The sequence below is a fragment of the Centruroides sculpturatus genome, unplaced genomic scaffold, assembly GCF_000671375.1.
Source record: "Centruroides sculpturatus isolate CEXI.00-Female unplaced genomic scaffold, Cexi_2.0 scaffold568, whole genome shotgun sequence".
NCBI classification, from domain to species: Eukaryota; Metazoa; Arthropoda; class Arachnida; order Scorpiones; family Buthidae; genus Centruroides; species Centruroides sculpturatus.
This window is the reverse complement of record NW_019384710.1, coordinates 334,627-475,283: the sequence shown is the minus strand read 5'-3', so window position 1 is coordinate 475,283 and position 140,657 is coordinate 334,627. Positions and strand designations below refer to the sequence as shown.

Below are 140,657 nucleotides of genomic sequence, written 5' to 3'. Positions count from 1 at the left end.
CGGCTGTTTGAAAGGTTTTCTTCCATAAAATTAATCGATTCTAGACTAATTTGACTCAACATTTCCAAAACACGTACAATTTTTTGGGAATAATCCATATAAACTATGCTATAAACAAAAAATTGTAGGATTACTTACTGAGTGTGTACCGTTCGACGACTCCATTATTTAAGCTTGTTTTCGTCGTGGAGCTTTTCATCGAATGGCGCTCGCGTGCTTTCTGATAAATTATTTTTTTTTTTTGCGAAAAATTCGCTGAACTTTGGAGACATCATTAATATAAATATAATTTTTATGGTTGTTAAATAATAAATGGTTTTTGGTAGGTCCGCTGCTCGTTTAAACTGAACGGTTTGTGCAATAACCGCTATTGGTCTAGATTCGACCAATCCTGTCGCGACACGAGTCGGCGATGACGTTTTACCGAATTATACGAGTTTTTTTAGCATGTTTATACGAATACTGTCGCAATTTTTTCGCCGTGATATAGGAATCCGTATTATATGAACCTGTTTTATAGGGGAGTCTACTGTATTTAGATGGTAACAGTGAATCACTTATAACAGCAACAACAGAAGAGGGCCAGAACTCAGGAGAGGATAACCAACCAACGGGTAAAGAAAACTACAGCAGTAACGAGGAACACTTTTAGTGTCTCAAAATCCTCTACCAAGTTTAACAATTAATGTATTTGTTTATATCAATTGTTTATAAGGCTTCCATTCACACTCAATGTTTTTTTTTTTAATTTTGTTTCTTTGTTTAATAATATACTTGTAATTGTTGTTTTTAAAATTAACGCAATGCGGGTGCTCATGGGCCCTCCCCCTTCCTTCCTTTCATTCTTTTATTTCCCTATCCTCCTTTCTTTACCATTTCATTCTACACTCTATCTCTTCTTCTTAGTGGGTTAGTTAGCCTTTTTCCTTAGTTAGGGCAAAACCAGCCGTTAAACGACAGACAGCCCTCTAATTCCTTTATTAAAAGTAAAGCACTTTGCTTGTTGTTTGATAAAAGTAATTTACAACACAGAACTCACCACGAGGAGGTGGCTGCATATAGAGTTCCGCTCCCACCCAATCTTATTAATTAAAATAATTCAAGTACGTGAACACCATACAATTTCCAGGAGATTTGCTCTCGAATCTTTGACAGTAGTCAAGAACAAATTTGAACTGTTATCATGATGCTAGTAGATTCTATGAAAATTTTCTCAAAGAGACTAACTTCACCTACGAGAAAACACTGGATCGAACACCGACTAGGTCAGTGATCTATCGTTCATACGTGAATAAATTTGGTCCTGCATTGTGTGAGCGCCGGACCAGATTTATTCACGTAAGGAAACTCTGGTCCTTGTGTAAGAAATACACGGAAATATTCATATTATATTTAACGTATTTATATTAAACGAAATGACTTACTTGTAATACGAATTTATAAAAAATGGCTTTCTTCTATGGTAATTTGTTGTCAGTTCTTGAATGTTGTTTTCCAAACATTAAATTTTAAGTTTATTTTCCGTAGTTGAAGTGTTTCTTGTTTTCTTTCTCTGTCTTACTCTTTTATTATTAATTCTAAAACTCGGCAAAATATTAGCATTTTTTCTTTGAAAATTACGAGGAATACGATATTGGCATTTCCGTTTCGGCAAAAATTGCCCGTGTATTGTTGATTCATTAACAATTACCGAAAAGACGCGTTGCCTAATTGTTGTCGTTTGATGACGTTTAGCGATGAAACTCCAATTTATTTATTTTTTTTTTAACTCTTTTCGCGCTGTATGCACTAAGAGAGCCTGTTTTTAGCAAGTCCATTATGTATTCGGCCAATCCCACAATGGGGGAGGAGGACGATACCCGACATATTCGGACGGACCACCCCCGAAAAATTCCTGAGGAGTTTTTCGACCCGTCCGGATTCGATTCCGGGTCCCCTAGAGCGGTAGACTGCCACTCTAACTTCTCGACCATCCGGTTACGTTTGTTTGTTAAGTTATGGCAACGCAACACTTGGGCGATCTGCCTAGGGGGATGTCTTCCGGGAGGTCTTTTAAGGGAAACTGGCCCCTATTTAGGCGTTACAGACGTGGAGAAAACCCGAAAAGCTCCACGTGCCAGCCCGTTCGAGAGAGGCACGAACCCACTACCGAACTCCCAGTGTTTAGGGTACGAAGACCGCTTGGCCAATGATGGACTTCATCCGATTACGTCATTCAACATAACGTTTTATAAAGATAGCAAAACTGATTACTTTTTATTAAAAATAGTTTTAACGCTGGCATCTAAATTCCTTTCGATCGTATAACATAAACTGCTATCGAATTAAAACATATATATATTAAAAATAAATAATAAGACGAAAAGACATTTCTCCGAGAGGGGTCGCAGGAGATAATTAAGGAAAGGAGGATTTAAATGGTAATTTCGCTAAGCGACTTAAACGTAATTATGCGTATAATACATTAGTCGACATTAATGTTCCTTAGAATAATAATCAAGAAGAAGACTATTTTTATATTATGCACGTGCGTTTTCCTATATCACTTATCGAGAAAAATATTTCCCATTCGTATCGACCCGTCGGAGGATGCTTTCTTATCGGTTCATCTGTGTCCCGCTTGCTACGGTCAGAACATATGCCCCATCTTCTACCACAATGACTTTCACTTCGTCGGCGCCAGCAAACTTCGAATATCTCGACTCTTCAACGAAAAAAACGTCTATTACGGACAGGTAAGGAATCGCAAAGTCGTGGCCAAGAAATTAGCCCACGATTCTGAACTGAAAGAAACCGATCGACACCTATGCAACGTGGCTACCGGAATATCCGACTGTGATGTCAGAGAAGCTGTGATAAAAATCGTTTCCCGCAGCGCCCGTCTTCCCAAGAACCGGAGACTGTCCGAAGTGGTCGCCCGGGTGGGCGGACTGACCGACGCGGTCAGGTGCCCCTCCGAGAGGTTCCTGACTTACCTGCACGACAGGATAATAGGAGGCAAGGACGGTCCGCCGTACGAGGAGGCGTTGGCCGAACTGGCGTACGGCCTGAGCGTCAATCCCGAACACTTGATACTGGAAGTGAGTAAATTGGGATTGCGATTAAGTTAGTGCGTCGGTAGAAAATCTTTTGGAAATTAATGCTCGAGTACGCGAGGTAGAAAAAAATGTTTGCCGGATGTCTGATTTGGGATGGTAATTGCTGTGGGATTCTGTTTATTCTTTGATGGTTGTGTGAGAGAGTTTATAAATTTTAAATTTATTGTCATTTTGGAATATCTAGAACAGAAATATTACATTTTCTGGAAAAGCGTTATATTCTAAGGATTGATTAAGAGTAAGTTTACAGTAGTTATAAATTAAGATTTAAAGGCATAAACGTAGGCAGTGTTTATTGACTATTCCTTTTTTTATGACAGATATTTTATGTGATAAATTTGGCATTCCAAACATATATAATGTATCGCAATTGCATAAGCTATATTATGGAAATAATGAAGTAACTGATATGTGTTTAATGGTGTTTGAGGTTGGAGAAATACTGATGTTTTTGATGTAGTTAACGGGTCGTTTTTGGGCCTAAATGACGTAAGAAGAAAATTCCTTTTAAGTGTGTTTGTGCCCAAAGATAGTGTATTAACCAGGTTGAAAATGTTAGCGTTTTTCCGACCTTACTCGACACTGGCTCGACGGTTACTCTGTACCTAAGGTGAAACTGCCTCTGCTTCTAGAATGGTTGCAATAGAGTACATTTATGTCTTCATTGTATTTGACCTATTATTTTTTATTTATTCCTTTGAATGTTTTTACTGCTTGTTTTGCCACTTGACACAGTTGCGTTGTTGCCTCTGTTGAGCCAACCCTGCTTACCCACTGTAAAAGATGTATTGTATAATAATTATGGTGGTTAGTTCAAAATTTTGATAGTATATTGACATGATCATTGTAGGTAAATAATGTTTTTGTAATAGCTCACTGAAGATGGGAAAAATTGCTGGGTGCCAAATCTTCATTAGTATAAGGGATGGGAAAGTAAGAAATTACTTTTCATAGATCCATTCCATTTATGTGTTCTGCATTAATTGTTTCACTGTTATTATCAAAAGGTATTATTTTTCATTATTTATTTTAAAATTTTGAAAATAGTTTTAATTTATAAAATGTTTTTGAATCTTTCTCTATAGTCTTTTCCACAAAGTGAAGGTTGGCCATTTTCGCAATACTGGGGTGCCTGTGGACGTGTTGTGGTTGAGGAATTCGTGGGCTATTCATTGCACGATTATGAAGATGGAACTTGGGATCAGCGTTTACATTTGGCATATCAATTGTTACAGATAGCAGATTTATTAACTCATAATCAGCTAGGTTTTGCCATGTACATGACTGATGTTAACATGGACAATTTTGCCGTTCAGCCGGATGGAACGCTTTTTATGATAGATGTTGAAAACATTATTTTTGTGGATCTGAAAAAATTGCAACAAGGTAAACATTTTATTAAATTTATTTATNTTCAAATTTAACTTTTAATAAACAAAATTTAAAGAATAATTTTTAAAAATTAGAAATATTTCTCAACTCCTTGCCAAAGTCTAGTTCCAAACTTATTAATTTATGCTACCTGAACCTCCATCCAATCTTTGCTTCCAGAACTATTACAAGTACTTATAAAATTAAGTTTGTAGATGTTTATATTATCAATTTAATATTGCTAATCTTATTGTCAATTACAATTTTGATCCTCTTATATTACATTTGATCAATAATAGAACAGTGACTTGTAGGCATTAAAAAGCTGAAGCTATCCTAAAACAGGATGAAAACTTCCTTTGTGAAAAATTGAAACAGTTGGATAACTGAAAGAAAACATTTTATACCTGAAATAATAATATAAACCTAGAAATATATGAGGTAATATTCAAGAACAGTGTAGATAATTTTTATCAGTTTTCAATAATAAATTATAAATCAAATTGCACTTTTGCTTAGCATCAATAACTCATAACTGCTTTTTAATTTGATATCAAACAAACAGCAAATGAAGTTTGACTACCAGAAGAGATTGGCAAAATAAAATCAGAAAAATCACTTTAAAGAAACCATTAATTTGTATTATGTAAGGTATATCAAAATTACATAATAATATAATCATAAAATTGCATAATATAATAAATATATTACAAAAAGAAATAAAATATGTTCCCAACTTACTATATCCTTCAAGTAGATATACTTTTCAACACATCACCATTCTAGAGGCTACTCTTGAATGGTGATGTGGACCTCTGTCACTAGAATAACATCTCTTAACCATTTAGAATTGAAGACATAAGCATTGTGAAGTTTAAATAGTAATTCTGTTCTGTTCTACTTCCAAAACTGCCATCAACTGATTCAATATGTGTGAATAGCAGCGAATAACTTAATTCTAGAGTATATGGCAAACATTTCAATTAATAATAAGTCTAGACCTCTGGCCAGTCAGAGAATATATACAAAATAATAGTGGCTAGTACAGACAGTAATAATATAGTATATATTTACAGTATTATTGTATTTGCAATTCCAGCCAAATTAATGTTCTCTGGCAGATAAACTATTAGCACAAACAGGACAAGACAAAACCAGTGTTTTAAGAATTTAGGATGACCAAAATGGCTCAGATAATTGTTGCAAGCCACAATGTGCAATGCCTAGATGGAAAGAGAAAACATTATTGATACATCATTTTCCCAACAAAAACAATACTTTCTGTCTACGAAAACAAAGAACAGTTAAATTACTCAACTCTTGTACCGACATGATTTCACAATAAATTTTTAATGCTTTATATAATATATAAATATTTAATATCAGTACTGTGTGATAAATTATTCCAAAGACTCACCAAGCACATTTGATATTGACATAGCTAAATTCCTACAAAGATTCAGGAAATCTGGTATAACATGGTAGTTTTGTTGCCATATCTTTGTGGCACAAAACCACATTATACAGGAGTAAATACCAATATGAAGAGTTACAAAATTTAAAATTATTTTAAAATTTTACCTTTCATAAAAAAAATCTTAAAATGTCAGTTCCTTATTATTGTTCAAATGTATGAGGAGTGACGTTCATCCAAATTCTCAAGGTTAAACTTAGATCTAAAAATACTTGAAAACCGATGCTTATTACATAGCATTGCTTTTGTATGATATTAAACTTGGATTAATATTTTTTTATCATATGACAAAGTCTACTTTACTAAACATTTAGATTTACTCATCTTTGTTTATTACTGCAGGATATTTCTACTTTATCTTAAACATTTTGCATTGCATACCACAGGCTTACATAAAATACACATTATCACACAGTATTCACACTGGATTAAATTAATTTAATAGAATATGAATTCTCACTCGAAGAAATACTCTCCTCTTTCGTCACTTCTTCGGATGCCTGTCGACAAATTCCAACGCTCTCCATAATAAGTTCCTCGGCCCGGTCCGTCGTCAAATTCAGATATTTCTGAAATCCTTCTATGTCGGCCTGGTAGCTGGCAGAAGTGAGGACGTCGGCACCACTTCTCAAGTAGCTATTATTAAGAAGACAAGAACTCGTAGGAATTAATACGACAAATGAGCACGAGGCTCCAGACAGTTCCAAACCCTCTCACTAAAATTCACATTATAATATTTGTTTGAACGAAGAGAAATATCATTTTTGGTACAAAAAATGTGACACAAACTTATAAACAATAAAGGAATGTAAATTCTAAGATCAACCGTATCTGACCGAGATCGAATCAAATGTCGAGTTTGATATCTCCCACAATCTAAATCAGAATTTGCTACTCTTGGCAACAAGCAATCAATTGCTTAAAAAGTGAGAACGAGGAAAAACGACCAATCAGAATTGGCAATCGGAAACGGGAAAAAAACTCCAGAATTTCAAGGATGCAACAGTTTCTTCTCCTGAATTTTCCAGATCATTTGTGCACATTTGGTGCGACGGAGACGAAGGTGGGCTTCATCTCTGTTTCCTTTCCTCAGATATCGTGCGAGAACTACGGAGACACTGAAGGAACTCTCGATAGTCACAACAAACCGTTTATTTGACGCGAAAGAAGATCATGTGATTTCTGCACTCTTGCAAGTTTAGAGTTGACGGTGTATCTGGGTCGTCCAAGAGAAGAAGACCCGGATACCACCAGATACTCTCTCGGAAGCCCAAACACCGAAAGAACTCTCACTTGATTTGCAAGCGAGAGTTCCTTCAAACTTTCAAGCATGCAGAAATCTCACAAGCCTCTTTTGTGTCCAATAAACAGTCCATCGCAACTGTCAAGTTTGTCCCAGCTCCGATCGCATCTGCAAGCGATGCTCTCGACTCCTCCATCCATTCCGACCTCAAACGCAACCTCACAATAAAAAGGAATTTGTTTATACTTAAAGACGGGTAGCATACCTTTTATGGACATTTAAAATTTGATCTGGGTGCTGGAAGAGAACGTAAGCACTCCAAAGAGGATGATCCTGTTGGTCAAATTACGAAAAATTTCAATTAGTAAATAAAACCTGGCAAAGTCTGGAAGGCGAATGGGAAATACTAACGACTTACATCGATGGTCTGTCCCAATTTCGAAAGTTCCGTTCCCAACCCCCCGTCCAAAACCTTCATATTATTATTCATTATGGAGTCTTATAAATATGCGACTCGTCTGCTCTTGTAAGAATACCTACGGTAATTATAACCGGCCAGTTAAAAATGCATTCGAAATTTGGGCCATTCGTAAATAAAAGAAAACTTATCCGGCAACACCTCTCACGTGCAACCACAGGTATCGTCTGTCTTTTCCGAGGGAGCAGACGGAGTGTTGACGTCGATAGTGTTGCCAGATGAAATTCCAAATGTTCCTTAGATTTTGACCAAAAATTCCCTACATTTCCCTGGAGGTCAGGAAGGCTATAGTGTAATATTGGTTGCGTAATTATAAAAAGACTTATACGAATCGCAGTTAAATTATAAGTAACGTTGTATTTCGTGAATAATAAATAGATAAACTCGTTTGAATTTTGGCCGTACAACGGATTTTTAATGGTTATCGGCGTGCAATCCCCACTAAAAAAAATATTTTATTGATCGTGAATGAATTTTAATATAAGTCCCCAAAAAACTGTATAATTAGAATTCTCCTAGATTTGTCGAAAATTACAAAAATATCCCTTTTTTCCCCCTTTGGTAATTGAAATTCCTTAAAAATAGGGACAAACCCCTGCGCTTCGCAACAATGTCATCGACGCCATAACGGAAAGAAACGGAACTAATCTGATTTTTTAGTAATTTTGTTAAATATAGCTCTATAATTGCAATGGTATGGTGACGTAACCATAATGAAGTGTTCATGAATTAAGTAACATAAATATATAGAAATGTTTACAAAAGCATTACGTAATGCAAGCGGTCTTCGTACCCTGAACACTGGTAGTTCTGGTCGTTAGTTCGCGTCTCGCTCGAACGGTCTGGCCACGTGGAGTTTTCCGGGTTTCCTCCACGTCTGTAACGCCTAAATAGGGGCAGTTTCCCTTTAAAAAAGACCTCCCGGAAGGCATCCCCCTAGGCAGATCGCCCAAGTGTTGCGTTGCCATAACTTAACAAATAAAAACAACGTTACGTAATGCTAGAATCTCGATCCTCGAGTGAAGAGAATATGGACTTTTTACTCGATTTCACGGGCAAGTGACACGATCGCTCCCTTTCTGCAGATACAAACTAAAGGATAAATATGAAACAATATCAATTAAAACAATACGAAAAGTAATTAAATTGTTACGTAACATTAATAAATGATATTTTAGACAACCAAGCGGTTCATTAAAAATCTTTACGTTCTTTCATGATTTTCTTTTCTGGAATACCGTGTACAACCCGGGGCTCGCATATGACATCTCTGTGGCTGACCCTGTTACATTGCAATATGATAAGAAGTGATAAGAAGAAATACTTAATTAAATACAACTGATAAATTCTAACAAATCAATTTTTTTTTTATTGAGAATCGCAGCGTAACTAGAATACTACGTTACTAAACACGGCTCTGAACGGAATACTACTAAAATCGATAGCATAAATTTTAAATTAAATAAATTTAAAATACAATTTAAAAATGCAACCCGGCATTGTGACGATGTCACAATAAATAATTGCTCGTTATCTTTGATTTTTTTTCCTAGTTACAGAACAGCAATCAAAATTTAATACGCAGCTCTTATATAACAAGGAAAAGAAACAAGTTCTTCAATCCCTTCTCTTGAACTAACTCAAACTTTAACGGGTCATGGAAATTTCGGATCCTACTAATTTAGATTCAAAAAGGACAATAGTATTTGTAAAATCGACAATAGTGAAGACAATGTTCATCACTTTTTAATTCGAATGCTCCAGGTTCAGTGACAGTCGCGAGACCTTCTTTAGAGATTGCCTTACCTACCGCAACAAATGGCCTCCTGGAGAAAAGGATTTAATAAACAAAAAGGAATTGTATAGAAGCTCGACGAACTTTATAACCAGAACTAAAAAACTGACAGTGAACCACAGCTTCAGCAACTTTACTATAAACTAGCTGTTACCCGCGGGGGATTTGCAAGAAAACCCCATTTATATTCATTATTTCAACAACCACAGTAACTGTTATATAACACCTACCACTGAGAATGATGAGAATTGCTGAGAATCAAACAAACTATTTTCAATTTGATAAATTTTCTGGAACGTTTACAATCATTCTATAATCGAATCAATATGCAATAAAAAATTCGAATTTAAAACGGTTCGAACATTTGGTTAAAAAATCGAAATATATAAAAGTATTTATAACAATGTCTGAAATGTTATCAATTTAATACACCTAAGTACTCATGAAAATTAAACATAGTTGAAAACAATATCGCATCTAAAATAGTACAGTAGAAGCCGTTCTTCCGGTTAAGCCTTAATCCTCTCCGTCTCCCCCCGCGGGGAAATTTCGAAAAATCCTTTCTTAGTGTGCGTTTTCAGGACGTGCCCTAACTATGTACCAAATTTCACCTCTTTAGGTTCAGCGGTTTGCTCTAAGGCGCTAGATTACCCAGGTATGCTCATACGCTTCCGTCACGTGTGCAGCCATATTGGTCCTTTTGACGTCATATTCCAAGATTTTTAAATTTAGCTGTATTTTATAACTAGTTGAACTAAATTTTGGCAAAGTTTATCATTTCGACCTTGCAAAATCTTAAGATACAGTTGAATTTATGATTATTTTCGTGTCTCTTCTATTGAACTTCTACGAGAGTCGTCAGCTTTCTAAGGACCAACATGGCGGATGAGCATATCTGGGTTATCTAGCGCCTTAGTTAACTCTGGGCGATGATGAATCAATCAGTGACTCAGTCAGTCAGTCATTCATTCATTCAGTCAGTCAGTCAGGACAAGTAATTTTATATACAGTAGACCCCTATAACACGGTAGATATGTTCCGTCTTTTATGAATTTCATGTTGTACGAGTCCTTAAATACATGAGCCAATCACAGCCCGGCACGTATGCAGTTTAGAGACTACGGCTGTTTGAAAAGTTTTCTTCAATAAAATTAATCGATTCTAGATTAATTCGACTCAACATTTCAAAAACACGTACAATTTTTTGGGAATAATCCATATAAACTATGCTATAAACAAAAAATTGTAGGATTACTTACTGAGTGTGTACCGTTCGACGACTCCATTATTTAAGCTTGTTTTCGTCGTGGAGCTTTTCATCGAATGGCGCTCGCGTGCTTTCTGATAAATTATTTTTTTTTTTTGCGAAAAATTCGCTGAACTTTGGAGACATCATTAATATAAATATAATTTTTATGGACGTTAAATAATAAATGGTTTTTAGTAGGTCCGCTGCTCGTTTAAACTCAACGGTTTGTGCAATATCCGCTATTGGTCTAGATTCGACCAATCCTGTCGCGACACGAGTCGGCGATGACGTTTTACCGAATTATACGAGTTTTTTTAGCATGTTTATACGAATACGGTCGCAATTTTTTCGCCGTGATATAGGAATCCGTATTATATGAACCTGTTTTATAGGGGAGTCTACTGTATTTAGATGGTAACAGTGAATCACTTATAACAGCAACAACAGAAAAGGGCCAAAACTCAGAAGAGGATAACCAACCAACGGGTAAAGAAAACTACAGTAGTAACGAGGAACACTTTTAGTGTCTCAAAATCCTCTACCAAGTTTAACAATTAATGTATTTGTTTATACCAATTGTTTATAAGGCTTCCATTCACACTCAATTTTTTTTTTTAATTTTGTTTCTTTGTTTATACTTGTAATTGTTGTTTTTAAAATTAACACAATGCGGATGCTCATGGGCCCTTCCCCTTCCTTCCTTTCATTCTTTTACTTCCCTATCCTCCTTTCTTTACCATTTCATTCTACACTCTATCTCTCCCCCTCCCTTCCTTTTCCTTAGTTAGGGCAAAGCCAGCCGTTGAACGACAGACAGCCCTCTAATTCCTTTATTAAAAGTAAAGCACTTTGCTTGTTGTTTGATAAAAGTAATTTACAACACAGAACTCACCACGAGGAGGTGGCTGCATATAGAGTTCCGCTCCCACCCAATCTTATTAATTAAAATAATTCAAGTACGTGAACACCATACAATTTCCAGGAGATTTGCTCTCGAATCTTTGACAGTAGTCAAGAACAAATTTGAACTGTTATCATGATGCTAGTAGATTCTATGAAAATTTTCTCATAGAGACTAACTTCACCTATGAGAAAACACTGGATCGAACACCGACTAGGTCAGTGATCTATCGTTCATACGTGAATAAATTTGGTCCTGCATTGTGTGAGCGCAGGACCAGATTTATTCACGTAAGGAAACTCTGGTCCTTGTGTAAGAAATACACGGAAATATTCATATTATATTTAACGTATTTATATTAAACGAAATGACTTACTTGTAATACGAATTTATAAAAAATGGCTTTCTTCTATGGTAATTTGTTGTCAGTTCTTGAATGTTGTTTTCCAAACATTAAATTTTAAGTTTATTTTCCGTAGTTGAAGTGTTTCTTGTTTTCTTTCTCTGTCTTACTCTTTTATTATTAATTCTAAAACTCGGCAAAATATTAGCATTTTTTCTTTGAAAATTACGAGGAATACGATATTGGCATTTCCGTTTCGGCAAAAATTGCCCGTGTATTGTTGATTCATTAACAATTACCGAAAAGACGCGTTGCCTAATTGTTGTCGTTTGATGACGTTTAGCGATGAAACTCCAATTTATTTATTTTTTTTTTAACTCTTTTCGCGCTGTATGCACTAAGAGAGCCTGTTTTTAGCAAGTCCATTATGTATTCGGCCAATCCCACAATGGGGGAGGAGGACGATACCCGACATATTCGGACGGACCACCCCCGAAAAATTCCTGAGGAGTTTTTCGACCCGTCCGGATTCGATTCCGGGTCCCCTAGAGCGGTAGACTGCCACTCTAACTTCTCGACCATCCGGTTACGTTTGTTTGTTAAGTTATGGCAACGCAACACTTGGGCGATCTGCCTAGGGGGATGTCTTCCGGGAGGTCTTTTAAGGGAAACTGGCCCCTATTTAGGCGTTACAGACGTGGAGAAAACCCGAAAAGCTCCACGTGCCAGCCCGTTCGAGAGAGGCACGAACCCACTACCGAACTCCCAGTGTTTAGGGTACGAAGACCGCTTGGCCAATGATGGACTTCATCCGATTACGTCATTCAACATAACGTTTTATAAAGATAGCAAAACTGATTACTTTTTATTAAAAATAGTTTTAACGCTGGCATCTAAATTCCTTTCGATCGTATAACATAAACTGCTATCGAATTAAAACATATATATATTAAAAATAAATAATAAGACAAAAAGACATTTCTCCGAGAGGGGTCGCAGGAGATAATTAAGGAAAGGAGGATTTAAATGGTAATTTCGCTAAGCGACTTAAACGTAATTATGCGTATAATACATTAGTCGACATTAATGTTCCTTAGAATAATAATCAAGAAGAAGACTATTTTTATATTATGCACGTGCGTTTTCCTATATCACTTATCGAGAAAAATATTTCCCATTCGTATCGACCCGTCGGAGGATGCTTTCTTATCGGTTCATCTGTGTCCCGCTTGCTACGGTCAGAACATATGCCCCATCTTCTACCACAATGACTTTCACTTCGTCGGCGCCAGCAAACTTCGAATATCTCGACTCTTCAACGAAAAAAACGTCTATTACGGACAGGTAAGGAATCGCAAAGTCGTGGCCAAGAAATTAGCCCACGATTCTGAACTGAAAGAAACCGATCAACACCTATGCAACGTGGCTACCGGAATATCCGACTGTGATGTCAGAGAAGCTGTGATAAAAATCGTTTCCCGCAGCGCCCGTCTTCCCAAGAACCGGAGACTGTCCGAAGTGGTCGCCCGGGTGGGCGGACTGACCGACGCGGTCAGGTGCCCCTCCGAGAGGTTCCTGACTTACCTGCACGACAGGATAATAGGAGGCAAGGACGGTCCGCCGTACGAGGAGGCGTTGGCCGAACTGGCGTACGGCCTGAGCGTCAATCCCGAACACTTGATACTGGAAGTGAGTAAATTGGGATTGCGATTAAGTTAGTGCGTCGGTAGAAAATCTTTTGGAAATTAATGCTCGAGTACGCGAGGTAGAAAAAAATGTTTGCCGGATGTCTGATTTGGGATGGTAATTGCTGTGGGATTCTGTTTATTCTTTGATGGTTGTGTGAGAGAGTTTATAAATTTTAAATTTATTGTCATTTTGGAATATCTAGAACAGAAATATTACATTTTCTGGAAAAGCGTTATATTCTAAGGATTGATTAAGAGTAAGTTTACAGTAGTTATAAATTAAGATTTAAAGGCATAAACGTAGGCAGTGTTTATTGACTATTCCTTTTTTTATGACAGATATTTTATGTGATAAATTTGGCATTCCAAACATATATAATGTATCGCAATTGCATAAGCTATATTATGGAAATAATGAAGTAACTGATATGTGTTTAATGGTGTTTGAGGTTGGAGAAATACTGATGTTTTTGATGTAGTTAACGGGTCGTTTTTGGGCCTAAATGACGTAAGAAGAAAATTCCTTTTAAGTGTGTTTGTGCCCAAAGATAGTGTATTAACCAGGTTGAAAATGTTAGCGTTTTTCCGACCTTACTCGACACTGGCTCGACGGTTACTCTGTACCTAAGGTGAAACTGCCTCTGCTTCTAGAATGGTTGAAATAGAGTACATTTATGTCTTCATTGTATTTGACCTATTATTTTTTATTTATTCCTTTGAATGTTTTTACTGCTTGTTTTGCCACTTGACACAGTTGCCTTGTTGCCTCTGTTGAGCCAACCCTGCTTACCCATTGTAAAAGATGTATTGTATAATAATTATGGTGGTTAGTTCAAAATTTTGATAGTATATTGACATGATCATTGTAGGTAAATAATGTTTTTGTAATAGCTCACTGAAGATGGGAAAAATTGCTGGGTGCCAAATCTTCATTAGTATAAGGGATGGGAAAGTAAGAAATTACTTTTCATAGATCCATTCCATTTATGTGTTCTGCATTAATTGTTTCACTGTTATTATCAAAAGGTATTATTTTTCATTATTTATTTTAAAATTTTGAAAATAGTTTTAATTTATAAAATGTTTTTGAATCTTTCTCTATAGTCTTTTCCACAAAGTGAAGGTTGGCCATTTTCGCAATACTGGGGTGCCTGTGGACGTGTTGTGGTTGAGGAATTCGTGGGCTATTCATTGCACGATTATGAAGATGGAACTTGGGATCAGCGTTTACATTTGGCATATCAATTGTTACAGATAGCAGATTTATTAACTCATAATCAGCTAGGTTTTGCCATGTACATGACTGATGTTAACATGGACAATTTTGCCGTTCAGCCGGATGGAACGCTTTTTATGATAGATGTTGAAAACATTATTTTTGTGGATCTGAAAAAATTGCAACAAGGTAAACATTTTATTAAATTTATTTATTTTTTTTAATTCAATGCTATAAAATTATATTATACAGGTAGTCCTCGGTAAATATGATTGATAGGTTCCTGGAAAAAACATTTTAAGCAAACTCTGTATGCAGTGATTAGTAGTGACCTTTGGAAGTACGGTATGCTGAAAAAAAAGTTGCATAGTACAAAAGTTGTCTATAATTAATAGACTGTTAAAAAAAAAACCTTAAATGAGAATTACCTGTAATTATGACAAACTAAAAATTAATTATAATTATTTATTAATACCAAGTTATGTCTATTATTTTAGTGAGTTTAAGCTTTTGTGAGATTTTGGACATAGTAATTAATGAAATACATGCTCTAATATAAACTACAGTGCAATCGTAAAGTTTCAGCTTTACGATTGCACAGTGCAACTTTCTCAGTCGGCTATGCCTATATTGCCTGTGACATCATTACTTCATTCCTGGAAGCTCCTCCTGCTTCCCTGCCTACTGCAGAGTGACTTTACAATCTGTATAAATTTAAGAAAATATTTAATATAAATCACTTAAATAAGTTTTCAGATTATGTTCTTAAATTTTAACAATTTTTGTAATGTATTTATTTCATAACAAATAAATTATAGATGGTAGATATGTTAATATACAAAAGTTTTAGTTTTGGATAAATTAATTTTACACATTTAAGCAAAATTGACCACTTAAGAATATATTACAAAGCGGTACATTCCAGTATGCATCAGTCACAGCCATAACTGATGCACTGGTAAATGGTTTAATAAGCTTTTATCTGTATCTGGCACCCTAAGAAGATGGCAGAAGCAAACAGAAGATGCTGTATTGGCATTTCAGATTTATTTTGTTAAAATAACTTTGGGTTAATACATAAAAGTAATAAAAATGGTGTTAATAACATATAAACACCCACACTGCCATAAATAATTATTTACGGTGGTGTGGGTGTTCATTTGCTATGCATCGGGTTTCTGTTGATGTTTATGTTTGTTATTAATAATAATATAACTGTGGAGGCAGCCATATTGCTTCGTCAGAGTTCACCAAATTCAATGAGTGCGATGTTCATTGATCACAAATATCAACATGTTTTAGTATATTGCAGTTTACTGATGCACTGTTTAATGCATGTTTAATTTACAACTGTTCTAAATGTTAGTTTATAGTCAAATAAAGCTATGGTTTTGCATAATACAGCAGTTCTCAAATATGTACAGTACTTTATATATATATATTACATGTTGCAGGCAAATTTAATAATTACTCTTTTGATAGACTGCCTAATCCAGTGTTTCTCAAAGTTTATGGTGCTAAGGTTTTCTAAATATGGGTTTGTTTTTCAAATACACTAGTGCACTGGTAGGATACTGGCAGATAGTGTAAAAGTATTGATAGCCAATTTAAAGTACCAGAAGTTCTCAGCAATGGCAGTTCTTCACATTCAGTCACCATATACGAATACTGATGGGAATTTCTTTAGTAAAAGAGCACTGTTTAAATCTAAATAAAAAGTTTTACATCTTATTCAAAAGTTCAGAATTTATGTTTATAATGAGTTTATTTTGTAGTCTTATATTCAAATAAATCATTTTATAAATTAATTAATATTTGTATTTTGTTAACACAAATATACAAATTGAATTAATTTATTGTTTAATAAACATATGTGGTAGTTTCATTGAAGGAAGCTTTGCAATGAGCAATTATTTGTTCTGACATTGTCACAATGCCAGGCCTCAATTTTTAATTAATCATATTTTTAATTTATTTAATTTAAAATATATACTCTCCACCTCAAATTATTGGTAGTGGCTTGTCCCTGTACATCATGCTTTTACTTTAACAATAGAGTCATGCTGGTCATCTATTAACTGCTTTCAGGGGAAAAGTTTTGAATTGACTTCCAGTTTGAATCAGAAGCTCTTATATAATTGGAGCCTCTTGCTCCTGAGGTTAATTGGTTAATCAGTTAATTGGAGCCTCCTGCTCCTGAGGTTTTCATATCTGATCTTGTCTTTCATCTCTAACTCTGTTCTTGACTGTTCTTGAGATTAAGGAAAGACTGACAGATGGACGTACAGAGGATCGACAACTGTGGGAATTTATAAGTCTACAGTTTTTTCAAATTGCAAGCCAATTATTATAAATTCATTTTATGCAAACTGTAAATAATTATTTCTATTTGCAATTCATTTTATCAGTTGTTATTTTTCATGTTACATTAAGTAAAATCTTTGTTTTAAATGTTTAAATTTTATTTTCTTCTTTTTCATATTATTAAAACTATTGAATATAATTGTAAATCTCTACAACATTTTAAAAAAATTATGTTAAAAACTATTACAATAATTTAAATATATTAGTTAAAGTGTAATATTTATTTTTTTCTTTTTTTTGTTTCTTGTTAAAAAATTTAATAAGTACGAGGACTATTTTTAAAATAAGGTCCATTTGTGAATGAGAGTGAGAATGACACGCGATTGCAGCAGTGTGCATGAGTATCTGCTTTTAGCATGCTTTGCGCATGTTTAGGTGCCATTTGCAGCCGTATCGTCTGTCTGTGTGCTGAATTGTAGAAGTTTATAATGTTTAAGAAAATTGAGTCACCTGCCGACTGTAAGATATGATCTGTTATTCGATTTCAGCATGAAAGATCATGGTAACTGTCTTTTGGGACAGGAAAGGGACTTTGTTAGTGGATTTTATGCCAAGAGGTACAACAATCAATTCTGATGCTTAGTGCGACCTTCAGAAAACTCTGCCATGCCATACAAGACAAGCAGCGTGGCCTAATGTCTTCCGGCGGCAGATTTCTTTGAAGTCAGAATTAAAAATTTTTTTGAGTGGTATCACAAATGTTTGAACAAAAATGGAAATTATGTAGAAAAGTAGATAAAAGTATGTAGAATATGGAAAAAAATATATTTTAATGATATTTACAGTATTTTTCTTCTTATTAAAAAATGGACCTTATTTAAAAAATAGCCCTCGTATAACCAAACAACCACAAGATTTCATTGGGCAACTTTTCTGTGATTATTTTTAATTAATTACTAAATAATTTGTCACTAAAGGGAGGCATTATACTCCATCTCTTAAATTTAACAAATATAATTAAATTAATATTTAGTAAATAATTTTGAATATTCTGGAAGAAAAGAATTGGCCTGGAGTAAGACACAAACCCACAACTCCTGCTTATCATGCAGATGCATTGCCAGTTATGTTGTTTATTTATATAATACAGGTATACCTTGCCTTACGTCGGTAATTGGTTCCAGGAGAACGACTTAAGTCGAAAAACGACGTAAGTCGAATTTACTTGTCTCCAAATCTATTTGTCACTAGGCTAAACCATAAATTGCCAATTCTGGTTCTGTATTTTATTTATTAATGCATTTTTAATAATATATGGTTAATAAAGGATCTATTTTAAGCTTACAAACAAATAAATTTTAGTTTTTAATATAGTACAGAAAAAAAGTAATCTAAATTTACGAATGCATGTACTTTAAATACAGTACATACTTGTAAATGTATATATTTTAATATGATTTTATGTGCTTTAAACGTTTTTCTAGTGATACAGTAGAGCTTCGAAAACTCGGCCTAATGTGGACCGAAGGGTGGCCGAGTTTGTGAAAATGCCAGGTTATCGGGAATGGGGTTAAAAAAAAATAAGTATGAGTCTTTTCTCAGAAAATACTGTACTGTACTTGTATGTATTGTTTACTTGAGAATACAACAGAGAATAAACTGCCCAAATACCCTTAAACAAAGGAAAAGTACGTCCTTTATGAAGGGATAGAGCCTTTACTACATGAAAATGAAAATTAATGAATACACTGTGTACAGTAATTTACCTGATAAGACAAACCTCAGAATAATACTTTATGAGAGCTTTTATACTTTTATAAAGCTGTCTATAATGAAAATTAATTAACTAAGGACTTTTTTGCCCTGCCAGGGTGTGGCTGAGTTATCCAGAGTGCCGAGTTTTCGAGGCTCTACTGTATTACAACTTCAATATTTGTAAACAGACGTAAAGTCGAATAAAATGACAAATTTGATTTTTATTTTTCCATATACTTTTATGACAAACGACATATAATCGGGAATGACGTAAGTCGAGGTATACCTGTATATATACACCATGCCAGGGTTGAGCTATTGTTGGCTGAGTGTCACAAGTAGGAGTTTATAAAGTGACGGCACTGCAAGTGTCCCCATTCAACACCATAAGTAACCGAGGATGGTTATATCATATTTAAGTATGTCTGGAAGAGATCGGACTGGAGGTCCGGATAGCGTAACTGGCAACACATCTGCACAGTAAGCAGGAGTTGCAGGTTTGAGTCCTGCTTCAGGTTGATTCTTTTCTTCCAGAATATTATAAATTATTTAATAAATATTAATTTAATTATATTTGTTAAATTTAATAAGAGATGTATGGCACCTAATGCCTTCCTCTAGTGACAAATTATTTAGTAATTAAATATAATCGCAGAAAAGTAGCCAGATGTAATCTGGTAGTTGTTTGTGTTTTATTGAGTTTTGTTGATGTTAGTTTATTGATAACAAATATAATCATAGTTAAAAGTTTACGATATAATTTAAAAATTATTAAAACTTATTACAGTATTGAAATTATTAAAAATGTGTCATAATTTTTTTTCTTTAGTTAGTTTTCATTTTCAGTTTATTTTAATTAACAAATAGCAATTTTCTGTCACATCTTGTCATAAAACTTCTTAATCATTTTACACTATTTTAAAAATGTTAATTGTTAGTAGCATCAATTTAATGTTTTGTCATATAAGCATATCCTGCATACATTTATATCATTATGGTGTTTATACTAGTTTTTCCAAATTTTATTTACTTCTAATCTATTATTTAGCAGTACTGTATTCATTATTATTATATGTTCTTTAAGGGTTTCTTAAGCTTTTACATTCTGTGGATTGTTTTTCCAGATCAGGTAAGAGTCACCGACCCCAGGGATCACACAGAAAAAATGTTTTTTTTATGTTACAATTTTTATTTTAATAAATATATTATGATATAGTATAATATATGTGCTTCTTTCTTAATATTGCTAATATGATATAAGATTATCTATTTGTCTGTAGTTCCGTAGCTAAAAATTATTTATGGTTCGTGTAAACGAATTGAATTTACACTGAAAATAATGTACAATAATTATAAAGATGGATTGAAGAGGACTAAAAGGTGCCCAAAATTTATTTCCCAGAATAAAAAGGGTGTAATTTAGTTGGGATGTTGCTTCATTTAAAGAAACTATTGTATAAGTTTATTAAATAATACAAAAAAGTGAGTGAAGAATACTGAATTAATTTAATAGCTGTTGAAAATTAAAATTATCAAAAGACTGCTTTATAATGACAAATGAAACATAAAATCCTCTTTGTTAGAAAATTAATTGTTTTAATTTAAGTGCAAAACATGTAACTATACCAGTAATATCCAGCATTTAATATATTTACTAAAAATAATGAAAACAAATGTAAATCTTCAGGTTAAAAACAGTCGAGCATTTTTTTCCTGTTATTTTTAATGCAAAATTAAAAATTAATTGCTTCAAAATGGACTCCAATCTATTTGAAATTACATTCAAGCCTCAGCTGTGCTAATAAATAGCAGAATGAAAAATAAGTTTATGAAAACATTCCAAAAAAGGCCTGAAAAAAATAGTTGTTTTGAATATTCTGACTTCACAATATAACAAGGAACTTGTATCAGAGATTTGTCAAATATTAAAAAAGTAGTATCGTCATCTTTGTAATATTATAACTTTAAAGATATTTTGCTTATTATCATGGCATTTCTGGGCATATGTTTGCAAGGCTATTGCAATAATAAGACTCATTAATGTTAAAGAATCTAACATAACTCTAAAAATAGAAATGTTTTTAAATGATTTGTAACAATGTAAGAAAAGAAAAGTATAATTGCAAACAAAACAGTTTAAATCATTTGAATGCAATGTGCTGCTATTGGTCAGAGAACCAATGTGGATTCAGTTTAGGTTTTAGCACATACCAAAACAGGTTTTTGCATGTTGATCATTAGTTCTTTGTAACTTAGATGAACTCTTTTATAAACTGCAGGTAAATAGTACTCTGTCAAATATTATCTGTGACTTAGCACATTCCAAATCCTGGAAAATGAACTTGGCATTTACTGGTGTTAAATTGCCAAACAGAAAAATGTTCTTGCCACCAAATGGTTTGTTCAGATTGCAACAATCATTCAATCAATGTCTTACTGTGTCCAAAGCTATACCAAACACCATGCTGAAATCATCAATAGTAATCAATTTCAAGACTTTTCATTGCTGACAATACAGTTTGAATTCATATGTTTCAATTTAAAACATTTAGTTTCAACCATAAGCTGAAAAAATGGTTATTGTCATTCCATTGTTGTTAAATGCTGAAATTCCTATAGGAGTCAAGATCACCACAGCTAAGTTATTGGAGTCATTATCAAGTTACATATGATTGAAGGACAGTTGATCAAGCAACTCATGTCTGTTCCTGCAACTTCACTGATGATCATCTTTATTGGGCCAATGTTTTTTTTATTTTTGATATGGCTGGTGACTATATCAAAAAATTATCACTGATCTTTGGCTCATTAACTTTTTATTCAAGCTGATCTTCATTAATTGTGGTTTTTACTGCTGGATCAACATTATTATTATTATTACCAACTATTTCCACATTCTCAGCTGCTTCATTGGCTTGCTCAATAGCTTTTTCTTTGTACATTTTTTAAAAGTGCTTCAATGTACTTCTGAGTTTTGTATTTTTCCAGCATTATTGAGAAAAAACTATACATTGTTCTTGGAAGATTTGCAATACAAAGCAAATTCACTGAGCAGTTCTTTCCTTCAAGGTTTGAATATCATTAATAGTGAGTGGTGTTTTTTTTTTCTTCTGTTTGAAAGGTCGTTATTTCTCCTTAAGAGAATGTATAAACTTTCTCCATTCTTCTAAAGTATTATGATGAATATCTATTTATTCGATTACACGACTATATTAAGTTGTAATACTTCTAACACAAAACAAAGTGTGACATTGAAATACTTTTCACAGTAATCAAATAAACAGTATAAAGTAACTCACGGCTTTTAAGAGCACATGGTAAACTTTTGCTTGCAGAAATATCCATAGCCATTTTGATTAATATAGTATTCTTTTGAATGAGGCTCAAGCTTGGATAATTCTTACCAGCTGGCAATTTCACAGCTGGCAGATCTTTTAATTCATTTGCACTTTTTAGATAATAATTGCCAATCAAGTTGTTGAAAATTGCAGTCAAACTTTTGTTTCTTTTAGTGTTCTTTTGGCTCATTTATCTTTTTGAAATTCATTTTGCAAATATTTGTAAGGCATTATCTATCTTTGGCAATATAGGAAATGCAAATGGATTGCCATTTGCCTTTCTTATATTGATGAAGATAACATGGATTGAGTAACTGTAGAACAGAAAACCCAATATCTTATGAATGGCTTTGCAGCTGCCAATTTCTCTCAACATTAGGTACTTTAAGACAGTTTAGCACTTGGCAATAATTCTTCCTTTTGTCAATAACTTGCCAGATTTCTTCAGTTCTATTCTTTTCTGCCTTGGTAATGTAGCTTTTAATATGTTGGTTCAAAACAAGGCCCTTCACATCAACATATTGTTTATCTGTCTTGGTGCTGAGGTAAATAAACTGTAACAGTCATTCATGCAAGTTTCATGATGTTTTGTCATTGTGTCTTTAAGTCATTTGACTTTGTAATATGCTTTCCACTTCTAGTTTTAAGGCAATATTCTAGAACATTGGTGCCCAAACTACAGCCACCAAGCCAAATCTGGCTCAAGGTATGTGTTAATTTGTCCAGCAAACATATTTGGCACTTCACTTATAAATGGTAGAAATAGGTCTTTTATGTTATGTCTATAGTATTCCTTGCAGTAAATAGGAGGGTACATCTCTCCTATTTAAATATCTGAATAACTGTTTACTTTATAAATTATATTTTAAATAATTTACCACCTCAGCTTTTAACCATCTTAATTTGTTTATTAATCAAATGAAATAACAAAAGCTTAATACGATGGTTATTTGGACCTCTGTCTACTGCACGAAAATCTTATATAAAGATTATTTATATTTTGTTTGATGAATAGTGAAATTAATTTAATTAATATAAATTTGCAGTTTAATAAGTGTTTTGTGTGTTATATAACTTTTTATCATATAAAATTTCCTGTTAAGTAAAATTTGTATTAATTTTTTATTGTTTATCAAATATAAAGAATTTTTTTTCCAACAGCAAATGTTTTTAACTTCTTATTAGACTATTAAACTTTAAAATTCAATTGCCGGCATATTTGAATACGAATAAAGAAAATTCGGTCGCACTCCTGTTTTATACGTAAACAAACTTAATGCCAATTGATCGACTACTTGGTCGACATTCGACTGTTATAATTGCATGTACTGTACAAACTAAGTTAGTCATTTAACAATAAATATTGAAGATAGGAAAACTGAATTAAATCTTAAGTAAATGAGAAGCAACATGTTTAATTAGCTTTAGAATATTGTTTTATTGTAAAAGTTTGGAATAGTTTGGATCCAAATGTATATTTAAGAGGATCAACTTTTACATTAAATGAACAACAATTATTAAAGAGAAGCCACTCTACAGTATACCGTAAATCTGTATTAGTGGGAGAAGCCATTCTATTGTAAATATATTTGTGCTTACAGTAGAATGGCTTCACTGGATATGCAAATTTAAATTCTCTCTTAACCCTCATTTTTTTTTAAAGCATTCATTTATAAAAAGATTGTGTTTTCTCTTTTATTTTTTAACAATGGATATACCTACGTTAGTGCTGCAAATGATACATTTACATATTTAAATTTAGAATGCTAATTTTTAGGAAAATATTATCTTTGCATGCTATTTAATCAGTAAAACTCTTGTATGTCTAATGTTTTAAAATTTGTTTCACACTCTTTTATACAAAAAATTATTTGATTATTTAGTCAGAAATATTATAAACTGTAGAAAGAATGTTAAAACAATTACATTTTAATTAAAAGCAAGACAAGATTTTATAATAAACTCTCATTATTTAGGCAAATTGTTGTTGGGAATTTCTAATTAAAATTAGCCAATGAGTGAAATGTTTGCACTAATAATTATGTTGCTTTATCTGCGCTAGAAATGAAAAGAAATACGAAATTAATTACTGTAATATATTGCATAAATACATATTAAAGAATTGGCCTGCAGGCAGAGATGGACGTAACTTTCTGGGGGTCACAGGATGGAGATTTTTTCGGGCCCATTTTTTTAAATTATTTATTTTTATTTCTTGTAGCGTGTTTCTAAACACAGTATGCAGTTTTAGCCGAACGGTAGTGACTTTCTCCTCTTTAATCTTGTTTTAAAAAATTTCCGAAAAGCCATGGTAAAACAGATTGCAACGAGATGTGTTTTACGAAAATCTTATAAATTTGTTCATTTATATAGGTAACGTGCTGGCTAGTGGCCCCGTTACGAGTAATTTTTAAATTTAAGGTCGATTGTCTTTGGGTATTAGCGCTGTCTCCAGCAGTTGGCGTTAAAAAAGATGGTAGCTCCTCACCAACGGCTGTCCATGTTCAAGTAAAAAAAAACGAACTTTATGGGAGACAGGAGAGAAAAACAGCCTATTTTAACAGTAAATACACGAGGGATATTTCCAATATTAAACGTTAAAATGGAATAGGACAGTCGGATAATAATTATTCCGTACACAAAAGTTCCATTCTGCTACAGTAATACCCGAGAGTTACGTAAGAAATGCGGACCGTAGACCTTCGCGTAAGTCGAATTTGTAAATTGCCTAAGTGTCACTACTTAATTAATAACTCGATACTGTATTTATTATTTATTTTTTCTTTTTGTATAAAAGAATTGTTTACGAGAAAGAGTGGCCTGCATGCTTGCGTACGTGTTTACAATTAGACCGTAAAGTAAAGGATTAGCAGAACAATGAAGAAATAAATCGGTACAATGCAAAAGAAAGAAAGAAAGAGAGGGTGAATGAATGTTTGAAATAGAATAATTCTTTGTAAAATTACGTGTTCTTATAATCAGATTTTTTTTCCAATTTTTGAGATATACATTTTATGTAACTTGGGGTATTACTGTACTGACAAATATTGTAATTTTACTCCAATATCCGGAAGAGGGAAATTTGGGTCATGTTTTGCCGGTCGGGTTAATCGGAGTCCGTAAAGTCGAGAGTTTAACAGTACAGTATATGGATTGGGTATATCCCCGCAGAAAAATCATTCTAAAAAGTATAAATACGATTCAATTCGAATTAACCGCGATTAATTAGTAGTAGATGGGCGTAATGTTTGCCTTCGGACACAATCAAGTTCCGTGGACTTCCGTAAAATTGGTCAGCAATACGTTATCTGAATGCTTATAAAATTCCTTTCGTTGCCTCTTGAATAAGCTTCCGAAGAATCCGTAAGTTCTCCGTTGTTTTGTTTGTTTTAGTTATGGCAACGCAACACTTGGCGATCTGCCTACGGGGGATGCCTTCCGGGAGGTCTTTTTAAGGGAAACTGGCCCCTATTTAGGCGTTACAGACGTGGAGAAAACCCGGAAAACTCCATGTGGCCAGCCCGTTCGAGCGAGGCGCGAACCCACGACCGAACTCCCAGTGTACAGGGTACGAAGACCGCTTGGCCACTGGTGGGCATCTCCGTTGCAAGACGAGAACTTTGCAATACGGGGACACCTAAATACAGTAGGGAGATTTAGTCGGGGTTGTGCGGTGACCTTTCGATACCTCCCAGCATTTTCTGGTGCATCCGGAGCCATCAATTTGACACTCGTTCGAGGTGAACAAACTCTTCAAAAGCGCCAACTATCCCTCCATCAAATTGCAAAACACAAGTTTTTCTAACGAACTGTTCAAAAACTAAAGTATTTTCTCGCCGGATATGCGTATGGGTCCACCCCGTATATCGTGTTCCGTATAAGTTATGCATACCGATAAGAAATTCTTTTAGTTTAATCTTTTCAAATGTTTAGCGTGTTTATTGCTAAGAAATTAAAATAGAATGCTGTTAAAATTAATAAATTTCATCAATTGACGTATGAACTTAATCGACAGACAATGATATTTTTCTATTTAATTATATTTTAGATAAACCACCGAATTGGAACGTTTTCCATACAAATTGGGGCGAAGGATGTAAAGACTGTCTGAGTTTTTCCGAAGAAGACCTCTGCTCCAGGCTGGTTTCCGATCATAACTATTACGCAATATGCAAGGGTATTTTAACACCTGATTCTTATTATTCTCCCCGAGGTTTTTTACACGATATTCCCCCCGACGTGGACAGAACTACGAATTTATCCTATTTGTTATCGCAATGTTCGATGCCCGAAGTCGAAGGAGGTCGCTTCGAAGTGGTTCCAAAGTTATTGCAGACCATGCAGTCGCTCTTGTAATATACGCTAACGATCTGTGATATCGTCTACCAGTGTTTAAATATCACTTTAAAACTTCTTCGGTAAAAAAAAAAAAATCATTTGTACACAATATATACCTTAATTTTTAAATATTTAAATAAAATGTCCCCGACGATAATTACTCGTTTGTAGATTATTTCGTGTAATTACTTCTCGTGATAAAAATGAGAAATCAGAGTGCGTTGCGGCTGTTATACGTTATTTAAGTGAAATGACTTTAATTAAAAGTAGGGAATATAACCGGACGAAGAAAGTTTGCAGACACTTTCACGTTGTGAGTCATATTTGTTTGCGGTATGGTCCTCTTTACTGCTCTGTGTACGAGTGGTTAAGGGTGCGTTTGGAAACCTATTACTAATAATTGCTGGTAATTACCGGAGCGATTAGAAAGTGTAACCCGAATAACCAATCGCGTTTGAAAGTCGCGGTTATGATATCACCGATTGTTACCGATGTAACCACTGTGTTAAAGCGATTACGGCGGTTCTATTGAATTACTAGATGGACACATCATATCGTGTGACGAATGTGGCCATGATTTTAAAAATGAAGAAATACAACAAATTTTGTTTCCGTGGCACAAAGCGACCAAAATCAGAAAGCCACGTCGTCCCAAATTTTAGATTGGGCAAGATGGCATGGTCAATAGCCAGCAAATGCTACGAAATTATTGATTTCATAGTTTGAACTAAACGAAGATAATTTTTTCTTCGATACTTGTCCAAAAAATTCTACAAGTTAATTTTCATCTTTTGATGAACTTGTCGAATCTTCGTTGTCATATGATTCTGAATCGATATTCGAGAGCAATGACAATTAATATCATCTTTCCACCATGTTGAACACAAAATAACTAGTGTTTTTAAACGAATTACTAACAAGTCGTCATAAAATACTAATTCAGCTCAATGCTCTACGACTCTATGCTAATAACGTTTCAAACGAAAGAAAGAGTTAACATTGTAACATAATCGTCCTCCGGCGATATCGATGTTTCTAAATTCACTCGAATGTATAAATTGTAGATTAAAGGGTGAAATGACTCAAATAATTGTCCACCAGAAGCACTCAGAAAAATATTTCGCATAAGGTGTAACTTCGAATTTTGCAATGAACTCTTACGTGTCCTGCCAGTGTTTGAATCGTCCATTACAAAATTGACGAAGCGTTTTAGTATGAATTTCTTGGTGCGTTTTTGAATATACTCCAAATATTTTGAAGCAATTTACTTAATTAACAAATTCCCATACTTCTGTTACGTAGAATTGTAAAACTAAAATTAAAACAAATTAGAAATTTACACAGTTTCTTGTTAAATGTAAAATCAAAGTTTCGTGGAAAACGAGAAGCTTTCCTTTGTAAAAGTTACTTTACAAAATGACGATTAAATGAGTTTTAAATGAATTGATATTAAAGTGTGTATCCGAACGATCAAATTGACATATTTCGAGAAGAATATTAACAGAATTTTTTAAAAATAAAACTAACGTTGGTAACAATTTATTTGGCGAGGAATTTTTCGGGGCGTGGTCCGTTCGGATATGTCGGGTTCCATCTCTCACCACCTGTTCGCCCCATTGTGGGCCTGGCTAAAGCCATAATGGGCCTGCTTTAAGAGGCCCTTATGCCTTTATTTGGCCCGTCCGGATTCGATCCCGGGTCCCCCCGGAGCGGTAGGCTGCCACCTTGACCGCTCAGCGATCTGGCCAACTTTACAGTAGTAGTACACCTTGACTGCCGAAAGGTCAAGGTGGCAGCCTACTGCTCCGAGAGACCAGGGTCGAAAAATCTCCCAGGAATTATTTGGAGGTGGTCCGTACGGATATGTTGGGCCCAGTTTCTCACCACCCGCCCGCCCCATCGTGGGCCTGGCCGAACCCATAATGGGCTTGCTAAAAAAAAAGAGGGCCTTTTAGTGACCACAGGACGGAGAGTTAAGAAAAAGTAGGGTAACTTACTTGCCGGCATTTAAGACCAAGCTTTTTTCGGGATCATGTTTTAAAAACAAATTACATTCTTGAAACGATTTTTTTCTGCAAAACCATTACGTGTGAAGGAAAAATATACGATTACAGTACATTAACTGTTTAATCTTTATATCTCTATAAATCATCTTTTGAAATCTCTTTTGTATTTGTTTTTTTCAAACAATATCAATCAATCAATCAAAATATTTTATTAGTAATAAGGCCGTTAGCCAGTTACAAGGGATGTTTTTTTTTTGTACAATCAATTTTTTTATTATAACCAATAACTTCTCATTCAACATCAACTAGTTAACCCAAAATTCCTCCATCTTATATCTAGATACATGTTCTTAATTAGTACAACTTGTACTAACAATTATATATATAATTCATTTACACTAAAATTATTAACTATTTCAATTCTATATGAACATAAATTTCTGAGCATAGTTATATAGTCTATAAATTATATCTATTGATGCTCTATTAAATACTTCGTACATTGCCTTTTCATTATTACATTTAAGTAAACATTGCAATTCTAGCTTCTGTGCTAATTTCTTAGCATCTTTACAATCACAAAACAGGTGAAATTTTGAAATTATTTCTTGACATCTTGGACACATAGTCCCAGTAAATTCAATAATTTTATTATTAACTAGCATTAATTCTTTATTTAATCTAAGTTGCACAAAAAATCTTTTAACATTAAACGCCAGATTTGTTAACATATAATTGTTATTGAATGGATACTCCAGAATTATTTTATACCAATCTGGTTTCTTCCTATTATTTAAATCCTCAACATCCTGAGACAAAGTAGTTTCTAAAACATTTTGTATTAATTGGTGATAATGATCATTTAACTCTGGTCGATCCAGGAATATATTCACAGAATAACCAAACTGATTCAGTATTTTTGATAATTGGGACACCCAATTTATATCATTCTTTTTCACCAATGACTTCTCGTATAATTGATATAGCAATATCGTTGATAAATTCCCAGTATCTCTTAATTTAAACATAAATTTCATATACAGTATATCTTCATTAATGAAATACACAACTTATATCTGCTCAGTTCTAATCTGATTGCACTACCAGGTACAGTACATTATATTCCAAAAAGAAAATTCTGCGTATAAACTTGTTTTGGATTATCTCCACTTTTTGCCAGTGTTCAAGACTCCAAATCTTAGTATCGCTTGTGATCACACATTTTTCCAAACTTGCGTTCACACATATTACGTATAAACATCAACAACCATTGCCGTTATATAATAAACACGCCAAATGATGTGCCAAATTCTTGGGTTACGTAAAGGCTATAATTAAATATTAAAAATGAATTAATTCGATTAAAAGTAGGCAGTTATTCTGTCATCTCGTATTAAATTAAATAATTATAAATAATTAATTTTTAATTCAGACATTTCTAATATTTAATTTGGAATTGGTCATTAAATTTAATACGAGATGGCAGCATAACTGCCTACTTCTAGTCGAATTAATTAATTTCTAATACAGTATTTAATTATAGCCTTTACATAGTCCAAAAATTTGGCATATCGTTTGCCATGTTTATCAGACATATTATCTGTGATTTTTTTTTGTTTTCTGCAAATCGAATTCGCATTCCAGGTTGGTTCATTCTGCGCTAGAAGAAAAATGAAAATGATTCACGCTCCATAACAATGTATAATGTATAATTTTCTTTTAATAAATATTACACATAAAATATTTCAGTATTTTTTCAGGATGGAACGCATTATCGTATTTTACATTAATTTATATGAGAAAAATTGTTTCGCTTAACGAGTGTTTTGCATTACGAGTAAGATTCTGAAACGAATNTCTAAAATAGTACAGTAGAAGCCGTTCTTCCGGTTAAGCCTTAATCCTCTCCGTCTCCCCCCGCGGGGAAATTTCGAAAAATCCTTTCTTAGTGTGCGTTTTCAGGACGTGCCCTAACTATGTACCAAATTTCACCTCTTTAGGTTCAGCGGTTTGCTCTAAGGCGCTAGATTACCCAGGTATGCTCATACGCTTCCGTCACGTGTGCAGCCATATTGGTCCTTTTGACGTCATATTCCAAGATTTTTAAATTTAGCTGTATTTTATAATTAGTTGTACTAAATTTTGGCAAAGTTTATCATTTCGACCTTGCAAAATCTTAAGATACAGTTAAATTTATGATTATTTTCGTGTCTCTTCTATTGAACTTCTACGAGAGTCGTCAGCTTTCTAAGGACCAACATGGCGGATGAGCATATCTGGGTTATCTAGCGCCTTAGTTTGCTCTGGGCGATGATGAATCAATCAGTGACTCAGTCAGTCAGTCATTCATTCATTCAGTCAGTCAGTCAGGACAAGTAATTTTATATACAGTAGACCCCTATAACACGGTAGATATGTTCCGTCTTTTATGAATTTCATGTTGTACGAGTCCTTAAATACATGAGCCAATCACAGCCCGGCACGTATGCAGTTTAGAGACTACGGCTGTTTGAAAAGTTTTCTTCAATAAAATTAATCGATTCTAGATTAATTCGACTCAACATTTCAAAAACACGTACAATTTTTTGGGAATAATCCATATAAACTATGCTATAAACAAAAAATTGTAGGATTACTTACTGAGTGTGTACCGTTCGACGACTCCATTATTTAAGCTTGTTTTCGTCGTGGAGCTTTTCATCGAATGGCGCTCGCGTGCTTTCTGATAAATTATTTTTTTTTTTTGCGAAAAATTCGCTGAACTTTGGAGACATCATTAATATAAATATAATTTAACGGTTTGTGCAATAACCGCTATTGGTCTAGATTCGACCAATCCTGTCGCGACACGAGTCGGCGATGACGTTTTACCGAATTATACGAGTTTTTTTAGCATGTTTATACGAATACTGTCGCAATTTTTTCGCCGTGATATAGGAATCCGTATTATATGAACCTGTTTTATAGGGGAGTCTACTGTATTTAGATGGTAACAGTGAATCACTTATAACAGCAACAACAGAAGAGGGCCAGAACTCAGGAGAGGATAACCAACCAACGGGTAAAGAAAACTACAGCAGTAACGAGGAACACTTTTAGTGTCTCAAAATCCTCTACCAAGTTTAACAATTAATGTATTTGTTTATACCAATTGTTTATAAGGCTTCCATTCACACTCAATGTTTTTTTTTTTAATTTTGTTTCTTTGTTTAATAATATACTTGTAATTGTTGTTTTTAAAATTAACGCAATGCGGGTGCTCATGGGCCCTCCCCCTTCCTTCCTTTCATTCTTTTATTTCCCTATCCTCCTTTCTTTACCATTTCATTCTACACTCTATCTCTTCTTCTTAGTGGGTTAGTTAGCCTTTTTCCTTAGTTAGGGCAAAACCAGCCGTTAAACGACAGACAGCCCTCTAATTCCTTTATTAAAAGTAAAGCTCTTTGCTTGTTGTTTGATAAAAGTAATTTACAACACAGAACTCACCACGAGGAGGTGGCTCATATAGAGTTCCGCTCCCACCCAATCTTATTAATTAAAATTAAAATAATTCAAGTACGTGAACACCATACAGTTTCCAGGAGATTTGCTCTCGAATCTTTGACAGTAGTCAAGAACAAATTTGAACTGTTATCATGATGCTAGTAGATTCTATGAAAATTTTCTCATAGAGACTAACTTCACCTATGAGAAAACACTGGATCGAACACCGACTAGGTCAGTGATCTACCGTTCATACGTGAATAAATTTGGTCCTGCATTGTGTGAGCGCAGGACCAGATTTATTCACGTAAGGAAACTCTGGTCCTTGTGTAAGAAATACACGGAAATATTCATATTATATTTAACGTATTTATATTAAACGAAATGACTTACTTGTAATACGAATTTATAAAAAATGGCTTTCTTCTATGGTAATTTGTTGTCAGTTCTTGAATGTTGTTTTCCAAACATTAAATTTTAAGTTTATTTTCCGTAGTTGAAGTGTTTCTTGTTTTCTTTCTCTGTCTTACTCTTTTATTATTAATTCTAAAACTCGGCAAAATATTAGCATTTTTTCTTTGAAAATTACGAGGAATACGATATTGGCATTTCCGTTTCGGCAACAATTGCCCGTGTATTGTTGATTCATTAACAATTACCGAAAAGACGCGTTGCCTAATTGTTGTCGTTTGATGACGTTTAGCGATGAAACTCCAATTTATTTATTTATTTTTTTAACTCTTTTCGCGCTGTATGCACTAAGAGAGCCTGTTTTTAGCAAGTCCATTATGTATTCGGCCAATCCCACAATGGGGGAGGAGGACGATACCCGACATATTCGGACGGACCACCCCCGAAAAATTCCTGAGGAGTTTTTCGACCCGTCCGGATTCGATTCCGGGTCCCCTAGAGCGGTAGACTGCCACTCTAACTTCTCGACCATCCGGTTACGTTTGTTTGTTAAGTTATGGCAACGCAACACTTGGGCGATCTGCCTAGGGGGATGTCTTCCGGGAGGTCTTTTAAGGGAAACTGGCCCCTATTTAGGCGTTACAGACGTGGAGAAAACCCGAAAAGCTCCACGTGCCAGCCCGTTCGAGAGAGGCGCGAACCCACTACCGAACTCCCAGTGTTTAGGGTACGAAGACCGCTTGGCCAATGATGGACTTCATCCGATTACGTCATTCAACATAACGTTTTATAAAGATAGCAAAACTGATTACTTTTTATTAAAAATAGTTTTAACGCTGGCATCTAAATTCCTTTNTTTTCTGTTTTATACAGAATTTGATGGGTATTGTTTGGTCAATTTGTAATTTTCATAGACAGAACTGCCCATTTACTTGGTTGTCTACGGCACGCCAGGCAATCGCTTTGAATCGCCACGTGTTTTACAGTAGACCGCCCTATAACACTGTAGATAATTCCGTGTTATATGAATTCCATGTTGTACGAGTCGCTTAGATTTTACAAATACGCGAGCCGTTCACAGCCCGGCACACGTATTTGTAAAATTTAAATCTAAGTGACTCGTACAACATGGAATTCATATAACACGGAATTATCTACAGTGTTATAGGGCGGTCTACTGTACTTAATTCTTTGACCTCTTACTGAACTACGCCATTAAATTGATTAATTATGCTTCTTTTTTCTATTTGTAGAATGCTGATACGCTGTTGATGTAGCTTCCACAGTCGGTTTGCTTGTTAGCTAAAGACTAATTTTTTAGAAAGGATGTTGAAGATTTCTGGCGGGAAGATAGAATACAAACGGGCAAGGTTCTTCGTACGGGGACCAACAAGCATTTGATAGAAAGCGCACTGTCAAGTAAATGCAAATACAGTGCCGACTGGAGCCAGTAACATTGTCAGAATCATACCAGGGTCTTTTTATCTGTCGACTGTCGAACTTAACGAGAGAAACCCTGGCAATTTTACAAATTTATCTGTGTATATTTACTATTATTTTATTACACATATTAAAAGCAAAACGTTCCTTTATCTCCGAAGACAAATAAAGTCAATTTACCAGGTAAAAATTAATTTCATTTTTTATTTTAATGAATTAATTTTGGTTTCTTTTTAGTTTCGATTTCGGTGTAATGGCCTGATAAAGCATCCATAACATTATACAGTTAACATTGACATTCAAAAATAACTATAAAAATCATAAATTTATCTTGTAAATTTCTGTCTAGCGTGGTTACTGTCATTATCACTTTAATTTTTGTTTCTGCTCGGTCCTTGTTGTAGTTCACCGTTTTGCACTTTTATACAATAGATAGTACACAAACAACATACAGGAAAATGTTCCTTGTATGTTGTTTCCTTAATTCTAGGCGTTATCATCAACAAAGACCTTCACACTATAAGAAGTGCATTAACGGATATAAAGTCAAAGGTCATCTTATGCCCATCAATAGAAGCATTACATAAATTTCTTATATTTTTTTTATCATTCTTTCAAAATTTTTGTGTAATTTACAATGGACAAACGTGTACTTTATGACAACTGAAGATGGTCGCTTGAACGGCTTGCAAATTGGCTGAGAACTTCAAACAAAACTTCGCTAAGGGCTAAAATTATTCACTTCTACGTCACTTGAAAGCTTCAATTCTTACAAGAGGAAAATTTCTGTTTTAAGATCGAAAGTTACTACTAAAAATATGCTCGAAAGTTATCGAGTGTTTAATAAATTGTTACCTATTTTTATGAAAATTTCGAATTTAAACACTCATTACACTGTTAGTTTATTGCTTAGTGTAGCTTCTCTTTGATTTAATACTAAGAACACCTTTTTTAAAGCCAGTTAAAGGTTGGTACAAGCTGACAAAAAAATTTCTTTGAATGTCAATTATCTCATCTTTGTAATTTATATCTTCGAATTAAGTTTTATTTAAGAAATAAAAATATTTCGGTTCTTCGAAATATTTTTAATTGGCGGGGCAACGCTTTACTTTCTTGTGTGTGCTTTGAACGAGTTTGCGCCTGTATTATTCCCTCCCATAACTAACTGCATAATTCCCAATTTAATTTATCGAAAGAAATAATAATTAGGGAATTGCACATATTACAATACTTCAAAAATTAAACAATACGAGAGACAATAGAAATTCTACAACAATACCCCCTCTTTTTGTATCCGTTAATGACCATATACTAAATCGTTTAATATGGAAAGAGAATCGGAACAGGTGAATATTTATTGCTCGGACGGATACAAAATTCGATTGAGCAGATCCTTTCTAATTCAAAATTGTCCCGGGTTCAATTGGAAACAGTTTATGGATCCCACACTAGGGCAGAGCTGCATACGCGTGAACGTTACGTCTGGTATCATGAATCAAGTGATCGAGTAAGTATTAAAATAGAATTAGCTAAACCTCAATTTCCGTGCAATTACATAAATATTTTTTCACAAGATACTTAACAGACGGAGAATATGAATTTCGGTCTGTCAAAGACGCCACGGACATTTACGAAATAAGTGAAAAAATCGGTATCGTAAATTTGGTGGATCGCTGCCGGGATTTCCTGATCGAAGAAATGAAAGTGGGCAACGTTTGCTTCATTCACGATTTCGCCTGCAAACACGAAGATCTCTTCGTGCAATTTCATTGTTGGAAGCTGTTTACCTCGTCTACCGACGAAGTATTGGAGAGTGAAGACTTCTTAAACTGCGAAGAATCGACCGTATCGAGGTTCCTCTCCCGTCCAATTTACAGTAATACGAACGAAGTTTCCCTCTTCTTGAATATATATAATTGGACGACCAGACGAATTTCTCGGAGCAATTTACAGGAAGCGTCCACTTCGATCGAAAACAGAGAGCTGTATCGAAGGACCATGCAGCCCTTCTTCCATTTAATTCGATTTGCGACTATGTCGCGCTTTAATTTAGAGAATGAAGTATTCAACAAAAACCTATTGAGCGACGAAGAAGTAGAAGGGTTGAGAATATTTGATGACAGCGTTGCCACCGCTCCACTGCCATCCACTATTTGTCAAAATACTCGAGATAGAAGATACCAATCTCAGTCTTCTCTATTTACGTATAAAAATCGGAGAAATTTAGAATTTACTGAAGAAAAACCGTTGCCAAGATTTAACACGTTCTTCTGCCAAGTTTGGGTAGAAGAAGACTGCTTCGTTACTTGTCTGAGTCTTCCGATATATTTCAAGTCCATGCCACGAGAAAACGTAATTCTCACCCGATTTCTTCCATCGACTTTCTTCCATGAAAAGACCAATCTTTCTATCTACGGTTCCGGTAGAGTAATCTTACCCAAACCGTTGTTCCTGAAGGCGAAGTCTGATACTTTATTCAAAGTCCTGATTCAGAACGTCAATCCACCATCGTACAGTGACGAAATGGTTGTGAGAAAAGAAGCTCATTGTTACGTAACGGATGACGATTTTGAGACAATGACTAAAGACCTGGAAGACTTTCTTGTTTATGCGAACGGGTGGCGGAAATTTTATTTTGACATAGATTTGTTTTTTTAATGCTATAACTCTGTGAATTAAAATTTGGATTTTAAACAAAATTCGATTTTCTGCATTCTGGTCTACGTCGATAGAGTGTGTTTGGCAGAAAATTATACGAAATAAAATAAAATGAAATTTATTTCTTGTTTGGTCTGGTTTGATGGTATAAGGCAAAGACAATNATTGAATGGATACTCCAGAATTATTTTATACCAATCTGGTTTCTTCCTATTATTTAAATCCTCAACATCCTGAGACAAAGTAGTTTCTAAAACATTTTGTATTAATTGGTGATAATGATCATTTAACTCTGGTCGATCCAGGAATATATTCACAGAATAACCAAACTGATTCAGTATTTTTGATAATTGGGATACCCAATTTATATCATTCTTTTTCACCAATGACTTCTCGTATAATTGATATAGCAATATCGTTGATAAATTCCCAGTATCTCTTAATTTAAACATAAATTTCATATACAGTATATCTTCATTAATGAAATACACAACTTATATCTGCTCAGTTCTAATCTGATTGCACTACCAGGTACAGTACATTATATTCCAAAAAGAAAATTCTGCGTATAAACTTGTTTTGGATTATCTCCACTTTTTGCCAGTGTTCAAGACTCCAAATCTTAGTATCGCTTGTGATCACACATTTTTCCAAACTTGCGTTCACACATATTACGTATAAACATCAACAACCATTGCCGTTATATAATAAACACGCCAAATGATGTGCCAAATTCTTGGGTTACGTAAAGGCTATAATTAAATATTAAAAATGAATTAATTCGATTAAAAGTAGGCAGTTATTCTGTCATCTCGTATTAAATTAAATAATTATAAATAATTAATTTTTAATTCAGACATTTCTAATATTTAATTTGGAATTGGTCATTAAATTTAATACGAGATGGCAGCATAACTGCCTACTTCTAGTCGAATTAATTAATTTCTAATACAGTATTTAATTATAGCCTTTACATAGTCCAAAAATTTGGCATATCGTTTGCCATGTTTATCAGACATATTATCTGTGATTTTTTTTTGTTTTCTGCAAATCGAATTCGCATTCCAGGTTGGTTCATTCTACGCTAGAAGAAAAATGAAAATGATTCACGCTCCATAACAATGTATAATGTATAATTTTCTTTTAATAAATATTACACATAAAATATTTCAGTATTTTTTCAGGATGGAACGCATTATCGTATTTTACATTAATTTATATGAGAAAAATTGTTTCGCTTAACGAGTGTTTTGCATTACGAGTAAGATTCTGAAACGAATTATGCTCGTTAAGCGAGGTTCCACTTTAATTGTTACAGTTGTTTTACAACAAACCCAACAGTGGAGTGCAAAACCCAGCGAACACTTCGACTTCGACCGTCCCTGGCTGTTCACCAGAGATTCTACCAGTTCACACGTCACACGTCAAATACCTAAATATGAGCAAGTTACCTATGTAAGCTTCTCTCGGGTGGCATGCCCATTGGCAGATCGCTCTCCTATTGTCTTTGCCTTATACCATCAAACCAGACCAAACAAGAAATAAATTTCATTTTATTTTATTTCGTATAATTTTCCGCCAAACACACTTTATCGACGTAGACCAGAATGCAGAAAATCGAATTTTGTTTAAAATCCAAATTTTAATTTACAGAGTTATAACATTAATTTAAAAAAACAAATCTACGTCAAAATAAAATTTCCACCAAAACTTCCGCCATTTAGGGAAGTTTTGGGCGACTCTTGTCATTCTATCAAATTCATCATCGGAAACGTAACAATGCGCTTCTTTTTTCAGAAAAATTCCATTTCTCATCCTTAACTCTTCATTCTGAACTTCGACTCTGAATAAAGAATTAGACTTCGCCTTCAGGAACAACGGTTTGGGTAAGATTACTCTACCGGAACCGTAGATAGAAAGATTAGTCTTTTCATGGAAGAAAGTCGATGGAAGAAATCGGGTGAGAATTACATTTTCTCGTGGCATGGACTTGAAATATATCGGAAGACTCAGACAAGTAACGAAGCAGTCTTCTTCTACCCAAACTTGGCAGAAGAACGTGCTAAATCTTGGCAACGGTTTGTCTTCAGTAAATTCTAAATTTCTCCCATTTTTATACATAAATAGAAAAGACTGAGGTTGGTATCTTCTATGTCCAGTATTTTGACAAATAGTGGATGGCAGTGGAGTGGTGGCAATGCTGTCATCAAATATTCGCAACCCTTCTACTTCTTCGTCGCTCAATAGGTTTTTGTTGAATACTTCATTCTCTAAATTAAAGCGCGACATAGTCGCAAATCGAATTAAATGGAAGAAGGGCTGCATGGTCCTTCGATACAGCTCTCTGTTTTCGATCGAAGTGGACGCTTCCTGTAAATTGCTCCGAGAAATTCGTCTGGTCGTCCAATTATATATATTCAAGAAGAGGGAAACTTCGTTCTTATTTCTGTAAATTGGACGGGAGAGGAACCTCGATACGGTCGATTCTTCGCAGTTTAAGAAGTCTTCACTCTCCAATACTTCGTCGGTAGACGAGGTAAACAGCTTCCAACAATGAAATTGCACGAAGAGATCTTCGTGTTTGCAGGCGAAATCGTGAATGAAGCAAACGTTGCCCACTTTCATTTCTTCGATCAGGAAATCCCGGCAGCGATCCACCAAATTTACGATACCGATTTTTTCACTTATTTCGTAAATGTCCGTGGCGTCTTTGACAGACCGAAATTCATATTCTCCATCTGTTAAGTACCTTGTGAAAAAATATTTATGTAATTGCACGGAAATTGAGGTTTAACTAATTCTATTTTAATACTTACTCGATCACTTGATTCATGATACCAGACGTAACGTTCACGCGTATGCAACTCTGCCCTAGTGTGGGATCCATAAACAGTTTCCAATTGAACTCGGGACAATTTTGAATTAGAAAGGATCTGCTCAATCGAATTTTGTATCCGTCCGAGCAATAAATATTTATCTGTTCCGATTCTCTTTCCATATTAAACGATTTAGTATATGGTCATTAACGGATACAAAAAAAGGGAGTATTGTTGTAGAATTTCTATTGTCTCTCGTATTGTTTAATTTTTGAAGTATTGTAATATATGCATTTCCCTAATTATTATTTCTTTCGATAAATTAAATTGGGAATTATGCAGTTAGTTATGGGAGGAAATAATGCAGGCGCAAACTCGTTCAAAGCACACTCGAGAGAGTAAAGCGTTGCCTGCCATTACACTAATTAATTCTTGAGAAATTATGAATAATGTAAAAAAAAAAAATATTGGAAAGTATGTAAAGCCTGGTAAACAGAGATTAAATTACACGACATTCTTAGTTATTCGGGAAATTTTGTATAAGAGCTTTAATATTTTTAATATTATGTGACCGATTCGGCTCTTTTATGTCGTGTACGTAACACAGTTATAAGATCGAATGTATGGAAATTTGTGTGTATTAAGTGTGGAAAATTTTCAATTTGAAAATAGATTTTATTCGTAATGTAATTGTTAAAATCTAGTATAAAACCTGTAAAAATGGTTTTTTTTTTCCTTTAGTTAAGAATTAAACATTTTTAGCCCTCTTCAATGGCATTTCGGTGGTGACGATTTTTGACCAACCAAAAAACTGATTTGTCGGTACTTTTTCTTATCCTGGATGTATAAAACAAAAGTTCTTTTTATGGTCAATTGTTGGGCATAATTTTAATTTTCAATTAGAGACAACCGAAGAATGCATCCAGGAAAATAAATTACGAATGTCCTCAGATGGCTGCGACCCGAATGCGAATTAAAATTATGCAGCCGTTGGGGAGTTTACTTACATTATTTTTAATTGACCGCGGTTGGCAACACTGTTTCATTTAACTAATATTATGCGCTGTCGTCCATCAATCAAAAATATGGCGCGCGTTTTCTGAGTTTCGAGCGGACACATTTATTGAGCATATACAATGCAGCCTGGCTATACGAGGAAAGAAGATAGGCGCAATATCAAAAGTGTATTTAATTAATCAAAGTAGTAAATCGAGCTTTGCTCGGAAGTATTTGGGCCGCTCGTGTGTGGCAATCCAAAAATACTTTGTGGGTGAAGAAAAGAAAGTATCGGATAGAATAAATGGTAGCCTATTTGTAGGCCTACCATTTATACTTTTAGATACTTTTAAGCCTACAGTTTTTCTGTTTTATTCAGAATTTGATGGGTATTGTTTGGTCAATTTGTAATTTTCATAGACAGAACTGCCCATTTACTTGGTTGTCTACGGCACGCCAGGCAATCGCTTTGAATCGCCACGTGTTTTACAGTAGACCGCCCTATAACACTGTAGATAATTCCGTGTTATATGAATTCCATGTTGTACGAGTCACTTAGATTTAAATTTTACAAATACGTGTGCCGGGCTGTGAACGGCTCGCGTATTTGTAAAATCTAAGCGACTCGTACAACATGGAATTCATATAACACGGAATTATCTACAGTGTTATAGGGCGGTCTACTGTAAAACACGTGGCGATTCAAAGCGATTGCCTGGCGTGCCGTAGACAACCAAGTAAATGGGCAGTTCTGTCTATGAAAATTACAAATTGACCAAACAATACCCATCAAATTCTGTATAAAACAGAAAACTGTAGGCTTAAAAGTATCTGAAAGTATAAATGGTACGCTTACAAATAGGCTACCATTTATTCTATCCGATACTTTCTTTTCTTCACCCACAAAGTATTTTTGGATTGCCACACACGAGCGGCCCAAATACTTCCGAGCAAAGCTCGATTTACTACTTTGATTAATTAAATACACTTTTGATATTGCGCCTAACTTCTTTCCTCGTATAGCCAGGCTGCATTGTATATGCTCAATAAATGTGTCCGCTCGAAACTCAGAAAACGCGCGCCATATTTTTGATTGATGGACGACAGCGCATAATATTAGTTAAATGAAACAGTGTTGCCAACCGCGGTCAATTAAAAATAATGTAAGTAAACTCCCCAACGGCTGCATAATTTTAATTCGCATTCGGGTCGCAGCCATCTGAGGACATTCGTAATTTATTTTCCTGGATGCATTCTTCGGTTGTCTCTAATTGAAAATTAAAATTATGCCCAACAATTGACCATAAAAAGAACTTTTGTTTTATACATCCAGGATAAGAAAAAGTACCGACAAATCAGTTTTTTGGTTGGTCAAAAATCGTCACCACCGAAATGCCATTGAAGAGGGCTAAAAATGTTTAATTCTTAACTAAAGGAAAAAAAAAACCATTTTTACAGGTTTTATACTAGATTTTAACAATTACATTACGAATAAAATCTATTTTCAAATTGAAAATTTTCCACACTTAATACACACAAATTTCCATACATTCGATCTTATAACTGTGTTACGTACACGACATAAAAGAGCCGAATCGGTCACATAATATTAAAAATATTAAAGCTCTTATACAAAATTTCCCGAATAACTAAGAATGTCGTGTAATTTAATCTCTGTTTACCAGGCTTTACATACTTTCCAATATTTTTTTTTTTTACATTATTCATAATTTCTCAAGAATTAATTAGTGTAATGGCAGGCAACGCTTTACTCTCTCGAGTGTGCTTTGAACGAGTTTGCGCCTGCATTATTTCCTCCCATAACTAACTGCATAATTCCCAATTTAATTTATCGAAAGAAATAATAATTAGGGAAATGCATATATTACAATACTTCAAAAATTAAACAATACGAGAGACAATAGAAATTCTACAACAATACCCCCTCTTTTTGTATCCGTTAATGACCATATACTAAATCGTTTAATATGGAAAGAGAATCGGAACAGATAAATATTTATTGCTCGGACGGATACAAAATTCGATTGAGCAGATCCTTTCTAATTCAAAATTGTCCCGGGTTCAATTGGAAACAGTTTATGGATCCCACACTAGGGCAGAGCTGCATACGCGTGAACGTTACGTCTGGTATCATGAATCAAGTGATCGAGTAAGTATTAAAATAGAATTAGCTAAACCTCAATTTCCGTGCAATTACATAAATATTTTTTCACAAGATACTTAACAGACGGAGAATATGAATTTCGGTCTGTCAAAGACGCCACGGACATTTACGAAATAAGTGAAAAAATCGGTATCGTAAATTTGGTGGATCGCTGCCGGGATTTCCTGATCGAAGAAATGAAAGTGGGCAACGTTTGCTTCATTCACGATTTCGCCTGCAAACACGAAGATCTCTTCGTGCAATTTCATTGTTGGAAGCTGTTTACCTCGTCTACCGACGAAGTATTGGAGAGTGAAGACTTCTTAAACTGCGAAGAATCGACCGTATCGAGGTTCCTCTCCCGTCCAATTTACAGAAATACGAACGAAGTTTCCCTCTTCTTGAATATATATAATTGGACGACCAGACGAATTTCTCGGAGCAATTTACAGGAAGCGTCCACTTCGATCGAAAACAGAGAGCTGTATCGAAGGACCATGCAGCCCTTCTTCCATTTAATTCGATTTGCGACTATGTCGCGCTTTAATTTAGAGAATGAAGTATTCAACAAAAACCTATTGAGCGACGAAGAAGTAGAAGGGTTGAGAATATTTGATGACAGCGTTGCCACCGCTCCACTGCCATCCACTATTTGTCAAAATACTCGAGATAGAAGATACCAATCTCAGTCTTCTCTATTTACGTATAAAAATCGGAGAAATTTAGAATTTACTGAAGAAAAACCGTTGCCAAGATTTAACACGTTCTTCTGCCAAGTTTGGGTAGAAGAAGACTGCTTCGTTACTTGTCTGAGTCTTCCGATATATTTCAAGTCCATGCCACGAGAAAACGTAATTCTCACCCGATTTCTTCCATCGACTTTCTTCCATGAAAAGACCAATCTTTCTATCTACGGTTCCGGTAGAGTAATCTTACCCAAACCGTTGTTCCTGAAGGCGAAGTCTGATACTTTATTCAAAGTCCTGATTCAGAACGTCAATCCACCATCGTACAGTGACGAAATGGTTGTGAGAAAAGAAGCTCATTGTTACGTAACGGATGACGATTTTGAGACAATGACTAAAGACCTGGAAGACTTTCTTGTTTATGCGAACGGGTGGCGGAAATTTTATTTTGACATAGATTTGTTTTTTTAATGCTATAACTCTGTGAATTAAAATTTGGATTTTAAACAAAATTCGATTTTCTGCATTCTGGTCTACGTCGATAGAGTGTGTTTGGCAGAAAATTATACGAAATAAAATAAAATGAAATTTATTTCTTGTTTGGTCTGGTTTGATGGTATAAGGCAAAGACAATCGGAGAGCGATCTGCCAATGGGCATGCCACCCGAGACGAGTTTATAGAGGTAACTTGCTCATATTTAGGTATTTGACGGGTGAAGTAAACTTTCATACGTACAACTCTAAGATAAAAACCTCTGATCCGTCAAAGTGGCACTACAGAGTTCTAAGAGACTGTAATTTAATCATTAGCGTTCGGTCACCCGTGGTGGTATTAAGGTGATTAGACTAAAAAGTCGGGCCCGAGTTAGATGCTCGGATGCTTGCATGCGTAGATGGATTGAACCATCGTCTGGTGATCCTTTATTAACCCATCCTTCCTCGCCTTTTTCGCTCTCGGGTCGAACCCTCTTACTTTGACTTACAGTTTTAGTGCAGCCTGTTCTGCACATTGAGTCCTCTACGAAAGAGAGGCCAGCTATTATAAACGGTCAGCGGGGTCTCCTCCCATAGAAAGGGAGCCCTGTCCAGTGCGTCCACTGAGCTTATAGGTCGAAGAGTCCTATTACAATTCTCATCAATTCTTTTAGTTTCAATAGGTTCCCTTTATTGCCGCAAGCGTTCGAAGTACTTGTTCAGAAGGCTTAGACCAGTCGACTTGGTCAGTCCCTGGGCAGAAATCCTTACTAAGAGGACATAGTGTCTTGCGTCACCGCGAGAACACCCACAGGAGCAGCAACCATCTCTTTGTCCAAACTTGGACTTGAAGTGGGAAAATTCCCATGTCCAGTCAGTAATTGTAACTCACAGGAGTTCGGCCAACCAGGCACGAATGCATAGGTTGACGTAGGCTACCTGGCATTTTTACCTCAACAACGACGATTGGCTCTTGTGTAAGTGGAACAGCGGAAGTACACGGTTTACGTTTTAACTCCAAGAAAAAATCGTTGCGGCGCACGTTCACAACATCATGTGACTCGGTGAACGTCGCGCATTGACTCACGGGAAATTTTCTGAAAAAATGGCGGATGCGTTAAACATCGAGGGTTTGCAGCGAAGGTAAATAAACAAATTAAACTATTTTAAAGTATTTATAGGATGTTTAATAACACTAAATAATTATTTTTAATTAGCGTGGTGTCTCCTACCGTACGATCGGACGATAGGAATCCCTCATACTTTTGTCCAGGGAAGTAAATTCGAAAGCAGCTCGGAAAATCTTCAACCATCTACAGCGTAATACGTTTGTAAATTTTTAGAAAATTTACAAACGTGTTACGCTGTAGATGGTTGAAGATGCCGTGGAAGAACAAACCTACCTTAAGATAAGCTATTATGAAGGCAAATACAGGGTGAGTCAAAATTATGTGAACGTTATTTGAGAGAAAACATTTACTCAAAGTTTGCGTTATACAGATTCTCAACCTGACCACCAACACGATTAATGCACTCAAACCATCGTTCAACAGTACAATTTAGTGCTAGAACACCAGAGATTGGGGAGGCCATAACAACGGTCCGTGCGATCAATCGGAATAGAAAACGAAACAAAATTAAGATGTTTAATTAAAAATTAAGATCGTTCAAATAATTTTGACTCATCCTGTATATGTAATTTCTATAGGCACTTCGCATCACTTGCTAAAAAATTGAATAATTAAATAATTTCTGGATTAAAATCGTCTTTATTTCTTTACAATATTATTCGTAAATGCTTAATTTAAGTAATCATTATTTTAATAAAATAGGTCATAATTTTAACTCCAAACACAACAAAAATAAAGAAGTTTAAACCGATCTTCTACTCGCCATTCTAGACGTAGCGAACGCCATTATCGACCGTCTAGAATTGCCAGATGGCGGCGCTCTCGGCCGTCTGCCGTTCACGTCTTGGGCTGAATACGATGACCGCAACCGCAATCTAGTGACGAACACGGGGAGCGTTTCCATCAAGACATCTCTATCACGGAAGGAGGTATCAGGGCCAGTGGAATTCAAGAATGCTTGCTGATTACTGTCGGACCCTCAAGAGGGATTACTGTCAGACCCTCCAAACGCCAAACACAACAGAAACTCCACATCTCACCATTTTAGACAAGATAAATAAATAAGTGTATGCGTGTTGTCTAAATAAATATGTATTACATTTAAACTGGCTATCACAAAAAACCCAGACATGAAGGAGAAAAACTGTTTATATACAGTCGACCCCCCCCTATAACACGGTAGATACGTTCCATGTTTTATGAAATTCATGTTGTACAAGTCCTTCAATACATGAGCCAATCACAGCCCGGCACGTATGCAGTTTACGGACTACGGCTGTTTGAAAGGTTTTCTTCCATAAAATTAATCGATTCTAGACTAATTCGACTCAACATTTCCAAAACGCGTATAATTTTTTGGGAATAATCCATATAAACTTTGCTATAAACAAAAAATTGTAGAATTACTTTACCGAGTGTGCACCGTTCGACGACGCCATTGCTTAAGCTTGTTTTCGTCGTGGAGCTTGTCATCGAATAGCGCTCGCGTGCTTTCTGAGAAATTATTTTTTTTTTTTGCGAAAAATTCGCTGAACTTTGGAGACATCATTAATATAAATATAATTTTTATGGGCGTTAAATAATAAATGGTTTTTAGTAGGTCCGCTGCTCGTTTAAANATAATATGACCGTATATACAAAATAATATCAATCAATCAATCAATCAATCAATCAAAAGATTTTATTAGTAATAAGGCCGTTAGCCAGTTACAAGGGATGTTTTTTTTTTACAATCAACTTTTATATTATCACCAATAACTTCTTATTCAACATCAACTAGTTAACCAAAATCCTTCCATCTTATACCTAAGTAAATGTTCTTAATTAGTACAACTTGTACTAACAATTACATATATATAATTCATTTACATTAAAATTATTAACTATTTCAATTCTTCGACAACAACAACATTCGACAACAACAACAACGAAACTTGCCCAGTGTTGAAGAAAAGTCACTTCATTGTGCCAGTATACAATATTTCAATTCTATATCAACATAAATTTCTGAACATAGTTATATAGTATATAAATTATATCTGTTGATGCTCTATTAAATACTTCGTACATTGCCTTTTCATTATTACATTTAAGTAAACATTGCAACTCTAGCTTCTGTGCTAATTTCTTAGCATCTTTACAATCACAAAACAGGTGAAATTTTGAAGTTATTTCTTGACATCTTGGACACATAGTCCCAGTAAATTCATAAATTCTATTATTAACTAGCATCAATTCTTTATTTAATCTAAGTTGCACAAAAAATCTTTTAACATTAAACTCCAGATATGTTAACATATAATTGTTATTGAATGGATACTCCAGAATTATTTTATATCAATCTGGTTTCTTCCTATTATTTAAATCCTCAACATCCTGAGACGAAGTAATTTCTAAAACATTTTGTATTAATTGGTGATAATGCTGATCACTTAACTCTGGTCGATCCAGGAATATATTCACAGAATAACCAAACTGATTCAGTATTTTTGATAATTGGGACACCCAATTTCTATCATTCTTTTTCACCAATGACCTCTCGTATAATTAATATAACAATATCGTTGATAAATTCCCAGTATCTCTTAATTTAAACATAAATTTCATATATCTCTTCATTAATGAAGTACACAACTTATATCTGCTTAGTTCTAATCTGATTGCACTACCAGGTACATTATATTCCAAAAAGAAAATTCTGCGTATAAACTTGTTTTGGATTATCTCCACTTTTTGCCAGTGTTCAAGACTCCAAATTGGAATAGCATAACCAATTGAGTTCATAATAATAGAATTAAACAACCGGAAGTGCACTTGTATATTTTTTATCTTTGCCTTAGAAAATAATCTTACCAAATTAGTTAATAACCTATTTGCACCATTTGCTGTCTTCTTGTACTGTTTCTCAAAGGCTAATTTTGGTGTCAATAAGATACCCAAAAATTTTGTTTCTTGAACTATTCTCAATTCCTCTTTGTCAATGAAAAAACGCATATGTTTCTTCGGTAAATTAGCACCGTTCCTAAAAATCATAACTTCAGATTTTTTTGGATTTATTTTCAATTTCAGCTCATCCAAATAATTTTTCACCAGCAAAATCTTCCTTCTTAAAGCCGCAGCCGTTGGAGCAATTATCACAATGTCGTCTGCAAAAGATATCGAATGTATCACTTGATTATCTATTAAGAACCCATCATCTTCATTTACAAAACAACTATTTATATCGAATGTATAAAAGTTAAAAAGATGAGGCGACCAAGGGTCTCCTTTGAATAAACCCCTGCAAGTAACAAATGAAGGCCACTGAGTATGATCCTGTTTGATTGTAATTGTATATTGACCAAATAACACTCCTACAATATTCGTTAAATATTCATCTGCTTGATAGAATTTTAATTTTTTTTTTGTAAGTCTGCAATGCTTACTGAATCGTAAGCCTTTTCCAAGTCTAGAAACAATGTAAAAACCTTTTGTCTTTTTTTACTTAACTGTAACTGAATTATTGCGATTAATGTGAATAGCCTAAAGCTAATTGAGTCCCACCATTTTTAGTGAATGCATATTTGGTTTCATTTTTATCATTCTTCTCATCTAACCATTTATTAAACTTTAATGATAAAACTGCTGTAAACACTTTACGTAGACCAGATAACAACGCAATCGGGCGATAATTGGGTGGTCTTAACCTTTCTTCACGTTTATATAACATGACAAATATTACCTCATTCCAATTATTTGGAACAATTCCTTGCTTGTAAAACCCATCAAACTGTCTAGATAAGAAGGTAACTATTTCTATTGGAAGGTTTTTAATTATAAAATTTGGAACCGAATCAGACCCTGGCGCAGATTTCTCCTTTAGTTTTTTTACACAATATAGAACTTCTTCTACCTTAATTTCTTCCTCCAAGAGGACATCCTGAGGCCCATTCCTGTTTTTAATCTTTAAGCCACCTTTACTCTTATATTCTTCTGAGAAACTTCTAAAATAGTGCAGCCAATCGCTATAAGGTACCTGAATTTTTTCTATATATCCTGGCTTATTGACTCGAAAATCATTAACCACCGTCCAGAAAACTTTTGTGTCTTTGGCTCTAGTTAATTTCTCACTAATCTCTAAAAAATATTTTCTCTTTTTAGCCTTCAGTAGATTGTGATATACTCTCTTGCTATCTAAATACATCTTCAACGATTCTCCATTATTAACTTTCCTAAATCTTTGTAAATTTTTTTGCTTTTTAAACTTGTAAATATAGCATTTTTTTATCAAATCATTTGTGCTTAAACTTGGCTGTACTTATTCCGGAACATCTCTTAAAACGATAGCTATCTAAAATTTCTATTAAATGGTTATAATTTTCAATCGGACTCTTCACTCTTCCATGAGTCTCCAAGACATCTATACTATTAGATATTTCATTAATAAATTTAACTTTGTTATACGTCTTTTTTACTTTCTTGTTACATTCTTGCTTTAAATTATACTTTTTATTCCGTTCCTCAACCTCTCCTCTCAATACTAGTCGGATCGGAAAATGGTCTGACACATCTAAGTCTAATACAGACATCATCTGACACTGATCTAGCAGGAATTCTGAACAAATTATGTAGTCTATAATTGACTTCCCCAATGGAGATACAAAGGAATACTCAGCGGGGGTGTCCCCTTTGACCCTGCCATTTAATATATATAACTCACAATCCTGCACAAATTCCAAAAGACTTCTATCTTCACTATTTACACATTTGTCTTTGGATGCTCTATCATTAGCAATGGTTGTATTTTTTTGTTTAATTTTTTGAGTCCATTTTCTCACCAATCCGAGCATTGAAATCTCCTCCCAATATCCAAAAATTTACAACACTTGACCACTGGTCTATGTAACTTTTTACCTCTTTTAATATCCACTTTTTTCTGATAAAGGGGCCAAATAGATTAAAACAACCCCCAAGTATGATTCTCCCCAATACATTTTGGTTCTTTGATCCAGATCTATCACCGCACAAATAAAATTAACTGTTATATAACAATTAAAAACCTCTCCAACGTTTTTCTTGACTATCAACAGCAGACCACCAGATGGACGACCCATTCTTCTTATTTTCTGTGCACCACTAAACAATATCATATTCCCCTGCGCTAAATATTCCTTGTCCACGTTATTCATTTCAATCATCCAGGTCTCTGTGAATCCAATTATTGAATGAGATTTTATATAATTTTTAACTGGTTCACTATACAATTTATTTTGCAACCCCTGAATGTTCCAAAAGCTTATAAGAAGATTCTCACTGTCCTTGACCATGAGCTTAACAGGCAAATTATCGTCATCATCCTTACCTACCCGACTCCTATTCATTTTGATATGCTGACCCTCCTTTGAAATATTTTGGGTTAACTCCATTTTATGACTACATCGGCTATTTTTACCTTCTTCCTCTAAATTTGTAATCACATTCCACCTAAAAAATAGTCTATTTTGATAATTCCATTTGTGTTAATATCATACGTATATATCATTTTGTCCTTTATATAGCAATCGTCTCTAATTATAATTTTGTTTTTATTTAATTTTTCGTGTTTTATTCTACTCTGTAAATATTTTCTCCTTAGTCTCGAACGTTTACATAAATCCGCTGTAAAAATTATTTTCCTCCTATCCTCATCAGATAATTTTGATTTCGTATTCCAAAATTCTCTTAGAATGTTATTTCTTGTACAAAATAATATAATAAGACAATATATACAAAATAAGTTAATATAACCATTTATACAATATAATATAATTTAACCATATATGCAAAATAATATAATNCGTGTTATGGGGGGATAGACTGTATTTAAAAACAGTATAAAAAATTCTATTGTGATCCGGTAATTTCATTTGTGTGCCAAAAAAATCTTTCATTTTGTTCCGCAGTGTTATTAATCAAAATAAATAACTAAAATTGTACGTGGCGCCATATGTTATGAGATTTTGTCGAATGCGACGTCGTACGTTTCTTAGTATCCGAGTCAGATTCGTATTTCCCAGAGATACTGGCACGCCTTTACCATTCAAATTGTAAACTTTATCGAAATCGTTTCTTCTGTTCTAGCCATTTAATTCTTTCGAAACCTCGAACGAATTAAATGGCTAGAACAGAGTAACGCAACACGTGACCGATCTGCCGCCTCCCAGAAGGACTTTATACGAGAAACTGGTCACTATTTAGGGTGTTAAACACCCGGAAAACTACGCGGTCGGCCCGTCGGTCGGGCGCCAACCCGCCACCGACTACTAGTGTTCGGTGACGTTACCCACTCGGCCGCTGGTGAGCACCTCGAAGTGAACAGAGTGTATTCGCAGACTTTCGCCAAGTTATCTGTTTAAAAATCTTTCCATTGTCCATAGTCGTCGACACCTATTTTTCTTGTTAGGGTGTGACGCCATTTTTCTTCGATGCTTTTCAACGCGTTATTCACGTCCACAAAATTGCATTAATACGAAAGAGAAATGCCATATATATAGGCCTATATTGCGAAAGTACTTCTTACCTATTCGAATCGATTTCTCTTTTCTTTAGAGACACAATTTTATCGATAACGACGTAGAAGAATCTAGCGTTTAGGCCATCACTTTTGACAATACCGTCTTCTTTCTCGACGGATATTTTTGACAAATATAACTTAAAATTGTTTCTGGAGACACTTAACTCTTCGAGCACGAATCTTTCTTTACATCGACTCACTAATTTAAGTAGAAGTAACTTAGAAGAAGTTTGTAGTTGTTTTTTAAGTGTACAAATTCTTCGGAACTGAACATCTTTGTAAACACACTCGCTTACAAATACACGAAGGGGGAAAGAAATACGGAATGATTTCTTGCTTAAAGCAATTAAATTTAAGAAATTTACGCTCTTGTTCATTAAAATTTAAAACGATAGGAAAGAAAATGGATTAATCCAAGTTCATTATTAAAACACCCGTATACGGTATTATAATCGATACCTTCTATCCCTTAAGAGAAAGTAAGTGATAAACAAAGACGTAAATAAGATTTATGTTATGTTTCTGCCTCTCTTTAAGAACTATTGTTAATTTATTTAGACATTAATTAAATGTAAATACATTCTTTGGTATGTTAATGAAAAATAATTATTTGTTTAACATAATTGATTTCCACGATGCAATGCAGATAAATATATATATATATATATCAGTGATTAAATTTATAACAATTATTATACTCGTATAATCCGCACTATATTTGGAAAAATGTCTATTTTATTTCTAACAATTTTATCTTGGTGCATTATTTTATTTAATTTCTAAAAATTTAAGAATACAGTTACATATTATACAAGGGGTTATCTGTGCAAATTGTTCGGATTATAATACATAAGAAAGAAAGTGCACGGCAGAACTACGTTCTATGTATATCGCCAAGGCTTACACTTCAAGAAACAAGTAATAATTTATGTACAGGACCGGCTCTGTGGGCAATGCGATGTCTCGAGCGCCGCACGTGAACGGCAAACGTGAACGTCGAACGTCGAGCGGTGTTCGACGTTCGACGTTCACGTTTGAGAGATGAAAACTTCGGCCGCAACCTCTCTAATGACCCATAAATGTACCTTAAACTTGTTTATATACAGCTAGAAGTGCCGAAGAAGTGATTTCCATTGGCATCAATCGTCAGGGAGAAAGAATGTTACCATCACGATTATATACAGTAACATTTCCGACAATCATACCATTTATCGATCAAATACAGTATAGGCATATTGCAACGTATTTAATGTAATGTATACGTGCCGAAGAACTTGTTAGTGTTTGAAAATTGGATAATCAGAAAGACATTTAAAATTAAAGAACTTCTTTATTTGTCATCATGCCGTTAAAGCTAATTTTTTTTTTAAAAAAAAAGAAAAGATGAAGAATCAAGCGTAATCATATATTTTGATACATCGATCGATGGCACACTTCTAGGCGTATGATAAAAACGTGGACAGTTCGTGTGCGAAGAAGCATTAGTAAGAAATCAATGGACAGAAAGCGTTACACCATTCGAAGTGTGAGCTGAAAAGAATCGTGTTTATATTCGTATAAAATAATACTTCCGTATATATATATATATATATGTATTGTATTATATATTATGTATATAAATCAACCGTAGACCAACGATTACAAAATGGCAAACGATAATTATAATTCACGGCTACATCTAATTAGGGAATAGAAAAATGGCCGCATCGGAAGCCATCTTTAAATCGTAGGCAAACATTCGAGTGACGGATTGTCTAACGTTATTTAACATCTAACTAAGAAATAAATTAAAAAAATAAAAAGCAAAATTTAGAAAAGAATCTAAATCTAGACTCTTCGAGTAAAAATTCTACCACAAAATCCAAGTTTTATCGGTTAAATGTATAATTTAGTTGTTCGTGTTCTGTCTGATCTCTACTCGAAAACACATAAGTTAGTAGCTATGCGACTAGAATGTATTCGGTTAACGAATCGCATTCCGAGACTCGAGTTTTTTTTTTTTTTTTAAAAAAACCTGTAAAAGCAGACAAATGGAGGGACGAGTTTTTTCTGGACTAAGTACATCCGACACACGTGGGCGTGGCTACATCCGGGACCGGACGAAAGCTGGGACGACGAAAAATAGTTAGCCGATGAGAGGAGTTCTGGTTCCGTCACTTCCGTCTTCAAAAGCGCTGCCACGGTGGGTCCACAGAAATTTGACTGGGTCTTCGCTGGGAAAAATCCATCAACGCTTGAGTTTCAAAGTCTACACTTCACTCTCGACACGGCCTTAACACTAGAAAGTTCAACCTACTTCGTTCTTCCCTTTCTTGGGTACCGAGAAGGGGTTCTTCTACTCTGCTCGAATACCCATTTTACCACTTTTAATGCCTCCACATTTGACTGTCGTATAAATTTTGTTACTGTTTTATTTAAAAAGAATAAAATATAAAATAAGAAACACCTGTTTGGTGTTTTATTCGTAAATGGCAGAGATGCACTAAAGATAAACGAATGAACTTTGAACTTTCCAGTGACTAAGACCGTCTCATTTGTCAAGATAATAAAGTATTTAATTACTGTACTAAAGGGAAAAAAAATGTATTAAAAGATTAGTATCAATTAAAGTAGAATATTAATTAAATCTACTTTATTTTCCTGATTTTTTTTTTAATTTTATAAAATATCCCAACTTCCACTTATTCTAAAAATCCTTCTTTTTTTTTTTTAGTCTGTTAATGGATTGTTCATTCGTAATTATGGTAAAGTAAAATGGCCGTAAGAAGAAGAATAGTTTTCATAAAGTCTCCCAGTAAAATTCATCATACTCTTTGTCGTTTATCCTTCGAAAGTCGCGACTGGAAATTCCATTATGACGTCGGCTATTTATTTCCAAAATCCTTATTTAAGCTAGCGATTGGCTGATGTACCAATATCTCTCTTAATCGATCGGAAACATTTTTGTAATCTCGTTTGTCCCCGGGATAATTCTTGTTAATAGCTTCCGCCATTATTGAATTTACAGTCACGAAAATCTCTTCCGGGTCCATTACCTGCATTTGACTTACAACTCCTCGAATTAATAATAATCAATCTAATTATCATTGGCTATAAAATTGTCTCGAACCTTTCCGAACAATTACCAAGTTTCCTCCATTTTTTTTTACTCACAGAAATCCCTCAGTTTACACGAGTAATTGGTTCCACGAAATGGAGCAATGCAAATTTTCTGTGCAACCAATTACTAGAATAGTTTCTAACTATTTCTTTCAAATATACGTATATATAAGCTTTTACTGATAACAGATAACATATTTTTGATGTATAGTCCTTCCAACTTAAGGTGGCAGCTGTCAAACCGGACTAAACCACTTTTACACCACTCGTAGGGAAGAAAGGGGCACCCAAATGCTCCAAAACTGCAATAAAAAAATTAACTATTTGCAGCTAATAAAGCGGTCTCTCCCTACAACTGAATAGAAAATGGTGTAGTCTGCTTTGACAGGTGCCAATGTAAGTATCATTTATTTCCATAAAGTTGATTATTTTAAATTTAAAAAAAAAAAAAAACTTTCGACCGCATTAAAGCGAATTGGCGTAAATGGAAGGATTATTATAATCCCTTACTCGAGAATAAAGAAAATTGAAGAAGTGGTTGCCCGTATTTAACATAAAAACAACTCACAGTTTATATTGATTTTCGTTCCCTTGTCGGCCCAACTTGTTGGTGATGTGCCTGTACGTTTTGTGTACTCTACAATGGCAGGCGGTGACTACTGCCACTACTATCAGACAAGCGCCCGCTAACGTGGCTGCCGCTATGTATATATTATGCAAATGATCCAGTGGCACACTAACTGGTCCCACCGCATCTCCTCCACGATGAACGGACGTGTCCTCGGCAGTACGTGTCAGAGATTGGTCGAGGTATCGTTCTAGAAGATCGACCTGTATATAAATAATGCCGTCGTTGTAAGTAGAAAGAGAATTAAAGATTGTTGTTACCTTCGCAACTGTCTCCAGTATATCCGGGACGGCAAGAACAGAAGAAGGAATCTAAACTTGGCCAACAACTTCCGCCGTTTTGGCACGGATTAGGATAACAAGGATCGTAGTGTTGGGTGCAGCCTGGTACTAAAGATAACATGTAACGCATTCTTTAAATAACTACAAGTCGAAAAGAATTATAACTTAATTACCATTAAAACCGGGATGGCAGATGCAACTGTAATTGTTGCCTCGATCGACGCACTGAGCTGGAGACGGGCACGGGTTAGGCTGACACAGATCCAACTTAATTTGGCAACGTCGTCCTTGATAACCGGGACCGCAATGGCATCTGTAACCGGCGACTAGATCTTCGCAAACACCTCCGTTGATACAGGGACTGGAATCGCATTCGTCGTACTCGAATTCGCAATGATCGCCACCGTATCCTAACAACAAACGAGTGTGCCATAATACCACCAAGACAAAGGATAACTATCGAGTTTTGTCTACGACTTACCGGGTAAACAATAGCATTTGTAAGTTCCCACTCCATCTTCGCACACTCCGTGAACGCAGGGGTTGGAAATGCATTCGTCCATGTTGGTTTCGCAATCTCGTCCCGTGTATCCCGACGGGCATAGGCATTTGTACCAAGTCTGGTTCCCTTGGCACACCCCGTCGTTCAGGCAAGGATTTCGATCGCATTGATTCAGCATCTCTTCGCATTTGGCTCCGCTGTAACCTACAAAACGACTGATTGAAATTTAAATTTCGAAATTTGAGAGAGACGAGGGGTTACAGAAGAGAAATTACCGTGAGGGCACAGACACTGATAGGTGTTTCCGTTTAAACCTTCGGTTATGTCGACGCAAAAGCCACCGTGAAGACACGGATTATCGTAACAACCGTCTCTCTCTTCGCAGTATCTTCCTACGTAACCCGGACAACACTGACACGTGAATACAACCTAAAAAATAAAATTAAAAAGACCTTAATTAAAAAAGTATCGTAACGAAAGGCCCGTAATTTATAATAAATAACTGAAATTTATTTAAACTTTGATATAATTTTATGACCAAACAAATACAGTACAGAGGTTACCAGTTTAAGGCTTGGAACTGCCAGGCCATATGTAAAAAAACTCGAGATTCTAGGCTAAATTTTAGGGCCTCGGTCTTTTAAACTTATTAATATTCGTTACGGGAAAGGGCCTTTTTATTAATTTTATAAACATTTCTAATCGGAACGAATTGTTATATTCCGATTGGAAACACTAAATTTCAACTTACAAATGATACATTTTCTGGTAATTATAAAATTAAATATTTTAATAAGTAATAGACGTGTTATTAATTAAATATCCCGTTAAAGATATTTACTCTCCCTTTTTTTTTTACTTTTTTAATGCATTAAAAGGGTAAAAAATGGAAGCAGAAGTTTTTGTAAAGTGACAGAATTAAATCCTGAACAAAAATAGAAAAAAAATGTTTTCTAAAACAAAGAAAAAAAAAGCATTAAAGATACATTAATTATAAAAGGATTTTCTGAACACAACTTTTACATTTTTTCCGGATCAAGAAACGTCTATCAACATCCCACTCGATCGTGTTAAATACAATTCTTCTCTTCTCCAATCCGTTTCCTCCCCCCCAAAAAAAGAGCATCACCGAGCAAAACATTAAAAAAAATCCATGATAGAACTAAATCGAAACGAATTTAAAGATTTTCTACATCAGAAGATGACATAAATAATTCAAACGGATTAAATTTACAATTAAAATCACAATGGTTAACGAGGATGGGTCTTCCCAACCTTTTCTTTACGTGCGGCTCCTTTCTAGTTTATAAGACGCTCGCGAGCTACTAGTTGCAAGGGGGTGAAGACTCTACGCGAGGGAGGAACTTTACCAGAACTCCCTACAGTTATTTATTCATTATTTATTATAAACACGTAAAAGTAATTTATAATCGTAACCTTCGTTTCGATAATATTAATTAACCTAAAGAAGCACTGGGAGAGGATGATTGACGTAAAACACATATTAACACAGATTTATGTAAATTTTATTAGATTATTATTATAATAATTTAATAAATTTAATGTAATTAATACTAATTAAATATTGTTTTTTTTTTTTACTTCTAAAAAGAGGGATATTTTGGAGACTATTTACATATGCTAAAGGCCTTCTTCTTTCAATAATATACAGTCGACCCCCCTATAAGATATAGATACGTTCCATTCTTTGGAAACAGTAAAAAACACCCTATAAGATATAGGGGGTTTTTTACTGTTTTTTACGGATAACGGTCACAATTTTTTCGTAGTTTTATAGGAACCGTAATTATAGGGGGGTCGACTGTATATATATACACCGGAACTAACCTTAGAGGAATCGATGACACAAGCTCCTATTCCGGAACATACTTCCGCTCCGGGTAAGCGAATACACTCGGAACTACTGAGTGTGACGTTAAGGGTCCAAGAAGCGGTACACTCAATTCCGGGTATCGTCGCTTGAACTGTAAAGAAATTAATTTACATTTTAATAAATTTATATTCTCCAATCTGCACGCGACTATACCAACACTAAATGCAAAAATACCGTGTTTTGCTTAATTACGTATTCATTAGATGCTAAATACGGCGGAGGCACGCTCTTGTTCCCGGACCAAAAAAAAAAAAAATGGTCGAAATTTTTACTATTTTACTACACGAACGAAGCTAATCTGTCTAAAATATTAAAATAAAACGGTTCCTTAATTGTAAATGCATTTTCTAGAATAGAAAATTAAATTATGTCATTTAAAGTGTTTAAATCTTCGCAGTTTAAAGAAAGAAAAACGGGCAAATAAATATGGTGGGCTCGACTTAAACAGAATAAATTGTTTAAGAGCTACAATCAAGAAAAAAAAAAATAGTAGTTCTAATGACTTTAAAAATAGTTTCTGTAGTCATTTATATCTTTTCTTTTTAACTTTCAATTGCTCGGAAAATTCGTTTAAAAAGAAAAAAATGGCAAAAGTAAACAGTAATTTTGCACAATGGAAGCAACACGTGATAAATGGTACTTTTCTTTACGGTAGAGGCGCCGTTCTAAAAGAATAATTATAGAAAAGTTTCATAGATCGTACGGGCTCTGTCACGGGAGAGTCTGCAATTATATAAAGAGGCCTTCGAAAAGATACGTGCCCCCGATCTATCTCGATTTCCGAGAGGCCTTGCATTCATAAAATTAAACGTTACTCTACATCAACGGGTGATTTGGGGTTATAAAGAGCCCTAGACAAGCGCGAACTAGCGAGGGGTCTATTATATACGTCCATATAGTGTAAAACCGTTCACACGACACGCGATCCGTACTGTATTTCGAGTAACTTTAATTAATAAGACTCGAGTGTCGGGGTTCCTAAAAGCGCGAGAACTAGTTAAAGGCCTAGTTACGTACGCTAAATCGTCATCGTTTATATAAGATAATAATCGAGTGGTAAAATTCACTTCACGATTTCAAGTGGATGCATTTTTTTTTACGTCAGGAAAGTAGGAAAGACGAACCTCTTAAGATGTGTATGCCCGGAGGAAGTAATTCCGTGTCGAAGGTGACATTTCCCGGAAGATCGAGAGTCCACTTGGCCAGTGTTTCGGATGGAAGAGGAGAGGAATCGCACAATTCCGATTCGTGTGTCGACACCATGTGAAGAGTAACGGTGACGTTAGTCTCGTTAACGAAATCGCTGTCGAACACCCGATTCACTGACAATCTGTAACGATCGATTCGTCAACGTAACATCATTAAACTTATAACTTTACATTTTCTTTTTTAAGATTAATAAAAACTAAAGTTATTAGCGAAGTTGCAGCCGAAGTTTTCATCTGTAAAACGTGAACGTCGAACGTCGAGCGCCGCTTACTTATAAGCGGCGCTCGACGTTCGACGTTCACGTTTTACAGATGAAAACTTCGGCCGCAACTTCGCTATTGTTATTTATAAAAAGTGAAAGGAGTTTTAAGTGACAAACTTGTACATTTCATCGTGAAGGAAACTTTTTAAATAATGGATATTGTAGACTAATCCCGAAACATTTTACATCTAGTAATTAGTGGGAAGTACTGTACTTCGAGTTGTGATACACGGGATTCATCCAACTTCAGCATTAATTAATTAGATTTAGGAAGGAAAGAAGTATCAACTTCCGACGTGTAATTTATGTCCTCCGTGTTTTAAAAACATTTATTCAATTATTTTTGGACTTAGATTTATATGACGCTTCAAATATTCACGTAAGACATGCAAAATTTGCACATGTTTTTATCACTCCTGTAAGTAGTGTGTTGGTAGACTTGAAGCGACCAATCAGAAGCTACGTATTGTGATTTAAATCCTCGCTTCTGATTAGTCCTTCGACTCACTAAACTGTTGTAGTACTCGTATAGTAAGAATCGACACTTCCAGATGTGTACACGTAGTTTACGAGCTTTATATTGTATTTTTAAAAGCCGGGAAACTTAGTTTCTCAAGTGGCATTCCTTACAAGAAAACAAATTAGAAATTAATTGGAAACACTCTGAATTCCCACTCGACAACAAAGAAGAACGTTGTAATTAACTCCTTTCACTTTCTTACAGTCAATTATAGAACATTATTAATTATAAAACTCATTGTTTACTTATTGTTTTAGATAAGAATACAAAGGATCGATCGTCACTTTTGATTAATTCTCTTTTAATTGTTCTATTCTTCTCGATAAAAGTTTCCACATTTTATACTGTTTGATTATTGTGTATTTAAGAAAATCGAAGGTTTGTAATGAAAAATACCTACACCAGTCCGTCACTTTCTTGTAATTCCACTTTGAGGGGTGGAGATGCGGCATTCTTAAATTCTTCCGTCAGATTCGTCATATGAGGACAGGTGGATTCGAGATGGCAGGCAATCTACAAAATAAAATAATACGTCAGCCGGGTCTTTGATAACATTACTTAAAATATTCAAGAAAAATCCCCAGAATCTTGCGTGATGTAATTAAACACGTTCAAATTGATGACGTTAGTACGACATCAATTTAAATGTCGTTAATTATCTTGTAGTTTGTCATCCTAATTATTGATTTGGTGTAATATTTCTATACCGACAAGAACCGTATTTGAATAATTTAAGGTATTTTTGACACTTTCTTATGTTAAATTATAGATCCGTGACATTAGTTTAGCTCGCCTTCGACGGGATCATTATTTTTCTTGGGGTTAAGATTAACACAAATGGAAACTGGTAGGTTGTGGATTTGTACTTTCTTCACGTGTCTAATACCTAAATTCCCCATAGAAATCCTCCCGGGAGGCACTCTTCTCTTGACAGATCACACACATGTTGCATTGCATTATGCCATCAATGCAATACAACCACTAACGTATCAAGTACGCGGTGATCACGAAATCTTCCCATTATGTTTCATTAGAGCAATGGAATATTTCGAGAAATCAGAAATTGTATTGCCTAGTATCAGTCTAACATGTATCTAACTTAGTGTCAACATGTATCTAACTTAATGCCCGTCCGTTGTCTGGAGAAATAAACGGCCATATATACTAACAGATAATAATTTCGTTATATAAAAATCTCTAATTTACCTGCATAAATTAAGCCGAGTATTCGCAGAACATATCCTTTCTCGATTTAACGCATTTCTACGAGATATTCGATCTTAATTTGCTACGTAAATTGCGACTGTGTTGTTTTTTTATAGCTATTTGTCTTTATAGTATACTTACTAAACACGCATTGCACACTTAAGAGAACGTCATCATTTCTCAATTTGCTCTCGTAAATTTTAGTTATATAGCATATAATAGTAACTTGTATCAGTTCTTCCTTTTAATGACTACTTAAAAATGATAGACCTGAGCAAACAGTTGAGAAAAACTATCATTTCCAGTTAGTTACGGTCTCCTGGAACGATCGACGGAGTGACATCAGATTCGAAAGTTTAAACTCCACCTAAACAGAAATACTAGCTCCTAAAGTAAAATAAAGAAGATATTCGTGTTATCTTGTAAAGAATTTGTCAAAATAAGTAAATAATACAAGTCAAAATAGTTATAAGTTTCGATAAACATAGGTGGATCTACGCCGAATACGAATGATAAAAAAAAAAATCCGAAATATTCCTACGACTATTGGTCGGAAGCGCGATCGTCCGAACGACGATTGGTTAGAAAGACTTAAAGGGGCGGAGACGTTTTTTTAAATATTTGAATCGAAACTTTTCTAGAAAATCGATTTGTTACTTATTAGAGTAACCGAAATCGATGCATACTTCTACATTCCTGTATCAGATCGATATTCGAGAGGTGTTTAGGCCTACTCTTATTGGTCCGTCGATAACACTACAAATCGCATCACGTGTCGAAATTTGTGTCGTTACGTGATCTAAACAACAATGTTTATCCGAGTTAATACGCGGTCTGGTCTACTACGAATCTATCGAACGACGTTGAATACAAACGAAGTAACTTTTCCGTTTACAATCTTCTACAGATTTAGCCTAAATAAAGGTTTATTTTGTGAACGGAAGAAGAACGAAAACACAACTCGAACAAAGAACTAAGTCTCTAATTGGAAAGTGCACGGTAAACTAACAACTACGTGTGGATTTTACGTATAAATCCATACATTATACTCCTATTGTATTCTATATTTACATAATATCCGTCGATGCATAATATAATACCATTCATCGCCTTCACTATCGATTTTTTTTTTTTTCTAGAATGGCGCAAAACTCCGGGAGGATAACTTAAGAGGCATTAAAAAGAAGAAAAAAACAAAAGTTAAGGTTATAAAATACAAGAATAGAAGAACCAGACACCGAAAAACTTTTAAAAATGGCATTTTCTGAAAAAGTGAGTACGAAACACGAGAACAGCAGGAAGAAATGTGGACGAAACGTTTGGGAGAAGGTCGTAAAAGACAGATGCCATAAAATACATACATCAAAAATTATGTGTTCGGGTTGTTACATCGGACGGGACACTCGAACTTCATATCAGTAGAAGGAATAAGGAACGAATGATTACTTCCGAAGCATCACGCTAGAAAAAAGTAAAACCAATGTTGAGAGAAGAAAAATTACATTTTTCCGAAGTGTTTTTAAGTTATTTCATTTTTCAAACGAGAAAAATACTGTATTATAGAATCGAACCTCTGAAAGATGGCCACATCGACGGGAACATAAAAAATGACCGTTGTTTGGGGGTTATTCAACAAGAAACGACGTTACCGAAAAAATGTTCGCCATTTAGAGGTTTCTTTTATTAGAGGTTCGACTGTATATATATTTTTAAATGATCAAAATTGACCTCCAAAATGGTGAGGAATGACACGCTTCGATTCTAGTCCAGTTTTGGTTTATAATTATTTATTTTAAATATAAAAGTGAAAAATATAAGTCAGACATCTCATATTATTTCTCGTCTACGAGAGTATTACGATAATTTTTTAGTGACGCCCTTAGTTACGTTACAGATCGGTTCTCGGTGGTGACGTGGAAGCGTGACGTCCTTCCACCGAATGGAACCGAATTCAATCCTCGTCTTGCTTCTCGTCGAATGCGCCCTCTCAGTAATCCATCGATGAAAATTTTTTTTTGTCGTGTCAAATTGTTTAATTTCTATTAAATGTCTTGTTAAGTTCTATATTTTTCGAGCGATAAATATTAAATTAATTTATTAAAAATTAAAAACGACTTTTATAAATGTTAAAAAATATATATATAATAAATAATTTTAACGTTACTTTCATGTCTTTCCACGACACTCTTGATTAACGACGGTGTTAAGTTTACACTCTTTAAACTTATTTACAGTTTTAACGTCGTTAGCCACGGGGTTTTTACTTATTAATTAATTTTTTTCGAATTATTTTCACTAAATTTGGTATTAAATTTGTTTTGGCAAGTATGAAAATTTATCAAAACAAAAAGAAAGAAATTATAATTGAATTATCAAGATGTAAATTCGATTGAAGTCGCATAAAGGTAAAACGTCACCGGAAACAAGGCCCTTGGGGTCCATTGTTTCAGGATCGATAAATCCGACACCCCCCCAGCTTCCGGTAGATGCCGATACAGTGGGCCTTCCAGGCCCAATTACTAGGTAATTCTTTTCTGATAATCTTTGACCGACCAAGCCCGGGATGGCACTTTTAATACTAATTACGAGGGAGGAGAAGTATTCTTGTACTCAAAACGAAAGTAAATTAGACGAGTAGCGGAGGGAATTCATCATCTGTACATTTTTACACGCATCTAAAGTAGAGTTGAAGAATTTTTGGCATTCATTAATCGTTCTAAACGTAACAGACAACACAATTACGTATAAACGCTTCGGAAGAAGACTCGCAAATCATAAACTCGCCCCCACTAATGCATTGCATGACAGAAGTTGGCAACCATAATGAAGGCCGGTGGCATTTACATTTATCATTTACTTGTTCTTTACTAAATGTTGTGTGCCGCGATGAAGTATCAAAGATGGATTATGCCATTTTGAAAGAAAAATGTTAAATTCATAAGCTATTCGTCAGACGTAGCTTTATCTTCTGGAAGACAGAACAACGGTAATGGAAAGAGGGTTACATCACCGGTCCGACTGAATCGTTTCTACCCTCGATAAAGTTAAAATATGTAAATTAAGCTTTTTAAATTATATATTTTTAAGTAAGAACGATACGAAATCCATCCAACGAGCGCTTACGAGAGAAATCGGAGTGTAAAATCCGACTCTTAATCTAACGAACCGTTTCGATGGCTAGTCGAAAGCTTGTCGTGTTTTCAATAAATGGGTCCGGGTTAGATGTCGGTTGAAAACACATCTTCATCTATCTAACTACGTTGGTGTTCTACGAAACAAAGCAATTACCGGCAAGAAATATGGTCCATAAGTTGCCAAAAACACACGGAAAGGATCCCACGCCATTCTAGAAAAAAAAAAAAAAAACTATTCAAAGTTTGAACCGAAAGAAAGGAGTGTTTCGGTATAATTACTTTGAATTTTACAAGATAACTAATTACAATTCTTTCTGTCTCTGTCTCCTTCCACCCCGCACCTGTTTAATGATGCTTGTTGGTATTTCCCAATTAAAAAAAAAGGGGGGGAATGGGAAATTGTTTCGATTTAGAAAGTAAAACTGATTTGTGTCGCTATCGATCCAATCGGAAGACCGATACACAATGTCTGGTTTGTAAGAAATCGGTCGCCTGTAACTCCTAACACATAAATTGGTTTGGCATGTGAATGTGGACGTAACAAACTTCTCCCGTCCACTCGTACGTATTGTACAAATTGTACAAACTATACGGCAAAGACAGTTTTACGGGCTCTTCCGAGGAGTGTGGATAGTAGATAACGCGGGATGATCGTTTTTCCTTCCTACGAATCGGCGAAGGGGAACCGCGAAGTGTTTTATTTTGGTTTTTTCGGAGGGATTCCGTATCGAAATTTATTTATATTTTCGGCGTCGACGGTACAAAGACCCCGGATCGACCTTTGTTTATGCGTGGCGTCGAGCGTAGAAAATCGATAGAAGTCGATGCGAGAAGAAGAGTCGCCTCCGAGCCAATCGCCTTTTCGCCTTTTGGAGTGTTGCCAACTTAGAAGATTCGATAAACAGAATTTGCACTTCAAAGTATCGTCGATAACCATCGTAATTACCCATAATGTACTTCGATTGTAAAAGGAATTCCTCGAATTAACGCATTTAGAGCCGTAGAAGATGGAGGTAAAAGCGAGAGTCGATACTTATCAGTAAACACGCCAACGAGTATCGACGGACGTCGATCGAATCCGAAATACGATCGCGATACCGGAAGGGAGAGAGCATCGATTACGTCATCGATCTAAGTCGGGAGCATTTGCTAACACCGTAAATAAAGCTCGGCATTGTGACGTTTAACGGGTCGAATGTCCGACTGCCGTCTCTTCCATCTCGGGGAGGGGGGGTTAGTTCGTTCGACGTCGCAAGTAATTACCTCATTCGCCACCCGTTTATACGTATAAGAAGTGGTATATATATATATATATATAGCGTAGGACGTATCTCGTTTTAAATAAATTTGTAAGCTAAACACGCGTTAGAGACTTACTTTAGTGTTTTTTTTTTTTTTTCACGTATAAGAAGAGCAACTTAAGTCTCTATCGGTTTTTATTATTTATAAATTTTCCGGTTTATAAATTATTCAGATGGGATATTTTTGGAAATCGCTCATAATCGAGTATCCGATATAAATTTCTTCCTGTTTCTTTACGTAACCCGAGTACTTTAAACGTATAAACTTACGGAAAATCCAACGATGAAGATACACAACCGAATTTTTTATGAAAATTTCGAGGTTTTATTTGAAAAACTGAGTCTTTTCAATGATTTTCGTTCCTCCCTCCCTCCAAACCGAGCAGTTCGAACTGTTTAAAAAGTAATTTTTTAGAAAATATTTTTTAAAAAAAAACACTTATAACGAGTGTTCGATATAATATNTTTACTCTCCCTTTTTTTTTTACTTTTTTAATGCATTAAAAGGGTAAAAAATGGAAGCAGAAGTTTTTGTAAAGTGACAGAATTAAATCCTGAACAAAAATAGAAAAAAAATGTTTTCTAAAACAAAGAAAAAAAAAGCATTAAAGATACATTAATTATAAAAGGATTTTCTGAACACAACTTTTACATTTTTTCCGGATCAAGAAACGTCTATCAACATCCCACTCGATCGTGTTAAATACAATTCTTCTCTTCTCCAATCCGTTTCCTCCCCCCCAAAAAAAGAGCATCACCGAGCAAAACATTAAAAAAAATCCATGATAGAACTAAATCGAAACGAATTTAAAGATTTTCTACATCAGAAGATGACATAAATAATTCAAACGGATTAAATTTACAATTAAAATCACAATGGTTAACGAGGATGGGTCTTCCCAACCTTTTCTTTACGTGCGGCTCCTTTCTAGTTTATAAGACGCTCGCGAGCTACTAGTTGCAAGGGGGTGAAGACTCTACGCGAGGGAGGAACTTTACCAGAACTCCCTACAGTTATTTATTCATTATTTATTATAAACACGTAAAAGTAATTTATAATCGTAACCTTCGTTTCGATAATATTAATTAACCTAAAGAAGCACTGGGAGAGGATGATTGACGTAAAACACATATTAACACAGATTTATGTAAATTTTATTAGATTATTATTATAATAATTTAATAAATTTAATGTAATTAATACTAATTAAATATTGTTTTTTTTTTTTACTTCTAAAAAGAGGGATATTTTGGAGACTATTTACATATGCTAAAGGCCTTCTTCTTTCAATAATATACAGTCGACACCCCTATAAGATATAGATACGTTCCATTCTTTGGAAACAGTAAAAAACATCCTATAAGATATAGGGGGTTTTTTACTGTTTTTTACGGATACCGGTCACAATTTTTTCGTAGTTTTATAGGAATCGTAATTATAGGGACCGTAATTATAGGGGGGTCGACTGTATATATATACACCGGAACTAACCTTAGAGGAATCGATGACACAAGCTCCTATTCCGGAACATACTTCCGCTCCGGGTAAGCGAATACACTCGGAACTACTGAGTGTGACGTTAAGGGTCCAAGAAGCGGTACACTCAATTCCGGGTATCGTCGCTTGAACTGTAAAGAAATTAATTTACATTTTAATAAATTTATATTCTCCAATCTGCACGCGACTATACCAACACTAAATGCAAAAATACCGTGTTTTGCTTAATTACGTATTCATTAGATGCTAAATACGGCGGAGGCACGCTCTTGTTCCCGGACCAAAAAAAAAAAAAATGGTCGAAATTTTTACTATTTTACTACACGAACGAAGCTAATCTGTCTAAAATATTAAAATAAAACGGTTCCTTAATTGTAAATGCATTTTCTAGAATAGAAAATTAAATTATGTCATTTAAAGTGTTTAAATCTTCGCAGTTTAAAGAAAGAAAAACGGGCAAATAAATATGGTGGGCTCGACTTAAACAGAATAAATTGTTTAAGAGCTACAATCAAGAAAAAAAAAAATAGTAGTTCTAATGACTTTAAAAATAGTTTCTGTAGTCATTTATATCTTTTCTTTTTAACTTTCAATTGCTCGGAAAATTCGTTTAAAAAGAAAAAAATGGCAAAAGTAAACAGTAATTTTGCACAATGGAAGCAACACGTGATAAATGGTACTTTTCTTTACGGTAGAGGCGCCGTTCTAAAAGAATAATTATAGAAAAGTTTCATAGATCGTACGGGCTCTGTCACGGGAGAGTCTGCAATTATATAAAGAGGCCTTCGAAAAGATACGTGCCCCCGATCTATCTCGATTTCCGAGAGGCCTTGCATTCATAAAATTAAACGTTACTCTACATCAACGGGTGATTTGGGGTTATAAAGAGCCCTAGACAAGCGCGAACTAGCGAGGGGTCTATTATATACGTCCATATAGTGTAAAACCGTTCACACGACACGCGATCCGTACTGTATTTCGAGTAACTTTAATTAATAAGACTCGAGTGTCGGGGTTCCTAAAAGCGTGAGAACTAGTTAAAGGCCTAGTTACGTACGCTAAATCGTCATCGTTTATATAAGATAATAATCGAGTGGTAAAATTCACTTCACGATTTCAAGTGGATGCATTTTTTTTTTACGTCAGGAAAGTAGGAAAGACGAACCTCTTAAGATGTGTATGCCCGGAGGAAGTAATTCCGTGTCGAAGGTGACGTTTCCCGGAAGATCGAGAGTCCACTTGGCCAGTGTTTCGGATGGAAGAGGAGAGGAATCGCACAATTCCGATTCGTGCGTCGACACCATGTGAAGAGTAACGGTGACGTTAGTCTCGTTAACGAAATCGCTGTCGAACACCCGATTCACTGACAATCTGTAACGATCGATTCGTCAACGTAACATCATTAAACTTATAACTTTACATTTTCTTTTTTAAGATTAATAAAAACTAAAGTTATTAGCGAAGTTGCAGCCGAAGTTTTCATCTGTAAAACGTGAACGTCGAACGTCGAGCGCCGCTTACTTATAAGCGGCGCTCGACGTTCGACGTTCACGTTTTACAGATGAAAACTTCGGCCGCAACTTCGCTATTGTTATTTATAAAAAGTGAAAGGAGTTTTAAGTGACAAACTTGTACATTTCATCGTGAAGGAAACTTTTTAAATAATGGATATTGTAGACTAATCCCGAAACATTTTACATCTAGTAATTAGTGGGAAGTACTGTACTTCGAGTTGTGATACACGGGATTCATCCAACTTCAGCATTAATTAATTAGATTTAGGAAGGAAAGAAGTATCAACTTCCGACGTGTAATTTATGTCCTCCGTGTTTTAAAAACATTTATTCAATTATTTTTGGACTTAGATTTATAGGACGCTTCAAATATTCACGTAAGACATGCAAAATTTGCACATGTTTTTATCACTCCTGTAAGTAGTGTGTTGACAGACTAGAAGCGACCAATCAGAAGCTACGTATTGTGATTTAAATCCTCGCTTCTGATTAGTCCGTCGACTCACGAAACTGTTGTAGTACTCGTATAGTAAGAATCGACACTTCCAGATGTGTACACGTAGTTTACGAGCTTTATATTGTATTTTTAAAAGCCGGGAAACTTAGTTTCTCAAGTGGCATTCCTTACAAGAAAACAAATTAGAAATTAATTGGAAACACTCTGAATTCCCACTCGACAACAAAGAAGAACGTTGTAATTAACTCCTTTCACTTTCTTACAGTCAATTATAGAACATTATTAATTATAAAACTCATTGTTTACTTATTGTTTTAGATAAGAATACAAAGGATCGATCGTCACTTTTGATTAATTCTCTTTTAATTGTTCTATTCTTCTCGATAAAAGTTTCCACATTTTATACTGTTTGATTATTGTGTATTTAAGAAAATCGAAGGTTTGTAATGAAAAATACCTACACCAGTCCGTCACTTTCTTGTAATTCCACTTTGAGGGGTGGAGATGCGGCATTCTTAAATTCTTCCGTCAGATTCGTCATATGAGGACAAGTGGATTCGAGATGGCAGGCAATCTACAAAATAAAATAATACGTCAGCCGGGTCTTTGATAACATTACTTAAAATATTCAAGAAAAATCCCCAGAATCTTGCGTGATGTAATTAAACACGTTCAAATTGATGACGTTAGTACGACATCAATTTAAATGTCGTTAATTATCTTGTAGTTTGTCATCCTAATTATTGATTTGGTGTAATATTTCTATACCGACAAGAACCGTATTTGAATAATTTAAGGTATTTTTGACACTTTCTTATGTTAAATTATAGATCCGTGACATTAGTTTAGCTCGCCTTCGACGGGATCATTATTTTTCTTGGGGTTAAGATTAACACAAATGGAAACTGGTAGGTTGTGGATTTGTACTTTCTTCACGTGTCTAATACCTAAATTCCCCATAGAAATCCTCCCGGGAGGCACTCTTCTCTTGACAGATCACACACATGTTGCATTGCATTATGCCATCAATGCAATACAACCACTAACGTATCAAGTACGCGGTGATCACGAAATCTTCCCATTATGTTTCATTAGAGCAATGGAATATTTCGAGAAATCAGAAATTGTATTGCCTAGTATCAGTCTAACATGTATCTAACTTAGTGTCAACATGTATCTAACTTAATGCCCGTCCGTTGTCTGGAGAAATAAACGGCCATATATACTAACAGATAATAATTTCGTTATATAAAAATCTCTAATTTACCTGCATAAATTAAGCCGAGTATTCGCAGAACATATCCTTTCTCGATTTAACGCATTTCTACGAGATATTCGATCTTAATTTGCTACGTAAATTGCGACTGTGTTGTTTTTTTATAGCTATTTGTCTTTATAGTATACTTACTAAACACGCATTGCACACTTAAGAGAACGTCATCATTTCTCAATTTGCTCTCGTAAATTTTAGTTATATAGCATATAATAGTAACTTGTATCAGTTCTTCCTTTTAATGACTACTTAAAAATGATAGACCTGAGCAAACAGTTGAGAAAAACTATCATTTCCAGTTAGTTACGGTCTCCTGGAACGATCGACGGAGTGACATCAGATTCGAAAGTTTAAACTCCACCTAAACAGAAATACTAGCTCCTAAAGTAAAATAAAGAAGATATTCGTGTTATCTTGTAAAGAATTTGTCAAAATAAGTAAATAATACAAGTCAAAATAGTTATAAGTTTCGATAAACATAGGTGGATCTACGCCGAATACGAATGATAAAAAAAAAAATCCGAAATATTCCTACGACTATTGGTCGGAAGCGCGATCGTCCGAACGACGATTGGTTAGAAAGACTTAAAGGGGCGGAGACGTTTTTTTAAATATTTGAATCGAAACTTTTCTAGAAAATCGATTTGTTACTTATTAGAGTAACCGAAATCGATGCATACTTCTACATTCCTGTATCAGATCGATATTCGAGAGGTGTTTAGGCCTACTCTTATTGGTCCGTCGATAACACTACAAATCGCATCACGTGTCGAAATTTGTGTCGTTACGTGATCTAAACAACAATGTTTATCCGAGTTAATACGCGGTCTGGTCTACTACGAATCTATCGAACGACGTTGAATACAAACGAAGTAACTTTTCCGTTTACAATCTTCTACAGATTTAGCCTAAATAAAGGTTTATTTTGTGAACGGAAGAAGAACGAAAACACAACTCGAACAAAGAACTAAGTCTCTAATTGGAAAGTGCACGGTAAACTAACAACTACGTGTGGATTTTACGTATAAATCCATACATTATACTCCTATTGTATTCTATATTTACATAATATCCGTCGATGCATAATATAATACCATTCATCGCCTTCACTATCGATTTTTTTTTTTTTCTAGAATGGCGCAAAACTCCGGGAGGATAACTTAAGAGGCATTAAAAAGAAGAAAAAAACAAAAGTTAAGGTTATAAAATACAAGAATAGAAGAACCAGACACCGAAAAACTTTTAAAAATGGCATTTTCTGAAAAAGTGAGTACGAAACACGAGAACAGCAGGAAGAAATGTGGACGAAACGTTTGGGAGAAGGTCGTAAAAGACAGATGCCATAAAATACATACATCAAAAATTATGTGTTCGGGTTGTTACATCGGACGGGACACTCGAACTTCATATCAGTAGAAGGAATAAGGAACGAATGATTACTTCCGAAGCATCACGCTAGAAAAAAGTAAAACCAATGTTGAGAGAAGAAAAATTACATTTTTCCGAAGTGTTTTTAAGTTATTTCATTTTTCAAACGAGAAAAATACTGTATTATAGAATCGAACCTCTGAAAGATGGCCACATCGACGGGAACATAAAAAATGACCGTTGTTTGGGGGTTATTCAACAAGAAACGACGTTACCGAAAAAATGTTCGCCATTTAGAGGTTTCTTTTATTAGAGGTTCGACTGTATATATATTTTTAAATGATCAAAATTGACCTCCAAAATGGTGAGGAATGACACGCTTCGATTCTAGTCCAGTTTTGGTTTATAATTATTTATTTTAAATATAAAAGTGAAAAATATAAGTCAGACATCTCATATTATTTCTCGTCTACGAGAGTATTACGATAATTTTTTAGTGACGCCCTTAGTTACGTTACAGATCGGTTCTCGGTGGTGACGTGGAAGCGTGACGTCCTTCCACCGAATGGAACCGAATTCAATCCTCGTCTTGCTTCTCGTCGAATGCGCCCTCTCAGTAATCCATCGATGAAAATTTTTTTTTGTCGTGTCAAATTGTTTAATTTCTATTAAATGTCTTGTTAAGTTCTATATTTTTCGAGCGATAAATATTAAATTAATTTATTAAAAATTAAAAACGACTTTTATAAATGTTAAAAAATATATATATAATAAATAATTTTAACGTTACTTTCATGTCTTTCCACGACACTCTTGATTAACGACGGTGTTAAGTTTACACTCTTTAAACTTATTTACAGTTTTAACGTCGTTAGCCACGGGGTTTTTACTTATTAATTAATTTTTTTCGAATTATTTTCACTAAATTTGGTATTAAATTTGTTTTGGCAAGTATGAAAATTTATCAAAACAAAAAGAAAGAAATTATAATTGAATTATCAAGATGTAAATTCGATTGAAGTCGCATAAAGGTAAAACGTCACCGGAAACAAGGCCCTTGGGGTCCATTGTTTCAGGATCGATAAATCCGACACCCCCCCAGCTTCCGGTAGATGCCGATACAGTGGGCCTTCCAGGCCCAATTACTAGGTAATTCTTTTCTGATAATCTTTGACCGACCAAGCCCGGGATGGCACTTTTAATACTAATTACGAGGGAGGAGAAGTATTCTTGTACTCAAAACGAAAGTAAATTAGACGAGTAGCGGAGGGAATTCATCATCTGTACATTTTTACACGCATCTAAAGTAGAGTTGAAGAATTTTTGGCATTCATTAATCGTTCTAAACGTAACAGACAACACAATTACGTATAAACGCTTCGGAAGAAGACTCGCAAATCATAAACTCGCCCCCACTAATGCATTGCATGACAGAAGTTGGCAACCATAATGAAGGCCGGTGGCATTTACATTTATCATTTACTTGTTCTTTACTAAATGTTGTGTGCCGCGATGAAGTATCAAAGATGGATTATGCCATTTTGAAAGAAAAATGTTAAATTCATAAGCTATTCGTCAGACGTAGCTTTATCTTCTGGAAGACAGAACAACGGTAATGGAAAGAGGGTTACATCACCGGTCCGACTGAATCGTTTCTACCCTCGATAAAGTTAAAATATGTAAATTAAGCTTTTTAAATTATATATTTTTAAGTAAGAACGATACGAAATCCATCCAACGAGCGCTTACGAGAGAAATCGGAGTGTAAAATCCGACTCTTAATCTAACGAACCGTTTCGATGGCTAGTCGAAAGCTTGTCGTGTTTTCAATAAATGGGTCCGGGTTAGATGTCGGTTGAAAACACATCTTCATCTATCTAACTACGTTGGTGTTCTACGAAACAAAGCAATTACCGGCAAGAAATATGGTCCATAAGTTGCCAAAAACACACGGAAAGGATCCCACGCCATTCTAGAAAAAAAAAAAAAAAACTATTCAAAGTTTGAACCGAAAGAAAGGAGTGTTTCGGTATAATTACTTTGAATTTTACAAGATAACTAATTACAATTCTTTCTGTCTCTGTCTCCTTCCACCCCGCACCTGTTTAATGATGCTTGTTGGTATTTCCCAATTAAAAAAAAAAGGGGGGAATGGGAAATTGTTTCGATTTAGAAAGTAAAACTGATTTGTGTCGCTATCGATCCAATCGGAAGACCGATACACAATGTCTGGTTTGTAAGAAATCGGTCGCCTGTAACTCCTAACACATAAATTGGTTTGGCATGTGAATGTGGACGTAACAAACTTCTCCCGTCCACTCGTACGTATTGTACAAATTGTACAAACTATACGGCAAAGACAGTTTTACGGGCTCTTCCGAGGAGTGTGGATAGTAGATAACGCGGGATGATCGTTTTTCCTTCCTACGAATCGGCGAAGGGGAACCGAGAAGTGTTTTATTTTGGTTTTTTCGGAGGGATTCCGTATCGAAATTTATTTATATTTTCGGCGTCGACGGTACAAAGACCCCGGATCGACCTTTGTTTATGCGTGGCGTCGAGCGTAGAAAATCGATAGAAGTCGATGCGAGAAGAAGAGTCGCCTCCGAGCCAATCGCCTTTTCGCCTTTTGGAGTGTTGCCAACTTAGAAGATTCGATAAACAGAATTTGCACTTCAAAGTATCGTCGATAACCATCGTAATTACCCATAATGTACTTCGATTGTAAAAGGAATTCCTCGAATTAACGCATTTAGAGCCGTAGAAGATGGAGGTAAAAGCGAGAGTCGATACTTATCAGTAAACACGCCAACGAGTATCGACGGACGTCGATCGAATCCGAAATACGATCGCGATACCGGAAGGGAGAGAGCATCGATTACGTCATCGATCTAAGTCGGGAGCATTTGCTAACACCGTAAATAAAGCTCGGCATTGTGACGTTTAACGGGTCGAATGTCCGACTGCCGTCTCTTCCATCTCGGGGAGGGGGGGTTAGTTCGTTCGACGTCGCAAGTAATTACCTCATTCGCCACCCGTTTATACGTATAAGAAGTGGTATATATATATATATATATAGCGTAGGACGTATCTCGTTTTAAATAAATTTGTAAGCTAAACACGCGTTAGAGACTTACTTTAGTGTTTTTTTTTTTTTTTTTCACGTATAAGAAGAGCAACTTAAGTCTCTATCGGTTTTTATTATTTATAAATTTTCCGGTTTATAAATTATTCAGATGGGATATTTTTGGAAATCGCTCATAATCGAGTATCCGATATAAATTTCTTCCTGTTTCTTTACGTAACCCGAGTACTTTAAACGTATAAACTTACGGAAAATCCAACGATGAAGATACACAACCGAATTTTTTATGAAAATTTCGAGGTTTTATTTGAAAAACTGAGTCTTTTCAATGATTTTCGTTCCTCCCTCCCTCCAAACCGAGCAGTTCGAACTGTTTAAAAAGTAATTTTTTAGAAAATATTTTTTAAAAAAAAACACTTATAACGAGTGTTCGATATAATATTTTAGTGAGAAATTGAAAATTTTTCTATTACATTTCACATTTATTTTAAGAAACGGCCCCGAATTTGACGTAAATTTGACTTCAAATTAAAATTTCAAAATTGTAATTTAAGTCAGGAATTTTTTTTATTTTTTTTTTATTTTTAGAAAACTTATATTTGTCATCCGTAATAAAAAAAAATACATAGAAAGTTCTTTTTTTTTCTAATAAAAGTCCAAAAGTTGGGCACTCTTCCAGAGAATCGTTCCTTCCATTCTAAGAATGCCAACTTTTCTAAAAGTTGGATTTTTACAAGACATCGATGAATATAAATTAAATAACTAATTTTAAATTCGAAAAAAGTAACTAGTTAGTTACTTTCTTCAACAGAAAAAACACTATAAATCCAGGTAATTCAGAAATTCAGAAATCCTCCTCCTCCTCCAAGAGGTAACACTGGAGGAATAGAGTTTGCCAGCTCTTTCCGAAGGTTAAACTTTAAATTAAACCGTTCGAGTATACTTAATTAGGTATAAATTCTATCTCTGTACTCATTCTACGCCATTAGAATTCAGAAAACAAGAGTAAAACCACCGAAACAACGCGCTTAATCCATACAAAGTCGTTAAACTCCGTAGACTAAACCATGCGAAATGATTAGTTTTTTTTTTTGCTCTTTGATGGTTTTTTCCGAACTCGCTGCCATTTTTTTTTTTTAAATTTTAGCGATTTATTGCTGAGAAAACTCGAAAAAAACATGGTGAAATTCGATTGCGTAAGCGTTACGCAACTCGGAATTGGGCGTTTCGAATCGTTGCAAAGCGATGGCGTGCTCGATAGTCGATGTCCATGAATTATATACGAAGTTTAATCCATTGTCCTACTTACCCTAACACACTAACCTAAAGCATTCGTTTAGTATTTATAGACGATCGAACTGACATTCGCCATTTGTCATTTCTTACAGACATATATTAGTGTAGATTTCCAATTTATAAATCCGGATTATGGCCACGAAAGCCGCTTTGTAACGAGACGTAACCCCCCCTCTAATGGTTAACAAACGAAAGTTTTCGATCCTTCTAATACTTAATTAATAATCGATTCCAAAGTTAATCGAGTTTAATTAATTAATTCTCTAATTTCTCTCGCACCCTGTACTAATCTGCGAAGTTTACCGCAAGTATCGACCCCTCCGGAGCCCATTTTTTTTTTTTTAATTAAGAAGAGAAATATTTATGTTTAGAGTTGTGTAATTTAAGCTTCTTCTTTTTTGGGGGGTGGTTGTTAAGTGGAGAAAGAGAGAGAGGAAAATAATTTAATTTGATGACGCTTTTTAATTAACCCGTGTAATTTCGTCGCTACGGGAGAGGTGGAAAACACCAGAAAAACTAATTCGAGGATAAAAAGGTCGAAGTAATTACACTTTACGTGTTAAGTAGTGTTATTATCGAAGTCAATTATTGAACAGAAACAAAAGAACTCGAGGAATTTCTAGTGTTTAATGAGACATTTGCATGACAATACTCCTATACAAACAAAAACACGGGATAAAAATTTGCCACGCTAATTCGTCCACGCCGGGCACTAAATCGTAAATTTCACTTCCAATTATCTAAATATTATAAAACTATATAACGATCCCTACGAATAAGAGCCGAAAATAGGGACGGAGCGCTTCGCTTTATTCATTTTTTTTTTTTTTTCGCACATAATGGGGTCATATCGGAGGGTGGTAATATCGCAAACTGGAGGAAACAGACGATGCTAGACCAAGACACACGATACGTTCTTTCCAGCGACCGCATTAAATTCCACGACCTCCGGATCGATAAACCGTTCTCTCTATATACAAACGTATCCCCGCTTTGGAATTCTTTGAATAGACATCTTTGTTTTTGTCACTCTTGCCATTTGTTCGGCACGCGCATCTTCTACTACTCCCTTCCTCGCTCTCCAAACACTCGCGGTTTCTGCACGTCCTATAGAAAGTGTTCTTTATAAAAATCCCAACCTTTTAACACGGCCACTGTTATTTGCAGTGTAAATAATGGGGAAGCGTTAAGAGATTTTACGCCCCTCTAACGCAAATTTCTAACGTTGACAGTTTGGCGGAAACGAATTAAAATGTGCAAGAATTTGTACTCCGATTAACCCCGTTGTAAATCCCTCCTCGTTTTAACGTTATCGACACTTTGCTCGATTTTTCCGGTGGAAAATAATGGATCGGTCCGTACTTTACTCTTCTAAAATTAAACGGATGGTAACGATCCGTCACACGAAGTTATCTCGAGAACGGCCGGTGTTACGTTTAAACGCGCGAATTATAATTTAACCAGAAGGGTGCCGAACTTCTGTCTCCTCGCGCTACGCGCTGGAGGTGTCGTAAAGGTTTACGCGCGTAATCGATCGAGAAGAGAATTCTTCGCCGAATGATCCCGGGGTGTAAGTACGCGTTACGACCGCATTGCGCGAGACGTCGCGTGTCCGATACGGGAATTTGCGTATCCCGGAAGTGACGTAGTGCCCGGAAACGGTACTTACGTTTCCGAGGTTCAAATCGGTGCGAACGCCTCGAGGATCTTCCCTCCAAAGACGTTGGTCGGGATCGAGAGGGGGATCGGAACAATTCGAGGGGCTCCGAATTTGGACGACATCGCCGAGGGGCGAAAGAGGAGCCACCCATCGACAGTCGACGCGACTCGAAAAGATAATCACGAGGAAAACTAAGTTACGTATTCCTACGGAAGTCATGACGAAGAAAATTACGGAACGACGAGTTCCAGCGGCATCCCGACTTTTGGAGGATCGGATAGAGGGCGCCGTCCAGAAAATCGATGCGTGCGCCGGAATCGACAAAAATGGCGGAATGCGCGAGCATCGTCTAAAACCCCTTCCCCTTCCGACTGGCTACTCGCGGGCATTGGCGCATTCGTTCGAATTAAAATATTCAAATTTCCACGTCCCTCAATCTTATCCGCCCGTAAACTAACGCCATTTGGATAATGGAATGTTAAAATCCACTTAATGCCCATCTAACTCAACTTCCTCCCTTCTCCCATCCCCTAACTCTAAATTAATGCGGGAAAACTATTTTCCAAACTACTTTTCTTAGAAATTCTTGCCATTTCCATCGCCTCGTCACCATTTCTCCGAAGATCCAACGGGCGGAAGGTCGGCGCGAACCACGGAATTTCGGAGGATCTTCGGAGGATTTCTGAAGAAGTTGATTAATTTCCGGTGTAGGATGCGGGGAATCATCTTGGAGGAAGTTTGGACGGGGCAGCAACGGGAAGAAGAAGAGAAACGATGAGAAAAATCCAGATGTTTCTACTCCCACGGATAATTACTAAACCCGTCGATGGAAGTCGAAAATTTGGCAGGAGCCATAAAAAGAAAACGGGGAGAGGGAAAGAATATATCAGTTACCATGGTTACCGGAATATCCCCCTAGTTAGACGTCAATTATTTTCCCGAAACGTGAATTCGTTACGTGAAAACGTCGACTTCTCCCCATTTTCTAGAAACCGTTCTCATCGATTTTTATTTAATAAACATTGAAATTTTATTCGAATTTTCTTACTTCCTCATCGGAAATTCGATTGAAAAATTTATCAAATTTCCATATATTTACGCTTCAAAAAAAAAGAAAAAACTATAAAGAAATTGCTAAAAACGTTGACGCAAAATAAACGTGATTTTTTTATATAATAATTTGACTAGAAACGTTTGTAGTTGGCCCGATCGATGACGGGGTGTGTTTTTTTTTTATTTTTTATTTTAAGAAGCTCTTCAAAATAAAATCAATTAAATTACGACTTTTTGGATGTTCCCGAGAAATTTATAAAGTAAAATTTTAGCCTTTTTTGGAACGGAATTTTATAAAATTTGATTTAATGACCGTTTAAAAAAATAAAATAAAATGGTTTATGGACCATTAAACGTTGCGGGATCTTCTAAAAATTCTCTAAAAAAGCTGAAAAAACCAATTAAAAAAACTCAAAAATTGGGACATTTTAGAGTTATTATAACGAAGTTTACTCTGTTACAACGTAAATGTGGAAATTTTTGTAATTTACTCCCGATTCCTGCGTAAAAACCGATTAAATTAGAGGTTCCTAAGGCTTTTAAATCCATTTTTTCCTGTTAGAAGGTAAAAAGGTAAGTTTTATAAGGGTCGGGTAGAGTTTTTAGACGTTTCCCGAGTCTTTCAATGGGTAATTTCATTGATTTTTTTGAAAGGTTTCAAAAAAAACAACCCCATCATCGATCGGGCCGACTGCAAATTTATACAAAAGGAAACGAAGTTCTTGGAGTTTTTTATTTATTTATTCCTCATCTACGAAATAATTACAATTAATTTCATGGTTTAATTATATTGTTTAAGTTGCGTAGAGAATTGGATGATTCACGAGGCGATAAAATTCCAAAAATGACCATCCGAAATTATCGTTTGCCACTCGAAATTATGGGTTTATCGTTAATTACATTGTTAATATTCGGGTGTTTTATCTAACGATTCGTTCCTCCTACGCTTTAATGTCCGTTCGGAGTAGTCACGTGATCGAAATTGGGATAATGGCCAGATGGAACCGCGATTGCGGTTATCTTTCGCGCAATTTCTCAAGATTTTTATCGTTTAAAAGCGTTATTACGGGACCAAAAACGCTTACGGAATCGACCGTAAGTGGATCACGTGTCTATCTTGGCGTGAAATTTTTGTTTTTAATTGTTAAATTGCGTAAAAAGCATTTTGTTTTGTATCCAAAAAAACAATGGGATTTTGGGAGGAAACAAAAGTTTTTTGGAGCACCAAAGGAACAGTTCTTTGTGAGTTGGCCGTTCGGTGATCCCGACGAAAGAATCGGCCGGTAACGTGTTATTATCCTACGGTCAAAAAGGGCAATTGCCTGGATCCCCTACCAACAGGACCCCCAAAATTGATCTTTAATGAAAAAATATCCCTCGAGTCTAGTAGCGCCCCTCGAATACTGCGAATACGTGGACCAAGAGGTACAGTACCTCCGAGGATTTTCTACGAGGAAATTGGTCCTACAAGCGAAGAAAACCCCGTAAACTCCGCCCGGATGCTAATCCACGACCTGTACTTCATACTTTAGAGGTACCAAGAGATGAAAACTTATTCGGCATACCAAAAATGCTTTTTTTGAGTACAAAAAAGTAAGAAATAACTGTTTCTTCCGAGTTACCAAGTCCGAAATTTATTGTCTTGTACGTTTTTTCGTAGAATTTTTTCAAGTAAACTGTAATTAAATTATTAAAAAAAACAATTAGATAAATAAGAAAATTTCCCCCTCCTAACAATATATCAAAATGATTTTAAAATATTGAGCGAAAGAAATTTCCTGCGAGAAAATTTTCTGCCATTTCGTTATAGAAATTGATCACGAGAAAAGCTCGTCAGAGAGATTTTCGGCGATCGAATTCGTCAAAAATTTATAATAATAAAAGAAAAATCTCGTAAATAAGATTTTTAAAATGTTTCCCTGCGGATAAGAGCCGACAATTTTGTAAAATAATGTGAAATTGGAGCGATTAAATCGCAAAAGTCGACATATTTTCAATATTAATGACGTTAATTCTTTCCTCTTGGCGATTTATTTGCCTTCGAGACAAAGAACAAACGCAATTTTTCCACTTTCCAATAAAGTTTTTTCTTTTTTACAATTTATTATTTTTTTTTTCCGAGAATTTCGTAGAAAAATTCCCTAAAAATCCATTATCTTTCCTGGAAAACTTAAAACTTCGCCCCATAAAAATCTATGGGATGTTAAATTCCCAATTATACCATAGCTTTTAACGTTTCCGGGATCGAACCCGCGACTCGTGTTCGTCTTAATGCTCGCCGTACCACCCGATTTAATTAATTAATTAATTTAATTTAATTTAATTACACGAATTGGGTCGGTGGTTCGTCGATTGCTAATCGATTCTCGCGTGTGCATGGGGCGTAACGACGAAATATTGGTAAGATACGAGCGTAGAAAGCGCCGTTTCTTCCTCTATCGTTCGCTATTCGAAATAACGTCCCGCGTGCGTTACGTCGAGTTTATATTTTTCTACGTTAATTTCTATTATAAACATTAGAGTAAGTTACTTTACCTCTACAATTTATTCCAGAAGAGTTTTTCCCATTATTCTCTATCAGTTTGTCGAATTTTTAACAATAAAAAACTGACGAACAATTGTAATTCTTCTTCCTCTGTCAGTCAGTTACGTAAGAAAGAACAATTAAGTTACACTCCTACTGAAATGACTGAATAAGTTGGGCCATCAACATCCATTAGAGACGTCATCGGCCTTCTAGATCGTATCGGGTGTAATCGAGACGAAAATATTTGCCCATAATTTCCGAAAATATGGACCTTTTTCGGATATTTAGTGACGTCATTTCCTGGTGTCGATTAATATTAGAAGTATCGGGAAACAGATGAAGACGAAGCGCCTGTTTAACATCCCGAAAGTGGAGGGTTCTAATTCCCATCGGGGGTCATTTTGGGAGGGTTTTTCTAGAATTATTACTGGTGATCGAAGTCATTAACATAATTTAATTAATCTACACACTTCATATTCTTTCTGAACAAATTATTAGTGTTTAAACATTAAAATCTGATGGAGTGGTGTGAATTTCTAGAAAGTACAGAAACACATAACTCTATATTTGCTATAGAAACATACCGAGTTTAATGGGAAGCGAAGGATAAATATGGTTTATGGAAATGAGAACGAACGTGTTTAATTTCTAAGTGAAGAGTACCGGAAGTGACCGGCAAAATAAACAAAAATGTTAATTACTTCCGCTTAGTTCGTGGAAAACTGAAAGAGTTTAGTCTGGCCGACTTGACAAATTCTTGATGGTTGATAAATTGACTAGCCACATGTACACAAATAGAGCTTCTGAGTTATGATAAATGACATTTAAGACATGTGATAAAATGTATATCGATCATACTCTAAAAATCGATTTTCTCACTAAAACATGTTTCTTATTGTAGATTTTTCCTTGTAAGAAAGAAAGCGCAATCCTATTAATTATCCTATGCTTCTTTGGAATTCCTTCCAATTAAAAATCTTTAAAGATTGATCCTTTTGTTCTGTCATTTATTAATGACAAATATAAGTAAAACAATTGTTTCTTTTATAGATTGTGTAAATCCTGTACTTGTAATGGCGGTACAGGGATAGCAGATTGATAAATCTTCCTTGTTAATAGTTATATGAGTGCTTTAATTATCATTTATGGGTTAAATAATCAATAAAATTATGTGGTGGTTCTTAACTCAAAGTGTAACCAGCGGGTAGAGAGATTTATCTGTATTAAACTTTTTCATCGATAATGGACTCTCTAACTAAAATAAAACTGTAATACAAGTGTATTATTATCAGTTTTAAATATGTCTTTTCTCTATTGTAAACACCTAAACTAGACTTAGATGCTAGATGAATTTTCTTTAGGTACGGCTTAAGAAAGTTAAACTGTGTGTGTGACAATTGAATGATGTTACCTCTTTAAATCCTCAATGAATTTTTCATGGAGATGTGTGTGTATGCATGTTAAAAATTCAAGAGGTGTGAACGATGAGGAAGGTTAAAAACCACTGTTCAAATATAATAAGAGAATGTAATTTAATTGTGGTATTCAAATGTTTATATTTTAGCATTAAAGTTTACCTCAATTTGTTATTCTGCAATGTACTGAGTAAATTGAAATATTCTATTTTAATCATTTATTTAGTGTTTTAAGTCAGAGAAAATTACTTTTCTTATTTGCAATTTTAATATAACTTGAAATATCTTTGTTAAAATAAATTTGTATGCTGACGTACTAAGAAACTTAATTAAAATGAATGAGAGAATTAAACAATTATTATAAATATAGAGTTTTATTAAACTGTTACCTCAAAAATAAATTACAATAGAGAATCCAAAGCACCAATTAACTCAAAACGGTTTTGATTACATTTCGGATGAATATTTTGTGAAATTTAATAAGCTGAGATTGGTTTACCGAAAACCGGTCAAACAGTTAAAACAATCTAAATCATATATATATTTTCATATGAATATTCTTTCTATGAATAAATTCTAAAATATATCTTTATAAAATTGTTTCTTAGTAACAATTCTGGCCTTTAAACTTATACGCGCAATAACGTATTTTAATCTTCTCCCGATATATGAACGGAACTATACATTAATTATGTCTAACGCTTCTATTTTCTCAATGTAAAAGTTTTTGCAAAAGATTTTTATTAAATTTTGCATGTTTGTTACTTTTGCATTATGGTTGATAACAAAATATTAATCTGAAAAATATAAATGGCAATTTTATAATCCACATTTTGGTTAATTTTTGGAAATTACATAAGCAGACTCACTTGTTCCAAGGATGGATAGGCGATGATCATCTGCTGTTCCTCCGTGTAATTCGTCCTTATTAATTGTATTAACTGTTCGAACGTGTTTTGGATCCTTGTCTGAAATGTAATATGAATTTAGGACAACTTAAACCTTATTTCTAAAATGGAAGATGAATTAATTACCTTTATTGGACGAAAAAGAATGTATTCGGTATCCACATTGGCGAGATATAAGGCCATGGTACGTCTCAGCATCGGCAAATAGGATTTCATTTCTCTATAAACCCGACCAACGACTTCGCCCAATTTTTCAGGTGATGCAAACGGTTGATTCGGTAGTGAGACCTGACGAATTGATTCCTCTTTCTGTACTTGTATAATGACTTTTGCCTGCAAATCACAGTTAATTAAGCAATCAAGAATAGAAATTTAATCTTTAATTTAAGATGCAGACAACTCATAAGTAAATAGACACATTGGATGTCAGCAAACGCACGACACAATATTAACTCCAAAAACAATACAATGCCATATTGAAGAAGAGTCTTCTTTCAAAATTTTCCAGTGGGCTAATGGACAGAAAACATTCACTCTGTTTGTGGACAATAGAGCTTCTCGTCACACTGCCAAAAAACACCCAGAATTAGCCAACAACACGATGTGTCCACAAGCTTCTATGAGCCAGTTGGTCGTCCAGCAAATCCCATCAAACCTGTCTGGAATCTGCCGGATTGTGCAATGTGACATTGTTCGGGAAAACCCACTTCCCACAGGGAACTTTTAGATTGTTTGCCAAGCAAACCAACATTCCATGGGCCAAGATAGCAAAACTCATTGATTCCATGCCCAATTGGGTTAAGGTTTAATACACATGTGGCATTTATATCATATGGATATTTTGAAATAAAAGTGTGTCTGAAAATAAGGGCATCTATTTACCTATGGGTAAATAAATGTCTCTGTATATATATATTATTTTGGTCACAGAAATGAAATCTCAACCTTACCTTATCCATAAATGTTAAGAGAGGACCGAGAATTATTTCTGAGCAATGCGATATGAATTCTTCACAAACGACTTTCAACTGGTTGTCGACCGCTTTCTTCGAATCTATTAAATTTTCTGTGACTTGGGGAGTACCCTATTACGTACAAAGTATATGTCAAATCATTTATTAACTTGGAAAATTTGATTAAATTATTACCTCTAGAAGGAATTCCAATAGAGAATTATTTGTGCTGAGTGAGAAAAGTCGCGACTTATTCTGTAACAGACTGTAAGCGGCATCTGAAAAAATTAACGGGCTTTAATAAAGTAAATACGATTTATTTAAGAATTTTGTTACGTAAAGTTAAAAAATAATTGATTTTAAATACTTTTGACGCGACTGAAATCCAATGCAGTCTCCTTGATGGCAAAATCTACTTGAAACGGAGCAATCTGTTCTCTCAAAATAAGCAAGTGTTTAATTTGAAATAATTGTCCATCCAGAGGAGTCTGGAAAAATATAATTGGATTTAAAAAATTGTGGATCATAATTATATAAAAATAAATATATATATAATATTCAAGCTGTGAATTTGAATCCAAGTTATAATCTTAGAACTCTCACAGATACATCAAGCCCCAACCCTCGACACCAGCCAAACCCGAGATGAACACAGGAAAAGGTTTACTTAGTTCCTTGCAGGTTGATCGCATTTGAATTTTGATCGATAAAATTTTTTATAATGAATTTAAGACGAGCTTAGATTTTAGTTTTATGTTACAAAATTAAAAACCATAAGTCTAACTTAAGGAATAATCTATATAGATAAAGGAAACTTCTACTTTTTATCTTTAAAATTATGCTTTAACATAAATTTAAAATTTACAAAAAATAATAAATTTTGACAATAATTAATAAAAAAAAAATGCATTTATTCTAAACTAGAGAATATTACAAAATTAATTACCAAAAATATTCTACTAAATTGAGTATTTAAAGAAGCTAAATCGATAAATATAGTGAAAGAATTATAATTGTTTCAATGATTGCATTATACAACTTCAATAGAAATGGCAAGAGGCAAGAGCATACTAAGAATGTGATTCATCGGCAGGTCCAACAATTCTATCAATGTATACAAAATTGTAAATCTGACAAATAATAGAAGTCTTTGAAAACTGGTTGACAATTTTCTCTTACCAATCAAGTGTCTAATCACTTGTGTTTCCGTATCTTTAGGTGAGCGAATGACCAATAATTGAATAGCAGCACATCATAAATACTTATCGGTCTTTAATATCAAACTGTATTGTCAAAGCAACTTTTATCTTTAACCGAAATATCATTTTAATAAATGAGAATGGACTGATAAATAAGGTTTCCATTTTTATAAAATTACTTTTTAAACAGGTAAAATAACATGACTTGTTCTAAAATGTAGTAATATACATTTATTTTTTGACATACTTTTCCAAATGTTTGATCATTTTGCATTCTGTGCATGGAAAAAATTTCCAATTTTTGCTCAATCCGTTCTCGTATCGCAGCTTGAAATTTTGCAAGCGACAAAAATATTAACCTTTTGATGCCTCCGTTTTTATTTTACTAAATGCCAAACGAACAACCAGAAGCTTGATAGTGCCAGATCAGGCTGTAACGAGTGCATAATAATCTATAATTTTAAGTTATTAAGTGTCTTTGCTATTTCCTTACTGCAGTGTGGTCTTGCATTATCGTGGCATAAAAAAGTTTTCTGGTCTTATGCTCAAATGCTCATAAGATTTTGCAATATATCACTGAATCATTTGGAAGATTGGACACAAAGGGAGAAACAATGCCAAAAATTCAAACGCCAATCGTTGCTTTGTACCTAATAAGGAAGATAACTTTAAGCTTGAACGTGATTATTATACATGAATGCAATGTAAACCAGACTACACACACACACACTGGATACTCAAGGCTACTATTAACTAATTATGTAATGCTGTATCGATGTGTAGTCAGAGCGAGGCTGCTCGCACCTTCATTTTCTAGATTATGAGGGAAAAAAGAAAAAAAGAATCATTCGTTCTCAAGAATATATTTGATTTCTGTTGTATCATTTAAAGGTACAAATATAAGGTCAGAATAAGCCATTAATTAACAGCTATGCCAACATATCATGAAATTCTGTCTATCACTATGGGTCTTGGACTTACAAATTGACTCGTGGCAATCTTTATAGGAACTGTTTAAAAATACTATACAGTCGACCCCCCTATAAGATAGAGATACGTTCCATTCTCTAGGAATCCGCTTTCTTACGAATCCTTCCAATCACAACCCGACACGTATCAAGTTTACGGACTACGGCTGTTTGAAAGATTTTCTTCCATAAAATTAATCGATTCTAGACTAATCCGACTCAACATTTCCAAAATACGTATATATTTTTTGGGAATAATCCGTATAAACTACGCTATAAACAAAAAATTGTAGGATTACTTACCGAGTGTCACCATTCGACATTGCCATTGCTCAACATTGTTTTCGTCGCGGAACAGCTCAGCAAAGAGCGGCCGATTTCTAACAACTTATTTTTCTGTGAAAACTTCGTAGAACTTCGGAGACATCATTAATATAAATAATTTTAATCGCCGTTGAATAAGAAATGTTTCTTTCACAAGAAATGTATAAAATTACAGTACTGTATTAGACTTACGGTACCTAATTTACATACTGACAGACGATAGTTAGCGTAAAAATCTCCGTAGCGTGGCGCCACGCTAGACGGCGGAAATTATATATTTAATTATAACAAAGTTACAATAAGTTAATATATAATTATATATACAGTACCTAATTTATATATAATTAATATATAATTATATGTACAGTACCTAATTTATATATAATTTATATAATACTGTCCAGACGATAGAAATCTCTCCGTAGCGTGGCGCTACGGACGGCGGGAAAGTAGTTCGGCTTCCCGATGACGTTTGAGGTGTTTATAGGGAACTTTTACTATTTTTTACGGATACCGGTAGCAATTTTTTCGTAGTTTTATAGGAATCGTAACTATAGGGACCGTAATTATAGGGGGGTCGACTGTATCAGTTATTTTTTCACTCAGCTGAATGCAACATAGGTAAGACTGACAGCTATCTCTTTTTTACCTATATCTATTTTGATTTTTGGAAGAGTTAATCCCTGTGATTTATATATAGTCATCGAGTATGCTAAGGTAAGGAGAAACTGTCTAGGAGACTGCAATATACTGCCATCGTTCAAAGAGCATGTTATGGGGATTATTGGAAACAGATTACCATAGATGAAAGGTCCCCGATAGCTTTCAAATTCCACTAAAATAAACAGAGGAAGAGCTGGAGGGCAAGCATTAGCAGCATATATAATGTAGCTTATAGTTCCTAGTGAACCATTGATGCGACCTCCTTGCACCCATAAGTTGACTCTTAGCATGATTCTGGCATTATCTGAGAGATTCAAATACTTGGAGAGACCAAGAGCTGAGCCATCTTTGGACAAAGGCAGAGCAATATCTGGAGTGTTTTCGGATGCTATATACGCAACAGGGCACCCAGTTGACTGCAAGTAGTCTTCGTTGCTTTGTTTAACTTGCTCGTTTATTGGATATAGCTCTACTGCCGTTTGGAACTGATCAAGTTCATCTCAGGATAAACAGGCTCGATAAATAGACGCTGCCACAAAGGACGTAGCCTTAGTCAGCTTATTTTGACCTCTAATACTGAAGAAAAATGCAACCTTTGTTTTGATCCTTATCTCCAGTTCTACAAAAATGAATCATTTTTGAGAGTTGAAATTTTAATCAGTTCATCCTTGAGAGATGATGAGTTGTCCTAGAAACTTTAATCAAGATTGGATAACTCATTCTAGAGTTATAATGTTGACAAGAAATGCATGAAGTCAAGTGTTAGTCATCGCTCAGCTTCGCCTCGCTTCGACAACAAGGTGGAGGTAGTCACGTGTTCATATCCCCAAATTTTGTAGAACATCGTAATAGGAGATAAAAATATATTTCAAGCCTAAAGTAAATCTCTTCATGTTTTCAAGTTTTTTACAATACATAAATCACACAACAGCTAGAAGATTTAAGATAAATGATATAAAAAGGGAAGCTAGCTTTGGAAAGAAAAGCATAATTAAACTAGGTAAAAGCATTACTAGAAGGATTAATTAGGAATAAAGACATGCACAAATGATAAAGACTCAAAAATCTCAAATAAAAAAATAATAGGAAGAAGAGAATAGGATTAACAGTAGTTAATGTTATCTACTTCATGATCTGTTTAGTTAAGTTAACATCTACTCATATCAAATGTGGAAGAAATTTAAATGTGAGATATTAGAATTTAAAAGCTTTATAAACATTGCATTCTGAGAATGTACATTCCTAAAGATGAAACTTAAAAAAATTATTTGAGTTAATATCTTTGATTGGATTCAAACCACAGCAATTAAGAAAAATTAAGAATTAAATAACTCATATATTCAATCTAAAAGCTTGATACTTATTAGGCTACATTAAAGCTGTTCAATTATAAAGAAATTAAGTAATTTGGCTAGAGGTAGGTGGTTAAGCAGCCTTCTTATGTTCAATTTAATAATTAAATTATTTCTAATTTAGAATATTCTGGAAAATCCAAAAGATTGGCCTGGAATGGGACTCAAACCCACACGTCTTGCTTATCGTGCAGGCATGTTGCCAGTTATGTACTTTTCTTCTGAATCAAATCTTTTCTTCCGAACAAATTATCTTAGATATAAACGTACTGGTGAATCGTGGAGCCGACCAAAGATAAATTTGGTTCTCATGACCCTCCGTGGCTCTTACATTCACCTCAGCAGGGATAATTAATTTAAATATTCAATCAAACAGCCCAATTCTTATCGGGCTACATTAAGGTTAATTAACTATTAGGAAATTAAGAAACTCGGCCAGAGGCATGTGGTTAAGCGGCCATCTCTTATTAAATTTAATAATTAGAAATAATTTATTTTAATTTAACATAATCAGATAAGATTTCAACTGATCAACTGAATGTTTCAATTGGATCATTGTATATGTTATTAGCCAATTTTCTCTCTAATGTTATACAATAAGTTTAGTTTTCTGTATCAATTTTCTACATATTTCTATTGTATATAAAATTATTTACATCATCTTTTTTCATTTAATAAGACAATAAGATGTTAATTAATTTGAATAATGTGTTACAGACTGCTGTAACTGAAACTATAACAAATTCTTTAAAAAGAAAAGATTTAAAGTCTTTGAATTTATTTGTTTGTTACATATTAATCATTTTTTCACCAAAAGAAGACTTATTATAATGTACTAAAGTAGGTCATTTGAAAGGCTTCTTGTAACCAATAATGAAATTTATATACCTTATTTTTGCTGATTTGATTGCTAGCTGCAATTAAAGATTGAATACACATTGCTAGAACTTCTTGAGATAATCCTTGAAAAATTGTTTTCTGTCAAAAAATAAAATAGTGATTAGATTATTATAAAAATAAAATATTTATTTTTGATTGTGACTCTCTAATTTAATTAGTTTTAATTATTGTCAAATATGAATTAAAGGTAAACATTTGCAAAAATTATAACTATAATTATACAATAAATTTTGAGTGACTAACATGTTATCTGTAATGAATAATTTGAGCCGGGCAAGTGAAGTTAATTTCTTTATGCTTGAATTTCGTTGGATTTAAATAAACTCCTCCGAAACCACTTGAATGATCTTGACCAAATTTGGTATGAACATCAAGTCTGGGTTAACAAATGTCATAGGCTATTAGGGATCCCTATCGGATTGCCTCATCATGAGATATCATGGAAAAACTGTCGTAGACTCAAGTCAAGATTTTGAGTGCTTACAAAGTGTGTGTGGTAATTCAGTTCTGTTTACAAGCATAAACATGTCACTCAATTTTTCTTCAATAATGCTCAAGTTTTGAACAATTTCATGAGATAATTGAGTTTAAACTCCAGCTTAATGACTATATATATATAGTCATTAAGCTGGAGTTTAAACTCAATTATATCAGTATATATATATTGGATGTTTGTTCGTTCACTATACACTCCTAGGCTTTTTGCCCAATTGCTACAAAACTCTGTAATTATGTTCAAATACTTCTAACTTAGATCATGTCACACATCTCACCCCAAAATATCTGATGGCCAGTCGGCCAAATGCTCAAGGTGGCAGCCTACCACTCTGGAGGACCAGGGTTCGAATTTGGATGAGTTGATAAATCCCCAGGATTTTTTGGGGCTGGTTTGTCGGATATGTCGGGCACCATCTCTCATCACCCAGTCGCCCCATTGTGGGTCTGGCCGAACCCATACTGAGCTTGCTATAAGAGGCCCTCTTAGTGCCCACAGGAAAGAAAGAGTAAAATATATATATATATATAAACCCAAAATAGCAATTGCATTTCTATAAATCAATTTTTTTTACAGTTGATTTTCTGTTACATGTAGCACCATCTATTGGTAAAAAAAGTTAACAAAATAATTAACCGAATTCTTACAAAAAATATATATATTATATTCACAAAATTACTGCAACAATAATATAGCTCGAAATAGATGCGCCATTAAATCATTACTGCGACAGTTAGCACATAGCACTTTCCTGCATGAAGTGTAGTAGCTCCTGTACATCATACTTTTCCTGTTAGCAATACAGTTGTGCCGGTTATGTATCTAACTCCATTTGGTAAAAAATTTTTGTATTGAAATAATGTGAATTGTGGTATATACCAGATATTCATATATAGGTAATCTGGTCCTTTTCTCTTAGGATTTCTAAGTCTGGTCTCGACTTTCATCTATATAACTTCTTTCTCGAGATGAAGGAAGAACAGATAAATAAGGGAAGACAGTGGGAATTTATAGGTCTATAATTTTTTCAAATTGCAGCCCAATAATTTTTCCATAACACAATATTTATGAGAACATTCTCCCCATGCAGTTTATATAATTTGTTGCCAAAATTTTAAAAAATTTATCATCACATAAAAGCAATTATTCTAGCATTTATATGATGTTTTTATTTAAACAAGTCATAAGAAGTCCTTCGGACATTAAGGTTAACAACTTTGATCACACGTGGGACCATCACAACCTAACCAACACAGGTTACTTTTCAAATATTAACAGTAAACCAGAGTATTAATTAGTAGTCTTTGACCATCAGGTCAACGACCACTTTTAGTCAAATTACTTCAATCCCCTTCCACAACTGTCTCTTCTTCCTATTGGACTAGCAGTATGGTGGCATTCAAATAGGAAAATTAGACAATATGAGGTTACCAACCTGCGCAAAACGTTTTTAGTAGTTTTAGAGCACGCTGAGTTTAAATATTTAATACATCTTTTGTAATATTTGATTTGTTGGCAGATTATCATTTGATATTTAGGTTGAAAGGTATAATTTCTTAAAATTAACATTAGAAAAAATTATATCTGAAAAAATTTAAGATATTGTATTTTTAACTGGTGTTTACTTGACCAATGAAACTGTGCCATTTTGTATCATTCGAGTATTGCAATAAAAGTGACAATGGTAGGCTGAAATAACCAAACTCTTTATATAGTTTTTGTTTTAATGTTTGTTTTATTATAATAGTATTCGATTTATGTAACTACAAAGGTTATATTACGTAAGAGTTTATCATACCAAGTGAACAATCTAACTCATTTTAAAAATTCTTTATTTCTCTAATGACTAGAGGAATAAAGTTAAAATGTGTTAGATTGGTCACTCAGTGTGATAAACATTAAGATTATTAGATAATTTCATACTTCTAACCCTTATATTATATTACCTGCTAATTCTGCTAGTTCATTTCTATATTTGTAAACAATACTGGCCAACTACACCAAAAAAGCTCGAAAGCTGTTACTTATGAACTGAATTAGATCATTCAAAAGCAAAATTTGAAAGAAATTGAGTTTCCAAATTGGCCACTAAATCAAATATTGTTGCTTCAGAAATATCAAATCTTTTGAAACAAAATAAACTCTATGTTTAAGTATAAATCTTGCTTGGCTCAATTTGTGGGCGTTGAAAGCAATGGGCTGAATCATAGTATCCTAGTATACATGTTTCAAATAATCAAGTCCAGTTTACCAATTTTTTTTTTTTTTTGTTTTTTGATGTTACAATTTTCAACTAAACCCAAAAATATTTGGTTTCTCGAAGAGATTATTTTGGACAACATTAAGATTTTCATTTAAATTTCACATAATCCTGGAATTTTATCACCATATTATGTATAACTCTACAAAGTATAATAAGGTTAATCTTAAAATCTTTTAAAAAAAGACCCGAGTCAATTCTTATATATTTAAAAAAGATAATTAATTGTTAAAAATGCAAATACATTTCAATTCAACAATCCTCATCAGTATCACTTGTTTGACAATTGCTAGAACATTAATTAAAGAACAATATATAATTATAACTTATAATATTCATCATAGTTAAGTTATTACTTACAAGTTTCGACTTTCCGACAATGATCGTCATTTTGTGCCAATGCTGTCAGTACAGTTTTATCTCGGATGAACAGACGAAATGAAAATTTGCATTTTTAACAATTGATTACCTTTTTAAATATAAGCCATATTCTGTATTTAAATTGTAAATATCATTAAATATTTAATTTCGTTTACTTTAACCAAATGAAAAACTTTGTTTTTATTTTAGAAAATCACAACAGCAAATTGTTTTTGTCAGATAAAATTAAGTATTAATAAAAATTAATAACATGAAAACATCCTATATATTTTGTATTATTTGCCAGAAAGAACAGCTATGAAGTGATAACGATTAATATTAAATTGTCATCACTTTTCTTTGTTTCTGTTATCATGGGAATAAACAAATTTTTGGTATTTTTTTTTGGGTCTCTTCTCCTCGTGGATTTGGGCTTGTATGGGAAGAGTCAAGTGGCAAAGGATAGAGCCCAATGTATTTGAACACGACTCAGAAAGTGTTTCTTTCTTGGGGTTCTCTGCTCAAATTTGATTTGATTCAATTTGGCCTTTGACTTGCTGGTCAAACAAGTTTGGTTTTTAAATGTCATGTATTAGTAATATTATATTATGATAAAAAATAAAGATTTAATCAAAATATAAGTACTTTTTGATTTTTTATTTATTCAAAAACACTTTTGGTCTGCATCAAATTGCATTTTAATTAAATAATACTGCAAGTTACTGTTTACTAATTATATAATATTAATTATCAAAAATAAAAAAGCTTAAATCAAAACAAATATTTCTCAGCAATCATTCGTTTCACTTTTAATTTTTGTTTTTTGAAAATTAATATTTTGAAAAAAAAATAAACAATAACTTCCTTTTTGTATGTATGCATATAATAAACTATTACATTCACTTACAACTAAATACGTAATCAGAGTAAAAGTACTTATATTTTGATCAAAATTTGTGTTTCTTGGCTAACGATAATCTCTAATCATTTCATCATTTCAGTTGAAAGCTACTAATTTTAATAATGGTTTACTTGATTAGGAAGCATAAGTTATATGCTATTGATATATTTCATTAATTGTTCTGACATTATTAAATGTGCATTTTAGTTCATATTTTTCTCCAAAGATATGAAATTTATAGTACAGTAACTTATTGAAAAATTCAGAAATATCAAACTCTACTTACATCTAAACATCTATAGAGCTTAGAAAGACAGACGAGTGTTCTCCGAACGGTTGGATACCACATTCCATGCAAGTCTGCAGGAGAATCTACAAAATGACAATATATTATGACATTTTCATTTTTCTTAAATTTCGTTAATTTTCAATATAAGCACATGATAATATTTTTTATTTTATTAAGTAATACGTACAGATATTTCTAGATTTACTATAAGTAGACGCCGTTTCGGATCCGGCAAACAGTTGTTGTTCAGACTGAAACTGACTTTTGTTAGGATTAATTACATGTTCCGAATTACTTATTTTCAAAACTGCTACACCTGCTTCTTCTTCCGTTCTATTTGCCAATGCGGGCGAAAATGTCAAAGACGAATTAGAGGCAAGAGAACTTTTCGAACTGGTACGACTTAGCGTTCCCGCCACTAAACTTTCGGCAATACTCTATAAAATATAAAGTATTTAAAAGTAATAATTAATTTGAATATTTAATTTAACATTTACAAAATATCCTTACGTACTTCCATCATTTCTAATTTTTCCGGGTAGGCAAGATCACCGGCGGCGGGAGCGTAACCAAGAATATCCGACTGTATGTATTTGTGAATGCGATATACCAATCTTTCTTGGACATCTTCTAACAACTGTTGGGCCACTTGTTCAAATGCTTGTAATTCTATGGCTATTATGTTAAATTTCATTTTAATTATAACTCATTTTCATTAATAATAATATAAAAATTAACTTACATTCAGACTGAACATGTTCTTCTAACATTTCAACCTACAATAGAAGAAAATGATTCACTTGATACCAAAATATTAAGTTTCTAGTGTATTTTTGCTTAATTTTACAACTAAACATTCATTTAATAAGCCATGAAACTAAGAAAAAGTGATATGAATGTAAACTACATAAACTGTGTGGCTTGCAAATCCTCAAAATTCTTTTATTTAACAAAGAGCATTTTCAGGAGAATTATTTTGATTAAAAAACTGTCTTCTGTTGTTAACAAAATGTCTTTTCTCTTTCTGCATCTTAACATTTCAAATTATACTGAATAATTTTCTTTTTATTTTAGAATAAAAGAATAATTTCAGTATTTATTATTTTCATATAACAAATTCTGATGATGTTTTATATTTTTTTCATACATTTTTCACATAGTGAGTTTGCTGATATTGCATCTTTCTATATAACAATACAAATAAACTAAAATGTTTTAAATATCTATTTTCTTGTATTGGTTATCTGCTAGTATAAAGTTTTCAATAAAATAACATAAATGTTGAAAATACATCATAGATGGCTGGAAAGCAGAGGCCATTAAGGTGTCGGTCTACCCACAATCAAATCCTGGCAGTTGAAAATTCCCACAAATTTTTTGAGAGTGGTCAGTCCCAGATACATTGCCCATTCCTCACACTTAGCCACCCATTTGTGAACTTGATCTAATTCATGATCAGCCAGGAAAAAGGTCCTCTTTGCCCATAAAGAAACAAGTTAAAAAAAAAAAACTTCATACAGAATGAAGTTTATTAAAAGTTCTTTTACTTTTAATTAAATTTAAGACACCTTTGGTTAAATAGATTAATTCATTTTAAACCATTCTTGTGCGACATACAGGACCATGAAGAGGAGGGAGCTGGAAACTTTCACAGGGCTCAAAGGAAACTTAGGGCTCGTTCGTAAAGTCGAACGAGTTAAACGAGAATGACGTCATCGTTATTCTTATTTCATTAGACTTTTTGAACGATTCGTTTAGAACTAAATGGCTGTTTCTGAAATCGAAGATATGAATGTTGCTAGTACAGCCTTATCCGAAATATTTTTCTTAGATTGCTTCAGGTGGACAGTTACTTCAATCATTTCATCTTTTAATTCACAATTTAAACACTCGAGTAGATTTAGAAACATCGATATCGTCGGGCGCCATTTTCTTAATGAAGTAAACTAACTCTTTCCTTCGTGAACTTCGTTAGAGTTTCGTTCGCTCAGAGCATGCGCACTGAGCGAGACTACTACTATTCGAACGATTCGTTACTAACGCGTTTAACTCGTTTGACTTTACGAACGTACCCTTAAACTCATAGTGGTTCCTATCTCTCTAGTAACAAAACATAATCTTTAAAACTGCTTTTTATTAATAAAGAAACATTTGATGTATTTCATTTGTTCAAAAACAGAGGCCTGCTCTATTCCCAGGTCCCATAAAAGCTATTGATTGCTCCAGTATTATACTGTTAACATTTTCATTATTTTACTGAAAGGTAAATTTAATTTTGATGAATTTCAAGCTTTCTACATTCTAATAACATTAGTATATCACATGATTAACTTCTATTGTTTATTAACAGTCAACAAGTTACTCTGTAGATGTTCAGATAGAAAATTCTATTAAAAAAGAAAATATGACATGCGATAATGCCATTAAAATAGCCTTTCTTTTACATGATTTTTGTAAATTTTATAATACAAATTTTATTCAATTTATAAAATAAATATAAATTATCATTAAATTAAGTGAAGAGAGCGATATTATTTTCTTATATAAAATAGTTTATAAAATTTTTCGATCCATATTTTTAAGCATTATTTATGATTATAATATACAAAAATTTACTAACCTTAAGAATACTGCAAAGTTCTGCTAATGTTTCTAAATGATTGATATGAATGATAATTGGTCTTAATATATCATATAGACGATAGCACAATCTATCCAAGAATTTTCTGAAAAATTCATTTTATTTAGTAGTTTTATATGTAAATAACTAAGCCTAAACTTCTATAGTAATCAAATTGTTTAATGCCAGATTATTTTCAACTGTAATTAATAATTAGCCAAAATATAACCAAAATAATCTGGTGTTACATAATTTACATGTAGGGTCTTCCAAAAAGAATGATGCTACCATTTTAAATTACTGTAATTATGTTAATTTTTGTCCGAGAACATTGTAATGTACAGTACATTAAAACATTGGAAAATCCATCCAAGTTTTACATTTGTCCATTACAATTTCTCAATGAGTGCATCTTGCATCATACATCTGACTGATACTCAAATTCTTCTTATGCTTGTTATGGTAAATCCATTATCACTTCTCCCAAAACAGCCATAGTTCTACAGTTCCTACAGATTACTCATATTGCACAATGTTGAGTGACTCTAATTTTGCAAACTGCAAAGCACAAAATGCTTTCTCTGTTGCAGAGTTGCCATTTTTGCTTACGGTGCTTCCTAGAGATAGTAAACAATAAAATGTTTGAATGTGGATGGGAAACAAAACTCAAATCATAACTATTAATTGGTTTATGTCACATAATTCTCGGATAATAATTAACATAACTACAGTAATTTAAAATAGTAGCATTCATTTTGAAGCCTATGTAGTAAATAAAGTTTTCTTACTTTAGATTGTTAGTTGGTTGAGAGAAAAACTGTTGGAATAAGTGATATTCATCTTCACAAACGTGAACAAGAAAAGCACATCCACTTCTGACTAGCGAGCAATGATCTCTTTGGTGATTATTTGCCAGTTCCGAAATAGCAGCCGATACACTTGGACCTATCAAGAGGTCTCTCTGAGTGAAATAGCACTGATGACAATCTGCTAAAAGTTGTTGATATCTGTAAATAACATAATGTTATAACAACAACAATAATCAATTATATCTTTCTATACACTTTAATTAAACATACTCTACACATTTGTCTACTCTTTCTTCTATCTGTTCCATAAGCGTGTGTATTCTGGGAGCGTGCGTTCGAAATTTTCCATAAAATAAAGTAAATGCATTATCATAAGGACTCAGACTGTCCCTTTTAGGAATTACTTGTTGAGTCGTTTGCTGTAGAGTTGCCACAACATAAGATCGTATCATTGAAAGAGCTTGCGATAACAAATGCTTGAACTGACTTAGATATGTGTTAGTTTCTTTATAATGTTGCTATAAAAAATAAATATAATTTTCTTCTATTAATAGAAGACATAAACTCAGATTTAAAATATTAAACACAAAGTTTAATATAATAAATTTATGTTGCATGCAAGTATTTGCTAGTACAGTTTCAAAAAAGTAATTAAAAATTAAATGAAAATTTATAAAGTATGATAAAATAAAATTAATCATACATTAGTTTCTAAATAAGCAATGCATTCATCCAGTCTCGACAATATAGGAACAAACGATTCACTGAGAACTGTTAAAGTTGGAGATGAAAGTTTCTAGAAAATTAATTCAAAAATAAGTATTAAGTATATAAGAATATACAATTATGTTAATAAATTTAATTGATAACATGTTATTAATAATTATTTAATATACTATAAATTAGTTTATATATTATTTAAATTTGAAAATGATTAAATCTAGCATTCAGAAAGCATGATGATTAGAAGACCTATTCCGAGTTCTTCCGATAATTTAACAAAAGTAATACATGAGACATTTGATAAGTCTCCTTAACAAAAGACAGTTAACGAACCTTAGATGAATCACTATTCTCTGCTCCACGTTAAGTGGGTTTCACTATGGGTAATCGGTTGAGATGCATCTGGGTTCCAGGCTATCGATAGCTGTTACGCTTTAACCAATCACATTAGTTAACATTATCGTTTTGTTATGTGACTGCAACCTGCCGTTTTCCAAGCAAAGCATATGCTTTTGGTATTGTCATGTACCAGCATTAGCCAAATTTATGTCTGTTAAAATGTCATCAAAGAAGGGACAACGCAGCTAATGAACTACAACTTGTCAGTTCGAGATATTAGTTAAAATATTTAGGTTCTAGCCAAGGCCAATTTAGGCATTTTGAGGCCTTAAGCTGAACTGTGTGAGGTCTGTTACCAACCCTTTACAATTTTAGAAGTCAATCATATAAAGAAGAGAATTAACATAAATATCCAGTAGAACCTTGTTTAATGAACATAATTCATTCCAGAATCTTACTTGTAATGTGAAACACTCGTTAAATGAAACGATTTTTTCCATATAAATTAATGTAAAATACGATAATGCATTCCATGCCGAAAAAAATACTCAAATATTTTATATATAATGTTGATTCAAAGACAATTATACAGTATACATTGTTAAGAAGCATGAATCATCATCATCTTTTCTTCTAGCATGGAATGAACCAACCTGACATGCTAATTTGATCTGCAGAAAACAAAAAAAATCACATATAATATGTCTCATAAATGACCAAATAATATGCCAAATTTTTGGACTATGTGAAAGCTATAATTAAATATAAAAAATTGTTTAATTTGACTAGAGGTAGGCAGTTATGCTACTAACTCATATTAAATTTAATAATTAGAAATAATTTATTTCTAAATTAAATTTCTTATTAAATTTAATAATTAGAAATAATTTATTTTATTTTTAATTTAGACATTTCTGGAATTGGTCATTAAATTTAATACGAGATGGTAGCATAAGCCTATCATAGCCTACCTCTAGTCAAACAATTTCTAATATTTAATTTTAGCCTTTACATAGCCCAAGAATTTGGCATATCGTTTGGCGTGTTTACTATATAATGGTCTATGGTTGTTAATATTTACATGTAATATGTCTGAACACAAGTTTGGAGAAATGTCTGATCACAAGTGACACTAAGATGCTAGTGGAACAAGTACTAAACACAGACTAATGTAACATCGCACAATCCAGGATTTCCCCACTTCTCATCACTCATTATGCGAAATGTCGCTCAATTAAGTGGGTCATTTTTTTATAATTTGTTTTGCTCGTTAAGCGAGGTTCCACTGTATTAATTTTAATAATAAATGTTTTATTGTTAAAAAGTATTTGCAACATATTATAGATATAATAAGGTACAATTTAAAGAAGTTAATGCTAAAAATTTCATTTTCGTCAATTTTTGATGGCAACAAAAGCTACTAAAAGCTAATAAAAACTACCTATAAAAATCAAATGAATTTTATATTAAAACAGCATACATGATAACATGATTAAATTTATATTAAAAAGAAAGAATCACTAGAAATGTAGTATAAACAATATTGTTATTAATATAATTAAACACTACACAAAATAAAAAGTAAAGTATATTTTGTTGATCTGTAAAAAAATAAAATTTATTACAAAATTTGACTTCAATTTTCTTTTTGTAGAAAGTTTTGAGCTCCCTTGAAACTCAAGGCCCTAAGCTTCAGCTTGCATAGCTTACTTGTAAATCTGGCCCTGGCTCTAGCTTTTCTCATAATTCATTGCATAAATGTAATAGTAATGGTTTTGAAAGATGATAAAGTTCTTTAAAGCATGTATCATTCAGCCGAAAAGCATTATATAAAAGACAAAAAAAGCAAGATTCACAACAGTCAATGCTAATTTTCTCTCTCTCTCTCTGTAATGTAATATTACTCATGAGGTAATATTACATTACATCTAAAGTTGTCATGCTCTTTTTACTTTCGTTATGTTCTTAACAACAGCTCAAGAATGATTGATAAGACAAGCTTAGTTATTGCACGTAGCTATCAAAACCGAAAACGAAACGTATGGCTCAGAATAGCATTTTCACAGTTGATTAAATGCCAATCACGTGGTTCTAATAAAAACTAATTTTTATCATATTCATTAGCTTAACAATACAACTCAGAATAGATCCCCAGAAAATGCTATCACGGATTTGTCTTGCATACAATAATTGAACATTTGGAAAGTATAAAAGAAGATGGGACAGTCAGGTGATGAGAGACATGATATGGATTGCCAATGAAAAATTCTGGAAATTGCTTGCTCGGATTCGATCCCAGGTCCCACAAAAAAGCAGGTTGACTCTTTAATCATCTTGATCATCACTTGTCGATAAATTATTTTAAAAATCACCAAAGATCATTATGATAATGCTAAATATTATATACTTTTTAACAAATTAACTTAGCAGTTAATTGCAGCTGTGATTGAATTATCATCATATTTATTATATAAGGGTGGATCAATAAATGACCAGCCTACCAACTATGCTTCACCCAACATTTATTGGCTGGTTATTTATTGATACATCCTTATATTAATCTCCTTAATATCTAAAAAAAATCTTATATATTAAGAACAAATTCTTAATATATAAAAAACATAAATTTGCTTTTACCTGAGATATTGAATCCAATTCATTAAAATATCGCAATCGTTCGGAAATTGTCTCGGAGGAGTTTACTAGTTTCGTCTATTAAATTAAACAAAATTTATTAATAATGGAATTTTAATGGCAATATTAAAATTTTGAGAATAAAACTAATGATGAAAACTGTTTGAATTAAACTCTACTTTAATTTTCCCAATTTAATTATAAACTGGAATTGCTTTATCTATCTTCATTTAGTCTCGGAAATAATGCCCACTTAACAATACATAATTGATAAAGCAAGATATGAATTATTAGATGGTCATTATTTCCAAGTTTAACTTAACTTTTCTAATTTAATATTGATTATAATTAAGAATTGAATAGATTTTTGTCTTTAAAGTATTATTCTGTATGGTTATATATTTTTTGTATCATCTTGAATTATGAAAAACTTATTTTAAAATATAATAATTACAATTAATAAAATTTTAGAGATTAACCTGTTCTTCTAAAAGATGCTCGCACGCTTCGTGTAGATTATTAGTCTTGTTAGAGACGTGTAGATATTTTTGTTGCAGATTTTCCAACTGATTGAGGGCAGTTGTTACCTCATTAATTAGAGAAGAGCATTGAGATGAATGCTTCTTGTATTCTTCTAAATATAATCTGTCGAATTCAAATACCTTTTTCTTATTAGTATTAAACATATTTTAAATTTAATGACATGAAATTTTAAATTAACAGTTTTGTTATACATTACCTGTAAAAATTATCATCATCTNACCTTTTTCTTATTAGTATTAAACATATTTTAAATTTAATGACATGAAATTTTAAATTAACAGTTTTGTTATACATTACCTGTAAAAATTATCATCATCTTTTATCATCATATCTTCTACTTCCGAGTACCATGATAAATACTACAAGAAATAAAATAATTATTTGAAACTGGACTTAAATCGAATCTTTATTAAAGATCCATAAATAATGTTGAGAAAAATGATTAAAATTCTATTCTAAAAATTACGACAATTAACTGTTTTTTCCCCCGACTTTTACAAAATTTTCTAAAATATAAGCATTTTCATATGCATCTATTCCACCTTCAGAATCAAATGAAACCTCCAATGTTACTTCTATTTCAAATGGCTCATCTACAATTTTAAATTCAAATCAAAACATTCAGAAAAAAAGTATCATTTAGTGGAATTCAGAATGTTATAAGTTTTGCTCAACTCCAAAGACAAACAAGATGTGTTCAAAAGTGTTAGATTATAGAAAATTTTGTTAACATCCAAAGAAACAAGTAGTCATTGTAATGTGAAACTATGGAGTGCAGTAAGAGACAAAAAAAGTGATAATACATTTTATATTTTTTAGTTATAATTTTTATATGGATCTTTATTTTTTCACCGCATAACGAAAGTAATTTGTAAAGTGTTTACCTGTTGTGGAGTTTCTATTTTCTTCTGAACGATCTGCAATTCGTTAAAACTTTCGGAAACATCTTTATCGCTTTTTTCTGCTTCTAGACTTACAAATATGGAATTTTCGGAATTCTGTGCCTATAAAAAAAAATATTTTTATTCATAATTACTCAAAATTGAAAGATTAAAACATTTTTCAATTATATAATTGAAATTTTATGAATTTTATGTATTTTAGACTACAGTCAAATTCATTACATTTAAAGAAATTTAACTGATAACTAAATTCGTTATTCTGACTAGAGTTTAGGGACAGGGCAGGCGAGGAGGAAGGAAGTGAGGATTTTTTCCCCAGGCACAGTGAAAATTCAGGTGTACATAGTGATTCTTTAAGAGCACTTTTTATTAATAAGGAAACATTCCACACATTTCATTTCCTCAAAAAAAAAAAAAAAAAGGCAAAGGGGACATACTCGGAGGCAGAGAGACACTGACGACAGGAAAGCCAGACTTCACTGTTAACTCCATTTGGAGTATGATAGCTCCAAGCACTCCACGTCCAGATAAAACAGGGAAAATTGCAACATTGGGAAGATTACTGGCTGTAAGAAAATGGCCTAATTCAACCATTCAAGAATTGAACATCAAATTGATGAAGAAAAAAAAACTATTACCTTGCCAATTTGAATTTTTTTTCTGGCAAACTTAATGGCCACCAAATGCGATTTCTATCCAAAATAACATCTTTTAAACTCCAAAATAAATCAGTTCCATCAAGTAAATACAAATTATTAAACTTTCATTTAATTTTTCACAAAAACAATAATGCAAAATTAAATTATTTAAGAAGAAAGAAAAGAAATGTGTGAATTTCATTGACACCACAAAGTGAATCTGCAAGTGAAAGAATGGCACAAATTACAAAAAACTTATTTTTTTTCTTATTGATAATTTATTGAAAAGTTGTATTAAAGTATATCATTCATACAATTAAGTGACTTACTGCTTTATTCAGAATTGAGATGTAAATTACCCAAATTGCCAACAAAATTGGAAAGAAAGGTTAGCTCACTCAATTCAAAGTCTGATGGTACACGTAAATATTACTAAAATGGCTTTTACATATTGTTTTCTATCAAATAAAAACAAGAGAGTCACTTTAGTCTCAATGTTTTAGTTTCATTACACTGTAAACAAAACTAAACTATTATTTAAATATACTTTCATACCTCAAACTAAATAATATAAATATTCATTTCACTTTTTGAATCAAAATAACATCTCCATTTGCTTTATCCTCAGTGTCTGCATGCAAAGGCAAAAAATTAGATAAATTAAGAGAATTTCCATTCACATTATAACTAGACATATAGCATTCGAGACAACAGAACTAATACAAACAAAAAACATCAAGAATCCCATATGTCTTCACATACACATTTTTCTTCCGTAGTTTATGGCAGAATTGTAAAGTGTCAGTGACACTGACCACAGACAATCAGTCCCTCCTTTATCCATTATTACAAATTTCAACAGACAATCAGATGAACAAAGTGGTAAAGAACTCATCAGGAATATTTCAGAATACCCCAAATTCAAGTCCAAGTCAGAATTTTTACAACCGATTTGACCGGATATATGGTTTGATAAAGAGGATGCAATGCAACATGTGGGTGGTCTGTCAAGCAGGATGACTTTCTTTGGGAAATTGACCTCTATTTAGGTGTTACAAACATAAAGAAATACCCGAAATTTCCATGCCGCCAGTCCATCGAGAGGGACTACCAACATTCGGTGATTTTATCCGCCCAACCACCAGTGGGCACCGGATATACGAGTCCCATGGGACCCATTCTTTGCTCTACTCAAGATTTTTCATTGCAAATATAACAAAATATATTACAAGGACAAAAAACATCCTCATTCACTCCCATTCACTCACTGTTAACCCCAGAGGCTAAATGTAGATGAGTATTGATGATGGTTGAACAATGACAGAATCACCACCACTACAGTTTCCATCTAGTTCACATTTTTATTTTCGTAGCCATCACACTTTACATAATTTAATAAAAGAAAAATAAAATCTCGGATCCAACACTAAAAGGAGTACAATATATTTGCACCCGACGCAATGTTCTTCCTTGCAGTCAAAGGAAACCTCTGGGCAACTGCCGCACCAATCCACCCAATATTTCTCTATGCGAAACTTGCTCCAACAGAGTCTCTCGTAGGGCCACGACGACACGACACAGAAAACAGGCGTCTCTCTCAGGTCCCCGATGCAGAGTCTCTGTGACGAGATGACGACACCAGCAACTTCCTTGTGACACATTCTGCCCGACCAAATGGTCGGGCGGAATGTGTCACACACCAATACCACTACAAAGACCAATACACTAAAAAGAGGACACACCAATACCATCAATTAACACGATAAACTATTGTTACATAGAGAAAAGACACACAAAAATACACTCATAACTATAGTTTCTGAGGCGAGCACTCCGTCACAGGAATCACAGAATCCACCACACCCCGGCAAGAAGTCCTGCCGGGCCTTCCGAAATCGAGGGTGCCCGACCCACCACCGCAAAACAACAACAACGTCCAACAACTCGATTTTTCGGGGGGCAGTCTGTCTGGTCCCCCTTTTCCGGCTGCCACCCGAAGAATTAACCACATCCATTCAATTAATAAAGAGGGGCGGGCCGATTACGACGACGTAATATTAGGGGGCGAGGCTTTTACGAGGACGACGGGAGGAAAGCGTAAGAAACGTCCATTTTTCGTCGCCATAATACGGGGACAGCCCCCAAAGCTCCGAATGGTTCTCTTTCGAGAGATCGAAAGTTAACGCGACAAAGAATTCCGCTTGCGAGACGGACCCGTAAATAGATTTTACAAATAATTCACATTGAAACGAAAGATTATACGAATTATCGACGGTAAACGTCAGACGTGGGATACGTACGAGCGAGGGCGGATACGGTCTTTCGCCGGCTCGCAACTTCAATTTTTCCACGCTTTCCAGCTGTTTTTCGGAAAGAGGGGCCAGAGGATCATTGTCTTTCTCCCATTCGCTCAATTTATCGCTTATCTGCTTCTGATCGGAAACCATTTTCTGTTTTTTCCTCCGCGACGTGCCAGCATCTTCCGGTTTCGCTCCAGAGCGACTCGCTTCGCCCTCTGGCGACGAAAAACGGCGGCGCGTGATTTTTCCCTCCGTGCCACAGAAATCTGCTTTCGTTTCCCGGGAAATGGCCACTTTCAATCTTTTTAATTCGATTAAAACCCAAAATACTAAATTGTAAGTTTGCTCATTTTTCGAATGTTTAACTATAATTAACCGTTTTGTGTTAAAATTAACGTTTTGTTTATATTTTATCCCTTCAAGATGTCCTCTGTACAGAATTTGGAAGAGAAAATTATCGGGTGAGAAAATAATTTCGGTTATTTTTTATATTTTCTTTATTTTTCTACCGTATTTAAAGGGAGTCATATTATTTGTATAAATAATTTTTTTTTTTTTTTTTAATTTTAAAATGTAATTTGAATTTGTCGAATAAAATCGTCGATGTGAAAAAATCGGTAGTTACACATACACACACACGATACAATACGATACATACACAAGCAGAGTATATGTGTATACATAAACATTAGGCACTGAATATAATGTAGGTCCGGGTCCAAAGTATCCACCCGTGTTGTGAGTCGGTTTTCCTTCTGTTGGATTAAACATGCACGAGGAAGTACCAGCAGGCAAAAGTACATTAGTTATTATAATATCTGATGTCCCGTCGTTTTACTTTTACTAAAAATTTTATGCTCAAAATTGTTCGTTGGTTGCAAAAAGTGTGATGCCAAAATTGGGGTTCGATTCGTTGCCAGATTTTATTTTGGCGACCCAGCATGATTCAGATCTCGTTAAACTTGTGTGGTTTTAGTCCTTTGCGTACCTACGTAGTTTGGCTTTGTGCCAAATCCTTGGCCAAGCTGCCACGATACAACACGATACATACACAAGCAGAGTATATTGTATATGTGTATACGTAAACATTAGACACCAAATATAATGTGGGTCCAGATCCAAAGTATCCACCCGTGTTGTGAGTATTTGTGTAATAATTTGTGTAATGTACTCTTATTGATCATAATGCTTTTGGAGTGTAGAAATTGAACGATGACTTGACTATATGACAAAACCTGCAAAAGCTGGAGCTTGAGTGTGGTGAAAACCTTCCAGAGGTGGAAAGTTCAAATATTTTTTAGTAAAACAATTAACGTTAACGTAACAAATGTTCTCTGAAAGCCAGAACTCGAAACTTGCGGACAGAACGAAAGAAATTGGTCTTTTGCAACCCAGATACAGGGAAGTATAGATGCAAAATTAAGAAACTCGTGTGTTTGTATTTTTAAATTACAATAAAATTAATAAGGAAATAAGCATAGTTTGGTAATATAATTAAACTGAAAATAAGCTTAAAAGTTGATGCAAATTAGAACAAGCAAATGTAAAAAATCATAAAAAAGGAAAGGTATACAAACAATAAATAAAATTAAATTAATTGAATTTAGTTTTTATACAATTGACAAAATTGGAAACATTGTAATTGGATTTAATCACACCCATACTTTGTGTAAAGTGTGAGTTTGTTTATTATTGTTTATTATTGAAATTTTATTTCCTAATATGTGATAATTATCCTAGAAATCCAAATGGGAGGTTAGATACAGTTTATCTCATTATATTTCTGTTTTCTACCATAAGGTCCATTAAGGATTGTTCTGATTGAGGCCCATTGACATAATAGATTGTTTTATTAAAATTTGAACTTTGCCCACATATTATATGTAAAATCTTATCAATAACTTACATGCAGACAACTCTAATAAATGATATATATAAATTGTAAAAAAAACTTATTTTTTCACCTCCCTGTAAAATCATAAAGAATGATTTTCAAAGCATTCATGTAGATGATAGAAAGAAATAGAAAAGCAGTAGACTGATTGATGTCTTGTTGATGGCAGAAAGCTTACAAGATGTGGAATAACAAAATAGCCCTGTCGAGTTCCAGCTTTTGCAGGTTTCACTGTATACTGCCAGAAATTTAAACCATAATATTCTTTTTTACAATTATATTATTTGAAGAATTTTTCTCTTTGATTGATCCACTTGACCACGAAGTTAAAATAGGTAATGTTATGTTGTTATTTTACAGTTATTGTAGAGTTATTTAAATACATGTGGTATCTCGTTAACAAAACAAAATTACAATTTTTCTCTTTACATTTTCAGTTCAATTTAGCCTGAATTAATCTAATTCTTGAGTTTTAGCATCTAATTCAAAAACATTATGTATACATCCAGGCAGTTGAGAGGGAGAGTAAACCGAGACAGTAGTTGGCACTTCATCCAGACTCGTTTGCAATTAATGGAAAGTCCCAATGCATCCTGTTAAACTTCTTGCCAATTGCAGCTTTCTGCCATTAAAATAAACTCAAATTCATTCCTGTTTACTTGCTTTACCCAAAAAACAATGTAATTCTAATGGATTTAGACTTAGGGCATATCCTTTATAACTCATACATTTCTCAACATATTCAATAATATTTTCTTAAAATTTATCTTTTAAGAAAAAAATTACAGTAAAAATTTACTTTCTCTTTAATTAAAAAATTATCTTAAATACAGCTTATTTTTAAAAATATTAAAAATTGAACACTAAGTACAAATAAAAATTTGATGACTTTACACATTCTTCACGATCATAGAAACACAATTAACACGAGCAGAGTCGACCTTTCCTCGAGGCTCTTCTCCACTTACATATTTGTAAATTGATTAAAGTCCCTCTGGCACTGGATTCTCATAAAAATGTTTCTTGAAAAACATTTTTTAAAGTCTATGATGAATTTATAAATATTTTAAAATAGTGTTTATTTATGAATGTCGTATAAATCTGTTGACTCCGGTGTTAAAATTCTGAGATAAACTTGAGATATCATTTAAAAAATGAATAATTGTAAATAAAGATTATCAAAAATAATATTTTTTATTATAATTATTATATCTTTGATAATTTTTATTCAAAGGTAAAAAAGGTCAAACTTTGTGATAGATACTGAAACTTTAAAAAAAAAAAAAGAACAAACATAATTAACAGAAATTAGAATTTTTGTTTTAGAATCCTTCTGAATTTGTTTGACAAAATATAAATTAATTCTTATCTTAGTAAAATCTTATCTTTAATGTTATGATTTTATAAAAGTTAAGATAAAGATTCATTTATATTTTCATAGCTCTTTTGCGTTAATTTTAATTTTGTTTATAAATTTTATTAAAACATTTAATTTTCTTTAACATTTTTTCACCCTGTGGGCACTTTTAATCATTCCTATTGTGAGTTTGCCCAGGCCAGTAATGAATGATGTGATGAGCAAAGCCTGACATATCCAGAATAGATTGGCCTTGAAAAATTCCTTTAGTTTTTTGACTTTCCAGTTTCGATTCTGGGTTTTCTAGTGTGGAAGACTGACATCTTAACCGTCTCAGTCGTCTGGACTTGTGTGATGGTGGAATTCAAATAATTTAGGAACTGGTTTACTGCACTAGTGACCACTTTAAGTATAAAAAACAGTATGTTTGTGGGGCCTTAAAGAATTTTTTTTACATACTATTTAGTCTCTTTAGCATGCCTACTGTTCTCATTAAGTGAGAAACCTTCACATATAAACAGTGACCAAGGCCTAGATTAGTATATTGTAAATCAAAGTTTTGCTGTATTATTGGGATACTATTTTGTGTTAATGTAAGATAGTGGCATAACTTTCTATCTATAGGCTAAATTTCTTTAATGGCCATATGGCTAAGGCAGTGGAGACATTGACCTATCACTCTGGGAAATCTTGAAAAGCCTCAGGAACATATTGGGGAAAGATCACCTCTTTTTTGGGGGTGATCTGTCTCCAATATGTTGGGCCATGTCCCTCACACCTGGTTACCTTCATTATCGGTCTGGCTGAACTCATGTCTCATCATGAGGCATGAGTTCAGCCAGACCCATTTTTTTACTCTTTCTGCCCCGTGAGTATTAAGTTTATCATGCCTCATGATGAGGCATGATAAACTTAATACTCACGGGGCAGAGAGTCAAAAAATGAAAAATTCCTTAAATTTATTAATAAATATTAGCATAAATGTAGTCTGGTAATCCAGCAATTTAGATTCACAATCAAGAATGCTGATTTTTTTAATTGATTTCTTTATAAAGTGTTATAAATATAAATTTTTTATTACAACAGTTACTAATTTTAATTTTATGTTATAGGAGAACCGATTAATAAAATTTTAATAGCCAATCGAGGAGAGATTGCATGCAGAGTAATGAGGACCACCAGAAAACTCGGAATACAAACGGTTGCAGTTTATAGCGATGCAGACAATAATTCTATGCATATGACAATGGTGAGCTTTACAATACAAGAAAATATAAATATCGAATGATAATTTTTATGCAAATGTGTCATTTGTAATTGTCAGGCGGACGAAGCCTATCTCATTGGTCCTGCACCTTCTCACTCAAGTTACTTAAACAAAGAAAAGATATTATCCATTGCCAAAGGATCGAATGCTCAGGCGATCCATCCTGGTTATGGATTTTTGTCGGAAAATGCCGAATTTGCAGAATTGTGTAAACGTTCCGGAATAATTTTTATTGGGCCTCCACCTTCGGCCATTCGTGATATGGGGATTAAAAGGTAAATAGTCTTAATGAAATAATTTTTAAAATAAAACTTAAAGACAAATAAATTTTTTAATTACTGTATTTTTGTACTTAGTACATGCGGGTTATCTGTATTTTAAAGACAGTTTGAAAGGTGTGAAGGTTAAATTGCAATTAGAATTTGTTTATGGAGCAACAGCTGCTTATAGTTGTGGGGTATTCACAATTGAAATGAACTGTAGGGAGCAATTCAATCTTAACAACAAGAAAGCTGAAAGTAAGATTGTTAAATTTAACATTATAAATATGTGCAAACCCAATGATAATAAATAGCTATTAGATATAAATAACTTTAAATGATATATTTGCTTGTTTTAAGAGAAACAAAACAATGTTTTATTGAAGGTGAAGCGTACTCAATGCAAACTACTTAGTTTATGTGGTCTTTGACGTTCAACGGCTATCTTGTAGTCGAAGGTTATCTTCAAACTCGTGAAGAAATTTTATTAAAAATTGGGTACTCGTAATTTTTAACATAGTAATTCATGTCATGATAAAAATGCAAAAAGTTTACCAGTAAATAAAAAGGAGCATACATTTAACAACACTTTCTATGTAAACGAATTAATCATTAAAAATTGCTGAAGAAACTGCTATTAAACTTTACATTGTTACACTGTATTAAAACAATAAAATTTTCAGAAAACGGCAATTCATTTACTAATAAATTTTTGAAGTTGAGATTAAAAACCAAATTAAACAGAAAAGCTATGTTGTTTGGTGTTTTTTTATCTTTTGGGTCTCTTTGTGAATATAAATACTGTATTTACTTGAATAATTGTGCACTTTATTTATTGTGACAAAGAATCAGTGTGCATGGTTTATTTTAACAAATACAGTCAACTTGATAATTACTCCAAATATCAAATGAACAGTTAATGAATATTATTTTATTTCTAATTAAAATATTAAAAATAGTAATCTGTTTGCAGTAAACATGTAAATTTGCAAGGAAAGTGTGTGAAATTAAAAACTTAGATCTTTTTTTAGAGCCTATTGAAAAAATTGAGAATAATTATGGTATTTTGTCTGACATTAATATCTAAAATGTAAATGCATTTAACAGTATTCATAATTAGAAAATAAATGCAAATTTTGCCTTCACAATTCATTCTTCTCGCAGCGCAGGAATTACAAAGACTTGAAAATTCATGTTTGTCTTCTGACTATAAATATTTTTAAACTTGTGAATGTGTCTCTTTAATCCGATCAATTCAGTTTAGTAGACTATCATATACAGCTTTCAGGTTAGGTACTTCTTTTATTGGTTTGTCAAATGCATTTCGGACTTATTTGTATTTTAAGTCCCTCTTCAGTATGGGTGAGCCACAATTTTTCTACTGAGTCAATTGTTGTTTGGTCTCGGGCAAAGACTTGAAAATTCATGTTTGTCTTCTGACTATAAATATTTTTAAACTTGTGAATGTGTCTCTTTAATCCGATCAATTCAGTTCGGTAGACTATCATATACAGCTTTCAGGTTAGGTACTTCTTTTATTGGTTTGTCAAATGCATTTCGACTTATTTGTATTTTAAGTCCCTCTTCAGTTCAAATCTACAAATTATTTAAATTTTATATACAATTACTTAAAAACAAAAAGGTTATATACAATTAGTGAGTCTCTACAAGATATTGTATTTAAAAATTAAAGAATGAATAAAATAATAAATACATTTTTGAAAATATTATTTTGAAAAATAATAAAATGAAAACTTTACCATGTTATATATATATAACCATTTTTTAAAAGCAAATTTCTTTGTTTTTTCAAGGACATATCACTCTCGTGTGTGGAGGAGGGGATATCGAAAATAGTGCCGGCTCGAGGCAAGTTTTAGGATGGAGCGATATCCTATTATGGCGCCCCCCTTGGTTGCCCTTAATTTATACCCTTTAATTTTTTTTACCACTGAGGCGCCTCCTAGGACTTAGCTCCAGGAGCGGCTGCTCCATTCGCCCTATGGCAGGGCCTGTCCTGATCGAAAAACCTTTCTCAAAATAAAACAATTGATAAGTTGGATCCGATTGGGTCGTTGGGACGGGGCAGGTGGGAAAATGTGATTATCCATGCCCATTGTGAATCGACATGATAGCCGAGATGGTTGAGACGTTATCCTACCGCTCTGGGATCCTAGATCGAATCCGAGCAAGCAATTCCTTATGGGCAGACTATCTTGCTCATGAAAAATTCCTAAGGAGTCGTCCTGAATATGTCCAGTTCCATCCCCATCACTCGACCGCTCCCACTGTGGGATGGCAGAACCCACTAATCGATTGGTATGAATAAAGATCTTTTAAATGTACAGTACTCACCTATGGCCAAGTGAATAAAACTATTAAAGTGGGTTTATGTATCGTCACAAGCTNTTGTCAAAAACCGAAAAATTATATAGGTGAAACAAGTAGAACTTTAGAATTAAGAATTAAAGAACATGAAGCAGCAATTAGACTAAAACATAATAATTCTCCGTGGTTCGACCATATAAAAAATAGTAAATGTAAAATAGATAGAAATAACATAAAAATAATTCACTTAGAAAAAGATATGTATAAACGTAAATTTAAAGAACATATAGAGATTATAAAATGTAAAGATGATTTAATAAACATTTCAAATGGTATGCAAATAGATCAAATGTGGTATAATATAATAGAGGGCGCTAATAGATAAATTTGTTTGTAATGCCTTGTGACATAAAATAATACGTGAAATATATTGTAAAAGTGTGGATGTATTCTCTCGAGAATGTGTTAATGGTAATACACCACATGTTATTAACCTGTAAAACGTTCATTATTGCTGCAACATTTTATTGTAGAACATACACATTTTTTAAAGGTTGTAATTATAAAAGTTTTTATGAACAATTGTTAAAAGTGAGTATCATGTTATTTTTTGATGTTAAAAATGTATAATGTTATAAAGTAATAATTATAAATATATTGATATATTAGGATCAACGTATTAATGTGAAAATGTATTTGAAGTGTTTTTAAATGGCTGTATTTTTAAACTCTTTCCAACGTTACCAGTTATACACCGGAGGTTTTTAAAAAACAGAACCTTAGGTAACGTATAAGTGTAACAATTTTTTAATAGTTTTATGTCAGTAAATATAATCTACACGCGAAGAATTTGTCATCTCACTAATTGTATATAACCTTTTTGTTTTTAAGTAATTGTATATAAAATTTAAATAATTTGTAGATTTGAACTGAAGAGGGACTTAAAATACAAATAAGTCGAAATGCATTTGACAAACCAATAAAAGAAGTACCTAACCTGAAAGCTGTATATGATAGTCTACCGAACTGAATTGATCGGATTAAAGAGACACATTCACAACAAAATAGCAGCTGCCATAAGTGATATTTTTAAACTGTTGAAAATGATGATAGTTTTTTTGTAGATGTGCTCAATTAAATACTAGTCAATAAATAACAAATTAGTATGAATAAAACTCGTAAGTCTCCTTATCAAATTTTATTACAGAAGTGCAAAGAAATATTGTTTTGCCAAAATTATATATGTATTAAGTATTATTTACATTCAATTATTAAATATATATTACATTTATTCAAATATATGATGCACTTTTTTCAGGTTATAGTATCTCCAAAAATAGGGTATGTCTTAGATTTGATGGCATCTTAGATTTAATGTAATACATCGTAATTAGTGACCTCTAATGATGTGCATTTTTTTTTCTCTCACTAGAGGTCATCAAGTACTTACATCAGTATTTTAAGTACTTAGATGAAAATCCCAGTAGAAGTTGTGCAGCACTCTTTCAAGAAATGCTGCATATCCAATGCTTTAAATGTGTCGAAGATGTGGCACCGAATCCTGTGTTGATTCGAAAGAGCCTAACATGGAAAACAGAGAGGTTTCAGACTCTGATACTGAGGAAGGCAGTGATATATAACTTACTTTATTGTGCAATAAATACAGTTTCTAGCAACATAAATTTGTCTTGGGTTGTTTGAGCATGTCGAAATTAAGGTGCATCTTAGATTCAATGGTGGTTTAAATTTTAGTATTAGTATTTTAGTATTACAGTAATTTAGGTTTTAATTGATCCAGTTATAATTTTTATAATTTGAATTTACAAATTTGAAATTGAAAATGTTAAGATAGTAATTAAATACTTTTAATTTTAGCAAATCAAAAAATATCATGATCGACGCAGGTGTTCCTGTAATTAAAGGTTATCACGGTGAAGATCAGTCCAACGAAAGATTAAAGGAAGAAGCGAATAAAATTGGATTTCCCATCATGATTAAAGCTATTAGAGGTGGAGGAGGCAAGGTTATAATATTTCATAATATATAATAATAAGTTGAATCTTGAATGACACTCACTCATAAGTTATAATACAGGTATACCACTGAATTCCATCACCCTTAGTTTCAAATCCTTGTCAGAATAATTTATCAACATACCTCTAACCCACTAATTATACACCTGTCATGTCTAAAGTATATCACAGACTGCCAGAAACATAAACAAATGAAATACAGATAATTGTACAGACTTTATATCATATACAGTTGATGAACCAATACCGTAGATATCACATAGCTTATGCGCCGAAACACCACGGTCCATTTTTTCAACATCTTTATCTCGGATTCATATGGACTAGTGTTTATGTTTTACACCATTACTGACACTCTTATCTCTCCTAAAAGCTATAGTTAAGGTCATATTTAAGAAAAGTAAACTAAGAATATCACAAAATTGCAGTATAAATAATGCATGCTATGTAAATAATGTAAATAAGTGTCTCTACTCACAATACTATATGTGGTCATTCAATAAACTAGTCTAGTTAGGAATTTTAAGTTCTCTCTCATAATTTTTTCTGGATTAAAGGATGCACTGAACCATCAGTTACCAGAAATTCAGTGTTGTACTTGCATATAAATTTTAACAAAAATAAATTAATAATCCTGGGTAATCCTGGCACCACAATATTAAGAATAAATCCAAAAATGCTTAATTTAGAGAACCAATGAATTTTTTCATGCTAGTTCAATCTGATGTAGTTGTAACAGATGTTTTTCTTTTTTTGAACATAAATGAAAGCTGATTATGCTTGAACAAAAGTGTTTCTTCTAAAATGTTGGTTGATTCCCTGAATTAGGCCTTCTTAGATATATTCTCAAAAATAAATGTATAAATTTTGAATGTATGAGAGAATATATATAAATATTTTCAGAAGAAATTTGAAAAAATATAAATTTGGTATGCAACTTAATGTTAGCAAATAAGAGCCTGATTTGGGACTACTGAAAAACAATAGCAGTTAAGCAAATGCTAAACAGCAAAAAAGTTTATGCTGCGCACAATATTATTAACTCTAAAATTGGTAGTTTTTAAAAAGTAGGATGGCAATTTCCTCTTTCAAATTAAAATTTCCTTTCCACAAAAGTTATAATTGTAGCAAAGAACATCCCAGAATGTAGATCCATACAGTCAGTTGGCTTGAGACTGATCTTTAGCTAGGATTGAGAAAAATAATATTACTATTACTAATATAAAATATATAAATGGAAAAAAATAAAAGATTTGTTTATGAAAATATGCAATAGCAAATTTTAAATATTTCTTAAACATATTTCATTTTTTGGCTGCAATTTTCAAATTGCAGACCTGTACATTTCTCACTATTGTCACTGTCTATTGCCCTTTTTTAATTTCAAGAATGGAGTTAGGTGAAAATTGAGACCAGATATGGAAAGCTTAGAGGCCAGAAGCTCCAATTAATAATGTGCAAACTCCCAGTTTAGACTGGAAGTTATGTGATTTCAATTCAAAATTTTTATTTAAATTAAAATATGATTAAAAATTGCAGCTCAACATTGTGATGATGTCAAAAATAAGTAATTTTGATTTTTATATTTCTAATTGATCATTATGTCATTGTTTAATTAATAAGTAAATTAGAAATGTTTTTTTTATAAGTCAAACCAAAATATTGGCATCAGTTTTACTTAAATGCTACTTAAACAGTTTCTTTTAAAAGATTAAAAAAATCTTGTTCACTTTGTTGAATATAAAGAGATACTCTTTCATATAGAAATGTGCATTTCAGGCATTTTGTGTTCTATAAAATATTAAATATACTGACTTTACTTATGTTTTCTATTACGACATTTACCTAAGACAGTTAAAATAGTTAAAATACAAATCAAGTTACTAAAATGTCTCATTAGTTTTACAAAATTATTCCTGTCCTGCATTGACAAAAGGTCATCATATGCATACTCTACATACTTCCATTACATCATTGCTGAATTTACAATATATTCTTGCTGTATTTTATTTATTTAATTTTCCTTCTTTTAAATATATCTACATGCAATTGCATTAACTCAGTTTGCACGATTTTGTTGCCATGCAGTCTGCGATGAATAAATGGGAAATTTTCGTTTGTCGTTTTAATTAATGATATCATAATATAGTTTATCTGTTAACATTTCTTTTAATTAAATATATTAGAAATTAAATAGTAATTTTATTATTAATTCTTAATATTTTAAACTCTAATTAATAATTAGTTACATTTTGTAATTAATTTGTTTCATTAATTGTGAAGTAAATTAAAAATATTAAGTGGTTGGCGGGGTGGCCGAGACGGTAAAGTATTGCTTACAACTCTAGGGACCCAGGATTGAATTCTGGCAGTCAAAAAACCCCAGGAATTTTTTGGGATGGTGGTCCGTTTCAGATATGTCAGACCCCATCCCTTGTTGCAGGCCCAGGCAAACCCACCACAGATACAAAAAAACAGACTCTATTAGGTAATGCCCACAGGATAGAAAGAGCCAAAAATGAAAAAAAGTGATCCTTTAATATGTTTCTTAAGTTATTTGGTTTTTCTACAAAAAAATTTATTTAATAAAACATTAGCTTGATAGAATTTTTTTAAATTAATTTTTAATCAAAATTATAAAGCTCTGTAGTTTAATGATATGAATATTGTTACTTATTTTAGGGAATGAGAATAGTTACAGACATGAAAGAATTTGATTCTCAACTGGAATCTGCAAAAAGAGAAGCAGTGAAATCTTTTGGTGATGATGCCGTATTGTTAGAAAAGTTTATTAAAAGTCCAAGGTATGTTTATTTTGCTATATTTGTTTCTAGTCTTTTTAACCTATAACACCCTAAACTATTTAGAAGAGTCAACAACTTATATGTACAGTACATATCAATATAAATATACAGAGATAGTATAGAGATAGTTTCTCTTGTACAATTGTTACTCAAATTACTTATTTTTGCAAAGAATAAATATTTTCTAATTGACTAGACGTTCTTTACTAAGAAGATAAGAATGATATTTGTCAAGAATTAGAATAGATAAATAGATGCTATTAATTTCTGTATTACAGGGTGAGTCATAAATCTCCATACAAATGGTGAAAGCAGTGACTAATGTTTATTTTATTTGTACAAATGGTATCATATGATGCAACAGAATAATGTCAATCTGTTTTTCCTTCATTAGTGGCATTTCTTTTCAATTGGTTCACCTTCCTGAAAATGAAAAAGAAATTAGTCATCACTTTCACCATTTGTATGGAGACTTATGACTCAACCTGTACAATAAATAAATGAAAAAAACTTTTTTGGTACAATAAAACTTCATTCAGCCGAACCACATTAACTCAAACCTATTTCTTCATAAACTCCTATTTTTTGGTTGTTTCGTGATCTTCAATTTTTCTTATATTCCTTGTGTGAATACAGACAATTGAGATAAACATTATGGTCATGCGTCAAACACGGCACTGATCTGTTACAACTTTGTGTCGACATCCTTTTACCGATATGGTATGTTAATGCATTCTTATTGGAACATGAGTAGGCACCTTGACAAGCCCTCAAAAGTGCCACAAACTTTATAAAATTTTGTAATTGTTGTGCAAGCAGATTCTTGAAAAACAGGTTGATAATGACAAATTTATAGTCTCAGAAAAATTTGAGAAAATCGGGTATTAAACTGTTCAAGTTGGGATTTTTTTTTACCCCTTAAACTGAGGTTTTAAGGGGTAAAAAATAAGGTTAAACCCTTAATTTGTCCTGCATTGTTCCTGAATATTTTTGTATTGACCTGCCCTGGTGACCCCGAACATATTCGTCTCTGCATCGGAACATTTTTTATACTAGAATTCACTATACGTCATAATTTTTATATTAAAATGAACTTTCAAAATATAATGTTTTTTGTTTTTATAATTTTCAATATATTTATTTTGTTTGTGCACAATAAAAAAATAATTTTTAACAATACAGTAGCCTTGATTATTTTTTATTTATTTATTTTATTTTTTTTAATTTTTCATTAGGCTTAACATTGAAAAAAATTCAACATGGCGGCCACATGCAACAGAGAAAATTTTTACCATGGGATTTACTGTAATACTTGAATGAATAAAAACAAAATGTGAGGACAAAAAGCAAGCCCTTTCAATAAACAAATTTACTGCCAGTAGGCAAAAGATGATATAAACATAAACAATTATACACTCAATAGTTATAATAAAACCAAACGATTGCTGAATTAGATTGGGTTGTATTATTGCTACTATTAATAAGTAAATGCTAAGTAATTTGGTCTAGAGATAGGCATTAGTTTCTACTTCTTATTAAATTTAATAATTATAATTAAATTAATATTTATTAATTAATTTAGAATGAGTAATTTAGTTATATATAAATTAATAATTCTGAAAGAGAAGATCGGACAGAAGTCCAGATAGTATAGCTGGAAACACAATCATATTATGAGCAGGAGTTGTAGGTTTGAGTCCCACTCTAGACTGATTCTTTTCTTCCAGAACCTTCTGAATTAACTAATAAATATTAATAAGAGATAGCACCAAATGCCTACCTCTAGGCAAAATTACTTAGCATTTAATTACTAATAGTAGCATTAATAGAGCCCAATCTAATCCAGCAATTGTTTGGCCTTGATATGGAATTAAATGCAAATATTCTAGGATTTGGTAGAATTTAAAACAAATTTAAATTTTAAAATTATTTAATGCAAGTGAAACTTAATTTAATGGGAATGAAATAATAAAAAATTTCTAACAGATTCAGAAGCAATGCTTGTTTATTGGAGGCATTAAATGGACCAATTTATGGCATAAAATGGACCATTGGAGGCATTAAATATCCTACAAACACATCCAACACACTATTTAGTTTTTTCTTTTTTATATATATACCGTGTTTCCCCGAAAATAAGACATCCGCAGAAAATAAGACCTAGCACAGATTTTGCTGAATTGCGAAATATAAGACCTCCCCCTGAAAGTAAGACCTAGCGAAGTTTTTTTTTAGTCGTAACGGTCATCGACAGATGGTTGAAAGTACAGCCACTGATTGGTCAGCAGACAATTACGCCACACGGCATGATTTGCATAAGACTATGGCTTGGGAATCACAGATTTGCATAATGTTATCGCTGGTGATCGCTAATTGGTCGGCTGGGAATCACGCCACATCACATTTGCATAGTGCTACGGTTCAGTAAGCACTAATTGGTCATCGAGCTCGATGTGGACACTATAAAAAGGTTAAGTTGAATGTGTCGCAAGGTGTTCTCTCGAACCTGTTTAGCGTATTGTTCAACAATAAATGTGAATTCGTCTTCATGGAAATATAAGACATCCCCCTGAAAATAAGACCTAGTGCATTTTTTAGAGCAAAAATTAATATAAGACACTGTCTTATTTTCGGGGAAACACGGTATATTTTTTTTATTAATGCCACAGATGTAGTTTGTTGTTTTAGTCACCTAGATCAGGGATCACCAAACTTTTTTCACAGCAGGCCACATAACTAAAAGAATGATGAGTGCAGGCTGCATAACCATTTTGTTCAATATTGTATACTGAATATGCAAAAAATAAAGAAAACAAACATATTAGCAAAGTTGTGGCCAAAGTTTTCAATGCGAAAACATGAATGTTGGACATTCAGCACCACCTTCCTGTAAACCTAGAAGTTTGACAATGGTATTTGGAACATCAGTGGAATCATGCTCAACGTTCCAAATGACATTGTCAAACTTCTAGGCTTACAGGAAGGCAGTGCTTGAACATCCAATGATCACATTTTTGTGTTGAAAACTTTGGCTGCAACCTCGTTATTTATTTACCAATACACAAACACAATTGCTGCAGTAAGCTTGTAATCGCTTTTCTTAGAAACTTCATTACAGGTTCTTACACAAAAAATGCTCTGATATCCAAAGTCGCAAAAAGTCGCCAAATTTTTCATTTCACTGATTTTCCTAAAAATTATATTACTGTCAAATGCAAAAATCAGATTGGACCGATTTTTGACATTTTTACTTACATTTATTTAATTTTTCTACGTAGTAAGTTCATTTACAATCTATGATATTTCCATACAAATAATTATATATTAACTCATTTGTGGCACAGTGTGGCAGTGGGCTGGATGAATCGACCTCTCAGGCTATAGTTTGGTGACCCCTGATCCAGATGTATGTGCATAGATGTAGATAATTTGACTATAAACTACGATGCAATTTTAAATAAATTTATTTTTTCTAAAGTTCTAATCTCATAATAATAAGTAGATGTCTTGTTAAGTTTTATATAATATAATAATTTAAACATCTTAATATTTTAATATATAAGTGATATCACAAAATAAATTATAATTACAAGTCTTTTGTCAAATATAATAAATATACAATATTATTGTAATCTTTAAGGTAAAATATATTTTTTTTTAAGACATGTTGAAGTTCAGATTTTTGGAGATCAACATGGAAATTATGTTTACCTTTTCGAAAGAGATTGCAGCGTTCAGAGGAGACATCAAAAAATAATTGAAGAAGCACCTGCTGTATGTTTTGTTTGCACTATTTCTTAAAATTAAGATAACAATAATTATTTTTTTTTAATTCCTTTTGTATTAATTACACATCAGATGAAAAAAGGAGTGAAGATTGAATCTGAGATAGAATGATAGCACAGACTGAATCAGGACAACTGATTACTGACTGCTAGTTACTGACCTCCTGTGACAACTGATTGCCAAAAAAATTTTCAGTTATAGTTTTAGTAACTATGTTGCAGGTTTAGTGTTTTCCACTTAACTAATTTTATAGGATGTGGGATGTTTTTTATTTACTGAATTGCTTCCAATGTGAGATTCCATAATTTCTATCATTTTAATTCAAAGAAATTAAAGAATGAGATTAAAAAACAATTTAAAAATTTATTAATTTATTCCATGACAAATTTGTGATATTTTACACAAATATTTGATAATATTATCACATTTGTAATGATGAACGAGGCAGCAAATTCAATCGTTGGCTTGTTGATTCACTTATATTAGAGTATAACCAGCATAATCGTTTTAAATAATAAATGTATTTTACTTGAGTTTTCAACATATTCACAAATTCAAATTTTCTTAAAACTTTTGTTTTTGTTATTCAGGAATTAAGAAATAATGATAATTCACTTCAAATATTAACAATAAACCAAAATTACAAATAAATTTAAAAATTAGCTTTGTAAACACAAAGCTATGTATTCAATATTAGCTTCTGATCTGTATTATCAGTTAATTTGCAATAAATAACTATGATTCTCGTAGGCTTTTCGATTATAATTACAGATTCACCACACACCTTTTTCAATTTTTTTAGCTATGTATTCATCTTTGTGTGAACATTAATTGCATAAAGCAAACAAATCTTGCTGATTTTCCAAAGAAAGATGACTGAAAATTTCAGAGAGTCAGTTGTCTTGGGAAGTTATTTGCTTGCAATCACTTGGCAGTGGTCACAAGTCACATACTACAGACTGGCAGACTGGAGGGTAATGTTACAGGTGCAGTAAGTTTATGGTGGAGTGTATCAAATTACACACACACACATTCTCTTTTTCAATTACCGACATTACAATTTGGCATATATCACAAAATCTACTGCATCTGTAACATCTTCAGCTCATTCTGTCCAATACAGACTTTTTCTGCTTGATGCCATCCTACTTCACATTCAATGTGCATGTTTTTGTTTATTTCCTGTTAAGAAATTTATATTTAAATATATTGTAAACATATCAAGGGTAATTCTTCTTATTAAATATTCAAGCACATATAATAGCATTCCATTAACAGTCCTAATATTCTTTGGAAACCAGATTCTCAATAGAATTCATATAATATTAGTGTGAGAAGCCGGGGGTGTAGGTGGATACCCGTTTAAACCCCCTTGAATCGGCAACGGCAGCTCACTTTGTCACTGGATGGTTGACCCAAATGACAGAGGGGTGATACGTCCGTTGATAGGGTGTTGGCATCTAATAAGTCCACACAAGAGCAGATTAAACAACAAAAATAACAATTTAATGAACTAATTTAAAACATACAAGATTACAGACCGATAAACGCAACATAACGTCTGATACTATGTTTACGGACTAAATTATCAACTACATACTAATTCTCTTTAAATGCTAAAAAACTGAGAGAGAGAGAGTTTACAAACATTCTAACATAATACCTCTGAGTGGAAGTGATGATGTCTTCTACTTCCATTGCAGCATATTGATAGGGAGACTTCCATGGAGATAGCATTGGATTATGGCGGACAGGTCGTCGTCTATGGCTTTGAGTAGAGTGTCTGCTCGAGGCTCGAGTTTGAGCCTCTTTTATCCTCCGAAGGGTGCAACTCTTGTCCCAGTGACTCACATTGTTGTGTGTTCTAAGTTCAAGCCATGTCCTGGTCCAGCCGGTATGTCCTGACTCTCCTTTCCATATAAGGCAACAAATTCAAGTTCTTAGATGTCACCGAGGTGTTGTGACACTTCTTACCTCATAATTTATTTAACTTGACAGTTTCCTATCATTAATAATTAGATGTTTGATGAGGGTTTTGAAATAAGCAGGGCTGTGGAGTCAGAGTAGAGGGGAATTTCTGGCCAGAGGAGTCGGAGTCAGGAAAAATGTGTCGACTCAGACTCCAGCATTTTAAATTTAATTTAGTTTTTTTTTTTTATTTAAATGAAAGCAAATTTATTTTATATTTAATAATTTTTTAAAATATTTTTGTATTTTGTTATAATTCATTTATTTTAAATACAAAATGCAACAATTTATCGTATCATATGTGTATCGATAGTTTTCTTTGTAGTATTTGTGTTTAATAGTTAAATTATTTTGACCCAATTGAATTTGAATATTTTTGATTCATTCCTTTATTATCCTCACTCTAAATAAGTACACTATTTTTTTTGAATGAGCCAGACTAATTGATCAAAGTATATATTTTTCTTTTCTGAACAAGAGGCTGAAGTAACTAGATCACGCACTTTTTAATTGGATTAACTTTTCTAGAAAGGTGAAATTGAAGTGCAAAAGCTGTAGAATATAGATATATAGATGTAGAATTTTATCGCATCCCCTTTTTCCTCTTATTAAATATTTGTTGAAAATTAATTTTTTTTATACAAATAAATGTTAATGTAAGTTAAATATTAAAATACTAACTATAAAATTATTTGGGTAAATGCCTGGGATTTCTTTTAGAGTTCAGAGTAGAGTACCCCCCTATGAGCGCCTCTGCCCCCCATAAAATAACTTGGTATTTAATTTTGCCGGAGTCGGTCTACTAAAATTATCAAGAGTAAGCCGTGGAAATAAGTCCAAACATCATAAAGATTGTTGATTCTTGATAATATTCAATCCTCTGTTTATCTCTCAGATCCAGGTGCAACGGAAATATGAGGTGGTGGGAAAAATTGGGGTTTTTCCATTTCTGCATTAACTGCGTATTAGTTTAACTAATTAATCTAATTACTTAATTGTCCCCCCTTCAGAACCTCACATTAGTAGAATATTAAAAATCAGTGAATATTATTATAAATAAATTGCTTATAAATATTTTTTTTTAATTCTAAATATTTCTAAGTTAACTGTACCAGTAAGAAAGAATAAATATTTATGTAATTAATATTTGCAAATAATACTTTGTTTTTTCTTTAATAAATAAGGATGTAACATTAATCAATAACTATTCTAGACTTCTTAAAAGTAATATGGAAAATATTGACAGCCAGATGACCAAGGCAGTTAAGTCATTGGCCTACTGCTCTGGAGAATCGAGCATTGAATCCAAGCTAGCGATCTCCTCGGAAATTTTTTTGGCAGTCTGTCCTAGATATGTTAGGCCCCATTCTTTACCACCCAGTTGTCCCATTATGCGTTCAGTATTGGAAAAAAGGCCCTCTTAGGATCCACCGGGCAGAAACAGTCAGATACATAAATTTAATATATAAAATAAATAGGATATATAATTTTAGATGATTTATACACAAATTTATTGGAGTTTTTATTATTTTTACTAATTTACACTTAATTATATTAAAATTTTAATATTATATTTTGAAACTTAAAGTAGTTTATTAATGTTAAGAAGAAAAAAATTGATAACAAATTTTATTAAAAAAAATATATTTGTTTTAGCCAGGAATAACTGAAGAAGTAAGGCAGAGACTTGGAAAAACAGCTGTTGAAGCTGCAAAAGCTGTCAACTATGTAGGAGCAGGTAACTCTAAGAATTTTAATGCATTTATTTTCTTGTTTTTTTTTTTTAATTTTTTGTTTAAATTTTTAGGCACTGTTGAATTTATAATGGATGAAAATCAAGATTTTTATTTTATGGAAATGAATACAAGATTGCAAGTGGAACATCCAGTAACTGAAATGATAACCGGTACCGATCTCGTCGAATGGCAGATCAGGGTATAAAATGTATTACCCTTTTTATTCACTTAATAATTAGAAGATGGTTCTATTAAATAAATCATTAATAATTTTAACATGTTTGCTATGTTATGCTAATACGCTAGTAATTATACCAGTAGAATGCTGTGAAGCTTGTCATTGACACATCACAGAGTTCTAGAATTACAGAATTTGAATACATAACCCAGTAACGATGAATAAAAGTAGCTGAAAATGTTTGTTTGTTTTTAAAATTACTTTCTGGATCTTAATTTATTACTAAGAGTTATTGTAATTGAAGATCTTGGGCAAGAACATCTTAGTTTCTTTGTTGAACATCATTGAATTTCTACAAATATAGGGTAGATATAATTTTCAGATTTGAGATTCATAACTTCTCACAGACTGGACTATCAAACTCTAATATCATTAATCATCCGTGATCTCTCCTAAAATAAAGAGAAACTTTGGAACTTTAGGGTGGCTTTCCCAGAAACTTGAAAAATAAAATAGTATTCTTGCACCAAGTTCTTCAATTATTGCTAAAAAAATATTAAACAGTATAACTAATGAACAAAATTAATCAAAAATAATCAATCATTGTAAACCCAAACCAAAGGATTTTTAGTTTAAATTTATAATGATTAATTATTTTTGGTTACTTTATAACTGATTATTAATAATTAAAAAATTAATTTTACTATTATAGTACAGTCTTCCAAATGAATGTTACCATTTTAAATTACTGTAATTACATCAATTTTAAAAAAGTATTTTAAAAAGTATGCAATATGCACCAATCAATAGAATAACTGTCTGAGTTTTGTCTCCCATCTGCATTAAAACGTCTGAATGTCTACTGCCTTTAGGATGTGTCATAAAGGAAAATGGCAATGCTGCAACAGAGAAGGCATTTTCTGTTCTGTAGGCACAAAGCTGGAGACATTCATCATTGTGCAACATAAGTAATCTGCAGGAGCTGTAAAGCTGTGTGGAAGAGAGAAATGATGGATATGCATTAGCAAGCATTGGAAGAATTTGAGTATTGGATGGATATGTGCCTTGTGGTGTGAGGTGCACTCTTGAGAAATTGTAATGGGCAAATGTGAAATTTGCACAGTTTTCCAGTGTTTTAATGCACATTACAAATGTTCTCAGATAATAATTAACATAATTAAAATAATTTTAAATGGTAGCATTCTTTTTGGAAGACTCTGTGTATGTATGTGTTAAGAGCATTGTTATGATATAGGATAGATATTTATATATGTATAATTTGAAATTATTTAATTTTTAAAAAATATACAAATTACTTACTTAGGTTGCTGCAGGTGATAAACTTCCTATGGAGCAAAAAGATATAAATCTAAGAGGTCATTCGTTTGAAACTAGAATTTATGCCGAAGACCCTCGAGATAACTTCATGCCAGGCGCGGGACTTTTGGAATATATGACTGTTCCGTCTCCTTCGGAAGATGTTCGAATTGAAACGGGAGTGAGACAAGGTACTTCTCTTAAATTTTAAATTCTTAAAGAACATTGTGGACATTGTGGTTTATCTAATTAAAATGCACTAAGTAACGCAAGCAAGGCTGTAGAATTTGAAGTCAGAGTCGGTAAAATTGTATTTGTTTCAACTTCAATATAAATTCTTAAGATACCAGTCTAATACTCACAAGTATATATTAGACAATATTGGTTAATGTCAATATTTCTTTCATTTACTGGCCAGAATTCATATTGTTTTCATTAAATTTCAACAAAATATAAGCAAAAAACATTCTAAAATTTTGAATAAAAAGCTCAGCTAAATGTTCAGTTTTGTATTTGAAATTTTAGAATGCTTTTTGAAAATTTACATCATGTTACGTGTTTAATATGTTAAAGTATTGTTCTTATATTGTACAGTAGGATTAAGGATTTTTGTTTTAAAATGCCAAAATGTAAATTAATACTTCGGATATCAAGCAGAAGATAATTGAAGATTTCGATGCTTTTTCTTATTTGCAATTAATCAAAAAGTGCATTTTCACAAAAATTTATCTGAAAATAGAAAATGTAATCTTAACTGTAATACACAATTTAATGTTAATATATTTACGCAATATAACTCTCTTTGAGAACGAAATTATATAATACTTGTTAATGTCGACACTTACAGCAAATCCCATCATAGTCGACACTAATGACAATCTATTGTAGCTCAATGCAGGAAGGGAAATGGCAAAACAGAGCTTGACAGATAAAATGTTAACTTAGGAATATTTTCATAATATAATACTTTAAAACTTTGAAATAAAGCTTTGTGTTAATTAAGATTGAAGACAAAATCCATCAAAACAGTCAACTTTTTAATTCATTTTCATGTTTTGGAACACGTCTTATGATGAACCCGCCCTTCTTTTTTGGGCTCTTTGGTTGTCTCGACAGATATGTATTTTTTTCATATTTTAGGGGAATTTTAAATATCTGATTAAAAAGATTTAAGACAAATTTCCAAAGTTGGAATGGAGACAGAATTTTTAAATATTTGTAGAGACAATTAAGTAGCCTGAAAGGAAAGATCTGGGTCGTCAAAAGATGTATTCTGAAACCTAAAAATTAAAAATTAGCTAAAAGAATACAAAAAGGAATCAAAATAGCAATAGTAAAGTATAAGTATAAAGGCACTGTTTTAACAAGATTACAGTTTCATTAATTAAAAAGCTTTATTTTACTCTATTTTACTTGTTTTCTACATACATATTGGTTTAACTAACTATTGATTTCTTACCATTAAATAAAGAAACCCAATAATTTACATATTTGCTTGTCTTATTAGCTTTTCTTGTTTCTTGTTAGCACCTTTTGTATCAGAGAATAACCTAATTGATAGTTTCATTTTATTTAGAATCATTAGTTGCTCAGTAGATATGTGTAATGTAGCACTTTAATGTTGTTTGGGAACAAATTACAAATTTCAATAAGGAACAGTAGAAAAACTTGTCCCTCTTTATGAGATGTCTTTGGAAAAGAGGCTCATTAGTTAGAATTATGCTGTATTAAATTGTATACTTTGTCTTTGAATATCCAATTTTAGTAAAACATCAGCTAAAAAGATTATTTAAGTAAAATAATCTACTATCTAGATTATTTTACTTAAATAGATTATGCACTAGGACTATCCTGTCCAATTTGTCCATCTTTGCCGGCAGTTACCATAGCAATGAAATGCCAATGGCAGTTGGGACGAACAAGATGGCAGTGTTTAGTTTGTCAAATTTTTTAGTGGAACAACTGCTTCCTTGAAAAAATCGGTCAATCATTAAAGACATGTCGCAACTAATGAGAGCCATTTTTCTATTTTTACTTAATTTTAGTGGAAACATCTATTAACTATAATATCTTGTGTGGGACCAAAGAAAACCAGGGAATTTTAACAAAACGAAAAGCTAACATTTTAACAATGTTAATAGAGGAGGCAAGGCTTTATACATAACGAAATATCTCATTTGTCAAGGTTTATGTCATCCAATAACCGAACCTCATAGCTTTCAGGCAACTGCCATTTTATTGTCTGTCACTGTCGAATGGTCTTTACTGGCATGAGAGCTCAGACATTTCTAGTGTGAATCCACCATTATAAGTAGTTCTATAGTTTTTTGTAATTTAAAAATCTTAACTTGAAAGATACATAATATATTTAACAGTTTCAATTTGTTATATAAAATTATGTAATATGAATTGAAACTACAGTAGAACCTCGAAAACGCGGCTCTCGATAACCCGGCACTCCGGATAACTCGGCCACACCCTGGCAGGGTAAAAAAGTCCTTAGTTAATTAATTTTCATTATAGACAGCTTTATAAAAGTATAAAAGCTCTCATAAAGTATTTTTCTGAGGTTTGTCTTATCGGGTAAATTACTGTACACGGTGTATTCATTAATTTTCATTTTCATGTAGTAAAGGCTCTATGCCTTCATAAAGTACGTACTTTTCCTTTGTTTAAGGGTATTTGGGCAGTTTATTCTCTGTTGTATTCTCCAGCAAACAATAGATACAAGTACAGTACAGTATTTTCTGAGGAAACACTCATACTTATTTTTTTAACCCCAATAACCCGGCATTTTCACAAACTCGGCCACCCTTCGGTCCACATTAGGCCGAGTTTTCGAGGCTCTACTGTATTAAGTTGTAGAGATTTATTAATGTGAAGGAGTTATGCTGTGTGAAACAGATGTGTAGTTTAAAGTATTTTGATATTTAATTAACAAGTATTAATTTCTATGAAAATTAATGAAAAACTGTTAAAACATTTTTTCTATAAAAAAAAATTGAATTTAAAAATTTCTTATTATATCAAAAGTATTATTAAAAAGTTTATAATATTAAAATTCAAATGAAACTGTCCAAATTTTTCATGAAATGTAATTTTGGGGACTTTTTGGGCATTGAAATGTATTGTGCAATTACATTTAATATTAAATTCAAATGTAGTTTGCATTGGATTTCTAATTTTCTCTGGTTAAAAATATTTATGAAAATTTTAAAGTATTTAATTAGTTAAACTCTAACTGATTTGAAATTCAAAGTGACATAATCTTTAATTCATATGCTTTTATGTCCTTATTTTATACAGTTTATTATATAAATGTCTACTAGGACAGATCGTATTAACACTATTATACAATAGGTCCTATTAATACAATCTGTCCTAGTAGACATTTATATAATAAACTGATATAATCTTTACTTGATTGCTATAATTTTAATAGTCAAAAAAAGTCGACCTAAGTAGTTTTCCAGCAGTGAAGCAGCAGATGACTTATGAACATTTTCATAAATCATCTATTTCACTGCTGGAAAAGTACTTAGGTTGACTTTTTTGAACATAGATTTAAGTTCCAGCTTTTGGAAATTGCAATTTATATAATTTTAATGATATTGAATTTTTTTAAAATTCTTTCATTTACAGAGGATTTCCTGTAGACAACATGGAAAATTAATTTAGGTTCACAGAACTTTTGCTCTTACTGAAAAGTTTTATTTAAAAGAAAATCTATCAATTATCGGGTTGTACGGAAAGTAAGTTAGTTTTTTTTCCGTGGAAAAAAAAAAACAATATTTTTATAATAAATAAATATTTTGTTGAATTATTTATTGAACATTTTGGTCAAATACCTGTTGTCATCGTTTCTAGTAGTAGCATGATTTTACATTCATAAAAGTTTTGATCGTTGCTTACAAAAAACTGATCCAAGTGATCTTTGATATTGTCATTTCAAGTAAATGTATTACAGTTAAAAAAAATTGTATAGACCAGAACACGTAATCCGAGTGTGCTCGATCTGGCAAATATGGTTGGTGGGATAGCACGTCCCATCTAACTTATAACAGTTTCTGAGGAGTTACCAAACTTGTGTGAAATTTGACATTATTGTGGTAAAACACTACACCTTTTTTTGTTGATCAATTCTGGCCGCCTTTTCTGTTTGATGATATTACTCAATTTGTTTACTCGATGGCAGTACACTTTTGAATCAATTGTTAAATTGTATGGTAAAAGCTCCAAAAAAAAAAATTTCCTTAAAATTCCACCAAAGAGAGCATCTTTCTTTAAGAACATGTGGAACCCATATATCAGGCTTCGAAATGAAACCAATTTGTTTCAAGTAATCATAAACAGTTCAATTTGACAAATTTCATCTCTTAGTGATTTCACGTGTTGTTGTTCGGCAGTTTGCTTCAATCAGTACCTTTACTTTGTTTTCATTGGCTTCAATTGGCCATCCAGAATGTGGTACATCTTCAATATTGAAATTGCCAGTTTTGGCACTGTCGTTCTGTCAATACATCTTCTCCGTACACGTCACACAATTTTTTTCTCGCTTGAACAGCATTCTTACCTTTTAGGTAATAAAAGCAAAATATGCCGAAAATAATGCTTTCGATCTTCCATATTTGATGGGACACAAAAAATAAACAATTGCACAAAATCAAACAAAATTTTTTACAAATAAGCCTTAAAATGCTAGCTGTCAAAATATATAATGATAATACGGTTTAGAATAAAAATGGCGGAAAAAAATATGACTAATCCATCTAGTGGTAAAAAAAATGAACTTACTTTCCGAACAACCTAATATTATAATTTTCATTTAATATACAGAATGCTAAAATCTTATAGGTGACGAAGTTTCAATTCATTATGATCCCATGATTGCAAAATTGGTCGTCTGGGGTCCAGACAGGCTTTCAGCACTTCGGAAGCTTCGTCATTCTCTGTCAGACTACAACGTAAGTCACTACTTGTTCTCTTGGGGTTACTTATTACCTTTTTAAAACAAATTGTGTATTAAATTATTTGCTTTATATGTGAAGGATGCAAGGGGCTTTACCCCCAACTTCCTTCAGCAACATAATACTGTCATTTTGAAACATCTTTTATATCTATGTTACGAAGAAATGGGTTGTCAAGAACAAGAAAAGTTTTGATAAAGGCATCATGACGATAGGAGGTTTGACTGGATGTGAACAACTTCCTCTCTTCAAGATTCCACCAAACACTCAGATCAACACGTGGGTTTACATTGACTGTTCTGAAACCAATTGTTGAGATTTGTGTTTAAAAGCTATATTTTGGTGAACTGAACAGTGCTTTTCCATCATGACAAAGCCTCCTTCCATATCACAATATTAACACAACAATATTTCCAATATGTTCATGAGAAATTCAGAACTATATTTATTACCAACAAAGAAATTCCAGTCAAGTCCTCCAAAACAAGGCTCGTGGAATTTTTTGGGTGTGATTATCTGAAGCAGTAACTGTTTGGCAGATCTATGGAAAGTCACAAACTGCATATAGAGTGTAATTTTCCCTAATAATTGCGGTAAAGATATTGGGAACATATAGCACAACTGCAGGCAGTCCACAGTCAAAAAGTACACATGTAGTGTTCATAACAAAAGTGAGTCAAATAAAAAGGTAAACACGCTCTAATTAATGGAATAAATCTGGTAACTTTTTCACTTTATTATTGTTTGAGCAATAATGCAACACTTACATACGCTTACTTTAATGTATGGTAAGAGTGATAACTATGAATGGAGTGTGCACTTTTTCAATTTACAATAAGCCCTATTTTCCTTCAATAGGCATTGCAATTACCATTAGAGGGCACTGTATAACTTTTTCATCTCACATCTGTGCTAATTATTAGAATACAGTTTGTATATTTGCTTAATTATACATAAAATTAATTTTCGGTTCTTACACAGGTGAAATTTGAAGCTAGGCATAAATAAAGTTTAATTAAAGAGCAGACATGAGAATTAGTGTAAATTATAGCATATGCTAAGTTTTATAAACTTCAATATTTGGGCACTTTATGAACTCTATGGATAATATATTAATAATAATAATAATAACCACAGTTTAGTCACTGTGCCTATATAGCATTTAAAATATTGAAACTTTTGAAATTGGCAATAAAGAAATTTCTTTAAAATATTTTATAATGTTTTAAATGATAATAAATACAGACAAATTTATAAAATCAAATAAAATATAAATAATAAAGAATAGTTACAACAACAAAATTTATTTGACATTCTCTCACATCTAATGGTCTTTACTAAATTTTGGAATCATCTCCATTATACCAGACTAAAAAGACTTTTGAGTTTGAGTTTTAAGTTGACATATAAATAAACAAAAGTGAAAATATACCACTTTCTAAAGAAGACAATTTGTAAAAATTTCTGAGAATGAGTACGACTCGTTTTTCAAATCTTGGCCAGGCTGTAAAAATGGGTGTAACGCCAAGATTTGCAAAAGTAGTGGACACTGTTCCATTTACTTAGCAAATCTGTGACTAGATCACCATGCATTATCAAAGGAGTACTCTCAAACTTTTAAAATTTTCAGAACACCAACTGAATACCATACATTTTCCGGCCAAAATGTGTGAAACAATCTGTACTATAAAATTGAACACACTCTTGATGGTATTGCAATTGTTATTGACAAAACTATGTCTTGTTTATAAAATCATACTTCCCGATGTTCTTACCAGCATAGAGGTATGAAGGAGTACATGTCGAGAGTTGATATTTGGCACAGAGTATTAGGTGCCCAAATCATTTGCGCATAAAAAAATCCACACTCGTAGGTAGTCGGGACTGAGAATTGAGTCAAAATAAAATACAAAATGGCGACCCTCTTCTACAAACAGGCAAAACAGCCAGCTCACCCCACCGAAGTCAAGTAGGGGAGAGTACCACCCACAGTCATTCTAAGACGTGAACTCTGACCTTAGGACTGAACACGTAGTTTCTTCTATGTTAAATAAAATTTGTAATCTAATTTTGTAAATTTGGGAGTGCTTCAAATATGACATTAAAATGGTTTTATGTCGTTACAAGTGGGTATTTTTAACATTATCTAGTATAAAATTGTAGGACCGATAAAACTTTGATGTTATATTAGGGTTATCGTTACGTTCGGTGATGTTATAATTGGGTTAAACTGTAATTGTTTGTGTAAAATAAAAAATAATTTCGGATGATACAGTAACCACAATTATTTTTTTCAAAAACGGGAACTTTTCATTATGCATCGACAAAAATTCAACCCGGGTCAACACACAACAGAGAGAAATTTTGAAATTAGATAGGTTAATTTCATCCAAGATGCATCGTGGACGATCCCGTGGTCGTCGCCGGCGAAGTTTGAATGATCGCGCCCAAAAGCAGAAATATCAAAGAAGATAGGAGAATGAGAACAAGACCTGCCTTGAGCATCAAAGTGATTCTGTCTCCAAGATAGTCTTGTCCCAAATATGGTTTTGCCATTTTACTTGTTTTGTGTTTATTTCTTGTTGTTCTTTACTGAATCCAAACTCTTAAAGTAGTGGGATCTTTGCCATAACTGCAATCCCAATATATTTGTACCATTCTATATTTGTTACAGTTGAGCAGGACTCAAAGGCACACTGTTAGTAATTTTTTATTTTTACATTGCTAACAAAATTTATTTGAATTAAGTGGAACTCAAATTAGTAACGTGATATACAGCCATGGTGGCCAACTGTGGTTCTTCTAGACCATAGTTTCTTTAAACTTTTTTGAGACATGGCCTCGAGGATGATTATAACTCACAGCTCCCATGTATGACTTTATAAACATGGTATTTACTACTAACACATATGTAATATTTTTGTAAGATGGTGTGATATACACATCAATTGTAAGGATATATCACAGCTTAACCTGGATTGGATAACCAAAAGTCAACTGTATGTTTGTAAAGTCGAAAGAATTAAACAAATGTTTACCAAGCTGATTATTGAGTACTGGTAAAGTAAAAGTAATGATACAGAGCAACATTAACTATACTTTCTAACTATACATAATATAAAATATTGTTCCAATAAAGGCTCTCTCGTATTTCCAATAGGTGATATAATACTCCCATTGTGACAATGTTTTTCCACCCTCAGTGTATAGTTTTTAATAGTTTCTCCTACCATCTATCAAATTTTTAATGATTATTATAACTTTTAAATAAATAACATATATTTCTTTAGTAAGAATTATCGCAATATTAAAATACTTAATATTGATGATTTCTATGTTTAGAATTATACAAGAAATTATTTAAAGAATTTCCAAATTAATTCTTCCCTCAGATTGCAGGTTTGAAGAACAACATTCAGTTTCTGATGGATCTTTCGAGTCACCCAGAATTTGTGGCAGGAAATGTGCACACGAATTTTATTTCACAGCATTATGATCAGTTGTTTCCGCAGAAAATCATTCCGGATAACCTTCTCTGTATGGCAGCTTTAGGAATTGTTTTAAATAAGAAATATTTACCAGTAGTAGAGGGTACGTTTAATTCTTTTGTAAAAGAATGCGCATTTACTATTCTTGCATTTTCTTTAATAAAAATGATATTTACATATATTTATGTTTCAGATCCTTTTTCATTTCAAGATGGAAAGAAAGTAAATTCGTTTTCGAAACAAAACATTAATCTTAAGTACAAAGATAACAGTAAGAACAGTTTTAAAATATAAACTTTATTGTTAAAACAATTGCCGGTTCAAATGTAATTTTGCATAGATTATTCCGTCGACGTTGTTTATGTAAATAACGGATATGAGGTAATCGTAAACGGTAAAAATTATAAAGTGACGGGTTTCTGGAAGGAACGAGACGGAAAAACAGAAATTGTGTGCAGTGTAAATGACTTTGTCACCACGGCCGGAATAAACGTCTCCGAAAGCGGAGTTCATCTTTTTACCAGGGTAAGCCAGCAGCAATGGTAAAGTGTGATTTTTTTTCACTACATTCCTTAAAGTTTTATTTCTCTCTAGAACGGCGTGTTTGAGTTTAAAATACCAGAACCTAAATTCGTGAATTTGGAAAGTGTGGGGAGCAGTTCCGGAGGACCAGTAGCTCCGATGCCCGGCATCATAGAGAAAATAATGGTGAAAGATGGAGATGCTGTAAAAGAAGGTGATCCTCTAGTAGTCATCATCGCTATGAAAATGGAGGTAAAATTCCGAACTTGTTTTTAAAATTACCTTTAAATATAAAATATTTAAACATTAAAATAATTTTTTTTTCTAGTATGTTATTAAGTCACCACATTCTGGAAAAGTAGTTAAAGTGTTACATAAAGTAGGTGATAATGTTTCTAAAAATGCCCTTCTGGTTAAATTAATGGAGAATACCGATAACAAATGATATTTGTACAAACATTATTGAGATTTTTATAATTAAAATGTATTTTATTTTATAAATAAATCAATTAGATTGTTTCAAAAAACAGTGTCCGAAATATTATTTTTTACAAATATTATCACTTGCAAAGCTCAAGCATTGTTTACCTAATTTCGTTTTGTATTTTGTCTATTAATACAATTGTTTATATTTAAAACAATTATATCTGAGTATTAAAAAAACGAAATTATTTATCAAAACATTATTTTTTTACTCTTTACCCTGTGGGCACTAAGATGTCTTTTAAACATACCTGTTCTGGGTTTGGTCGAGTTTACAATGGCAAGGGACGGGGTGCAACTTGTTTGAGATGGACTGCCTGCAAATTATTCCTGGGAAGTCGCCCCAGTCCCAGGAGTGGTCTGCCGTCGGGTTTGTACAATTTAATCTTATTGTATTTATAAGAATGTTAATTGTGAAAATTTTCCAAAAACACTTTTTCCTATTATAAAAAAATAACTCCTCAATAAATTATACATCCGTTTTTATGTTCCTCAAATATACAAGGTGTCCAAGAAAGATCTGTTATAAAATTTCATTTAAATAACAAAGAGGTTACTGAAATGTGGTTTGTGGTAAAAGAAAGATTAACTCAAAAAGTTTTTTTATTACAAGAATCAATACAAAAGTCAAAATTGTTCTACATACATTTGGTTAACCTCAACATGTGCTCCTTTATTTGCACGGAGTGTCCAATTGACGACCGATTTCCTTCCAGATACTGTTTTGACAGGACGGTGTATCCCCTAGCAAGGCAGTTTTCTTATGGTCACCCTAAATCGCCTGTCGTAATCCGATTGGATGAGGGGCTATGTGATGTTACTGTTTTGAATGAAAGTATAACCCTTGAAATCTCCAGTGTTGTACAGAAAATACTAAATAATAATTGGCAACGAATTGGTTATCGATTGGACATTCTTTGTGCAACTAAAGGAGTGCATGTCGAGGTTTGCCAAGTGTAGTCAAAACAATTTTGGCTTTTGTATTGATTTTTGTACTAAAAACTTTTCCAGTTAATCTTTCTTTTAAGACAAACTGCATTTCAATAGACCTCTTCATTTTTAAAAAAAAAAATTTTATAATAGTGTATATCTTTCTCGGACACTTTGTATATTCTTTATATTGTTTAACCGGAATATGCAGAGTTCAGCTTTGTGTTTTTGCTGTCATTTAACTGGCAGGTAGCAGAATCGTCGTCATTATTTTCTTACCTATACTACACAATTATCTTGTGCACATTGGTTTAGTATTTTGCATTTTTATCTCTATCAATGGTATTTGAAAATTATGACCTTCATTATAGGGAACAATAACTTTGTATAATAGATATTTCCATAAATAAACTTCAAAAACCCACAGACTTTTTATGTTACATTTTTGGCTTCAAGCTACGATATATTTTATGGTGAATAGAAAAACTGCATTGCCGATAGACCCAAACAAATTAAAGTAAAAGGATGTATGGAGTGGCATGCAAAAAAATAGCACTTGTCTGTAGCTTAGTAGAAACAGAGAATAATATAGAAGCAGACTACCAGAATCTCCCAAAAGCAGTCGTCTGTGGCATCCATGTGGTCGTGTGCATATGAAATACTGTTTGGGAAGGCCCAGCATAATGTAGCGATGTCGATGGTGGCAATTGCATGGTCAATGTTTTCATTGGGTTCCCATATTGCACATATATTTGTTCATTATGGGATGCCAACATTCATTCCACTCGACAGTCCATTTGACTGATGTGATTTGTTCTCTAAGCAATATACTAGTGCCAGAGACTTTAATCGAACCTAGCACTACCGTATAGAAGATAACCAAATTAAGAAATCATCCTAAAGTTTGTTCCCATCACTCTTATCAGTATCAAAAGAATCAATTATAAGCAGCTTCAAAGTCTGTAGTATAGCTGAAAATAAACTAATGCCGCAGGAGAAACTCAACAATCATAATTCAAATTTGTAATTTGCAGCAGCAATTGAAAGACAGAAGGGTTTCCCAAAAGCTGAGTTGGTATTGCTACTCCTTCAAAGTCCTTCATTTAATATCTGACAATTGTAAGGGTTAGAATAAAAATTAGACATTTGTTGCACTTTGAAAATGTCATGTTCTACCAGAGATTTACAAAGAAATCTACCATCACTTCTCTGAAGTTGAATATACTCGCTTGGATTGCAACTGCAACTTTAGTCATACTGAAACATACATATAGAAACATGATGGAATGTCTACAGTCCTGACCACTGAGAAAGTATTATCAAGAAAACCAACAAAAAAAAAACAAATTTGTCTTAACTTAAAAATGTCTCTGCCCCCGTAAAAAGCATAAAGGCAGTTGTCATAACCGACAAACTGCCGCTTGATTTCAGCCAAGTTATAATACAGACAATCCCAACAATCTGCGTGCAGTATTGGTAAAAGCATCGCTCACACCGAAAGGTCGTCATGGGATCAGCACACATCCATATCAGCCAAGAAAAAGTATAATGGGACATTGGCAATTGCAAAACATAAAATGGCAGATATTATGTCCCTGAATCATACCAAGCTTTCTATTAGTAGATCAAGGCAGACAACACTGTTATCGATGTGGAAAACATTGACAAATAAACCGAGAAAACTAATGTAAACAAAACTATTAATTGGAATTAAAAGTATTTTATAGACAAATTCTTTTTTGAAATACTTTTCCCTAATATTTTTTGGTTTTCAATAAACAATGCTGTGAGAATAATAAATATTCTTGGAGATTTACAGTGCTATACCACATTACTTTGATAACAAATCTACAATGTTTGGAGAGCAAAAAGATTAACTCACACCTATTTGTACAATTTTAGGATTTTTTCAAACATTCAAACTCAATTACCTCAGAAATGTAATCCCGAGGGTTAAAACTATACATCCCAAGGACTTCATATACAGTACAGTCCCATACAATGCAGGGGATTCATTATGCATTATAGGAAATTGTGTTATTGAAATCTGCATTATTACATGATTTATGAAAGTTTAAACCTTGGCCTACGAGTTGAAAAAAATATATACCTCTAAATGACAAAATTCAAGGGTGTTGCTTGCTTTATTTGCATGTTGTACAGGACTCTACTGTATACAAATACAGGTATACCTCGCCTTATGTTGTTAATTGGTTCCAGGAGAGGCGACGTAAGTCTAATTTACTTGTCTTTGAATCTGCTTGTCACTAGGCTAAACCATAAATTACCATTTCCGGTTCTGTATTTTATTTATTAATGCATTTTTAATAATATATGGTTAATAAGGGTCTATTTTAAGCTTACAAACGAATAAATTTTAGTTTTTAATATAGTACAGAAAAAAGTAATCTACATTTACGAATGCATGTACTGTAAATACAGTACATACTTGTAAATGTGTATATTTTAATATGATTTTATGTGCTTTAAATGCTTTTCTAGTGATATTGCGACTTCAATATTTGTGGCGGACAGACGTAAGGTCGAATATAATGACTTAAACTTGATTTTTATTTTTCCATATACTTTTTTGACAAACGACCCATGGTATAATTGGGAACAACATAAGTTGAGGTATACCTGTATAGAGTAGATAAGTTTCCTAGTGATTATTAAAAGTATCTGTAAAATAAAATTATTGCTCTTTGTTTCTTATTTCTTGAAATTTGTTAGAAAACACATATAATATGCACTTTAAGGATACAGTGGTGCCAAATTTTGAAGTAAAATTTTCCCAAAAAGTTTAACTGCATACTTGAGATGATATTTGGGTGAGATTAAGAACATTCTGGAAGAAGAATCAATGTAATTTAATTATAATAATTATTAAAATTAGTACAAGACAGTGGCGTAATTGTCTACCTTTCGATCAAATGGCTATTATCAATCCAAGACAAAGTTATAGCCCAAAGTTAATCTGACATTTAGTGATTCAATTATATAAAATGTATGTTTTATCTTGTCGCACTTGAAATAATTGCAAATAATTCTGAATCTGAGATTTATTCTTAGTTAAAATAATAATAACACATTTATCCTGCATTCGTTTTGAATGTTATTTCACAGGCCAAACTTGGTCCAAATAAAGGTCTGTAAACATTTCTCTGTTGACTAAACTTTGATTTCCTTAAATAGTCTTCTTACAAAATACAAACTGGTATTGAGCCTTACAGAAATTTTTGATTCTAAAATAATATAATATAGTTGCAGAAACATTGGATACATTCCAGTAAGCATCAAATGGCACGTCGGTAAACTGAAATGTAATAAAAGGCGTTCCGATATTCACCGAGTTTGTCGGTGCAGCAGCGGGCGCATGTTGCACTTGTTTGGCCGTAGATGTGGCAAGCTCCAACAAAGCAATGCTGCCACTTCCAGTTGCACTATTTATGCCATTATTACTGCCATCTTTACTAACCCAAAGTTATTTTGACAAATAAGTCTGCAAATGCCAATATAGCACAGTTTCCTTCTGTCATTCTTAGATTGCCAGAAGTTCCAGTAGAAGCTTATTACACCATTCGCTAGTGCAACAGTTGTACTCGAGATTGATGCATACTGGCATGTACCCATTGTCAATTGTTAATTTGATATAAAAGGAAAACCTTAATGTTAGTATTTATTCCCAA

The 140,657-nt window shown here is 33.3% G+C and overlaps 9 protein-coding genes across 12 annotated transcripts in view; 5 read left to right on the top strand and 4 right to left on the bottom strand.

The window, feature by feature from the left end:
* Positions 1–8,520, bottom strand: part of LOC111627801 (homocysteine S-methyltransferase YbgG-like) — a 28,906-nt gene extending 20,386 nt beyond the window's left edge. The window contains exons 1-4 of one of the 3 annotated variants that reach the window (XM_023371448.1): positions 7,806–8,520; positions 7,605–7,722; positions 7,452–7,519; positions 6,404–6,579 (exon numbers count right to left, since the gene is read on the bottom strand). In XM_023371448.1, coding sequence (XP_023227216.1) covers positions 6,404–6,579; positions 7,452–7,519; positions 7,605–7,676 — 316 coding nt within the window. In that variant the 5' untranslated portion in view covers positions 7,677–7,722; positions 7,806–8,520. Of the gene's footprint in view, positions 1–6,403; positions 6,580–7,451; positions 7,520–7,604 lie in introns of all 3 variants that reach the window. The other 2 variants (XM_023371447.1, XM_023371446.1) reach the window with 2 other exon arrangements.
* LOC111627804 (deleted in autism protein 1 homolog) lies at positions 2,382–4,321 on the top strand. Its single transcript, XM_023371452.1, has 3 exons — positions 2,382–3,080; positions 3,971–4,105; positions 4,184–4,321. Exons 1-2 carry the CDS (start codon positions 2,478–2,480, stop codon positions 4,013–4,015), a joined length of 648 nt encoding a protein of 215 aa, XP_023227220.1. The 5' UTR covers positions 2,382–2,477; the 3' UTR covers positions 4,016–4,105; positions 4,184–4,321.
* A 4,431-nt stretch (positions 8,521–12,951) lies between the features above and the next one.
* Positions 12,952–27,822, top strand: LOC111627800 (deleted in autism protein 1 homolog). The gene is made up of 3 exons (XM_023371445.1): positions 12,952–13,641; positions 14,745–15,045; positions 26,302–27,822. The coding sequence occupies exons 1-3, from the start codon at positions 13,039–13,041 to the stop codon at positions 26,607–26,609; spliced, it is 1,212 nt and encodes a 403-aa protein (XP_023227213.1). The 5' UTR covers positions 12,952–13,038; the 3' UTR covers positions 26,610–27,822.
* A 7,042-nt stretch (positions 27,823–34,864) lies between these two features.
* On the top strand, positions 34,865–36,697 carry LOC111627787. The gene is made up of 2 exons (XM_023371427.1): positions 34,865–35,438; positions 35,506–36,697. The coding sequence occupies exons 1-2, from the start codon at positions 35,257–35,259 to the stop codon at positions 36,587–36,589; spliced, it is 1,266 nt and encodes a 421-aa protein (XP_023227195.1). The 5' UTR covers positions 34,865–35,256; the 3' UTR covers positions 36,590–36,697.
* A 1,446-nt stretch (positions 36,698–38,143) lies between these two features.
* On the bottom strand, positions 38,144–39,689 carry LOC111627788. 2 transcript variants are annotated; one of them, XM_023371429.1, is made up of 3 exons: positions 39,406–39,689; positions 38,580–39,338; positions 38,144–38,486 (listed from the first exon to the last, which is right to left on the bottom strand). In XM_023371429.1, the coding sequence occupies exons 1-3, from the start codon at positions 39,585–39,587 to the stop codon at positions 38,258–38,260; spliced, it is 1,170 nt and encodes a 389-aa protein (XP_023227197.1). In that variant the 5' UTR covers positions 39,588–39,689; the 3' UTR covers positions 38,144–38,257. The 2 variants fall into 2 exon arrangements, with proteins under 2 accessions (XP_023227197.1, XP_023227196.1); XM_023371428.1 differs by having other exon boundaries at positions 38,144–39,338; positions 39,406–39,688.
* Positions 39,690–42,257: 2,568 nt separating this feature from the next.
* Positions 42,258–44,414, top strand: LOC111627786. The gene is made up of 2 exons (XM_023371426.1): positions 42,258–42,571; positions 42,639–44,414. Exons 1-2 carry the CDS (start codon positions 42,390–42,392, stop codon positions 43,720–43,722), a joined length of 1,266 nt encoding a protein of 421 aa, XP_023227194.1. The 5' UTR covers positions 42,258–42,389; the 3' UTR covers positions 43,723–44,414.
* A 7,690-nt stretch (positions 44,415–52,104) lies between these two features.
* LOC111627784 (fibrillin-2-like) lies at positions 52,105–77,874 on the bottom strand. The gene is made up of 13 exons (XM_023371424.1): positions 77,584–77,874; positions 69,354–69,466; positions 68,087–68,292; positions 66,916–67,052; positions 60,183–60,295; positions 58,916–59,121; positions 57,746–57,882; positions 56,173–56,326; positions 55,877–56,101; positions 55,569–55,805; positions 55,375–55,503; positions 55,055–55,304; positions 52,105–53,600 (listed from the first exon to the last, which is right to left on the bottom strand). Exons 1-13 carry the CDS (start codon positions 77,791–77,793, stop codon positions 53,513–53,515), a joined length of 2,205 nt encoding a protein of 734 aa, XP_023227192.1. The 5' UTR covers positions 77,794–77,874; the 3' UTR covers positions 52,105–53,512.
* A 5,069-nt stretch (positions 77,875–82,943) lies between these two features.
* Positions 82,944–105,872, bottom strand: LOC111627798 (conserved oligomeric Golgi complex subunit 3-like). The gene is made up of 20 exons (XM_023371443.1): positions 105,651–105,872; positions 102,695–102,814; positions 102,108–102,169; positions 101,747–101,912; positions 101,271–101,345; positions 98,275–98,367; positions 97,842–98,089; positions 97,551–97,769; positions 96,763–96,868; positions 94,885–94,918; positions 94,657–94,817; positions 94,330–94,579; positions 94,140–94,225; positions 89,825–89,914; positions 84,798–84,918; positions 84,626–84,708; positions 84,428–84,562; positions 83,604–83,810; positions 83,439–83,537; positions 82,944–83,366 (listed from the first exon to the last, which is right to left on the bottom strand). The coding sequence occupies exons 1-20, from the start codon at positions 105,795–105,797 to the stop codon at positions 83,331–83,333; spliced, it is 2,538 nt and encodes an 845-aa protein (XP_023227211.1). The 5' UTR covers positions 105,798–105,872; the 3' UTR covers positions 82,944–83,330.
* Positions 105,859–136,082, top strand: LOC111627799 (methylcrotonoyl-CoA carboxylase subunit alpha, mitochondrial-like). The gene is made up of 16 exons (XM_023371444.1): positions 105,859–105,986; positions 106,074–106,111; positions 110,014–110,150; positions 110,226–110,443; positions 114,632–114,779; positions 117,472–117,593; positions 121,256–121,367; positions 125,004–125,085; positions 125,155–125,282; positions 126,586–126,769; positions 131,433–131,542; positions 134,938–135,136; positions 135,227–135,304; positions 135,374–135,558; positions 135,628–135,807; positions 135,884–136,082. The coding sequence occupies exons 1-16, from the start codon at positions 105,937–105,939 to the stop codon at positions 135,998–136,000; spliced, it is 2,088 nt and encodes a 695-aa protein (XP_023227212.1). The 5' UTR covers positions 105,859–105,936; the 3' UTR covers positions 136,001–136,082.
* The last annotated feature ends 4,575 nt before the right edge of the window (positions 136,083–140,657 follow it).

Excerpts from the sequence above, each read along its gene's own strand:
- LOC111627804 (XM_023371452.1), top strand. The coding sequence starts at position 2,478 with ATGTTCCTTAGAATAATAATCAAGAAGAAGACTATTTTTATATTATGC. Across the intron at positions 3,081-3,970 it reads CCGAACACTTGATACTGGAA|CTCACTGAAGATGGGAAAAA; the intron begins GTGAGTAAATTG and ends TTTTTGTAATAG.
- LOC111627800 (XM_023371445.1), top strand. The coding sequence starts at position 13,039 with ATGTTCCTTAGAATAATAATCAAGAAGAAGACTATTTTTATATTATGC. Across the intron at positions 13,642-14,744 it reads CCGAACACTTGATACTGGAA|TCTTTTCCACAAAGTGAAGG; the intron begins GTGAGTAAATTG and ends CTTTCTCTATAG. Across the intron at positions 15,046-26,301 it reads TCTGAAAAAATTGCAACAAG|ATAAACCACCGAATTGGAAC; the intron begins GTAAACATTTTA and ends ATTATATTTTAG.
- LOC111627787 (XM_023371427.1), top strand. The coding sequence starts at position 35,257 with ATGGAAAGAGAATCGGAACAGGTGAATATTTATTGCTCGGACGGATAC. Across the intron at positions 35,439-35,505 it reads ATCATGAATCAAGTGATCGA|ATACTTAACAGACGGAGAAT; the intron begins GTAAGTATTAAA and ends TTTTTTCACAAG.
- LOC111627788 (XM_023371428.1), bottom strand. The coding sequence starts at position 39,587 with ATGGAAAGAGAATCGGAACAGATAAATATTTATTGCTCGGACGGATAC. Across the intron at positions 39,339-39,405 it reads ATCATGAATCAAGTGATCGA|GTACTTAACAGATGGAGAAT; the intron begins GTAAGTATTAAA and ends TTTTTTCACAAG.
- LOC111627786 (XM_023371426.1), top strand. The coding sequence starts at position 42,390 with ATGGAAAGAGAATCGGAACAGATAAATATTTATTGCTCGGACGGATAC. Across the intron at positions 42,572-42,638 it reads ATCATGAATCAAGTGATCGA|ATACTTAACAGACGGAGAAT; the intron begins GTAAGTATTAAA and ends TTTTTTCACAAG.
- LOC111627784 (XM_023371424.1), bottom strand. The coding sequence starts at position 77,793 with ATGACTTCCGTAGGAATACGTAACTTAGTTTTCCTCGTGATTATCTTT. Across the intron at positions 56,327-57,745 it reads GTGTCATCGATTCCTCTAAG|GTTGTATTCACGTGTCAGTG; the intron begins GTTAGTTCCGGT and ends TTTATTTTTTAG. Across the intron at positions 56,102-56,172 it reads TCAGTGTCTGTGCCCTCACG|GTTACAGCGGAGCCAAATGC; the intron begins GTAATTTCTCTT and ends GTCGTTTTGTAG.
- LOC111627798 (XM_023371443.1), bottom strand. The coding sequence starts at position 105,797 with ATGGTTTCCGATCAGAAGCAGATAAGCGATAAATTGAGCGAATGGGAG. Across the intron at positions 97,770-97,841 it reads AGAGTAGACAAATGTGTAGA|ATATCAACAACTTTTAGCAG; the intron begins GTATGTTTAATT and ends TGTTATTTACAG. Across the intron at positions 94,580-94,656 it reads AAAAATTAGAAATGATGGAA|AGTATTGCCGAAAGTTTAGT; the intron begins GTACGTAAGGAT and ends TATATTTTATAG.
- LOC111627799 (XM_023371444.1), top strand. The coding sequence starts at position 105,937 with ATGGCCACTTTCAATCTTTTTAATTCGATTAAAACCCAAAATACTAAA. Across the intron at positions 110,151-110,225 it reads ATTCTATGCATATGACAATG|GCGGACGAAGCCTATCTCAT; the intron begins GTGAGCTTTACA and ends TGTAATTGTCAG. Across the intron at positions 126,770-131,432 it reads TGAAACGGGAGTGAGACAAG|GTGACGAAGTTTCAATTCAT; the intron begins GTACTTCTCTTA and ends AAAATCTTATAG.